General features: G+C 42.9%; 3 protein-coding genes across 3 annotated transcripts; 1 reads left to right on the forward strand and 2 right to left on the reverse strand.

Moving 5' to 3' along the window:
- The first annotated feature begins 421 nt into the window (after nt 1-421).
- CALML4 (calmodulin like 4) lies at nt 422-4,800 on the forward strand. Its single transcript, XM_075276162.1, has 5 exons — nt 422-442; nt 638-668; nt 2,224-2,364; nt 3,291-3,479; nt 4,435-4,800. The coding sequence occupies exons 1-5, from the start codon at nt 440-442 to the stop codon at nt 4,530-4,532; spliced, it is 462 nt and encodes a 153-aa protein (XP_075132263.1). The 5' UTR covers nt 422-439; the 3' UTR covers nt 4,533-4,800.
- A 5,878-nt stretch (nt 4,801-10,678) lies between these two features.
- On the reverse strand, nt 10,679-64,625 carry PIAS1 (protein inhibitor of activated STAT 1). Its single transcript, XM_075273157.1, has 14 exons — nt 64,557-64,625; nt 44,323-44,767; nt 24,253-24,337; nt 22,436-22,483; nt 22,134-22,224; nt 21,431-21,565; nt 19,737-19,842; nt 19,382-19,455; nt 18,118-18,278; nt 15,663-15,793; nt 14,575-14,755; nt 13,664-13,806; nt 13,204-13,241; nt 10,679-11,726 (listed from the first exon to the last, which is right to left on the reverse strand). The coding sequence occupies exons 1-14, from the start codon at nt 64,578-64,580 to the stop codon at nt 11,439-11,441; spliced, it is 1,950 nt and encodes a 649-aa protein (XP_075129258.1). The 5' UTR covers nt 64,581-64,625; the 3' UTR covers nt 10,679-11,438.
- Nucleotides 64,626-119,506: 54,881 nt separating this feature from the next.
- On the reverse strand, nt 119,507-141,315 carry SKOR1 (SKI family transcriptional corepressor 1). Its single transcript, XM_075273152.1, has 8 exons — nt 139,732-141,315; nt 132,593-132,692; nt 130,568-130,678; nt 127,360-127,428; nt 127,122-127,196; nt 122,851-122,925; nt 122,053-122,118; nt 119,507-119,918 (listed from the first exon to the last, which is right to left on the reverse strand). Exons 1-8 carry the CDS (start codon nt 141,313-141,315, stop codon nt 119,809-119,811), a joined length of 2,190 nt encoding a protein of 729 aa, XP_075129253.1. The 3' UTR covers nt 119,507-119,808.
- Nucleotides 141,316-144,179: the final 2,864 nt, after the last annotated feature.

A 144,179-nucleotide genomic window follows, 5' to 3' on the forward strand; every position in this document is an offset into this window, starting at 1 on the left:
AGTGAGCTTGGTTTCCGGACATAGAATGATCTATAGGCCGCTTTGCTCTACTGGCTGGTACAAATGGACCTATATCCCTGTGGAAGCCCTGAAGCAATCCTCACTGACCCAACATAGGTAATATGAGGATATGATTGTTACATTATAGGCACTTGTAGAAAGTAAGGAGTTAATGCACTTGAGTCTTTTCTAGTCCGTAGGACAAGGTTAAGTATAGAAATCATCCAAGAGCTTGTGTTCTGTACACCTCATAAATACTTCATGGAGTCTTGTGTGACAGCTGTTATATGAGGGTAATAGGACCTGTTTACCTGGTGGATAATGGTGGAATCTGACCCCGAGTCTCCATGACAATGGAATAACCATGACGGGATGTTCTTCTTCCTGTCTGGACTTTAACATCTCAGACTGAGCAGGAAGCAGGAACAGCAGAGACGAGATGGTAGGTTATGGAGAGGGATTATGAGGGTGGCACCGCATGGCATGGTTGTACCCAACCTTACCCATACACAAATCTTCTTATGAGACTGCGGACGTTTCTTTAGTTGTTTTCCTTTAGACCTTGTCATTTTTATCTTGTTTTTGAGGATTGGGGCAATGTCTTACAGTTAGGTAACTCTTATTATGTTTTCTGCAGACCAAGTTCCTGTCCCAGGATGACATACAAAGTAAGTCTAGGGAGTCGGGAGGAATGATATTGTGTTATCTTAGTCAATAGTAGTTGAAGGTTTGTTGTCAAACCTGTTCATGGTCCATTAAGAATGGAGAAATGAGGAATTATAGCAAAGCAACCCAAAACTATACCATTTCTATTGCTGTGTCCCCTGTCCATCCATACCTCCTTTTGGAAAGACAAACCACACTTTTGACCCTATGCCCTTCACAACTGATCCGTTCTGATTTCACCTTCACTATGTGATGCATTTACAGTATTTGATGTATTCAGTATATGATACTAGTAGGTATATTCTGGTCTGGGAACAGTGCCACATCTGTCCACAGGCTGTGTATAGTATTGCAGCTCATCGCTATTCACTCCAATGAATGTGAAACCCAACCTTCAGCACAACCTATGGATAGACATGGCACTGTTTCTGATTCTGGACAAGCCCTTGATTAAAAATTTGTATATTTAGTATATGATTCGGCTAAATCTATAATGTATAGGGAGGACGGCAGTCATCACATCGATATAAAAAAAAAATTCTGATAAACCTTAACTGATCAGTGTCTTTGATGGTGTTTTCTACCAAAAAAACACTTTCAGGAAAGCTATTTGGGAAAATTGATCATACAATATACTCCAGTTTTGGAATAAAACTTATGGTAAAAGTTGGAAATTTAGGTACAAAACATCTTTTGATGATTTCACATGCTTTTCTATACAGTGGGGGTGCAACAGATTTCATTTCCATTTTTAAAACTATATGGCATAGATCTGAGATTCTGCCATTTGCTTGTTAATAAATTAGGTGCAGGTCACTCTGGCACAGAGAAGATCTAGACTAACGTAGGAATGGCTGTCTTGATAAATCTCTCCCATTGACTAAAATGAACACCCAAGTCATTGTTAGGACCAACCTTATAAATATATCTTTACGCTGAGGCCCCACATTGCAGAAACACTGTTGGGTTGTTTTTTTTTTTGTTGATGATTTTGTTGCGGTTTTTTTGAGCCAAAGCCAGGAAAGGATTGAGCAGAAGGTAGAAGTATACTTCCTATATTTTTTCCATTCCTTTTCAAGCCACTTTGACAATCTGCAACAGACCCCCCACCAGCTTTTCTGCGACATGGGGTGTATTTTTGCACCGTTTTTTCTGGAGCTCTATATCTCTACATATACATACTATTAAGTTATACAGATATGGCAAGCTTCAGCCACCACTAGGTGAAGACTATAACACTAGGTTCAAACTAGTATCGACTGTCCTTTGTTCCGGTCCATCAGAGGACCAGGACAATAGCCAGCCAGACCACTAAAATAACAGATACCTATAGAGCCTGGAAGTCTCCATTGACCATAATGGGGCTCATATGGTGTCATAGAGCGGATGAAGATGTCAATTGTGCAGGACTCTCTAGTCCACCGGTTTCAAGTGCACATTGTGAGGGGACTCTGGCACAAATGTGAATGTAGAAGACCGTTCTCTGTATGACTTTGCTAGGTAAACTATGCACCGGTCACGCCTTGTTTCTTACTGTTATGTTCCACTCTCTCGCAGAGTTCAAGGAATGTTTTAATCTGTACGATAAAAAGGGAAAAGGCAAGATTCCCGCTCAAGATCTTCTGACTGTTCTGCGCTGCTTGGGAGCTTGTCCTACCCATGTTGAAGTCAACCGTCACCTGCAGGTGCATAAAATTGGTACGAAATAGTGAAATGATGAAATTATCCTAAATTTGTTCAAAATCAATGTCACAACTCGCAGACATATGGCAGCCCAGTCTATTTATTTCAATGGCATTATGCTACAATACCAGATGCAACCCACAGATAAGTGTGGCACTGTTTCTGTTGTTAGGGAGCGGGCAGGCCAGGATGGGGATGCCACGACCAGCGATGTTTATTAGCGCTGTAAAGGAAATCTTTGTCAATTCCTTACTAGTGTAGATTTCCATTCTAGTGAACAGATGTGCCCAATTTATTAAATGGCCAGAGCCTCTTAAATCAGGCACGCCTCATATCATAACATTTTTTTTGCATTTTTCACAGTCCCTTGTGTGGGCCACATCAGATAGGACATGTCCTATTTTGTGGCCCGGACTTCTGTTGCTCCTATTCATTTAATGCTCATCAAGCTGCAAAAGCACAGCCCATGCACAGGTGGCAGACAGGGACCCCATATCCTCCAATGTGCAGACCATGCTTTTAAATCACGGCAGGCCAGTTGCAGCATGGTCATCTGCAACCACCTTAGGCTAAGGCGCCACGTAGCGATTGGCAGCCAAAAAAATGCTGTGGAAAAGACTGCAGTGTTTTTCACAGAAAATCCAGGTTTCCTCTGCGGACTTTCTGCTTCTATTAAATCTATACGGAAAACACCAGAGAAACAATTTAACATTTTATCAACAGAAAGTCCTGGCATACTGTGACTTGCAAGGGTTGGGTGTCACCCTGATACCCTATCCTTAAGGGATTTTTGTTTTGTTTTTTTAAGTAAAAAAAAAAAAAAAAAAAATTCTAAAAATTAGTTTTGTGTGAATGGGATCTAATAAGAATTTTTTTCTAAATTTTATATTTAATTAATAAATTGATTCCATTGCTACAATACACTTGTCTGTACTCTGCAGGTAAAGATGGAGAAGTGGATTTCTCTACCTTCTTGAATATTATGTACCGCCAGCAGAAACAGGAAGACCCTGAGAATGAGATCCTTGTCGCCATGTTGATGACGGACAGGCAAAAGAAAGGACTCATACCACTGGCAGAGCTCAAGGCTAAACTAACCAGAATGGGAGAAAAGTTAACACCTGAAGAAGGTAAGAGAGATATCGAAACACAGCACCTAGTGTTCTAATTATATTGCATTGGTGATTTTTGGAGGCCATAGTCACAGGCCTAAGAAGCCCAAAAGTAGTTGGCACAGTAGGATTGCCATGTTTTACATTCTTCTCCAGGACGTACACTGACTGAGTGCCCGCGTAGCAGCCAGGAGTGGACTAGGAAGAAGGATAAGAACTTCAAAAGATATTTCCTACCTTTTGTAGCCATTCTTGGTTGAAGGCATATTGCAGAAAAACTGCTTTATTTTTTACATTTTTTTTTTTTGCAGATCTTGCTACTTTTTTTTTTAGCCAAAGTCAAGATTGGCTTCAATAGAAATGGGAAAATATTTAGGCAGCTCTTATACTATACCCTTCTGCTAAATTCACTGCAGACTTTGGCTCAAAAACTGCAATAAAAAAAATTCTGTCCACATATTGATAATAATAATAAAATAATAATATACACACACACACACATATCCAATATGCATTTCCTAAACTGTCATAGCGTGTCCATTATACCTAAGGGGACATTCACACGAAGCAAAGTAGCACTGATTCTGGCGCGATAACGCACAGCAGAATCAGCGCAGATAATAAAAAAAAAAAAAAATCATAGTGAAAATTAATGGGAGGCTTTTTAACCCATTGTTGTGTTCCGCGCAGAAAACATAAGCCATTGAACTTAATGGGAAACTTTTATATATAAAAAAAAAAAAAAAAAAAAAATCTGCGCAGATTCTGCCATGAGTTATCGTGCCAGAATCAGCACCACTTTACTCCATGTGAATGCCCCCTAATGCCATCAGTTTCCCTATAGATATAATGGAAACAAAGGTAACCTCTGCAGACTTTGTGTAAATCACTGTGGGCCACAGTTTTCCTTGCAGCACCGCACTACATGGGGCCTGATCATTAAATGGCTTTTTTTTTTTTTTAATACTTTTAGTGGACGACCTCTTTCAAGATGCTGAAATAGGACCTGATGGAATGGTGAAGTATGAAGACTTTGTTAAGAAGATCACAACACCACCACCTGACTATTAAAGTCCCACAGATCAAGATCTGGGTTGTTCTTTCTCCAGAAACAGCGCCACTTTTGTCCACAGGCAGTGTCTGATATTGCAGTTCTGGGACATCACTTGATAAGGGATAAGCTTCAAAACCAGACACAGCCCCTTGGGCAGATGCAGTGCTCTTTGTGAGGGGTGGGGATATCTTTTTCTCTAACCATAGCCACGTTTTTTTTTTTGGAAGGATTATGGTAGAATTGGGGCTACTTACAATTTGGGGACATGTTCACATATACACGTACAGAAGCAACTGATGTCAAATAGATGGCACCCGGTGTCTATACATCGCTATATATGTAAGGGTTGGTTCACACTAGCTCTTGTATTCCGTCCGGAAGGAGTTCGCATGGACACCCCCCGGACGGAATACAATCGCAATTACAAGTGATGTGCTGTCAAAGCACACAGACCCCATAGACTATAATGGGCTCCGTATGCTTGCCCGCACAAATCATTCGTGTGGGCAGTAGGCGGCAAGTACTTGCTTGAAGAGTAGGTAGCTTCACAGAACAGCGCGCATCTTCATTGCACCACAAGTTTGATGTAAAATTCTGGCCCTAGGTAAGCCAACGAAAACTGGCCATACACCTCTGACTTTAGACTGCTGCAGTGGTGAACTGCTGAGGACGTGCACTTGAACAACTGGCTGTTAATTCACTAATAGGGTTTTCTGAATGAATGGCACAGGGTAGACATGAATGTTACCAGTGTGCCACCCATGCTTCTGCGGCCTCTTTTCATTCAATGAATAGGAACTGCAGAAGCAGGGCAGCAAAATCAAAACTGTTCCATATATTTCCGCCCACAAACGTGACCATGTTGTGTGTATGGGCCTATAGAAATGAATGGGTCAGGGTGCTAGCCAGGAAAAACCCAAATAGCATACGGACCAGACATACAGTAGACTGCAAGGGGGCTAAAGCTACATTCACATGACAGGTTAATGGGCGGGTGACATCTGTTCAGAGAGGAAAAAATAAAATCAATTAGCATTAAGTTCAATGTCAATGACCAAGGGCTATTCACATGACTGTTAAAATGTTTTTGTCCGGTTTCACTATAATGTATGGGTGATCCATGAAAAATGGACATTTTTCGCAGCTCTTTTTGCACTTCAATCACATGAATGTAGCCTCAGCCCATCTCTGACAAGCCAGGGTCAGAGACTTTGTAAAGTAAGGACTCTACCTTTAAACTTCCAAGCGTTTTATGTAGTTGAATGTTCGCTAGAATGTCAATTCTTGTTGTCTTTTGTATGAATGTGTATGCCTGTATACCAACCGATGTGTACGGCAATCTTAAGATTACAGTGTGTAACCGTCTCTGAAAGTGGTAGAATGGATTTATGGTAAACCTGAAGAGGCGGCCATTGATGACATCATCGGCGGGCTTGTGTAGGCCAGAACATGAAGTGAATAGCGGCATGTCACAAGAAGACATCAGAATGCTTTTATTACATCTAAAGACTTCTACAGAAACAGATAACATTCAATAGGTAAACAATTTTTCCAATGCAAGTAATAAATATTTTCACTTGGTACTTTATACAAACTGACATTGGCCTATGATACATCTTTAAAAGCCTTTCAGCTGGTCTGGCATGCCATATGAACACAATTTTAAGGCAATGAGTTACAGGGTTGGATCGTGGAAAGCAGTGACAAGTTCTGGTGTTCTGTACATCAGCGCCTGCCCATTCTGCAGCTCACCCCACCACGGCGTAGCGGTAAGCATCAGGACCATATCCCCAGTGATAGCAAAGGTCAGGAAAACATTGAAAAGGAAATCACAAACAGAGCACATCTCCTTGTAGATCAGCCGCCGAGCACAGAGTGTTCCCAGCTCATGACGTCCATGATTATTCACCTCTGGGGTTATTACACTGCCATGATCATTCTGCCTAAATATGGAAGTAATGGACTTTATCAACTATTGCAAAAACATAGGATAGGATTCTGGCACTCTTGGTCTGTAATACCTAACTCCTACCACTAGAGGGAGCCATTAGGAGTCTGGAATAAGGATATAGGCAAGCCTATAGGTACGTATACAGTGTCTGCACCTTATTACTACAATGGTGTGCTACCTATGGGTCTGCCAGAAACTTCATCGAGGGGGTCATAAATACATGAGCTTACGCCAGGTTCACACTAGCTCAGGGTAGCCATTTTTTATAGTCCAGTGAAAATAGACACTGGCGTTCATTATACGCTACAATTGCCAGACCCCCCCCTTCCCCCCCAAAGTAAGAGTCTGGCTTGTAGGACTTTTTGTCCAGAGATTTTAGACAAAGTGATTGAGTCTCCAATGCAGATGCGAGTCTAGCCGTAATGATCACTACTACTACCATAAGTGCCCAGGACGCTCCTTCAGTATGTGAATACAAACTATTTATTCAGGTTATTTTTGGTACAATAAAGTTGCCACTCAGCCCCCACAACACAGGGAGTTACCTCTTAAATTGCATAAAAGTTTAATAGGGGGCGATCTAAAGCTGACAAGTCCTTCCTGCTGCCGTTGTAAATTAAACCTATTAGAAGTCCCATCCTACCCATCATGTGCAATAAAACTACTAACATTCGGCTCATGTGCTTCACTAAAGCGTGCCATATGCAGGATGGGACGAGCATAGTTTATAGGACACAGAGGTATCTCCTACAGTAACATGGCAGCATCTTCCTCTCCAGGACTCAGTGCTCCACAGCTATTCACGGTTTTAAGGCTGCCATCATACAAACACCACAGGATAAACCAGTATCAGATGGGGTGGGGGTCCACACCGACTACCTGAAGCCATATACAAGGTATATAGCCAGAAGTGGCAGCTCCCCGGCACCACTGATATTACTGACTTATGCCACCATTACTAATAGCTAAGTCTCTGACAATCCCGTTACATTATTACCTGGAGGGGTGGACAGCGACCTCCTGATCTAGGCAACTTGGTTTCTCTGGTCTTGTTATTTTTAGAGGTGACAAGTAATAGTGAGTGGATACATCATCAGATACATGAATAACTATGTGCTTTAACTGCTGCCCACAGTTCTCCTCTTTCCCCATTTCTTAATACTGTTATTCTGACATGGGCAACAGGACTAAAGAAAACCCCACATTGTGTGACGATTCATGCAACAGGTCAAGCAGCATTAGGCAGTCTGGAAATTTTGAGGGGCGGCCATCATTTAGTCCATGGTCATCTAGTATTCTGGAGAGAATGTGAAGGTGCATGAAATGCTGAACAGTAGAAAAACCAGCAAGGAAACTGCACTGTACAGATACATTGTCATTTGGGCATGTTGCGGTTATAGCAGATACAGATCTAATGCCCATACATGCCATCAAGGGCACCACCAATGCACCCCAAGCTGACTGACCACCTATGGCACCCAAAGGAGGCTGGGTCATCATCCTGTAGCCTCTTAAGGACTGCACATGATAGAAATACATTTCTTCTAGGCAGATTTTCTCCAAAAAAAAAGTCATTTGGTTAAACAGGAAGGAGAACTCCTCAAAAACCTTCACATTATGCTGAGGAAATAAATGCACAGTGCATTTTCATGTGTGAATGACGACTCAGCTTCTCATTCAATCACAACCAACATCGGACCAGTCGTTTTTTAACATAAAAATCGCATGGCCTCAAACACCCAAACTGGGATTACAACCAAAAAACCCACCAATGTGTCAGTGATCATTATGATCCCCTTCCTGTACCACTACACAGATACACCGAGCATTTTCACAGCAACTGGAACACCGCATTTGACATGGAAGATTTGTAAAAATTTTACAAATATCAAATACATATGAGCAGTTTAGGAAAGTTTCTTTGTGCTGCCTCTTTGGCCAGGCATTATTCCACAGTGGGTTTTTAGTGCAGCTTTCTATGATCATCACTATCTTGTGTATACACTTCCAGGTAACATTACCTTAGGGCCTGGATAGATATGGAGTATCTGATGCTGAAGGTCCCACTAACCACAAGAATAAGCGCTGTGTGTGTCCCTGTGTGAATGGGGCAGCAGCGGCACATAAATCCACTGCCTCTTTATGCAACCTCATAGGACTGACCAAGGCGAAGGCCCCAAGCAGCTAGAAGTGCTGCCGAAAAAGCCACAGCTTAAACATGTCGCTCCCCCCCACCCCCGTAGTTTATTGCGTTTTTCTTTCGTTATTGTATCTGTATCATCCCCCCCCCCCCCCCCTGTAATGTGGGGATGGGATCAGCCAGAATCTGTTACTGTATGTAATGTTACTGTAAACCATCGCATTTCCATAACGTGGGGCCTTAGCCTAAGAGGAGGTTTACACTATTGTTAATCAGTCATAGGATGAGAGCAACAGACATAAAACAGATGCAGGGTCCCCACCATATGGTGTCCATATGCAATCACACCTCCAGGGAGGGGAAAGGGGGGCTCTGTCTGTGTCTCCGCTGCTCTCAAGATATGAGGGATGATGGCAACATACCCCAAAATAAAGTGCTATGGTCTGCCATCACTGTCAGTGTTCAATGGCTTGACAACTGCTCTATTCAACTGAATAGGGGGCACAGGAACCCAGATATTGTGTGCAGTGGGGTCCCAAGGATCAGATACCTCTACCCTATCTTGAGGATACGGAAAGGTCTTGTTCACTGAACTGCCTCTTTAAGCACTCCATCTTGTACTGGCTCTAGTTACTTGGGTAAAAGTAGTAAGTCTTCATTACAAATACAAGAATGAAAGCTCTACCATAATCAGGATAGGCATCAATACTTCATCTTGATAGATCCATTTGGTTGGAGATGTCAAAAATCAAAAAGTTGGGAACTGGCAAACTAAGGCGCTCAGTATTACATTGATTTTATAATGTAGTCCTAGTGTAGTCATGACTTAAATATTTACCACCCCTGTTCCTTTCTACAGCTATGTTGGATGCTTAAAGAAGAAAAAAAAAAAAAAAAGAAAAAAAAGGGGGGGGGGGGGGGTTTAGTGTCCTTGGAAAACGATTGCATTACTTGCGCTGTACTGACTCCAAGTCTCAGCCTTTATTACAGACCAGAGCTGTATTCCCCTTCTGCAAGCTTCAGAGCTGAACTGATTCTTTGCTGGCTCAGTGTGTGCACGGATCTTCCTATAACAATTGCCACGGCCATCTTTACACTTTAGCTTCTCCAGTGCATTATGGGAACAGAATGATGACTGATTGTCATTGCAGTCAAACAAGCTGGTCTGCCAATTCCAATCGCAACAACAAGCAGAATTGTGAATGCAGCTCAGGATCATAACGCAGGTTTTTACTAAGTCATCAGTACAATAATAGAAAGTACTTACCAAACGCTTTATACAGATTAAACTCTGTAAAACGATTAAAGGTGACACGTGTGCTTTAAGTTTATTAAAGCAAACCATACTGACAATAAAACCTACCATGCTGTAAGTAAACCTGGGCTGGTAGGGGAACTTAAAAAAAATAATTTTTAAACATATATATTTTTTTATTTTTCTCTCTAGAATACGCACCACTCTTGACCACGGGCCATTAATGATATAGCTGCTGAGTCTTATTTACCTGAATGGGGCTGAAGAGCAGTACCAGACACAGGCCATGAACAAGAGTGGCACCATGTCTTCATTATTGCAAACGTGTCAACTTGTGGGAATTCCCAAGATTGATTTATGAGCGGGGGATACTTAGCACTTTGGGTTCACAAAATTGCAGTGTTTCCACCACAGACATGCGATGTACCCGGACTTACAGGGAGATGTCCTTCTATTTATGTAACAGACAACTGCTGACAAAACTAAAAACAGTAGAAATAAGAGCAGTCTCTACACATAGGTGCTCGGAGTAGTCTGCACCTGTATCAGTAATGCCCACCTGTAGCACACAATACAGATGCAGGCCACGTTTCTTCTTTGTGACCATGGACCTCACCTCTTTCCAGCCTCTTAAATAATCCACAGAAGCACGGCTTATATGAGCACCGCCTGCAATGCTGGACCTGCTAAGAGAATAATAATGCAACACTAGTAGTGGGGTAAGCAAAGTTATCAATGTCTGTGCAATTCTAGGTCAGGTTCAGTTATCTAATGCCAGCAGCTCACACAAAGGAAAAGGCTTGGATTTTTTTTCTCCCTTTCTTCAGATGGATAGCTTAAATTTAGAGAAACGTAACTTAGAGCCTTGGGATGTCTCCCAGCCTGATGGGAACAGAAGTGCTTTGTTTAGCAGTGTTCATTTGGCAGCAAACACCAATAAGATGACTTTCACCCACTCCAAGTCCTTGCAATACCGCCTAGAAGAAAGGCCAGGTTAGGATTCTCATTTGTACTGCTAAAGACTTCGACAAGATCCAATAAATACGAGATACATGTGCAGAAAAGAAACTAAACAAGTGATCACTGCAGCTTGGAGTCAAGAAATGGAGATTGTTCCAGGATGATTGATGCAAGCACCTGACTCGTACAGGGACAACCAAACCAATACTGTGTCTGATCTATATGGTTCAGAAATGGGGTAATGCTGTGAAGCCAGATAATACAAGGAGGAACCAACTGTGTGAAAGGAGGGCTCCGGAACAAGAGTCAGTCTCCAGGATCCAGTTGGAAAACCAAGAGGGAAGAAGAAAAAAAAAAAAAAAAAAAAAAAAAAAAAATAGAAGAAGCAAATGCAGGGGAAGAGACGGGTCCATAACTCAGTTTCTGTTAGGGAAGGGGGATGAGTAAAGTTTTCGGTTTATATACAAAAGTAAAACTGAAAATATAGTTCTGTTCTCTGTACATGTCCTTTTTTGTTTAGTTAAACATTTACTTTAAAAAAAGAAAAAAATAAAATAAAGGAATTGGGCAACAAACAGGCAGGTTTTTACATCCGCCCGCATGTGCTCATCTGTGGATCAGTCCAAAGAGATAACATCTGGGATTATGCCGTAGAGAGAAGAGCTGTCTGCTGGTCCTCTGCTTGCTGCGCTGTGGCTCTCACGCAGGCTGTTCGAAGATACCAAACTGCTGTTACTGCCACTGTTACTTCCATTGGTTGCTGGGAGGGAGGCGCTCGCCCCTGCACTCAGCTGGTCCAGGAAGAGTTGAGAGGTCGCATAGGGGAAAAAACGCGACGAATGAAGCAGGTCTGGTTCTTCCGAGGCAGCAGCTGCTGCGGCAGCCAGAAGGGAGGTGTTGTAATGCTGCAGGGATAAATTGTGGGGGAAAAAAAAAAAAAATTAAGTTCAGAAACAAAGGAGAGCAAGGGGTGAGAGATGGGAAAAGAGGACAGGGCAGAAACTGATAAAACTATTTAACTCACTATGAATTTTCTAACTGCTTCTGCATTAATCAGACAACTGGGTGGTGCTTATTGGGAAAAGCCAGCGCTTGTCAAAAAGGCTGCTGTATTTTTGGCAAAAACTAAACCAACTAATAAGTAGTGTGAAGTTAGACTAGATCGCCTAAAAGAGCGACAGCTTTATCAAAGAGCATTGTGCACACTGGTGAATTCAAACTTCTGGGCATGTGCAGTCGGCTCTGCCGTCGAGCCTCGGGCAGAGCTGACTGTGCATGCCCATGGAAATTTTCCTGTGGCCACTTACACAGTAAACTGGTGTAAGCGTCCATTTTCTTGTGGCTGCTTACACAGTAAACTGAGGTAAGTGGCCCCAAGAAAATGGCCACGGGCATTTGCAGTCCGCTCTGCCTGAGGCTCGACGGCAGAGCCGACTGCACATGCCCAGAAGTTTGAAGCCAGTGGGGAAGACGACGCAGGGAGATGCCGTTCCAGGCAAAGATAGAAGTGGCGCTGGAGATTTTTCTCACAGCATTGGGGACGCCCCCAGTGCTGTTTGAGTGCTGGAGCCCGCACCCAGTGCTGTGAGAGAACTCATTTGCATACAGAAGAAAACCGTAATTTCTACCGAACGGCAGTGCAGAGAAAACATCTAAAGGTAGGATCACGATGTACTTTTTTTCCTATCAGTATGTCTGAAGAATGGGGAGAACATAAACTCCTTGCAGATGTTGTTCCTGGCGGGATTCAAACCCAGGACTCCAGCGCTGCAAGGCTGCAGTGCTAACCACTGAGCCACCGTGTTGCCCCTAAGAATAGCCTTTCTTAAGGCTATTCCTATGTGTTAGGGACTAGTGATGAGCGAGTAGCATTCGATCGAATACCTCACCGGCATAGGAATGCGTGTAATCTGCCAAACACCAAGGGGTTAAACGCACTGAATATTCAAAGCATTTAACCGCTTGGTGTTCGACCGATTACACGCATTCCTATGCCGGCGAGGTATTCGATCGAATACTACTCGCTCATCTCTATTAGGGACAAAAATAGCCTTTTAATGATTGTATCCCTTTAAACTAATTCTGTGTATCTGCCTCAACATGGTAAAAAGAATCCCATCTCAAAGTCATTAGGATATGCCATCACAATATGATCAGTGGGGGTCAAACTCTGGAATGGATTCAGTTCCTTCATTGGTTTCGGTTATACAGTGGTGGTCTTGTGTATGTAACTGCAGCAATACTGTGGGGTAAGACTAAAGACTGCATCACTACCTTCATTCTCATGACCAGACCCCACCCCCATCAAAGTAATGCCATATCCTAGGAATATGACTTTATTAAAAGGGAATACTCCTTTAAGGGAAATGTGTCACCACTTACTTGATTATCTCCAGAGAGGAACGGAAAGAAATCCAAACCTGTTAAGAAAAAAAAAATATATATATTCTAGATAAGTAGGTCAATAAGGTAAGAACCTAAACACTGCTGCACAATAGGATTTGTCACCTAACATTACTGCACAACTAGTTCAAAATGTTAGAGATGTGGTCTAAGACTGCAGTGTCTGTAGACTAGGCTGAACTGGCTCACCAAAAAAATCCAATTTCTGGGCGACTCTGAAGTCTAATATTTCCCACTAGGATTTTTTTCATGAAGGTTGATGTACATATAACCCATTAAACCTTATGTTATGTTCTATATCACAAGCTATATTATAATGCAACAAAAAATGGGCACACAGATGCTGAAGCTATACACATGGAACCCCAGTCCAACACTGTGCACAAAGCTGCATGTGACACTTGTCCACAATGGCTGGAGGAAGACTGTTGCTTAATACCTTGCAGGTCGTATGGCATTGGTGTCATATGGAAGGGATGCCTGTAGTCCTGAATTAAGGGGGTATTGATGTACGTAGAGTCCACAGCCGGCAGACTTGGTGTTCGAGATATAGGAGATGCTTGGTGTGGCAGACTCATCATGCTGGAGAGAGGAAAAAAAATAAAAATAAGGCCCAATCAGAAACTGAAAAATACTTGTCAGACTGGCACCTCAAGTAATGCTACATACACAAACTGTATTAGCTGCAGATATACAAAAGTAAAAATAAGAGGCAGTGTACTATAGCTCCATCTACATAGAGGAGATCGGAGCAAAGCTCATTACGGTGCTGCAGACGTTTACTGCCTTGACCTGTGGTGAGCAAGTTCCTTACAAGGAATTCAAGTGATATTCAACACTGTGTGCAAGTAGTCTAACACTGACTGAGGGAATACAATTAAAGAGGACCTGCTACCACCGCCAACAAATCATGCTCTTTCCATCTATGAACAGCTGCTACACAGCTGGATATTTTTTTCCTCTAGATCCCACCATTCCCAAACAATCAATGTAATTGAGATTTGGTGGCTGATATGCTATTGAGACTCTGTACTGTCAGGAGAGCGGAGTCAGGCAGGAGCTGGCAAGGGGGGTGATTCTGGCCTGACACTATCCTTCTGACAGTCAAGCTTATATAGTATGTCAGGCATCAAAGCTATCTGCGCTTTTTTCTCTAGAATGGTGTAGGCTAGAGAAATTTCCAACTGCACTGGAATAAGTGGAGTGGCGACTATTAATAGAGATGTCAGGAAATTGAATTTGTGGAGGAGGTTAAAGGACCTTACAAGGAAAAAAAAAAAACAAAACACACATACACAGCAAGACCATAGTAATTTTAATCTGCGCACAAAACTTCTGATATTTACTCACCCCTTGTTACTTAACGGTGAAGCAGGAGTAATAGATGGGCAGCTCCTCTTAGCGCATGGTTCTTCCTCCTCCTCGTCTGAAGAGCTGTCTATCGTCAGGTCTATAACCTCCACCTTCTTGCTTTTATTAGAAGGCTGGCTGGGGGACACCTGGTGTTCTACTGTACTGCTGATACACCCACCTGCAACATCATATGCATATTAACACACAAATAACACAGACTGAGCACTGAGGAACCCCAAAAACAAGGGAAGAAACAGAGCCTGCAAATGATACACTGAAAGTGCGGTCTGAGACATAAGAGGAGAACCAGGAGAGCGCAGTGTCCTTGAGGCCGACTGAGTGGGACATAGTGAAAGGAGTTGAAAATATATACAGAAGACTAAAAAATGAAGGGTTAATTCCCAAAACAGTGTTCTGTCTACAGAACAAGGTCTATGCACCACCCACATTTCCCAGACTGATCATTGCCGTTTGGGAGCTCACTACATCACAAACAACTATTAAGAGAGTTTCATATAAACAGTCTGTCAAATCTCTACTGAATGGACGTAAAGCTGTGAGTTTGATAAAGTGGTGTCCGAGACGCTCCATAGCTCACTTGATCACAAATCATTCTACCACCACTTCATTCAATGGTTTCCAACCATGGTCTTGCAGCTTGGGAGACTGGAGAACATGGCACTTCTGTTCTGGATAAAATTCTATTGCTACTTAACATTGAGCTATAGTTTGTTTCTAATCCCGTCTTAAAAGGGCCATCCAAGAGAGAGAGTGGTTGAATGGGAAGGAATTTAAAAAAAAAAAAAAAAAAACACACACCACACACTTCTACATGGGATCATCGATGGTATATATGACATTTCCATCTCAATTATCCCATTGCTCGGTTTTCTACATTGCCATTAAGAAGCGTCTCTGTTGCCTAGATAACTGACGACAATGATTTTTATGATTGAAAAAAGATCATTGACACACACTGAACTTCTTATACATTTAGCACATGGCAATTACTATGATCTGGGTGCGGAAACAGTGGATGAAGGACTATGATGAATGACAGTAAATAGGAAGCCTTCAGTACTCACTGTCTACTCCATTAATTGATGTGGTGACTTCCTGCACTTCTTTCTTTGACCGCATAGGTGACCAGGAACCATCTTCTTTGAACTGGATCTCATCGCAGTCTGTACAGCACTTTAGGATCTCCATGAACAGTCTAGGGAAACAAGCAAAATATATCGGATTACATATAGTGGTGCAAAATTGGCTTTAATGCTACAAGCCAATAGCCGTCAGAAATGGGATGTTTTGTCACAAATTTCTACTGGTTCTGACTTCTGTGCAATTAACATATCAGATTTTAGTCCTGGGGACAAGATAATTCAGGTTTCAACATCTTGGCTTGGGTTATGGTCACCACATATGAATAGTTGTGCAGGAGTATACTATGGATGACATGTCTCGAGGATGGGTCATCAATAGCAGATTGGCAGGATTCTAACTTCCAGTACTCCTACCGATTCATGGTTTGTAGTGCTGTGCTAGGTTCGGTATACTGTGACTACCACAAACTGTAGCAGCCAGGGAACTTACTGCAAACTCAGTCCTAATGACTTTTAAGGGATTATCCAGAACTATGTTAAGACACTGCACATCCTCTTCTCAGGAGGTGACATGCCTGTAGTCACATGGCCATGCTACCGCTCAGCCCCACTCATCTTACAGAGACTGAGCTGCAGCACGGCCAAGAGACCAACACAGATGATGTCACTTCCTAAGAAGAGCAAGTGGTGTCCAAGATCACAGGCCTTATTTAAAGGGGATGTCCATTAGTATATAGCAGGGCTGTGGAGTTGAAGTCAGGGCCAGTTTTGCGTAGCACTGAAACAAAGTTATGACTCAGATTTCAAAATAAAATGATTATTTTTCTAAATTATATATTATACAAATTGATATTCTATAATTAGATTTAGAACTTGTCACATGTTTTTTACTGAATTCGAAGATCTTTATGGCCTTTGTCTGACCAAGTCTGTCAGCCATTTATAAAGGAGTCAGAGCAAGAGTCTGAATTGGAGCAGGGAAAAAAAAAAAAAAAACCCAAAAAACCCACCACACAACAAAAAGGGTAAACTGTTAAGCATGGTAGCCTACGCTATTGTACGCCTACACAGTGGCATATGTCAGAGTCATACCATCTGGCAGAAGACCAATTTGATGTGAATATAGTCTTATTCTGATTGCAAAACATCTGCTTAGAAAATATAGACCAAGACATACCTGTAGCTACATTGAATTTATTTGCATTTATGGAGGTGCATTGCAGCATCTGTGATGCTCTTCCCTTATTAAAATAATGACTATATGTCATCTTCCATGGCAGACCCTCCACCTCAGGTCTAGCATGGGAGAGATGGCTTCCTTTTACTGTATGAATAACTATAACAAAGTCCCCCCCGCACTTCCCCACCTCCCTCATGTATACAAGGAGCAAGAAAGAAAAACAAACTAAAGCACTCAAAGAATCTCCTAAGTTGAGCATGCAATGGTGGAGATTCCAGGCGAAACAAGACGTCAGATAAAGAATGCTTTCTAAAATATACCGCAATGAAATAACTGCAAGAGTATAAAGCGTACTACATGGGGGGAGGTGCAGGAAAGAAGAAGAAAAAAAAAAGCCCTACTTCTAGAGTGTCATATTACTTAGCAGACTGCAGGCTATACAAGATGTGGTGTAGAGTTACACCAAGTGCCCTCTGAAGAGCGCTAAGGATACAATTACATCTGGCCGCCATTCAAGCACTATAGGATTTCACATAGCGGGGTGTAAGATTACACATCCACTACAGGTTGTCAGTGATTCACACAGGCTCCTAGAAGTGCAAGAGAAAGCTTTCCAAAGGAGCCTGTGCTAAAGAGTCTGTCAGATCCCCAACGCCTCCCAGACAAATATTAGTGCGCTGAAGGGGTGCTTAATAGGAGCAGAAATACATGTGCAAATCTGTCTGCAAATCATGCCCACCCTGATGGACTTGAAGACTAATTTACATATCCATAAATATTACCTCATGGGTTGTAGCTAAAGGGATCCTATCATTAAAACTCAATTTTTTTATGCCTACCACGTAGGAATAGCCTTAAGAAAGGCTAGGCCTAGAAGTTTGAAGCCACCGTTGGAAGAAGACGCAAAGAAGACCCATTCCTGAAGATGGAGGCGGCGCTGGAGAGTTCTCGGTCAGCATTGGGGACACACACTGAGGACTGCCCCCAGTGCTGCGAGAGAAGAAATCTAAAGGTAGGAGAAGAATAGCCTTTAGGACTATTCCTACGTGGTAGGCTTAAAAAAAATTTGAGTTTTAATGATAGGATCCCTTTAAGAGTCAATAACAGCTCCACAAAAGAGATTTGAAAATTTTTATAGTGATATAAAATTAAAAAAAAGGCAAGAAATATTGAATTTAGCATAAAAAAATATAAAAAAAAAATCTTTATTTAACAACACATTCCCCTTAATGCATGCATTGCTTTCTAAACACTCACCCGTCAATGATTAGATGTTCATATGGGGCCTTCTTGTCACACACAGGACACACCCATGTGGGCTTCTTCTCATTCATCTGAATGTACAATGTGGCATCAAAACACTGCAGGTGAGAGCAGGTAAGTGATCGGCAAGGGATGGTCAGACGCATCTTTCCCAGCTAGAAATAAAACCAACAATAAGTTAGGACAAGGTTGTATTTGTTAGCTTAAAAGGAGTCAGACTCCAAAAAAAAAAAAAAAAAAAAAAAAAAAAAATATAACTCTACTTTTACAGGTTTAGCGGTATAAGGTGACAGACTAGTTATTGATGAAGTTTAGTTTGTGCACCAATCACTGGTCTTAGCAGTGACCTCGACACACAGTGCATGCGACCGCTAAGGTCAGTGCCAGAAGTACAGGTCACTGCTGAAGACACTGACTTGAACAGAAACTAAGTGATCTCAGGTGACATCATCAAGGATCAGCGAGTAGGCTGCCAAGAACCTGTAAAGTTTATGATAGAGATATATACAGCCCCTAATTGTACCACAAAAAACTGGGAAAACTTATTGACTCGAGTATAAGCCGAGGGGGGGAGGGGATGCAGCAGCTACTGGAAAATTTAAAAAATTAAAATGGTCGGAGTTATTGGGTGCAGTAGTTGCTGGAAAAGGGGAGGGGGTGTTTTGGTTGTCTGTCTGCCCCTTCCCTGAGGACTGTTTTTTTCCCCCACACTTGGAATTCAGCCTGGCTGACTATAGGGTATCTGCAGTGCTCCTATTAACCCCTCCCAACAGAACAGGAGCACTGCAGATCCCCTATATTCAGTAGACCGGGCACTGTCAGACACAGGGATACCTAATGTGTTTGTGTGTCACAGTCATTTTCTACTTTTGTATGTGTTCTAAGGAAAGGAGGGATTTAGAATTTTTTTTTTTTTTTTTTTTTTTTTTTTTTTAAAGCTTCTGTTTCCCGACTATTTTATGGGAGATTCTATTCATTAATATTTCGGCTGGTCATAGACCCCCCTAAAAAAAAATAAATAATATTTTTTTTTTTTTTTGCTGACTCGAGTATAAGCCGAGGGGGGCTTTTTCAGCACAAAAACTGTGCTGAAAAATTCGGCTTATACTCGAGTAGATACATATTTTTATGTTGTATGGGAGTTCCTGCAAAGGAAGGGTCCGCTGCATACGAATACACACAATACCATTCCCAGTGGAACTATTTAGTTACATAAGACACATAATCTCTTCCTCTACTGTACGTTTATATATCTTACCGGACATAGAAGTGAAACCCGTAAACTCGTTGTTGCAATTTCACTGTCTGGATCAGCTGTGAGTTTCTCTTTAACTAGGAAGACAGACATCATATGTTATACTAACACATTTCTCAAGGAACAATGATAAAACTATGCCATTCATGTCCGTTCTAGATATTTTATTCTCAATTAGCCCCTAACCACCCCACCCTTCCCTCTAAGGTCTGCACAGACAAGTAGCTAGGCAACAACCGAAAATAAAAAAACAAACAAACAAACAAACAAACAAACAAACAAACATGGAAGTCTGCATTATAGTGGAGCAAGTTTGGTTCTTTTTGTATTTTATTTTCAACCTAAGAGCAAAACTTACTCAGTGCTCTGGAATGGTCTGGATTGCGGATTCCTTTCGCTCGCAGTCTTTGCAACAAAATGGCTGAAGAAAGCTGCTTAACCAAGTATACAGCCAGTGAAAAATTCTGCAAAAAAAAAAAAAGTTCAGCAGTTCTTCCCAACATGATGTCCTAACCTAAATATTATATTTAATAAGGCAATCTACTGCTGTATTGTTATATTTTTTACATTACAGAATTGGTCCTTACACATGGCAGTCACTATTCTAAAAGCAGATGCTGAATGGTTATGAATAGGTAACAGCTAGCCCTTCCAGTCCTCCTGTGTATGAACCCTGAGCAATAGCCTCTCTATAAAGTATAGATGCCTTAACCCTCATTTACATCTACGTTTGTATTCTGTTCGGAGGAGTCTGCATGGGGACCCCCGAACGGAATACCGAAACGTATTTGCAAGCGCTGTGCAGTGAAAGCACACAGACCCCATAGACTATAATGGGGCCCGTGTGCTGTCTGCATGTTCTGTGCAGAGATCTGGCGGCAAGCACATGGACTCCATTAAAATCTACGGGGGTCGTGTGCTTTTACTGCATAGTGCCTGCAATTGCTTTTGGTATTCTGTTTGGGGGATCCCCATGCACACTCCCCCGAACGGAATACCAATGCAGATGTGAAGCAACCCTTAAAGGAGCCCATAAAAGGGAATGTTCACCTATAGGTAAATTCTTGAAATAGTAACTTTAGACAGCCTAGTCTCATTTAATAGAGTATGTGCTCACGGACTGAAATGTAATGTCATCAGTGTTGCTACTTTCTGCCTAAAGAACCTCTCTAAGGCTCTAGGACCCACGTCGTGGAAAACCTGCATCATGCCTACATGTATTTGCCCTCATTGGAGTTCTTCTCAGCCATTTGCTTGCTACTCTACAGTTGCATGTAAATAAACCAGTAGTAGTTATAATGGATAGGGGAGGAGGCAGCCAACTCCTTACTATACACTTCCACACGGTCAAAGATAAATGTAAAAAGTGCTGCAGCCATCATGGGGATATTAAAAGCAGAAAACTGACAGGACATTGTGTATGAAGGCTCATACAATCATAGGACAGCCAAGCAAAACCCTGCATAGATTTCAGCTTTTCATGAAAAATCAGGTAGGCAGTAAAAGTATCATTATGTATTTTTGTCCAATATTAACCAGATCGTAAAAGATTTGTTGTATACTATTACTGGGCAAGCCATGAACATAGGTTATGGTGTAGGGAGGGAGATGTGGTTAGCTGTGTCCAGTCACTAAATGGAAAATTAGACAATATATGTCGCTCATGGGAGCAGAACATGCCCCAAGTGCACTGGGCACCTTCCTGTGCATCTAGACAGCATCTTTACAATATATGGTCATGTTTCTTATCATATTAAGCGCCCATACAACACTATTATCTGGACCCATTTTGTCTTTAAAGAGGCAATTCATGTCAAATCCCTTGCCTGCTCCTCCCTGACAGTACAGAGACTAAATAATATCAGGTAGTGGAGAGGCGTCTATTAGCCAATGTAAAGAGCTGGACCTATTGGAGATGGTGAAAGGACCTCTTTAAGCAGGCTTCCTTAAATCTAACTTCAGAGAAGTGATCAACAGGGTCAAAAAATTCAAAAAAAACAAAAAAAAACAAACAAAACATACAAAAACCCATTTACAATTTCACAAACTTACCCGTCCAATTTCAGCTGTCCATGACACCACAATGGTATTAGGGACAGTTGTAGACAGACGTACAAGTGAGGTAATGTTGATTGGTCGGCTTGGTCGCTTTGGTTCAACCCCATTTTTGGTTGGCGGAAGATAACCCTGTAAGAGTAAAAACATACATAATTATTGAAGTCAATGGTTTGTATAGGATAAGAGAAGAGAGGAGGTCTTCTGGATACAGCTCCACAAATGTCTGTGTGTTTGAGTGAATGTTACAGAGCTTCAATATTATATGCGACCTATGGACGGGTGTGCTTGTTTTTCTAAGGGCTCGTTCACATCTGCGCCCGGAATCTCCGTTCTGCAGGTTTCCGTTTCCTGCACAAAACAGAGCAGGAGACTGAAACCTGCAGGCATCTTTCAAACCCATTCATTTGAATGGGTTTGAAAAGTTTCTGGCCGTGAGCGTCTTCTGCTCTCCGCGGCGAAACCGTTATTTTTAAAACCGGACACAGAGTCGAACATGCAGTACTCTGTGTCCGGTTTTAAAAAAAAAAAAAAAAAACAGTTTCGCCGGAGACCAGAAAACGCTCACCGGCGCTCATGACCGGACTTGGTTGGTTTGCAGAAGACGGAAACCTGATAACGGAGTCCAGAGGCTGGTGTGAACCCAGCGTAAGCCTAAACAACCCCTTTAAGAAAGGTGAAGAGTAGGAATTTGACTTACTGGCAGGTTACAGGGTTTTCCATTGACTTTTACACACAGGTTTGGTGGGAAATGGTCTTCTTGGGGGCAGCTAGTCTCTGACAGACAGAACCTACAGGAAAGGATAAAAGATTAGACACACATTCTAAGGCTCTGTTCACATGTGAATTGTGGCTACAATCAGGCCTCCATTGGGCTAATGCAAACCCATGGATAGGTTTCATGTGTGTCGGGAGCTTTCTCAGTATACATGCTAAAACATACATCACAACTGTGATGTGAACAGAGCTCAAGACAGATGGGACTAGAACACATGTAGTTACCTGAGCTGCACTTGAACGGTGAAGTCACATTTTGTTCCAGAGATGTCCCTGTAATAAGAAACATTCTAGTGAATATACAATGCATATAACTGAAAGGGTGTTTTGGGGACTTGTCAATAGATTTGGGATCACTAATCCACCAGTATGTCTATATGTAGGGGCTGTCGGTTTTTTGGGTTTTTTTCTCCTTCTTTTCCCCCAGGAATATCAGATTTCAGTCATGACAGCCAGCCCAAGCCCACGCACAGACCAGATGTTCAGAGTCGCTTCCAACACCTGTACTATACTGTGCATGGTGCCAGATCCTCTGTATAGTAACCAGGGGCAGTCAGTGCAGCAATAACATTGAAAGGAGCCGAGCTGCAGTAACAGTACCTAGCCATTATACAGGACGCCGAGCTATTGGAAAATGTCTTAAAAGGTAAGCAATGTAACCTTGTTTGTCCCAAAGTTATTTTATTAAACCTACGGAAATGTTACTAGTCTCAAACAGACATTACCTAAATGGGTTTGCAGAACTTTGATCACCAATTGTTAGGACAGGTTGACCAAAGGGGTGGCAGCACTCAAGGGATCACTACGGCCACTTCTTCATGACAGATATCACATTAGTTACGGGATCCTTCTGCAGCTAAATCTCATTCAAGTTAATGGAACTAAGCTGATGGATACAGCTGCACCATGTACAGCGCTGGGCCTGGCAAATAGTGAGGCAGCACTTCTTTCCTGTACACCAAACTAATGGTGGTTCTGGGTGATAGACCCCACTGATTGTCTACAGAGTGACCCTTCAATCTATAAACTTCCTGGAATATCCCTTTAAAAGGGATTAAAGAAAACCAATACCGAGTGAAATAAAAAAAAAAAAAAATATCTAAAGCCCTCTAAGGGGGTCTAGGAAGCTGGGGTCTGTTTCTTTGCACTGAATTTTCTGGTTTATTCTAGGTCAGGGGTCAACTCTCCAACTGCTGTGAAACTACAACTCCCAACATTCTCCATTCACTTCTATGGGCACACCCAGAAGAACAGCAGAGCAAGTCTGCATGCTGGGAGTTGTAGTTTTACAACAGTTGGAGGGCCAAAGACAGCATACCCCAGCTTTAGGTTAATATTAGTATCGCCTCTCTGTCGTTTGGGTCCATCAGAGGGCTGAAAAATTGAGAGGACCGCTAAACCAGCAGTTACACACAGAGCCCTGTGGACTCCATTGACTATATTGGGGTTTGTTGGGTGCCCCAGTTTTCAGCAGAAGTGAATGCAGCGTCAGCTATCCCCGTGTTGGGAAACTCTACAGAGTTGTGTGCAAGTTATATCTAGTCTAGTCCTTTACATCACATGGTACTCCCTTGATGATGCCGAGGAGTAAGGTACATGACAGGAAGCAATTACAAGTATTGTATAGACAGGAAAGATCACTTCAAAGGGAACCTGAGCAATAAACCTCGTGGTTAGCAATACAAAGGCTTCCTGTTGACAGTACCCCATCATCTGTCATGTGCATTGTACTTTATGGCAAAAGTTGTATATAGAAAGTTTTCTCCATAAAACAGGATGAGAGGTTTTGCCAACAGCCACAAAACAGTTAACTGTGGGGGTTGGGGGGGAGCGATATGGCGCCCGTGCTGGCAGCCCGGTATCGCTCACGTCTAACTCTGTGCCAATATAAGACTTAATTCGCCGACAGCCACAGACGTAACTCTAGCCCCCATCCAGCACAATGATTTCAATAGACCCAGAGCAGTTGCCAAGTGAGAGGCGTGAGGAGGGGGGAGGGGAGACGTGGCTGGAAGAGAAAGGGAGGGGAGGGGGAGACTTACATGGAGCTGCTGATTTGCTGGACTTGTTGTGGTGTTAATGCAAATGCAAAGCATGTTTCTTGAAATCGCTGGCTGTTATCAGAGGCTGCGGAGACACAAGGACAGGACGTCAAAATCTTATTAAAAGCAACACGTTCAACCCCAATCTGACTCTTCCAGAGAGTCAAAACATTATAAGAAAGTATACAGGAAGACGACTGCGGGGGCAGCAGTTTATTACTTAGCTCTTAAAAAGGGGAAATACAAGTAGTCCTGAACTATAAACTCGCTTTACAGGCATTTCAACAATGTGAGCTCCTGAGTATCCTTTACATGTAATGCACTTCATACAACGCCTGGTAATGAGGAGACGGTTACATTGTCAAGACAATGATATCAAGGTTATTCTGCTGAGAGGCATTACATAGCAGACAGCACTATAGAAAAGCTATTCAAGCAAACAAGTGAATACAGAGATTTGCTTTTTGATCAGATACTTCAATACGGCTGGTTTAGATGTGGCGGATGAGGGTGGTAAAAGCGTCACCGCATTAGGTGTGCCAGGAATCTGTACCAATACACATAAAGCACTAAAGTGTATCATGGATTTCACTTCTACTTGCCGTGGACCCGTGGCTAACCCAGTTCAGTGCCTCATCAGCCCATGACCGTCATGTGAAATCCCAGTCGAATGCCTTTCACACACAATCCAACAAGAAGAAGTTACCCCACCGCTGTACATGGGAAAGGCTCATTATTCACACACTTTCCTTCCAAAAAAAAATGACTCACTGCTGAAAGGGATCCCATCATTAAAATTCATTTTTTTCTGCCTAACACATCAGAATAGCCTCAAGAAAGGCTATTCTTCTCCTACCTTTAGATGTCTTCTCCGCGCCGCCGTTCCGTATATAAATCAGTTTTTTGTCGGTATGCAAATGAGTTCTCTTGCAGCACTGGGGGCGGGCCACAGCGCTCAAACAATGGGTCTTCTCCGCATCTTCTTCCGGCAGAGGCTTCAAACTTCTAGGCCTTGGGCCCAGGGCAACGCCAACTGCGCATGCCCGCCAGCCACAAGAAAATGGCCGCTTACACAGTATTGTAAGCGGCCATTTTCTTGTGGCCGGCAGGCATGTGCAGTCGGCTGTCCGGGGCCTAGAAGTTTGAAGCCCCCAACGGAAGAAGACCTGTTCCTGAGGAAGATGGAGGCGGCGCTGGAGAGTTCTCTTGCAGCATTGGGGACGCCTCCAGAGCAGTTTGAGCGCTGGGGCCCGCCCCCAGTGCTGCGAGAGAACTCATTTGCATATCAATAAAAACTGGGATTTCTACGCAACGGCGGCACAGAGAAGACATCGAAAGGTAGGAGAAGAATAGCCTTTCTTAAGGCTATTCCTACATGGTAGGCATAAAAAAAAAAAAAAAAAAAAGTTTTCATGATAAGATCCCTTTAAAGGGGTTTGTACAGGATTAGTAAAACATGGCTGGGTCTTTCAAAAAAAAAAAAAATGGTGCTGCGACTCACCACATGTCATGTGGGGTACTGCAGCTCAGTCTCTTCCATACAGCGGAGCAATAATACTAACCACATCCCATGGGGCCATCATATTTCTCAATTCAAGTACAACCCTCATTGACCATTACTGGCAAGGCCTAAAGACTAGATGGCGACACATGCAGGAGGGCACACGTGTACCCAGTTGTCACTTATGTGCTCAGGGAGTAGGGTGTTCAGGAGGAGAGAGGTGTCCAAGCTTACTCAATGAGTAAATAAAAGGTCTTCAACTTTCTAATATAGTTTTTTACTCCATCACATCTATAGCCTCTGTGCGATGTCCGTGAATGGAAACATGACAGTCTAGTCAGCGTGGCCGCCATACAGACCCATTTTATATATTTTATTAGATTTTTATAGAGGTAGCAAACTACAAGAGAAAGAAGTGTTTAGCCGACACCAATGCTATGTACCAAGCCTACTAGCTGAACAAACACAACTAGGTTCACAATAGGGGGCAGGGGGATTCTGCCTCTGCCCTGTACGCATGCATATCATTAGATAAAGGGGTATTTTCAGCCCCTGCACATATCAGATGTACTTGTAGCCTTCTGTCCTGGAGCTGCTACCGTGTACAGCATGCAGTCTGTTCACATCTGTGTTCGGGTTTCCATTTGGGGACGGAAACCTATACGCATAAAAAAAATTTAAAAAAGCAGTTGCCTAAATGCAACCCGCGGACCCCTTAGACTATAATGGGATCCATGTGGTTTCCGCACGAAACATGCGTAGAGAATCGTCCTGCAAGCAGCACTTTTCTCTCTGCAGGTTTCATGCGGAAACCACACTGACCCCATTATAGCCTATGGGGTCTGCAGGTTTCCTTTAGGTAACTGCTTTTTAATGCGTATAAGTTTCTGTTCGGGGGGCTCTCAAGAGGACTCCCTGAATGCAGATGTGAACTGGGCCTTACTCAAGTAATAGAAGCAGCAATGCAGCCCCCTTTGCTGTATAGTGGTGGTTTTGGGGAACTACAGCTCCGCTTTCATTACTTAAAGGAATCCCAGCATTAAAACTCATTTTTTGCTGCCTAACACGTAGGCATAGCCTTAAGAAAGGCTATTCTTCTCCGCGCCACCATTCAGTATATAATCTGTTTTTCTTCAGTATGCAAATGAGTTCTCTCGCAGCACTGGAGGCGGGCCCCACCACTCAAACAGCACTAGGGGCGTCCCCAATTCTGCAAGAGAACTCTCCAGCGCCGCCTCCATCTTCTTCAGGAACGGGTCTTCTTCCGGCAGAGGCCTCAAACTTCTAGGCCTCGGGCAAAGCAGACAGCGCATGCCCGCCAGCCACAAGAAAATGGCCGCTTACACAGTATTGTAAGCGGCCATTTTCTTGAGGCCAGCAGGCATGTGCAGTCGGCTGCCTGAAGCCTAGACGTTTGAAGCCTCCGCCGGAAGAAGATCCATTCCTGAAGAAGATGGAGGCGGCGCTGGAGAGTTCTCTTGCAGAATTGGGGACGCCCCTAGTGCTGTTTGAGTGGTGGGGCCCGCCTCCAGTGCTGCGCGAGAACTCATTTGCATACCGACAAAAAAAAAACGTATTATATATCGAACTGTGGCACAGAGAAGACATCTACAGGTAGGAGAAGAATAGCCTCTTAAGTCTATTCCTACGTGTTAAGCATAAAAAAAAAAATTAAATAGAAAAAAGTTTTAATGATAGGATCTCTTTAAATAAGAGCAGCCTCCAACATTGCACAGGTTAAAAAACGTTGCAAACCAACCCGCATGGGTGTGGAATACATTTCTAAGTCCCATCAATTACTTTGGCACCTTATAGTAATAGAAGATGCATTACTGTTTAGAGAACCTGCTTGCACAGGATTTGGTAACGGCTAGTGGCAGAGATGTAACAGAGGGTTAAGGACTTTTCTTTTAAAAACAAACTATATACAGAGTTACTGGTTATAAAAGGGGTTTTCCAGCCAGATCTCATTGCCCCGAGGTGATAGTCCCTTAACTACAACACTGGAAACTGACTATCAGATTAAGGCAAGAATGGAGTTTTTACCCCCAACTTTCAACTCTCTATATTAAAGGGGTTTTCCAGCTGTATCATCAATGGTTCCCATTTCTACAAGACTATGGACAAAGCCCTACATCTTTTAATCATCCTATAACTATAGTGAAATGTTTTAGGTACATAATCTATGGCGATGAAGTAAGTGCCTACAGCTAGCCATACAGGTTTTAGCAATGTTGGCTGAACTGGACTTCAATGGGCCAAGCCAAACATCTAATGTGTATGTGGGGGGTAAAGTAAGGTGTGGACAACCAAGGCAGTGTTCACACATGATGGACAAAATTCCTGTAATAAAAGTTAAACACACTATAAAAGTATATTAAAGGGGTTTTCCAACCTTAGCCACTGATTAACTGGAGCCGTCACAGCACACACCGCATCACTAGTGTGACCTGCAGGGGATTTAAAGGGCATGTCTATTATATTCTTTATGTATTATTTTAGGTCACATACTGCTCCCAGGAAAATAAATAAATAAATAAGGCTGGAGATCCCCTTAAAGAAACCGGTTGCTTGCGGACACTTAGGTACAACAACTGTACACAGTCTGGAGGAACTCCTGGGTTTAGGTTTACATGACTTTCTTCTGAGTAATATGGTCTCCACCCAGATACCGCAATGATAATAACAGGTTAATTGTAATGTATGACTGTGAATTAGGCAAATCAGACGGTGAACCCTGCCAGGGACAAAGGCTTAGGCGTCACGCTAGGATAGTGCTAGATACATGACAAATAAGGGGATATATGGAGTGTGCCTTATGATAAATCAGAGCTTATGCACTGTATAAAGCATGGAGGACACAAGACTATGTCTAAAGAGTCCATAGTATAATAATCATTCTCTAAGTTGTTGTTTTTCCCCCTCAGTTTATCATCCATCCACCAGAGAGGTGATAATGAAAATTCAGAACCTCTGGTCTTACTCCCTCAAAGTAGTAACTTTCTACAATGGAAAAGACCTTAATGATATTTTGCCCTAAAAATGAGTATTTACAAGCAAACACCAACCATTAGATATCCTGAAGATTCGTAATATTCTGCAAAACCCAATTGTGTTGAACTGAAAAATCTACAAATGCACCATTGGTGAAAGGCATCAAACTGATGCATATGGACACTGATGTTTCAGACGGGGCAGATTTATACTGTAGTTTAGTTAGTGATGGGGCATATCGACACTCTCCTTCTAATGTGTGCTACAGACAAAACCGGGCTGTATAGTTTATATGCCAAAAGCAATGGCAGATTCCAGTTTTTTCACAATTCAACTCAGACCCCTTCAGAAATGGCCCAGCCATGGTCAGACTGGAGCTGTACAATGGAAATGCGCCAGGGATTGAATTCCAATGACCGTAAATATGTAACGCTATTCATCTAATTCTACAATATTCATTGTATAATATTTTATTTTGAAGCCAGAGTCAGGATGAAAGAAGATGCACCGCCCTGTATATACATCACACGCTTCACATCACCACTATATAGGGTGCGCCATGAGGTCCTGCCCTAGAAACAAGCCACAAAATAGTGAAGCCCATCTTCTTGCTGATACTTTATGCTCAGCACACCAGGTATTAAGCAGAAATCTGAGCCTTAGGCATCCCAAGCTACAGAGAAGAAGATGGGCACTAGCCAAAAATTTTCAATTTCCATGGTGACTAACCAAATGCCATTTGCATAGTCTTGGCTCTCTGTCTATGTATAATAATTGCTTAGCCTTCATGGATTTTTCATGTCTTATGTTAAATGTATACCTCATTCTGTATATGGCTCGTGGAACAAAGTTTCCAGTCATATTAACTGTATGTGAGGTTTAATATGGTTTAGCCTGGACAATCTCCTTAAACCGCAACTACTAGAGATGAGCGAACAGTGTTCTATCGAACACATGTTCGATCGGATATCAGGGTGTTCGCCATGTTCGAATCGAATCGAACACCACGTGGTAAAGTGCGCCAAAATTCGATTCCCCTCCCACCTTCCCTGGCGCCTTTTTTGCACCAATAACAGCGCAGGGGAGGTGGGACAGGAACTACGACACTGGGGGCATTGAAAAAAATTGGAAAAAGTCATTGGCTGCCGAAATCAGGTGACCTCCATTTTAGACGAATAGTGGATTTCAAATCCGGGTCATATGAGAATGTGAACTTTGTGACTATGAGACAGGGATAGCTGTACAGGCAGGGATAGCTAGGGATAACCTTTATTTAGGGGGGAATGTTATTAAAAATAACTTTTTGGGGCTCTATCGGGTGTGTAATTGTGATTTTTGTGAGATAAACTTTTTCCCATAGGGATGCATTGGCCAGCGCTGATTGGCCGAATTCCGTACTCTGGCCAATCAGCGCTGGCCAATGCATTCTATTAGCTTGATGAAGCAGAGTGTGCACAAGGGTTCAAGCGCACCCTCGGCTCTGATGTAGCAGAGCCGAGGCTGCACAAGGGTTCAAGCGCACCCTCGGCTCTGATGTAGGAGAGCCGAGGGTGCACTTGAACCCTTGTGCACCCTCAGCTCTGCTACATCAGAGCCGAGGGTGCGCTTGAACCCTTCTGCACACTCTGCTTCATCAAGCTAATAGAATGCATTGGCCAGCGCTGATTGGCCAATGTATTCTATTAGCCTGATGAAGTAGAGCTGAATGTGTGTGCTAAGCACACACATTCAGCTCTACTTCATCGGGCTAATAGAATGCATTGGCCAGCGCTGATTGGCCAGAGTACGGAACTCGACCAATCAGCGCTGGCTCTGCTGGAGGAGGCGGAGTCTAAGATCGCTCCACACCAGTCTCCATTCAGGTCCGACCTTAGACTCCGCCTCCTCCGGCAGAGCCAGCGCTGATTGGCCGAAGGCTGGCCAATGCATTCCTATGCGAATGCAGAGACTTAGCAGTGCTGAGTCAGTTTTGCTCAACTACACATCTGATGCACACTCGGCACTGCTACATCAGATGTAGCAATCTGATGTAGCAGAGCCGAGGGTGCACTAGAACCCCTGTGCAAACTCAGTTCACACTAATAGAATGCATTGGCCAGCGCTGATTGGCCAATGCATTCTATTAGCCCGATGAAGTAGAGCTGAATGTGTGTGCTAAGCACACTCATTCAGCACTGCTTCATCACGCCAATACAATGCATTAGCCAGTGCTGATTGGCCAGAGTACGGAATTCGGCCAATCAGCGCTGGCTCTGCTGGAGGAGGCGGAGTCTAAGGTCGGACCTGAATGGAGACTGGTGTGGAGCGATCTTAGACTCCGCCTCCTCCAGCAGAGCCAGCGCTGATTGGTCGAGTTCCGTACTCTGGCCAATCAGCGCTGGCCAATGCATTCTATTAGCCCGATGAAGTAGAGCTGAATGTGTGTGCTTAGCACACACATTCAGCTCTACTTCATCAGGCTAATAGAATACATTGGCCAATCAGCGCTGGCCAATGCATTCTATTAGCTTGATGAAGCAGAGTGTGCACAAGGGTTCAAGCGCACCCTCGGCTCTGATGTAGCAGAGCCGAGGCTGCACAAGGGTTCAAGTGCACCCTCGGCTCTCCTACATCAGAGCCGAGGGTGCGCTTGAACCCTTGTGCAGCCTCGGCTCTGCTACATCAGAGCCGAGGGTGCGCTTGAACCCTTGTGCACACTCTGCTTCATCAAGCTAATAGAATGCATTGGCCAGCACTGATTGGCCAGAGTACGGAATTCGGCCAATCAGCGCTGGCCAATGCATTCTATTAGCCCGATGAAGTAGAGCTGAATGTGTGTGCTAAGCACACACATTCAGCACTGCTTCATCACGCCAATACAATGCATTAGCCAGTGCTGATTGGCCAGAGTACGGAATTCGGCCAATCAGCGCTGGCTCTGCTGGAGGAGGCGGAGTCTAAGATCGCTCCACACCAGTCTCCATTCAGGTCCGACCTTAGACTCCGCCTCCTCCAGCAGAGCCAGCGCTGATTGGCCGAATTCCGTACTCTGGCCAATCAGCACTGGCTAATGCATTGTATTGGCTTGATGAAGCAGTGCTGAATGTGTGTGCTTAGCACACACATTCAGCTCTACTTCATCGGGCTAATAGAATGCATTGGCCAATCAGCGCTGGCCAATGCATTCTATTAGTGTGAACTGAGTTTGCACAGGGGTTCTAGTGCACCCTCGGCTCTGCTACATCAGATTGCTACATCTGATGTAGCAGTGCCGAGTGTGCATCAGATGTGTAGTTGAGCAAAACTGACTCAGCACTGCTAAGTCTGCATTCGCATAGGAATGCATTGGCCAGCCTTCGGCCAATCAGCGCTGGCTCTGCCGGAGGAGGCGGAGTCTAAGGTCGGACCTGAATGGAGACTGGTGTGGAGCGATCTTAGACTCCGCCTCCTCCAGCAGAGCCAGCGCTGATTGGCCGAATTCCGTACTCTGGCCAATCAGCACTGGCTAATGCATTGTATTGGCTTGATGAAGCAGTGCTGAATGTGTGTGCTTAGCACACACATTCAGCTCTACTTCATCGGGCTAATAGAATGCATTGGCCAGCGCTGATTGGCCGAATTCCGTACTCTGGCCAATCAGCACTGGCTAATGCATTGTATTGGCTTGATGAAGCAGTGCTGAATGTGTGTGCTTAGCACACACATTCAGCTCTACTTCATCGGGCTAATAGAATGCATTGGCCAATCAGCGCTGGCCAATGCATTCTATTAGCGTGAACTGAGTTTGCACAGGGGTTCTAGTGCACCCTCGGCTCTGCTACATCAGATTGCTACATCTGATGTAGCAGTGCCGAGTGTGCATCAGATGTGTAGTTGAGCAAAACTGACTCAGCACTGCTAAGTCTGCATTCGCATAGGAATGCATTGGCCAGCCTTCGGCCAATCAGCGCTGGCTCTGCCGGAGGAGGCGGAGTCTAAGGTCGGACCTGAATGGAGACTGGTGTGGAGCTATCTTAGACTCCGCCTCCTCCAGCAGAGCCAGCGCTGATTGGTCGAGTTCCGTACTCTGGCCAATCAGCACTGGCCAATGCATTTCTATGGGGAAAAGTTAGCTTGCGAAAATCGCAAACTGACAGGGATTTCCATGAAATAAAGTGACTTTTATGCCCCCAGACATGCTTCCCCTGCTGTCCCAGTGTCATTCCAGGGTGTTGGTATCATTTCCTGGGGTGTCATAGTGGACTTGGTGACCCTCCAGACACGAATTTGGGTTTCCCCCTTAACGAGTTTATGTTCCCCATAGACTATAATGGGGTTCGAAACCCATTCGAACACTCGAACAGTGAGCGGCTGTTCGAATCGAATTTCGAACCTCGAACATTTTAGTGTTCGCTCATCTCTAGCAACTACATTTTCAGACAAGTTTTGATTTTCGAGCCTGATTTGTGTCATTAATAAAAAATATGTTATATACTTTAACAAGTTTTGGCTCCTTTGAGTGAATCCTGCGAGACTTTAGGCTTTCCTTTGCTTCCCTATTGAGAGCTGTCCTCAGCGTCTCACTATGTGAAATGGAGAAAAGAAGGATGGGGAGGGTCACTTCCATTGGCAAGATCTCGGTTGGTGACAAAACAGGAGAATCTCATTTTCATGTGTTACTAAGCAGGGTTCCTCTTTCATACGAAACCAAAAGCGCTTGTCTACATTTTATAATGCCTGAGATATAGCCATTTGAAGGGACTCTCCCCCACGCACAATTACTCTTCCCTTCATACAGCATGAGAAGCAAAGGACAGCTCTCAATAGAAAAGCAAGGTAAACATTACAGGATTTCACAGAAAGGAGCCAAAAATTGTTAAAAGTATATTGCAAAATTTGCTAGTGGCACAAATACTGCCAGAAAATCAAAAGTTGTCTGAAACCTTAGGCTCAGTTCACATCTGCGCTTGCCACTCCATACAGGGATTCTGTTCCCCCTCGGCATGAAAAATGCGGACGGAAAACCAAGCAGTGCTTTTCTCTCCACATTTCTTTGCTCTCTTTGGGCACAAACTGAACGGAAACCACATGGACCTGGTTACAGTCTATGGGGTCTGCGAGTTTCCTAAGGTAACCACTTTTTTATGTGTATTAGGTTTCCGTTCGAGGGGTCCCCAAGCGCCCCCGTGCACAGATGTGAACCAAACCTTAGTTATTCTTTAACAAATACTGCAATATTCTTCTTTGGGCGTATTCACACATCAGTGCTTTGGTCAGTGATTTGCATCAGCGACAGTGTATGAAGACTACATAGAAACTAAAGATTTGTACTTGTTCTGAGTTTTCAGCTCACCGATAAAAAAACACTAATGTGTTAATAAGACAGTACAGATAAACAGACCAAGACCCTCAGAATACATATCCTCCATGAGCCCACTCATTTCATGTAGGGAGTCCAGGCTGAAAAACAGACAAGATAAGGACCTGCTCTGGAGATTTGCCCCAGGCTCAACCTCCCCTACAAGGACCCTTGATAATACATCAATTTGTATGGGACCATAGATACCGTATATACTCGAGTAGAAGCCTAGTTTTTCAACACAGTCTATGACCAGCTGCAATTGTGATGAATTTTTTGAAGCTTTAAAAAAGAAAAATAAAATAAAAGTTCTAAATCCCTCCCTTCCCTAGAATACATATAACAGTAGAAAATGACTGTGATACACATACACATTAGGTATCCCTGTGTCTGACAGTGCCCGGTCTACTGAATATAGGGGATCTGCAGTGCTCCTGTTCCATCAGGAAGGGGTTAATAGGAGCACTGCAGATACCCTATAGTCAGCCAGGCTGAATTCCAACTGGGGGAAAAAAAACCCAGTCCTCAAGCTCAGGGAAGGGGCAGACAGACAACCAAAACACCCCCCCCCCCCCAGCAACTACTGCACGCAATAACTCCGACCATTTTAATTTTTGAAGTTTCCAGTAGCTGCTGCATTTCCCCCCTCGGCTTATACTCGAGTCAATAAGTTTTCCCAGTTTTTTGTGGTAAAATTAGGGGCCTCAGCTTATATTCAGGTCGGCTTATACTCGAGTATATACGGTAATAATGACTCCGTGTGCTCACCATTAAAAACACTGCTATCACACTGACAAAGTACATTAGTGTGCATGGCACCCGAGAAGAACATAGGCCTGGATTATGAATGCACCCAGTGACCATAGGGCACGATATCATGATCAGTCCAATGGCACAGTATACTTTGCACCTGACAGGGAAATCTTAAATTCACATTAACTCAGAACATTAGTATAACCATGTAAAATACACGAGACCATGACAATATGTTTGTTTCCCATATAACACATAAGGTTACGTCACTACAAAGATGCCAAGGAAGTTTCTGGGGAAAACAAAAAAACAAAAAAAAATCCCATTTGCAGTAATAGTAATTTCGCACTGCTTTTATAAACTGCTTATGGTACAATCCTTGGATTTAAAAAAAAAAAAAAAAACATACAAAAAATCCCCAAAACCACACAAACCTTACATGTGATTGTGAAAACCCCACCATATTGTACTGTACTTTGTAGTAGATGTTCGATGCTGAAAAGCATCAAAATTCCACCACAAATCTGCAACATCTGAACGTTGCCCAACAGGTCAGTCAGGTTTGCTTTCTTGTATTTAGGCGACCAGCACATGACTGCATGCGGGTCGCCAGGCTATGAACTGAAGTCAGTGAGCACGGGACGCAAAACAAACAGGACCAGTCCTAAGTTTTGTTCATACATAGGGCAGTGCAAATACAGTCGTCTATATACGAGGCCTTAAACCCTAACCAAAAAAAGTCACACTTCTAGTAAGCCACTGAATTCGCCAGAATATTTAATAGCATTTAATCTCTTGTTATACAGCCGTTAAATCTAATAACCAGCATGTGTGACTCCTCCAAGAGCCTAAAGCTGGCGTCTCACAGGCTCTGGGGAGCCACAGGTTAGACAACATTGCAGTTTTATATATGAATGTGACATGCTGAAGTTTACATGTTCACTAGAATAGTGAATTTATGTATCATGTCACACTAGGCTCACACCTGACAATAGACTCATAAGGAGCTCAGGGACACCACTGACTAGAATGGGGTCCATCCTTTTTAACTAAAATCGCCTGAAAAAAAAAAAAAAAAAAAAAAAAAAAAAAAAAAGTCGAACTTGAAGGAATCCTGAAGTATCTGTGCCACAGACTCCAGTGTAGCTGTAAACGTAAGTTTGGATAGAAACCAGACAGCTTTGATCACTTCTTGCCTATGCCTTGAGGAGTCCACCGCTCCAGTAGACTCTAGTACTGCAATCTTGGGTGACAGTCTTATGGTTTCAGTCCATAACCTGAAGCCAGAGCCTGAGCGTACTCCTGTACAGAAGAGGTGGACAAAGTCATCATTCAATACAACAGTGTTCTAGTTCACCTATAGATTGTCTGATGACCGCTTTGTACATTTCATGGTTGACTATACAGTAACCATTGCTTTTTTACCTCATGAAAACTTCCACACTTGCATAGACGAACTGGCAGATCCCATGTAAAAGGAACACTAGACAGAATGGTCCACAAGAAATAAAACCCCAGCCATTAATCCTGTCATCTGCTCTTTTGCCATCGGTTCTATTTATCTCATATTATTAATCTGAGAAGTCGTCTGTTCAGGAGCTCCATCATGTCCAGCTTCCTCTTCCTCATAGTCTTGTGACAGGATGCAAGACAACTGGCTGCAGCAGGAGCCTGCCCAACTCGGCCATCTTTTATCCTACCATAGATAAAGCAAAGCCCCATCCCTCTAGTCAGAGACTGAACGGATTAACCCCGTGTTCTCTGCAGGATTTCTACGACACTAAGATCATGTATTAGATGCTGCAAATCTGACAAACAAATGTATCACCTGTTCATTTAGCAATCACTTCTAGTTTTAGGGCCTGTTCAGACAGCCGAAAGTGAAGAGGAATTGAGGCAGACTTCCGCCACAACCCCAGACCAATGGGGATAGTCAGACTGACAGTCTGGTAAGCTGCCGACCCCATGGCTAGATTGAGCAGGGTGCTTAATTTTTTTACTTTTTCAGGGTCCTACTTCGATCTGTCTCCCATGGCAGATATCTAGAGTGTAGAACAAAGCCTAAACAGGAGAGAAAACACACCCCAAGTACTATTCCGCTCACTGACATACAAATAAAACGCCGTCATTACCGTGATAATGGTTTTCATGCTCACAGACTCTAAGGCTCTAGCTGCTTCCCCAACAGCAAAGAAAACTGATATCACCCCCCTGCTTAAAGTATACCCTGAGAATATCCATCTAGAATGGTTGTACGAGAGCTTAATACTAAAGAACTTTGTCATAAGTGGCCACTGAGAGCAACACTTCAGCTCTGCAGAAAACAATCAATAGCAGACAGGGCTATAAATAGCAAGGCTTGGCTATAAAGTGTGCGCTCCATCTTCACAGGACCCTCCCCAGGTCATAACCACAGCACTGAAGGAGCAGAAATGCCCGAGTGCGGATACCCCTGCCAGCATTTACATCAATACTCCAGAACTTCCCTAAAAACACAGAGATCGCCCTATATAGTATCTGCAGTCATAACCACTAGAATATACTGTATGTTCAGCAGGTTAAATATTCATGTTCATTAGCTCTGCCGAGAGACCGGGACAGCACTTGAGGGATTAAGGGAGGAAGAGAGTGTGTGTGTGTGTGTGTGTGTGTGTGTGTGTGTGTGTGTGTGTGTGTGTGTGTGTGTGTGTGTGTGTGTTTCTATACAGCTCATTTACTTGCAGACAAGGAAATAAAAAAAATATATATATATATATATATATATATATATATATATATATATATATATATATATATATATATATATATATATTTACACACACACACAAAAATAGTAAAAGTAGAGAACCCAAAACATAAAAATACTAGCTCAGGATGGTTTACAACAGACTCAGGATGGATATGATAAAGGGTTTTGCAGGTAAAGAAAAAAAAAAATCTGGTGCAAAACACTTTGGGAAAAGAAAAATCTTAGTGCAAAGTGTACAAGTCATTTTAGGTCTCAGGGCTCGTTCACATCTGCGCCCGGGTCTCCATTCTGCAGGTTTCAGTTTCCTTCCCAAAATTGGACAGGAGACGGAAACCTGCAGTCATTTTTCAAACCTATTCATTTGAATGGGTTTGAAAAGTGTCCGGCCGTGAGCGCCGGTGAGCATTTTATGCTCTCCGCGGCGAAAGTGTTTTTTTTTTTTTTTTACCGGACATAAAGTCAGACATGAAGTACTCTGTGTCCAGTTTAAAAAAAAAAACTTTTCGCCATGGAGAGCATAAAGCGCTCACCGGCACTCACAGCCGAACTCGGCATGACATGTTTCAGTCTTCTGCATGCATGCAGAAGATGGAAACTTGATAACTGAGACCCAAACGCTGGAGTGAACCCAGCGTCAGATTTTCACATTTCAGCCTTTGCAAATCTGCAAGGACTCCACATGTAACAGACGCCTTGCATATTCTGCAGTAGATTCAATAGAAAACCTTCACATGAAGAAGTACTCTTAAAGGGGTCTTCCCACAATGGCAAGATGTGGCTTAACTGACTGCTGGTTAGCCATCAGATTTCTGACCCTACAACTAATACAGTGCAGGAAGCTCTGGAGGTACTAGAACCCAGCTCCATGCACCTCAATGAACAGCTGATCATTGGGGATACTGGACCCCCGCTGACTTGATACTGTTGAGCCATCCTACAGACAGGGCATCAATATCTTAGTCTAGGAAAACCCCAAGTTGCAGAAATGCTGCTTTTTTTGGTTGCAGATTTTGTTGTTTTTTTCTTTTGAACCAAAGTCAGGACTGCCTTGAAAAGGAATGGGAAATATAAAAGGAAGCTTAGACGTTTCCCTTCTGTTAAAGCCACTCCTGACTTTGGAGATATATATATATATATATATATATCTATTTATGCAGCAAAATCGGCAGCAAGAACTGCTACATTTCCACAACGTGGGGCTTTAGCCTTAAGGACTAGATGGCAGTAGGTATAACGTAGAACAGCTCATGCAGATAGGATTTGACTGGTGACATTTCACAGGGTGAAGATGGGTAGAAAACCATGGACTCCTGTTCTGACTGCTTCATACATGGCTGACACCCATGGGCAGAGTTCATTTAACGGCAGATGAAAAACTAAGTATCTAATTATACAATATCAGTAATTATGTAACAAAACATTATAAAGCCGGAGTCAGGCCCGCTTCACATCTGCATCCAGGTTTCCGTTTCCACTTGACCCCCCCCCAAACGGAACCTATCCACATAAAAAAGTGGATACCTTAGGAAACCGGCGGACCCCATAGACTAATGTTTTTTTTTTTGGTTTTTTTTTTTTTAAATGTAGATTGTGAGCCCCACATAGAGCTCACAATGTACATTTTTCCCTATCAGTATGTCTTTTTGGAATATGGGATGGAAATCCATGCAAACACGGGGAGAAAATACAAACTCCTTGCAGATGGTTTTATGCCCTTGGTGGGATTTGAACACCAGGACTCCAGTGCTGCAAGGCTGCAGTGCTAACCACTGAGCCACCGTGTGGCCCCAGACTAATGGGGTTTGTGTGGTTTCCGCACACAAAAAAAATGCGGAGAGAAAAGTGCTGCCAAGGACCATGCCTCATTTGTATGTATAATCTGTGCCAAGTGGATGAGGACAGCAAGTGGGCAGTCATATTAACTAGCACCAAATGGGAAGCAAGGCCACAGCCCACTGGTGGAATAGGATTATCTAGGCAAGGATTTGGGTGATGGGAAGTAACTAGCCGGGACTTTATGTCCAAGTCCAAAAGCTCTAATGGGGGTTTGTAGCAGGGCTGTGGAGACCATAGCCCAAATCGCCAACCAACCACCACAGACTCCTTCATAAATGGCCAACGGCCAAGGAGAATCAGAAGCAGTAAAGAGATAGTGAGTGATATTAATAGCTTATTCTGAATCCACAGTTGGTGAATTTTCTGACTGCACAGCCCCGCTTTAAAGAATTATAAGAACATAGCCGCTCCCTTTCTAGCACTGCCACCCCTATGTCAGGGGCTATTCCTGGTATTACAGGTCACCCCTGTCACTTCAATGAAGCCAAGCTGCAGTACCATAAAAACAACTGTGGTGCTGGTTTAAGAAGAAACAAGTAAAGTTTCACTAATCCTAGAAACCCCCCCTAATAAAAGCATGCTCTGAACGCCAAGAATATGTATAACGCCATGTAACACAGGGATGCTAGAAATAACTTGTAAGGTAATTCTTTCCGGATGCAGAATATTATATTTCTAAAGTCTTTACATTGCTAAAGATCTTCGGTTACATAAAGACGTGATGATCAATCCTTGGTCCAGACAATGGCTAACAATAAGGATCAGCGCAGGCTCATACACAAGACTATGGAGGATCTTACAGGGTCAGAGCGTGCCGATTGGTGTAAGCTGTTGTCTTGGATACGGTGCGGTTCACCTCCCCCACACGCAGCAGCAGCAGCAGCCCTGGATCTCCTCAGCTGTCACCTTATCAGTGCAGGAATGTTCTGTCCTCGAGCTCTCTAACCTGCTATTCCCAATGCTGGAGCCGTCATACATGTGCACGGCTTATGTCCTGCCCTATATACACTATACAGCACTGTGCATGCAATGGATTCACCATAAAGACATCTGAAGGGTTTTATTCCTAAATTGGAGAGATTTATCAGAGGCAGCCAAGTGTATGTGTGTATAGCTACAGGATTTACTACCATTGTAAATGTGGACGGCAAAGCTTTAATAACACAAATAACTGAACACTCAGCAGTAAATGCATGGCTTTATAGATTGCCGTTTGTTGCTCACAAGCTTCTTACTACTTTGTGGCTTTCCCCCCCAGTTACTCTCGATACAATACATGGAAATTCCAGGTAAATGAGCCAAGGAAACCGGACTATTATCTGTATTATAAGAAGAATGGCTGGGATCAGCGGGCTAACATTTGGAATCCTTGGCTAGGCTTTACAGCCTTACGAGCCAGTATCAAAAAAATAAAATCTCCCCCTCTTTTGGAGGAGTTCCAGGTAAAATGTGTATTTATATGTATTATGTAAAGAGATTTTTGTATCTTTGGATACAGAATGTTTTTAATTAAAACTAAACAAAACTTCAACATAAACAAAGTTTTAGGCGATGTTCACACTACAATCATAGTAGTTGATCAGTTTCAGACAAATATTGAGACATAGGTTGTTTAATGAAAAGTTATACAATTTTCCAGTATATTTTCTGTATCAATTCCTCACAAATTTTCTACATCTCTGCTTGCTGTCATTCATTGTTCTTACATCTAGTGGATAAAATTCTGGCCCCCCGGTCATGGGAGTATACAGGGCCCCCCGGTCATGGGAGTATACAGGGCCCCCCGGTCATGGGAGTATACAGGGCCCCCCGGTCATGGGAGTATACAGGGCCCCCCGGTCATGGGAGTATACAGGCGAACAGTTTACTACCAGGTAAAGCAGTTGTGACTATTACAAGCTGTGTATTCGTGTGTCCATCACATGACCATGGACTGTTTTGGGGTTTTTTATCCACTGGAAGTAAGCAGAATGAATGACAGGAAGCAGAGACCTAGAAAAAAAAGTGATGAATAGACAAAACGGATATTGGAAAATTGTATAACTGTATTATAAAAATATCTGTCTCTAAATATGTTTGAAAGTGGATAACCTCTAATGTCCATTGCTATCATAGGATGACAGCACAGGATAATAACAATGGCAGAATAATGGACGTAGAGAAGGATTCGTATTGACCCCTTTAAACTTGGACGATAAAAAAAAACAAACAAAAAAAAAACCTCACACCATGAAGTAACAGATAAAAGTCTTATGTGCAGGACATTTTCTTCAGTCTTTCGCAGGTTTTGAGCCTGCAGGTCATGTCAGCCATTGCTATGTGTTCAGCTACGGATTTCCACCATTGCAGTGCAAAGGCTGAAAGGTGGGCCAGTCACACAGCAAGGTACATGTGATCGCCAAGATGGACACCAGCAAATTTCCATCCTGTATCCCTATCTCCAGGATCCCATTTAAGCTTGTAGTGTTTCAACCTATACTCTGCCTATTCTATCTTGCCCAGTTTACCAGATACAGCTAGCGGTGCCCTCAGTGTTTACAGGCTAGGTGTCACACCATTATCTAGTGGCAGGTGTCGCTGACCCCAACGCTGTTATCGGCCATATTGGTTCTCTGATTGACAGCTAATAGCTCTGAAAAAGTGCTGAGTCCTGAGAAGGGCTAAAACAGGGAGCGAGATCAGAGCCTGTGTTATCTCTATGTAAATCTCAGGCACACACAACTGCTGGCCTGAGCTGTACATTACACGGATACCAGGAAATGGAAGGGAGAGGAAACAGAAGGTGAAAGAGATTGGGAAACCCCCTTTAAATTGCTTGGCTGGGGAGTTTAGATTGATTTACTTCCTCCCAGGGTTTAATCAGCCTGGACCTGGGAGTTTTGGGCTCGTTCAGACCCCAGGTTACATGACTGCAACCTGCACAGAGTCCACCCTCCCCGTTACAGGGGTACATATCTGCATTATGGGGCTTGGCAGACTAAAGTAAAGACAGCACCCATAGCACAGATAGCTACCTGTGAAAACGGGAAAGAAGTGAAGAGGTAAAGCAACCCAGGATCCAAGTGCTAGCTCCTATAACCAGGGTCAGATCCCCCAGGGGACAAGGCTAAATAACTGATGGAGAAAGTTTAATTAAACTTCCTGTACAAACCATTTAAGGTGGCTCTGTGCAGCAATGCGGACATACATCCCGACACTCAAATGTATAGGAAAGTCTGTATGTCCCAGCAACAGCCATACAAACCTAGAAAAGCTACAGCTGACTACAGAACCCCAGATAACTATTTCCCTTACAAGTATTTTTTAGCACCCAAGTTCTAAAGAGAGACTTAAGATCACCATAGGATCCTATCTAACACAGCATAGATGCGAGAATTTGACGTTTCCCATTCATCGTCTCAAAATCTGTCTCCCATTCACTCCAATGGGAGTTTCAGACAGATTGTGCCTAAAGAACAAGCCGGATGCTTTCTTAAGCTAGCTGGGGGAGGGGGGAGTCTTCCTCTGAATCCCACTGAAATAAATGGGAGGCAGATTTCACTTTATCAGCGGTTTACCCCTCTTTATGGTCATTTACGCCCCTTGTAAAAAACCACACCCATTTTAGAGTATGTGTTGGGCAAACCTTGCAAGATATTTGGGCTGAAAACGTCCGTACTAAAACTGCTACTATACTTTGGGGTCTCTTCAGAACCCAGAATCTAAGTATTGGAGGCTCATGTGAAGTGAGCAAACCCAAAACGGTGCTACTCCCCTACCCTGTGCAGGGTCCAAGGAAGGGAAGTAACTATAATGTTTGCTCACCTCCTATGTAACCTGACTAGAATTTCCAAATATGGGGGAAACACGGTGGCTCAGTGGTTAGTACTGTAGCCCTGCAGTGCTGGAGTTCTGGGTTTGAATCCCACCAGGATCATCATCTGCAAGGAGTTTGTATGTTCTCCCCGTGTTTGTGTGGATTTCCTCCCATTCTACAAAGACATACTGATAGGGGAAAAAAAAAGTACATTGTGAGGGAAAAAGTACATTGTGATCCCTATATGGGGCTCAATCTACATTTACAAAAAAATAAAAAATAAAAATTCTAAAAAAAAAAAAAAAAAAAAAAAAAAAACCTATCGCAATTGTCATTTTGTCTGCAATCACACACAGAAAATGTGAAAATGGTACCAGAAAAAAAATCATCAAGAAATCAAATACACATACAACAATGCCAACTGGCCAAAAGCCAAAGGTAGATTGGGCTCTCACTCAGAGGGATTTGACATTACGGTCACTTATGTCCGTCAGATCACTGGGCATTCCAAGGGATAGACCCTCAGTGATCAGGAGTAGGCCCGCATGACCCCCATGTGAATGAACGCTCAGCACACCATTTACTTCTCTGGGGATTTTGGACATTACAGTCCAGGTGCACTGGCACTTCATTCACACTCAGGACACAAAAGGGCTTTAGGGTGCCCCCTATTCTGCTGATCACTGGGCATCCCAGTGGTCAGACCCCCAGCGATCTGACACACATCTATACTGCGAGCAGGGAATAATTATAACAAAACCCCTTTAAGATCAAACATACACATCAAAAGTCAGCAAAACCAGCAGGAAGGAAGCATCATGCACCTTTGTTCTGCCAATAAATAAACCACCACCAGCTTTCCAGTATCAGGCTACTCCCTACTCCCATTGACAACACATGCACACTAAGCCAAAATGAGTGCACACTTGTACAAGGGAAAGTCAGGAGAAACAGCTTTCGTAAAGCTACCATTAGATTCCACTTCTGAATAATCCATCTAGACTGAGACCGTGCCCAGCAGGACTCTCAGCTCCCCCAAGGATACCCAATTACACAAGTGTAGAAGAAGTCCTTATCCAAAATGCACTTGTCCCATGTGAACAGTATGACAAGCACACACTTACCTAAACTTGTGGGCTTTATGAGTTCATCCAGCAGGTCGTAAAAGGGCAGTTTCTGCAGCTTGATGTCTGGATGGACAGGGTGTAGGTTGGATGTGAGGTGTGGGAGATCCAGTTCATGTTTGGGCCCAAGAAGGGAGACTGGAAGTAATGGGGAAGAAGCAGGGTGACTGTCATATGAAAGCTGAGGAATGGAGGATGGAGACAGGTTGGCTGGCATGGTGCTGGAGTGCACGCTGGGTAAAGAAAAGTCTGCAGGTGTGAGAATCTTTAGTGGAAATCTCCGCCGGTACAGCTCCTTGATTTTCATTTGTACAGCTGGACTGCAGCCGGCCTTTAACAAGTGCAGAGCTTTGGTCAAGAGTTCGTGTTTGCGACCGTGCTTGTTGCGTCCTGCGTATCCTAGAAGTACTTGCAGCTCAGAGACACGAAGGCTCATAACCATTTGCTAGAACAGGGAGACAAAAGTGGCAGTTAATTTCATGAAGAGTAAATCACACACAAATCTGCAAAAATACAGAAAAAAAAAAAAAAAACACACCACAAAACATACAATAAAGGCCGTCTGGTTTTATATAAAAAAATAGGTAGATTTTGGCGCTTTTCAAAGGGCAGTTCCTGAATTATAACAGGACTCTGCTGTTTTTGCTGTGGCATCTGCACTGCAAGCTTTTCCCAATGGAAACATACATTGAGCTATTTTGTGTACAGGGAATGGGAAGTAGCACTTATACGTCTTCCTGCTGAATTCACTCCTGGCTTTGCTCAAAAACAAAGGAAAATTGACAAAAAAAAAAAAAAGAAGCCAAAAGCAAAGACTCACAGGTCTCTAGCCTAGAAATGGAATCCAACGGCAGTGTGAACCCTGTTATGAAGGTGTCCGTTAAAAGACCCCCCCCCCCCAAATAAAAGGACATCTATCATAAGATTTGCATAAGTTAATGCCCTTTTTTTATTTTTTTACAGTTTGTTTTTTTTTTCAGCTTTATGAGCATGCACAGAACAAAGAAACGACCAGTAAAAAACAGACACTTTCTTTACGGACACAAAAGTGCCGCATGTAGTTTGTTTTTTTTCTCCGCAAACCCCCAATCCCCCCCCCTCCCCCTGACAGAATGGATGTAAACGGACACACGATAAAATCCCATTGAAATAAATGGAAATTTTAACGGATTTGTGACGGTTCTGCTAGTGTCCGTTGCTAAAATCTTGTAGTGGACAATAGCAATGGACACTACTAAAGGTAACCAACGGCGCCCCTTGAAAGGAATGGCTGGGTATAAGCATTTATTACCCTGTAGGGGATAAACCCTAGGTCTGTGGCAGTCCAATCTCTGAGATCCCATATCAATGGCTAAGACCTAGGTTTCCATATTCTGCATCCAGTGGGTAGGTGAGAAACGCTTGTGGCCAGAATACTGCGCTAAAGAACAGTATGTCAAGTATAGACTTCTGGGAAATTAGAGGGATGCTCTTGGGGGATTGCATTATGAGCAATTAAGATATTAATGAGGACATCTGTAGCACAACAAGGAGCAATTCTAGGAACAGTGTCGGACAGTAGCAGCAGAAATTATTGGTGATAGTAAGCAGGTTATAGGGAGAGTGTTGACTATCCCACACGGCACCACAGCCAATATGGTTTCCCACTACTGCCATGCTGTATTATCATTCCAATAACACCAAGAGTGAATTCACACACTGCAAATTTGTTTTCCCAAATTTCTGCAACTGGATATCAGCTCCATTCATCCTAAGAGTTATTTTTGCAAGCCCTACACACCCAATAGGGTAAAAACCTTTTGCTGCATGCCAATATCCCCTTACAGTGAGGTGCCCACTAGAGATGAGAGTAGTATTCAATCAAATACCTCCCCGCCATAAGTATGCGTGTAAGTGAGCAAACACCAATATTCGATGTGTTTAACCCCTTGGTGTTCGGCCGCTTACACGCATACCTATGGCAGGGAGGTATTTGATCGAATACTACTCTCATCTCTAGTGCCCAGCACAATATACAAGTGGCTTCACACTATCAAGAAATGGGATGTTGAAATCTCTTGAGCTCTGGAATTCCAAGGAAGTGAATAAGAAAGGTTAACATTTTCTAAAAGGGACTTTATCACCTTAAGAATGGCGGCTCCTAAGTGAAAATACGTGAAACAAAACAAATGGAGGAATAGCATCAATGTAGATCAGATCAGTTACAATATTTTTGCCAGGGCTGAAGAAACGTCAGAAGCCAGCTATCGCCTCTGTGCCCAGCTGCCCATTCACAAGGAGCTCAACATGAACGACCCCATCACATAAATGGCATCTGGACAAAGTTTAGACACCTTATATTAGCAAAGTTACGCTAGGTTCACCCCTGCGTTCAGGTTTCTGTCCCTCGGGTCCACTTGGGGACCCAAAAAAAAGAAACCCACTCCGCTTAAAAAGCGGTTACCTGCAGAAGCCAGCAGACCATCATGGAGTCTGACAGGTTTCCGCCTGAAAAATGCGAAGAGAAAACGTCCTGCTTGGATTTTTCAAGTGGATTCGGGGACATTAACCCTGAATGGAGAAGCAGGCGCAGATGTGAACTTGGCCTAATTAAGACTTTAAAGGGGTATTCCGAACGTTGTGTGCGGATGGGCTATTCTTAGGTTAGATCACCAACATCAGATCAGTGGGGGTCCCAAACAGCCAAGTGAAGGAGCTGTGGTGCTTAGGCGCGGCCAGGGACATGGGAGTCGGTAGGACAAGTCGCTGACTGACTCCGACAGTAAAGATCCTCTAGTCCACTGAAAAGCTAGCAATGGACTTTCTAGAAAAGATGTAATATCTAATAATAATAACTGTTTACTACAAAACAATTCATTTTATTTTGAAGCAGAATTTGTAACCCCATCCCCAAAGCCGTGCATAGCAGCAGCCCATAGTATAGCTGCTCAGTCCCATTCAGCTGAATGGGTCTGACCTACAGATAGATCAAGTGACAAACTGAAATGACACATTGAGCCAGGTGATTACTTCCAGAAAATATATGGGAATCCGGGTATAGCGATATTTTATCATTCCAGTTTGTCAAATACATCCTATACCTAAAGGGTTAAATCCTACCCCATCTATAAATACCACGATTACCAGGGACTAGCCGGGGGTCCATTTAATCTTTTCCATAAATTTATTTTAAATAGAAGTGTATGCAGATGGTGCAGTATAAACTGCAGTGTATGAATATACCCCGAATTCAATGTAAGAATGCAAACGTAGCAGAATACAGAGAACACGTAGAACGTAAAAATGCCGCCTATAACAACCGAAAACCATATTGTTCAACTTGCACAAGAAAAATGTCAGTGTCACTGGTTATTAGCGGTGACACGGGCACCAGTAACAGATCTCATAGCTGCGTCCTATACCAGAGCCAGGCTCGCCTAAGTAATTACTTCCAACATAAGTATAACAGACAGAGGGAGGGAAGGAGGGGGGTGGTGGAAAACAGAGGGGGGAGGGAGAGAAAGATAAGGGGGGAGGGGAAGGAGAAAGGGGGGGGGAGGGGAAGAGAGGAAAGGAAAAAAAGTACGGCTGCAATAAATATGTGGAGGATACTTGATATCCAGAAAAGGGAGGTGCAGCCCCATCTAGAAACGCGCAGGATTTCCTTGGAGAGAATCACAGCGTGGACTGGTAAAAATCACATATAGTAGGGGAAGCCTCAGAAGTGGCTGTGGCTAGTGATGGCTATCAGATGGCACCTTGTCTGGTCTCCTGCTATACAGGGATGACATCTTCAGCGACAGCACTGTGCTGGTCTCAGAGGGTGTGCGCCCACCAAAGAGATACGAGATGTTAGGGAGGGCTCCAAACTAAAAATGGGATCCCAACAGAGAGGAAGGTGAAACACAGCATTGTTATTCCCCGGATCTGGCTGCTGTTCCAACATCATACCATTAAAATACATTTGTAAACTAGGACACTGACTGTATATAGTGCTGGGATTTTACAGATCCAATCCACAAGAGACCAAAGAGCGCCACAACTATACACATACTAACCTAAAACAAGGGACGAGAATACCATATACAAGAAAATCTGGCATACGGTCTGCAAGGTTTGACATACCACTGTATGCGAAGACCAAACTTTGGGTGATTCAGCCATAATACCGTATCCCACTCATAGGTCTTATGGCATGAACTAGTAGCATCATAGGGATCTATTACACTGTATATTGGGGTCATCACCCACAGGCTAGATAAGACATGCAGCTGTAATACAGGCCATATAACGTGCTTATTCACACGACCGCTTCCAATGGACAACTGATATTGGTTATGCACAGACTACAAGTGAATACATAGATTTTAATGGCTGCATGCAGACCAACACGCAGGTCACGAACGTCCATTATAATCTATGAGTCTGAAAACTGCAGACAGCACACAACCCAAAAATGAGCAGGATCGCCTGCAGTCTCATCTCAAGTGGTAATTCCAAGTTTTGTTGTTTTTTTTTAGGTAGTATATTATGGCGATTTTGACGGGACTCTCCTGATGCGGGGAGAATAAAAGCAGAAGTGACATATATATATATATATATATATATATATATATATATATATATAATGACACATGTTGTAGTTTGTACAACTTGTATTTTTATATTTCAAATGCAGAGGGTATTTGCACCATGCATCTTAACCGAAGTGCAAATTAACCAAAGTGCACTTATACATGGCACTTAAACAGGGCACGGAACAGGCCAACCATGGCAGAACACCAGGTAAATTTCAACCTAAAAGAACAAGTTTTACCACATGGTATCCTGTAGCTGCACTGTCACTATCTTAGCCATTGTCTTCCTGCAGACCTCTCCTCCATCTCTACCACCAGTATACACCATCCATGTCAGTCCCTCTCTTCTTCCCTCTCCCATGTACAGCTCTCACACACACTTTTCAGTCTCTTTAATCATCCCTTTACTTCTTTTAGCAGTGATACCAAATATAAGCGCTCACATAAATCACTGAACCACCTTCTGTCTCTGTCCATGTTACTCCTCCTTGCTGCTGGGGACATCTCTCCTAACCCGGGCCCTCCTTCCTTCACACATAGAAGGCCTACAAAACTCATCAATATTTACCGTGTTCATTCCCCCCATCCTTCCCCTGTCTCTTATCTGCTCTCTCTGGAACGCCCGATCAGTGTGTAACAAACTAGAATATATTAATGACTTATTCCTTAGTAAATCCCTCGGCCTGCTCGCCTTTACTGAGACTTGGATCCAGCAGTCAGATACGGCCTCCCCTGCTGCTCTGTCTCATGGTGGCCTACAATTCTCACATACCTCTAGGCCTGACAACAGGCAGGGTGGTGGGGTAGGCTTACTTCTGTCACCACAGTGCATTTTTCAGGCCATTCCACCGGTACCCTCACTCACATTCTCCTCATTTGAAGACCATGCTATCAGACTTTTCCACGCACTCTCCTTACGTGTAGCCGTGATCTACCATCCACCTGGCTCACCCTACCAATTTTTGGACCACTTTGCTTCCCCACTTTTTATCCAGAGAAATTCCTACCCTCATCATGGGTGACTTTAACATCCCTATTGACACCCCTCACTCCCCAGCTGCCTCACAGTTTCTCTCATTAACCACTTCTCTTGGTCTTTCACAATGTTCTTCTTCCACCACACATGTAGATGGAAACACGATTGATCTCGTCTTCCATCAACTCCTCACAGTTTCTAAATTTACTAACTCTTCTTTGCCGCTCTCTGATCATAATCTTTTGTCTCTCACCATCAGTGCCCTCTCCCCTTCACAAGATACCCCTACCCAACACACATATAGGAATTTGCGTGCCATCGACGCCCAGCACCTCTCAGATACTAAGGATTACCAAACAGTAAATATGACAAAATACAAATTTTGTTGAAAATACATCAACCAGCATAGATAATAAAAAATAGGTGACCAATATCACAACACCATCAAGCAAGGATGGGCACTAGACATCCAAGGTAAGCATCTCATATAACATGGGTAAGTATAATAGAACACATTGTGCATATACCTAGGGATGACCCAGTGCCCACGTGTCCCCAATGCGTGTTTCGGCGTTTACTGCCTTCTTCCCCCAGAAGACACATCTTCCCATGACATCACCCCTGCACTCATATAGAACACCAGTGACTGTCTTTCTGATGTCGGGTCATTCCATATCAAGTGATCCAAATAGGAATATTTTTTTTTACCTGAAGTCTTTAGATTTTTTTTATTTTTATTTTTTTATGAAGTACAACTTAAGTTAATTACAAATAAAAAGTTTTGAATTTTTTTCTTCATCAGTTAATTTTTTATAGACTTCTAAAGTTTTGAAAAAGTGTGAATTTTGGCCTGGTATGGCTTTACATTTTTTAACATATCTTGGGCTAGAATTAAGATAAATAGTTGGGAGAGGCATCATTTTTCTCAGAGCGGTACCGGCTTTCATTTGATATGTCACAAGATGATGTTTCTTTATATTTTGTTTTGGAGAAATCAAATTCAAAATTTTGATGCGCAATTGTGAAAAAAACGTATGTTTTAAAATTGTGGAAAAAATGCATTTGTGTTACTTGTGTTCTTGGTTATATTTGTACAGGTTTTCAACTTGGGACCAAATTGGGATCAATTTTTTTTATTTTTTTTTAAGCCTTGAATCATCTGATTTAATGTTGGTGTGGCTTCTTCCTTTTTTTCTTTTCAAATTACAACTTGCTGAATTCAACATTTATATGCAACAATAAAAAAAACATAAAAGACAAATACTGTAAGTGCCAGAACAAATGCATCTTATCAGAACACAGCTTGTTCAGCATTTTCAACCTGAATGCATTGAACAAACCGAAAGAAAAAAGCTGCTCATATCCTCAAGTGCGATAATCTAAATAGTCTCATCCTAATTATATGTTAACAAGAGAGTACAAGAACCAATATTGTCCAGTAGATAAATCCTCATTCTATAAAATATGAACTAAACAATTAATAGGACATTTTTAAACTACTGGCCTTTTATCATCAATTTGTCCTTTCTAGTGAGTGAAATGTAATCTTGTCCATAAGCGCTTACTAGCAATGGCCATTTCCTTTTGTGTCAAAGAGTATGTCCGGCCTGTCATGGTGTTAGGCCTCAACATATACTGAGCAATGCAATATGAGAACATAACATGACTTCTGTATTAATTACTGTACTCTACCTTTAATAATAAGGGACAGGCATCAAACATGAAGATTGGAACCTCCCTTCTTGTGGTTATCTGAGGTGCACTACAATAAGTGTCCTACCAGAAACACACCTCTGAGAGAGATGGTCCCACTCTAGTGTCATATTACAGGATCTGTATACTGCTAGTCTGACACTCTGTGAGGTGGATCATTCTCTGTACATATCTCACATATAGACCCCACACTTTTAGACCCCAGGCTGAACAGATCTGAATTCAAGATTTTCGGAATGACACTGTAATAGTTATATTTTAAAATATTATCCCATCGCGATCCCAACTTGAATTTTGGTACAGATGTGGCTAAGGGCATAGCAGGCCCATGTGCATTTTTTTTTGAAATTTTTAAATAAAAGGTTTTTTTTCGGAAATGCGTTTTAAAATTTTGCGTTTGCGTTCACATGGGTAAAATATTAACAAAGATACTCGTGACATATTTGGTGAAAGCCTGTATAGTTCTGAGTAGAATGGCGTTTATTTTGTTTCTCTATCTTTTTTCTAGCCTAAGTTATGAGGAGAAATGTAAAGGCAGGCAACACAGAAATTCGCACTTTCTGAACTTTGAAAATCAATTTAAAATCCAAAAAAAATTCTAGAATTTTTTTTTCTTCACATTTTGCATTCTCTGACACTATTACCAAATAACAAAATCTCAAAAGAATTAAAAATATAGAGGGAAAAATCATTGGTTCACTTGACACGGAATGACCCGTCTGTAATATGTCCTTACTCTATCTGAAACTAAATCTGTCCAAGAATGAACTACTACTGTTTCCTCCATCTTATAGATCTGTCCCTGATATATCCATTGTAGTCTCAGACCTTACTATAACTCCTAGGCAGCAGGCCCGCTGCCTCGGGGTCATGTTTGACGCAGACCTTTCCTTCACCCCTCATATTGAATCACTAGCACGTTCATGTCACCTTCACCTCAAAACATCTCCAGAATACGCCCTTTCCTTACCAGAGATACACTAAAGACACTTACTGTCTCTCTGATTCATTCTCGCCTTGACTACTGTAACTCCTTACTAATCGGACTTCCCCTCACTAAACTCTCCCCTCTACAATCTATTCTGAATACAGCGGTCAGGCTCATCTATCAGGCTAGACGCTACAGCGATGCCTCTGGTCTGTGCCAGTCACTACATTGGCTGCCTATTCATTATAGAATAAAATATAAAGTTATCCCCCTCCCCCACAAGGCTCTCCATAATACCACACCTCCCTACATTTCCTCCCTCATCTCTATCTATCGCCCAACCTGTACTCTCCGGTCACTCAATGACCTAACACTTACATCCTTTATTATCAGAACCTCCCACGCTCGTATACAAGACTTCTCCCGAGCTGCACCACTTCTCTGGAATGCTCTACCCCGGACAATCAGATTAACTCCCAATTTCTACAGTTTCAAACGCAAACTAAAAACATATCTTTTCAGACAGGCCTACCACAATTTCTAACGTAAACCTTTCCGTACTATAATTAGAATCCATAAAATTTAACCCTTCTCTGTCCCCACTCTCACATTTCCCTACATGATATGATGCCATTTCAGGCTAACATTATAGGTCCAAGCACCATCCACGTGTTACAGGACACTACTAGTGATGGCTCATACAGTTTTATGTTTGTGTAATGACAGTCACCTCTATTACAGAATTATCTGACCACCTGTATAAGCAATGCCGTCCCTGCTACCTCTACTTCATAGATTGTAAGCTCTTGCGAGCAGGGCCCTCAGTCTCATTGTGTGAAATGACTTTCTTTGTAATGCATCTTTCTGTCTGTATTTGAACCCTACAAATTGTACAGCACATGACATTCCCAGTAATAATTTTCACCCCTCCTTTCACCAACTGTCCTCAGGAGGAAAAAAAAAAAATCACTGCAATCCCAAATGATGTCATCAAGTTCACATAGAAATTTAAGGAGCTTTAATATTCAACCATATGCCTTATGACTTCATATAGAAACATATGGAGATTATTTCTTTTAGATTCTATAAACTCTCAACAGGAACAAAAACATATGTCCTGTATTATGGAAGTATTGGGAGGAACAACTCTTATACAAAAAAAAAATAAAATGTAGAATGATTTATAGTATGTGGCAATCTGAGCTGGAGGTCAGTCATGAACTTAAAGGGAACCTTTCACCACCGCCAAGTTCAGCTCTTTACATCTGATTCCGGTACGGTTGGGACATTTTCCTTTAGCCCTCACCGTTCCTGAGTAACCAATGCTCCCAGTTGTGGAGTCTGATATGCTATTAGAACTCTGTATTGTCAGGAGGGTGGTGTCAGGTAGAAGCAGACAAGGGGTGTGATTCTGAGCTCTGAATCGCACCCCCTGCCTGACATTACAGAGTAAATAGCACATCAGGCACCAAAACTAACCACCTGCTGCTCAGGAATGGTGGGGGTAGAAAAGAATTCCAACTGCACTGGAATCAGTGGAGCAGCAACTATTAACAGATGCTAAGAACTAGAATTGGTGAAGGTGGCAAAAGGTCCTCTAAGGTTGTTCGCCACACAGTCAAGATCTGCACTGCAAAGCAGTCTGCATTTTATTGTTCATCTCTGTTCACATTGTCTTTGCACCATGTTGAGAAGAATTTTTTTTTTTCCAATAAATAGGAAGCAAGTTCATAAAATGCTGCTGGTTCAGGTCTTCTGACCTTATTAAAAAGAAAAAAAAAAAAAAGTCAGTGGCAACAGGATGAACTTCCGGTTTTTAAAAAGGGATATAATTAAATAATTATCATCAGCTCTGCAAGCAGGGCTTTCGGTTAATTGCACAGGCCTGTGAGAAAACAGCATGGCTGAGATACTGCTCTATAGAGGGCACAATCTAAGACCTGTCCTGAGTTTTGCCCACAGGCTCGTGTAGCCTAAGACTACATGCACACAACCATAGTTTTTAACCTCAATTGCAGATAAATAATTATTTTTTTGGGCCAATTCACACACCGTAGTTTTTGCAGCTGTGTGTCCAGACTGTAGTGAAGAACCAAATCCTATATCAGTCCGTATTATCGGATCTGCCCGTTCATTTCAACGTATGGGCAAGTGTAAACCATGACCCATACACTGCACATGGTCATGTACATAAGGCCTGGTAACATAAGGAGTTGCGTATGGGGCCATGAGAAAATAATGTTGCGTTTTTGGAATCCATAGCATGTCAATTACACCTACAGAAAAGCTGGTGGTTTTCCTACAGGTATAAATGAAGCAGAGTTTAACTGTGAAAAGCAAGACAGGAAAAACTTTGCTTCGTTACCTCAGCGGTTTTTCTCGTAGCGCTTTTTCGCTGTGGCTCACTATGTGTGGCCTAAGCCTTTAGTGGGATTTTTCACAGTACTTACAGGTGACACTAACAGATTTCACATTTAAAAAACTGCAGTTGAAAATTCCAGAAAACCATAAAAACTGTAACAAAACCTTCGCTTACTTACGGTTTTCTCCATAAAAAAAAAAACTGTGTCAAAGTTCAGCAGCAGCCGTTCAGCTGTGTCTAACACAGACACTGCTAGGACACTCACACAAGACAACCGCTCTGATCCAAATTGCCAGATGTAGCAGAGCTGAGGCAGTGCGGCAGCACAGCTTGCTCTGCTCTCCATAGGGATGTACATACAGCTTCGTCTGCCGCGCATATACACAGATGTAGCAGAGCCGAGAGGCATCATCGGCAACCACATTTCGCTAAATATAAGCGGCTCATCGCCATCAACAACCCGCAGATGAAGACATGGGCCGAATCTAGTAAACTACATAAAGTAATGGCACAGATTATAAGAAAGTTTGTAACAGAAACAGGCATTTCTCTCAAGCAGTTTCCTGCTCCTCCACCTAAAATAAATTTGCTCACTGCTCTATCCCTCCATAGAGTGCAGGACTGACAGAACTCATAGCTAAAGAGTGGAAGAGGAGGAGTAAAGAGACAGCATGAGAGACCGGCTTCAGACTGAAGCTGGAGCTAAAGAGAAGAATTGTATCACAACCATAGACGAGTACTGGGGGGGCCTTCCTCACCACAGAGCATCATGGCTGGGCGGTAAGAAACGCCCCCTCTCACAGTACAGTGCAATAGATGCTACTGTGAAGAAAGGTGTTCCTGACTGCCTGTCAGAAACGCCATTCTGACGCTGGGTTCGCACCAGCGTTCTGGTCTCCGTATCAGGTTTCCGTCTTCTGCTGGCAGAAGACTGAAACCTGTCAGACCGAGTCGGGCGGTGAGCATTATGCTCTCCGCAGCAAAACACGTTTTTTTAAAACCGGACGCAAAGTCCTACATTTCTGACTCTGCGTCCGGTAAAAAAAAAAAAAAAAAAAAGGTTTCGCCGCGGAGAGAACAAAACACTCACCGGCGCTCACGGCCGGACACTTTTCAATCCCATTCATTTGAATGGGTTGAACGAACCCCGACAGTGAAGAGCTACGGTACCGGCACTGATAGCTCTTCACCAGGGCAGTGCACTGCCGGCTTTCTAGTGGTGTATTACACTGCATGTGCCCTGAGGATGTGAAAGGTCTTCTTTAATCTCAGTACCCTGTAGAGGCAATTCTACAATTTCCAAATATACCTCTGTTATTCAACTTTGGAGACACATTTTCATGTAAATCTCCATATTAGTCATGTGCAAATGACGGTAGAAGTGCATTGCCCAGGAATCTAGACCTGATCCCAAAGCCCAGGCAAGCTAAGGCAAGTCACCTCTTTTGCATATGAATAAATCAGCAATTTACATGAACATGGGGCTCCAGAGAGGATTGAGATACTTGGGAACAGTAACATGTACAAGTTATTGGGATTAGTCCTACAACCAAACCAATCTACTGCTCACAGACTCCCTGTAAAGTGAACCCCAACTATCTGACTGCGCTCATATTATAGGGAGTGTGTCAGCAGAACAATCTATAGTCAATTATTATATATATATATATATATATTTCTATTTATTTTTAGCAGTGAGACAGGAATCCCAACTAGTGATTATGAATGCAGACTTGCTGAAATCCAGCAGGTTTAGATTAGGTCATGGGGCCTGTTATGACCTAAATTAAAATCACGATTAACATTTTACCTGTGATTAATGAACGGTTTTATTAGGACTCTCCCTTTTTACATATCACACCCCCTATTTATATATTACGCCACTGAACTTGGGTTTATATTATTCCTATATCAGTTATCCTGATTGGATAGAGTACATTCAGTGACATATCCTTTATCCAATGGCAGCGTGAGGCAGGATGTAAAAAAAAGTGGAAATAATAATAATTGCTGTAAACACAATCACATCCATTACCTGAGCAGCTGACTTTCAGTTACGGTTATTTAGCCATGAATTTAACCCTTTGTAATGCAGAAGGTAAATCCACCACACACACTAAAATTCAGCACCGATTTGGAGACAGATTCCGCCCTCAAGCTGCATCTCGTTTTCAATGGGAGGTATAGATAGAAACAGGAGGCTGAAATAAAAAGAAAGCATCCAGCTCAATCCCGCCACGGATTCCATGGCCGATTCAGCCACAGCGTCCGCGCACAAGCCGCTCCGCTGAATCAGCCCATTCATCTGAGGCTAGTCAGTGAGGGGTAGCCATGTGACTGAAATGGAAGAGAGGTTTCTGATGTGTGAATGTACCCCAATACTGCTGAAATGTTCAGCACAGTCTGGACTGGACACAAGTGTAACAAACAGCTGTGAGACATATTGGCAAGTAAGGGGATGGAAACTTTCCTGTCCACCTCCAGAAGGTGAAGACTAGGCACACGCAACTGCAAACAAATACTGAAAGCAATGAGAAATTGAAACAGAAAGCAAGTTAGAAAGTTACAGAACTTGCCATTATCCAATGAGTAATCTTCACTGACATAACCAGATTTCGAAAGCGTACATTCACAAGTCACAACGCTCACAAGCAATAGTCTTGATGAAACCTTTCCTCCTATGTTAAGAGGGGATGTGCGGATGTTGCTGAGCTATTGTCCTGTATTAACAATAGCCCTTTAAGTGATATCCTCAATCTGCATTGATAATGGGTCTGACATTGGTCCACGGAAAAGGACTGCAACGCCAGCCATACACAGATTTTCATTGGCCGATTAAGCTGCAGAAAATAAGGATATACGACATGAACATGCCAAGAATGGACACTCGCGGCGACTCAATGGCGAACTTTAGTCTGTCTGAAAACATCAAGGGACATTGTTCTGTTTTTGGCAGCGACAGGGCTTGGTATGATCAGCTACCAGGACTGCTCGTACGACAGCCACCTGAAAGTTTATGGCGAGACTTAGGCAAAGGCCACAGGCTTCCTAAACACATTTAAATTGTAAATAATGAACTGTCACTCGGTAGTTTTAAGCTGGTGCTCGGAAAAGGCTTCTCACGGCCATCTTAATGCAATAAATGAAATTTCCGGCACTCTGTGGGTATGCTTCCAAAATGTAATTTTTATTCCGACAAATACATAAAGTTTCGGTCAAAGTAAAAGACCTTCTTCAGTGTGTCTGTAGGTAGGAGGAATAGGAAGCCCAAGTAAATTGGATATGTAGTCCTAGTGGATGAATGTCACACATGCAATAATGCTGCAAATGCTTTCCATGAAAAAGCACTGCAATACCACAAGATGCTGCATTGTCGCATGTATATGCTATACCATGATTGAAAACAGTGTTGGTCTTTTAAAGGGGCTCTGTCAGCAAAATCATGCTGATAGAGCCCCACATATATGCGTGAATAGCCTTTAAAAAGGCTATTCAGGCACCGTAAATGTTATGTTAAACTACCCCCCCCCCCTTTTAAAATATAACCCTAAGAAAGAATATGATCTACTTACGCATCGTGCACGATGAGCGGGCATTCAGGGTGCGCTGTCTTCTTCCTCCACGCCTCTCCTTCCTCCGATGTCCTCCGGTCCCATCTTCCTCCGGCGCTCGCGAACTGACACTGATAAAAAAAAAAAAAATGGCCTGGGCACCTGCGCAGTAGAAGCCGCATGCTACTGCGCAAGCGCCCAGGCCATTTTTTGTATATCAGCGTCACTTCGCGAGCACTGGAGGATGGGACCTGAGGACACCGGAGGAAGAAGAGGCGTGGATGAAGAAGACTGCGCACCCTGAATGCCCGCTCATCGTGCACGATGCGTAAGTAGATCACATTCTTTTTTTAGGGTTTTATTTTAAAACGGGGGGGGGAGGTGTAGTTTAATGTATGGTTTAGTTTTAATGCATGGTTTAGCTGAGTCCCTTTAAGATAAGGCCCCTCTTTGTAGAAATGCAGCAGGAAAAAAAAAAAAAAAAAAAAATGCAGCTTTTGACAGTACCAGTTAGGTGAATGAGATTCTGCCTAATCCCATCCATACATTGTGGGGGCTGCAGAAAAGCTTTGTTTTTCAAAAATGCAGCATGTCAATATTACCTGCAGAAACGCTCACAGTTTCTCTATAGATTTAGGCTAAAGCTCCATGTAGAGTTCTGCAGCCAGAAAGCTAATTTTCCTGCACTGTGGGGATGGGCGCTGGCATCTCATTCACTACATACTGACTGCATTTTTTTTTTCCATAGGCAACGTGCAGCATTTACACCACGTGAGGCCCCAGACAGAAGGAAGAGGAGAAAAATAAAAATAAAGAAAAATGCAGCAAAAACAGAGAAAAGATGTATTTCCGCTGTTTGTTTTAGCTTGGTTCTGCAACTTGGGGCCTTAGCTCACAGGGTGCTTTTTTCTAACTGCACATGGTCCCACGCATTTTAGCTGTAAGCCAAAGGCCATCAAACTGGAAACCTCTGGGTCTCTATCATAGCAAAAATGTTCTACTCATAACTGCAATTGCAGGCGGCATTGATTGGGCCCATCCCTAGACTGCCTGCTCTCAGAGCGGTAACCTTACGCTGCCAAAACCCCAACCGCATGTGGCCGCCAAAGAATGCACGATTATACTGTATACCGCTCTGTTTGGACGCGCCCCAAGTGGTAATGACTTAGTGACTTTTCTCATTCCAGGGCAAACAAAAAGTCATCTACTGTTCAATTCAGACACTGTACATTGTAGTAAATATGTAAAAGACCAGCTAGGTCCAATATTACTAGAATAAAACGAGACACAAACAACGTTCATATGCATATGGTATATTGTGGATCATCAATGTGGAAATGCAAAGAAGGGTAACAATGCAAATAAGGGTTTGACAAAACAATGCAGAAAGTGCAGGCTGTGAACTTTACATCTGTAGCATTCTCTTAGCAAATGAAGTTTAATGTGGACACATGTAAGGTAATGCACTTTGGTCAATGTAATAAAATGTCTGATTATGTACTTAAATAGTAAATTACTGGGTAAGACTGCCAATGAATAAGACTTCTGGTGGACAGCAAGCTTATCTTTAGTGACCAGTGCCAGGCAGCTGCTGCCAAGGCAAATAAAATTATGGGATGCATCAAAATAGGTTCTCATGACAAGGACATAGTTATGCCTCTATACAAATCAATAGTATGGCCACACTTAGACTATTTTGCACAATTTTGGGCCCTGATATACAAGACAGACATAATCAAACTAGAAAAAGTGCAAAGACGGGCAACCAAAATGATTAGGGGAATGGGTGGACTGGAGTACAACGATAGATTAACAAACTTGGGGTTATTCAGTTTAGAGAAAAGACGTCTACGGGGAGATCTAATAAGAATGTACAAATACATGAAGGGACAATACAAAGAACTTTCTAAGGATCTTTTTACTCCTAGGACAGTGACAAGAGGACATCCACTACGTCTGGAGGAGAGAAGGTTTCACCAGAAACATAGAAGGGGATTCTTCACAGTAAGAACAGCGAGGCTCTGGAGCTGATGTCTTCATCCAACCTCATCTACTATGTAACTATAGGAAAACGCAAACCCATTTACCTTTTCAGATGAGGTATGACAAAGGGTCATATGAACTCGTCCCCGAAATGTGAACACACAGGACTGTCATTTAAGGCATGGACTACACTGGCTCTGAATGGCCAACAGCTGCAACAGCAAACTGCATAGAACAGATGCAATCTATACAAATACACTGAGCCACATGGACTGGCAACTAACACACAATATAACAGTATCAGGAAGACAAAGAAAAATTCACATAAATCTCTGTTATGCAAAAGTTGGTAATAAAGGAGTCTGTATATAGCCTCAGTTTTACAGTCTCTGTCAAGGGCCCGAAATAAAACTTGTCTACCAGACATCAACACCTGTAACCAGAATTTATAGGCCAACACCTCTGAACGGGCAGGAAATCCTCTACATAAACCACATCAGATGCAATGACTGCAAAGTGGTCTGACATACCAGGACTGCCAGACACTATTGTACTGCCCACACCGTACGGGACAATGAGAAGAAACAGGGTCATCATTTATGCAACTAAGAGTCCCAGCATGCTCTGCACAGCCATACTGGGATTTATAGTACTGCATATTAATATGCTTTCTAAGGCTGGGTTCACGCAAGGACGTGGAGTGCAGCAACCACACCATAGGCTTATCTTAACCAAACTTCAAATCTTCCCATAGGCAACAAGACTTTAACAGTTTCAAACAAAAATAAAAAATCATGTTGCCGCATTTTTTTCCCACCTACAGAAATAAGCATGCACCCAAAAAACCCAGTAAGATATAAACTATATACCAGGATGTTCTGCAGACAGCGGGATCTACAACAGCTGGTCTAAAATAGGTGAAGAAAAAAAAAGTTATTTCTGCAAAATAGTGACAAATCTGTGCAGTGTGTGACCGCATACAGCTGCCAACCTCATCATTCACTTAGACGGCCATTAACATTTGGAACCTCTTTCTAAAAATAAAGCTGGAGCTGAACAACTGCTGCCAGCACCAGTACAGACCCCCCCACAAAATAATGACGAAGTCCAACAACTACCATCGTAAAGCAGCTCCACAGACTACAACATCGGGCAGCGTGCCAATATCTGCAGGACGCACCGCGGCAAACGATACGGCAATTAAAGTGACAGAACTATTTATAAAAAATAATTACATGTAAAACACAGAAGAGCAGATGAGGAGGCCGGGAAGATCAGCGCTGATGGAGGAAAATCCTTCCGCATCATTTCATCTATCAGCTACATGAGAGTTATATGATTACACATTAAAACCCATATCTCAGGTGTCACGGAAAGAGTCAACAAGCAGCCTTGTTTCTACTGTTGATCATACAAAAAGCAGAGTATAAAATATATCTTTCCATTAGATTTCCCCTAACACGAAATACAACCGGACAGCAACAAATACTGGTGAAAAAAAAAAAAAAGTTCACTAGTATTAGCATTTTAGAAGCACTTCTGAAAGTGAAAGTAACTTGGACCAATTGGTGAGGGTATCGTTTTTAATAAATATCCTGAGTTACGGGCTTGCCCCTATCTTTTAAAGAGGACCCATCACCAATCTTAGCACAGACATCAAATATATACTGCCATTTAAAACTTTGTTGTGTCACCCCTGTTATTCCACCTGAAAACCTATGAATAAACCGACATCAGGGCGTTACCCTACATACGATGACACTGTCCAATTAGTGGTGACAGTATCACGTTATGTTAGAGATAAGCCCCTGTGACAAGGAGAACTGGAACAACCAATGAGTGAAAGCAGAAATTACTCAGAGGAATAAACAGAGGAACAGCACAGCTAAAGAAAAAAAAAAAAAAAAAAAAAGTTGTTAAAGTGATTAGAAGAAAGCGCATCAGGAAAGCTGATATTTCAGCAACATAGGGCTTTAGGCACTCGGGCCCCACACACTGACATGGTGGAAACGCACTGCAGTCTTATCCTAAGCACTAGTCACAGAAACTCCGCAGGAAATTTCCTCTCCAGACTTTCTGCCCATATTATACCTATACAGAAAACGCCAGCGCTTCAGTAGAATTCAAAAGCTGCGATTTGCAAGAACGCAAGCTTTTTTGAAATCACAGCATTTCCACTACAGGTTTTTTTTCTGCAACGTGTGGATGGGATTAGCCAGAATCCCATCCACTTTGCAGGTAATGTGAAATGCAGCGGTTTTTTTGCTCCGGCGTTAGCACCAAACCAAAAACACTGCATGTTGTCAACGTGGCACCCCAGGTTCAAAATTGTCACAAATTTAGCTATATATTTACAGTTTAATATCTTTTCCAGTTACGTACCCCACCAGTCCTGTGTGCTGAATAGGCCGCAGTGACGGTTTGTCCATAGTAAAATTTTACGCCACTGCATCTTAATAAAAAATACTGGACCAACAGGGCCACCGTAGGGGACAAAAGCAGAATTTGGATTGTAAGAACGTTACAAAGTATTTTCATTCTGAAGTTTTCTTTTGAAATTATTTGAGATTTTCTTAGAGGATCTTCCCCACCTTCTCACATCCTGCAATAGGCGCTGCTCCACTGATTCTCCAGTCTCCACTATTCCAAAGTAATAACTGCTGTTAGCTTCAGTCATGCTCTCTATTGTCAGGTGGGTGGTCTGTCTTTCAGTTTAGGACTGCCCACCTGACAGTAACAGCACCGACTCCTCAAGAACGGTGGGGGTTAGAGGAAAAAAATTTTTTCCAAATGCGCCAAAAACAGCGGAACAGCACCTACTGAAGGATGCAAAGATCTGGAGATGGTAGAGGTGGTGAAAGGTTTTCTTAAAACACCCCTCAAAGCACAGAACCCCTCCAAACTATGGGCAGAACTGAACACTCATTCAGATAAGTTAGAAAAAAAAAAAACACACACAACACTTGAAGACTCATCATCACCTGTGCCAAGCTATAGGTTTAGTAAAGCATGTATTCCAACTTAAATCCCCAATTCCACATTGTGCCGTTACTCTGTTATTCCTCCTACAAATTTATGAATGAACTGACAGCTGGGACTATAGCTACACAGTCAGACATTACACAGTAGTATCGGACTGCACTGCAGGATAGTAAAAATTTCTAGTAAGGGCAACAGAGGAACTACATGAAACAGATATGAAACAAGCTTCAGATTTGCCATTTCATGGGTATAAACAAGTATTTACTAGGCCAGGTCATCCGAGGTGACACATACAGGCAGCCAGCGGAGGGCTACAATGGCTTATGATCTGTGGCCCCAACCTGCCTGTATTATTGTACAGGACCGAATACACACATGGCCATGACAAGGGGCACATCTGGTGCAAACCACAATCGGACACAATTCATTCATTAGCAGAACATTGGCCTCAGCTCGGCCATTAGATACATTGTACCCACAAGGAAATCAATATTTACTATCAACACCAAGCACAGTCATGTATCCAGGACTAGAGACATGGCCACACTGATGCCCCTACACCATGTGCTCAGCACACAAGGGGGGAGGGGGACACAGGGTATTGTGTATGGTCAGATGTATATACGGTACAGAACAGACAAGGCTGCCCACAACCTGTTGGAAATAAACGCTGCATGTAGACGAAGTCCAAGCAGAATATAAGACACCATTATAAACAAGGGAGAAGAGAAGTGTAACCCCCCCATGGCAGAGAGTGGGGGAGGCAGCCCGGTGTGAGGAGTGGGGGAGGGGATACTAGGGGCAGATGGTAACAGACCGGGATGGATGAGAAGTGTCAGGCGTCAGGCTCACCTCTCCGCGGCTCCTGCAGCCTCACATCCCGCCGGAGCGCTGCCCTCTGCTTGTGCCCATTCATCCCACACTGAGCAGAGACCGTAGCCAAGGGTCACCCACCCTGTCCTCCCCTCACTCACCCCAGACCCCCTCCCTTCCACCACCACGGAGAGCAGCAACAATAACAGCGGCGACTGTAGCCCTGCACACAGCCCTCCAAGATCTTTCTAATTCTGGACCCCGCCTTTCCTGGCTCACCGACCCATCGGCCCACCCCGACCGGAACCTAAGACTCCCCTCATCAAACACAGGGCGGGATCCCGGTCCCGCAATTCCAGCTGCGCTTTACCTTCAGTTCCGCACTGTCCGCCATCTTGCCGCTCTGCGCGCATGCGTAATGAACCCGCCGCGACGTGGCTCCAACGCGCTCGTGATGTCATCACGTAAAATTTAAATAAAGGCGCCAAGTGGCCGGGGAGCATGTGAGGACGGTCACGTGGTGGAGTGGAGTTTGTTGCTGTTCGTGTTAGCAGCGTGTTGTTACAGCTACAAGCGTCATTATAATCTCCATTGTCCTGATGTCTATTGTATATAGCGAGAGGCAGCGGAGTGTTATGTGCTCTTCTCTGCAGCATAACCACGCAGTGTCAGCCTACCTACAGCTATGGTGGTCGCCACTTCCATGGATTACTACAGCAGAGTACTGTAATAATTGGGGTTTTCTTAATTCTTATTGACTAAGGTGTTGAGCACGAAGAGTTTTATGGTGGTTTTGCTACCCCCATCCAGGGACATAGCTATAGGGCAAGGCAAGGGCAGCAGTCACTAATGGGCTCTGAATCCATTATTTATTACTTATATAGCACCATCATATTTTACAGTACATTGTCCCATTTCCCCTAGCAGTATGTCTTTGGAGTGTGGGAGGAAACCCACGCAAGCATGGGGCGAACATACAAACTCCTTGCAGATGTGTCCTTGGCAGGATTCGAACCCAGAGCTTCAGGGCTTCAAGGCTGCAGTGCTAACCACTGAGCCACCATGCTGCCCCGCTTTAAATATGTTCCTATTGTAAATGGCACATGGTAGGTAGGGACCCATTCCAAATATTTTTTATTGAGGCGCAGGAGATACAAGTTACACATCTACCCCCTTCCCACAGTTGTAGCATTATCCGTTTTCTAACATTGATGACCCATCCTTAGGATAGGCCGTCAATGTTAGAGCTGCAGGGGTCTGACACCTGGGACCCCCCTACCGAGCACTGGTACCCAGACATGGTGGCTCTCAGTATTGTTTATATACCACGTGCTGTGCTGCTTATTTGCCATACAGACTGTAGCGGAGAATGTCGTTATTGTAGTGCTGTCTCATAGATTTCAATTGGACAGCACTGCAATATCTACACTTGCCATTACAATTTGTACGACCAGTGCAGCTCGCAGTATGTAAACAATATTGAAAGCCGCTATGAAGGAAATTCCTTTAATTATGAGCCGAGTTGCAGAATTAGAGGGATCCTATTTAAACTCATTTTTTTTCACCCTAACATGTCGGAATAGCCTTAAGAAAGGCTATTCGTCTTTTACCTTTCCTTGTCTTCTCCACCCCGCCGTTCGCCTCCAATTCTGTTTTTCCTTGGTATGTAAATGAGTTCTCTCACAGCACTGGGGGCGTCCCCAATGCTGCCAGAGAACTCTCCAGCGCCGCCCCCAGTGCTTCGAGAGAGAGTTCATTTACATATTCAGAAAAATTGGGATTGCAGGTGAATGGCTGTGCGGAGAAGACAAGGAAAGGTAGGAGACGAATAGCCTTTCTTAAGGCTATTCTGACATGTTAGGGAGAAAGAAATGTGTTTAAAAGATAGGATCCTTTTAATATTGTGTGATCTATAAATTTCTAAATGCACAAGAAGAAGAAGACTTAGGAAGAACATGACTTTGCATAAACGACTATGATATGATAATGGATGCTTGCCAATATGTAGTTAGAAGCTTTATGTTATAATAAGATAAGCTATTCTTATAGTGACAATTAGCCAATAGACCATTATGAGTTATATAAAGTAGGTATTGAAATGTAATCCATTAGAAAGTGTGTTAACCAATTGTGTAGCACTTTGTGAAGTTTCACTCATCTCACGCTGTTGAATGTGTATAAATAAAAGGGCTTGACCCACCTGAAGTGTGAATTTTGCTAGATACCCTACTTGCCAGTGGACTCATTATTCCTCTGTCGCGATGTCATTCATTGGCTACATGAGACCCTGTCCTCTAGTGTTTGGCATTAGGCTTACCGCAACACCATGCTGTCAGGGTACCAGTGATCTGCAGGAGTCCCAGATGATGAGCTCCTTTAGATCTAATACTGATCGTCTATCCTAAGGAGAGACCTTCTTTAAGCATTGGACAGAAGAGAGGCCCCCACCTAGGATATGCCTGTGTACTCTTATGTGCATGTGTTGTTAATCTGTGTGGTTCTTTGCATTATAAAATAAAATGTTCGCTATCTTTATGTGCTTTCTGAAATATAGCCTCTGTGGTCTGATGCTTTACTGTAATGCTGGGGTGTGAAAACTGACTGTATAAGGAGCTTCCCTATACCTTTTGGGAGTCCAGCCCAGGAAATTTGGTGTTACCCATCAGTTGTCACTGTGGCCTAACATGGTCTTTTCCTGAAAGTCAGTGGACTGAGCAATAGCAGGGTCCCCCTAACCCGAGTGCATCCACAGTGTGAACAGAAATGGTGCTGTGTGTAAAAAGAAAACTGCAGCACAGAGGGGTAAGGACTTCTTACAAAATCCCTTTAACCTTCCTGCCACTGAGCCAACTCTTTTGTGGTAGCCAAATATAGATTCCCCGCTTTGAGGAATGGTTATGCTACATCTAAGACAGACACCAGATCACTGGGTTTGGTGACGAAAGGCCACCTGACCTGTGGGCCCTCTGACTGAGCGTTTTGGGGAATGAGGCTTTGTGCAACCTGTGCATTGTCAATGTGCTAGCTTGGCTTTTCATGGCTAGCACACTCCGGTGGCCCCATACACACGACCATGTATTTTCACAGTGCCACGTATGGAGCTGGGAGTCTGGGACAGAACTCAGGATAGGTCTTATTCCTGTCCATTTTGAGGCCCATGTTCACTGACATGAGTGAATGGGGGCATATCGTCACATGGATGTAATCCCAGTGCTGCCTGTGCCATTTAAAGGGATTCTACCACTAAAACAATTTTTTTTCTAGTTACCACGTCGGAATAGCCTTTAAAAAGGCTATTCGTCTCTTACCTGTGGAAGTGCTCTCCGCCGCGCCGTTCGTTCAAAATACCGGTTTGTACCGGTATGCTAATTAGTTCTCTCGCAGCGATGGGGGCGTCCCCATCGCAGGAGCACCAATGGGGGCGTCCCCATTGCAGCTCGAAAACCGACCGCAGCGCCGCCTCTCTGGTCTTCTGTATCCTCCCCTTGCCTCTTCAGCGTCTGTCGGACGCCTGCGCAGTATGCTCTCTGTTCGGCGAAGCTTGCCGAACGTACTGCGCATGCGCAAAAGTGCGGTGCCCGCACTATGGCTGGGACCGCAATTTCGCGCATGCGCAGTACGTTCGGCAATCTTCGCCGAACAGAGCGTACTGCGCAGGCGTCCGACAGTACGCTGAAGAAGCAAGGGGAGGACACCGAAGACCAGAGAGGCGGCGCTGCGGTCGGTTTTCGAGCTGCAATGGGGACGCCCCCATCGCTGCTCCTGCGATGGGGACGCCCCCATCGCTGCGAGAGAACTAATTAGCATACCAGTACAAACCGGTATTTTGAACGAACGGCGCGGCGGAGAGCACTTCCACAGGTAAGAGACGAATAGCCTTTTTAAAGGCTATTCCGACGTGGTAACTAGAAAAAAAAGTGTTTTAGTGGTAGAATCCCTTTAATCATGACCCAGCTACAAGTACATGGTTGTGCGCATGTCGTCCAAGTCAGAGACTATTCTCCTTTGAGTTAATTTATATGTTTTGTTTAAACTGCAAACAGGAAAGAAGAGCAGTTTCTTATGTGGTTTTAACCACCATATTTGAATACACCCTTTTAAACATGTTTGTGCTATAAAAAATAATGAGACAGCTCAGGCTTAAAAAATAAATAAAAAGATGTCTATACAAATTATATTAAGGCCCCATGTGGCAAAACACAGATAAAAAATGGGGTAGAGACATGTTGAATTTTTCCCACATTTTTTTATATTGAGTTTTTGTTGCGTATGTTTTTCTTCCTCTAATAAGTCTATAGGGAACACACTTGCAACTCCACAACTAAAATTAGCATGCTGGATTTTTCAAAAGGCAAGTTTGTGAAAATGCAGCAATTTTTTTCTGCATTGTGTTAATGAGATTAATCAAAATCTCATTAATTTACTGGTGCTGCCAAAAGCATTGTTTTTTCGATAACTTGGGGCCTTAGCCTGAGTCAACATTAGGAGTGGATTAAATAGAAGGGAAATATCAAATCAAATAGGCTTTATTGGCACGTCCGAATGGATATTTAGCATTGCCAAAACTAGTAAAGTGTGTGTGTGGGGTTTTGGAGTCGAGGGGGAGAGTATGGGGGTGGGGGGTGGCTGATTTGGGGTATAACAGTCCGTGGAGTCTCATCTTCCTCTTAGTTGGTGACCGCTATATGGAGAGGTGGGGTGGGTGGTTTGGGGAAATGTCTAAGAGATTCCTATATGTTAAATAGAAGGGAAATGTCTAAGAGCTTCCTATATGTTTTCCATTGCTTTACAAGCCACTTCTGACATTGCCTTCTAATTTGAGTTACGAAAGAGATTAAGTATAAGGAAAATGTTTGTTTTTGTACCGTGTTAGGGTGCATTCACACTACTGATACGCTGCCTGATTCTGAACGTTAAAACACGTTCAGAATCAGCGCGTATAAAGCAGTTCCCATTCATTTCAATGGGAAGCCGTCATACGAGAGCTCCCCATAGAAATGAATGGGCTGCTTTTTCACTACGAGCGCTCCCATTGAAGTGAATGGGAAGTGCTCGCGTGTACAGCTCGGCATGATCAGAGCTAGCCGTACACGCGGGCACTGAGCGCTTGTAGTGAAAAAAGCAGCCCATTCATTTCAATGGGGAGCGCTCGTATGCCGGCTCCCATAGAAATGAATGGAACTGCTTTATACGCACTGATTCTGAATGTGTTTTAACGTTCAGAATCAGGCAGCGTATCAGTAGTGTGAACTTACCCTTAGCCAGTGGGTAGGAAATATAAAAATAAAAACTAAAAAAAAACTTGAGAGTCTGCAGTAGTTGATACCCTTTTTAATGGCTAACTAATAATGATGCTAGATTACAATGTTTCGAAGCTCTTGGCTTCTTCTTCAGGTATATCTAAAAACAATTTCTGAAGGATGCATATTTATGTACAAGAGGGACACATAGGAATAGAATTCTAGGAGGGACGGTAGAAGAAGGTTATCAGTTATACAACTAAACAACTTAAACAATTCATCAGTTTGTAATGTTCTTATCAGTTCACAGAGTGTCTTTATGGCTGGCTGTCTCAGTTCAGTGATTTCTGTAGGATGCCATGAACCCATGTGAGAGATTCATCCCTTTCTCGAGAGTGTTAAACAAGGTCATAAATTTGTACTCATAAATCCATCTCTCTTTCCTGGATTTAAAATTCCCTCTTAAAGGGGCTCTATCACTAGGAAAAGTCATTTTTAACTAATCACATCCTTGCATAGCCTTTAAAAAGTCTATTCCACACCTACCTTTAGTATGTAGATTGCCTCAGTGGTTTCTGAATAAGTCCGTTTTTATTCATATGCTAATTAGACTAGTGCACGATAGATGGTGCACACCTCTCTCCTATTGTTTCCTATGGGAGGCTGCTGCTGATGATGATGATGACTTGCTTCCTGTTTGCTTCACACACATAGAAGATAATAGGAGAGAGGAGGCTGCTGGGAACTTCCTGAGCTGGCTGGAGGCTCATTAGCATATGAATAAAAACAGACTTATTCAGACACCACTGAGGCAATCTACATACTAAATGTAGGTGTGAAATAGACTTTCTAAAGGCTATAAAAGGATGTGATTAGCTAAAAATGACTAAATTTTCATGTCATTGGTGATATTATGATCTTCATTGCAGAAATGTTTTGACACGTGAAGGTCCATACTTTGTTCTCTAATTGTATGGCGATGTGAATTAATTCTCATTCTAAGCTTCTGGCCCATCTCTCCAACATACAGCTTTTCAGTGGAGATTAATTTCATTAAGCAACATTTGATATACAAAAGGATCTTCTGGAATCCCAATTATTTGCCATTCAGTGCAGGGGGGGTGGGTGTCTTAGATGTCTTCTCCGGGCCGCCATTCGGTATATAATCCGGTTTTCGTCGATATGCAAATGAGTTCTATTGCAGCACTGGGGGAAGTCCCCAGCGCACAAAGCAGCACTGGGGGCGTCCCCAATGCTGCGAGAGAACTCTCCAGGGCCGCCTCCATCTTATTCAGGAACGGGTCTTCTTCCAGCGATGGTTTCGAACATCTAGGCCTAGGGCAAATTCGACTGCGCATGTCTGCTGGCCACAAGAAAATGGCCACTTGCAATACTGTGTAAGTGGCCATTTTCTTGTGGCCAGCGAGCATGCACAGTCGACTTTGCCCTAGGCCCGAGGCCTAGAAGTTTGAAGCCACCGCTGGAAGAAGACACGAAGAAGACCCGTTCCTGAAGAAAATGGAGGTGGCGCTGGAGAGTTCTCTCGCAGCATTGGGGACACCCCCAGTGCTGTTTGAGCGCTGGGGACTGCCCCCAGTGCTGTGAGAGAACTCATTTGCATACCAACGAAAACCGGATTATATACTGAACGGCGACCTGGAGAAGACATCTAAAGGTAGGAGAAGAATAGCCTTTCTTATAGCTATTCCTACGTGGTAGGCAGAAAAAAAATGAATTTTAATGATAGGATCCCTTTAAACACATATGAATCCCCACCACACATAAGTGAGGAATCTGGGGGAGATATAGCTACCTTCCAGAACTTTACCAGCCACCTTCTCACAGTACATTTTATAGACTTATATTGTGAAATACATGTTTTAACTACATTTCTCCCATATCCATGGAGAGAAACAGAACTTTTGCTTGACTGAGCAATGGCCATGAATCATAAGGTGAGCATGTTCTATCTCAGGTAAATGCTATTTTACAGCTCTGTTTATGGACTTTGTCAAGTGGACAGGTTCAATACCTGAGGACTCTTCTTATTCTGTAATCATTATTGTATTATTCATGTTACAGTAAAGCAGTTCAACCTTGCAAAAGTTGAGTATGTGTTTTATCAGCTGACTCAGCACTCGGCTACACATTTTGGGCCCAGCAAAGTGGGAACTGGCAGACTTTTATAGATCCATAGTGATGTTATTTTAGTTTTTATCAGGAGATTCCACTGATTGCGATTTTCTCAATTAACTTTTTTAAATGGGATTTTTCCTATTTTTTAATTGGTGAAATGTCAAAATCTGCCAGTCTTGGTGGTAAATTGGGATGTCTGATAAACTGTAAAACACACGAGAAGGTTAGTGGCTAAAGATATCAGTGAAAATGATTTCAAGATTGGTGTATTATACACCAGTCTTAATCCATTCCCCCACTGATGCCAGAAGGACCACAGTTATTAAGAAACTCAAGTCCCTTAACAATTTTGATGCATCTTGGGAGGTCCCGAACTGAACTCAAATTTACACCATTCAGCAACTGACATAGACTTATAGTGTAACTTGCTGTAGTTTTCTGGCATGAGTTGTAGTAAGCCTGATATCCTGTCCCGCTGTAGCCATTGTCTTAAGAAGTGCCAAGCAGGGCAAAGAAACACTGATTTTATGAATGTTAATAGCAAATCATGACTGTGAACCTAAGATCACTGCTATGACGGAAATATGTGAAATATGTGAATTCCACCATATTAGAAATGTATTCACCATCTTTCAAACACTGATGATCTTGAACACAGGATGAGTCAATACAATATTTGCTGGAAAAAAATCATACAGTATATAATGCTAGTTTTTCAGATAAAATCATGGATATCATGATGGACCCAGGGGTTGGAGCAGAACATGCATATTCGACTCCAGAACATGCATATTTATTTTGATTCGAAGAGGTGAATACGTTTCCGCCAAAAACCTTATTTGAGCCTTCTGGGTTTTTTTGAGATTTCATCATTGCTATCATGGATTATAAGCTCTTGTGAGCAGGGCGCTTATTTCTATTGTTGGAATTCATTTCTCTATGACTCTATCAACCTTAAATCAACATCAACCTTAAATTGTGACGTACTGCAAAACATGTTGGCACTGTATAAATAAAGATTATTATTACTTTCAGGGGAGCGTCACTTGTCCCCCATACAAATTTCCTGACCAATCCTGGCAAAATTGAAGGGTTTGGCCATGTTCTGTCCAGTGTGGTCAATGCTGTATGGGAACCTTCATGGTTTTGGAATCTTTCTTCCCGATAAGTAGAAGGTACATATTATTATTCTGAACTGTCTAGTTTGTAATATGGACAAACTGTGTAGTAACTATGTCAGAAATTTATAGTCTGAATATTGTCAGGGTCTGGGGTTGCTAGGCGGGGTGGCTCAGACACAAAAGTCCAGTTTCTTTAATCCAAAACAAAGGTAGAGTTTATTTTCACTCAAAAAGGTAGTGCACCAACAAAAGGAAACAATACAAAAATAAATCCTGCCCGGCTAGGCTCTAACTAAACACAGAATAGGTTACCTCACCTAGAATCACAGAAATCCAAAAGCCAGTAGAATCATTCAGGACACAGCTCCAAAAATAGGACCTCTCTGTTGGCTCTCCAGCCAAGCTCTGCCAAAGGTCTGCTGCTGGAGCTGGCTTCTTAAACAGCACCTTTCATCAGATTGGGCACAGGCAGTTCCATATACTGCTGGAAAGCCGACAGTGCACTGAATTCAGCACACTATCGGCTTTCCCGATCTGTGCCCCGGGTAAAGCGCTATCGGTCCTGGTACCATAGTGCTTTACAGTCAGAAGGGCGTTTCAGACAGTCTGTCATGAATGTCCTTCTCCACAGCAGTGCCTATCGCGCTGTACAGTGTGAGCGGGGAGGAGCGCCCCCCCCCTGATAATACTCGTCTAAGGACGAGCACTGAGCAGAGGGAGGGGGCGTTCCTCCCCGCTCACACTCTACAGTGCGATAGGCGCTGCTGTGGAGAAGGACGTTCCTGACTAACTGTCAGAAACGCCCTTCTGACTGTAAAGCGCTACGGTATCGGGACCGATAGCGCTTTACCCGGGGCACAGATCGGGAAAGCTGATAGTGTGCTGAATTCAGCGCACTGTTGGCTTTCCAGCAGTATATGGAACTGCCTGTGCCCAATCTGATTAAAGGTCCTCTTTAAGCTCCCTTGATGAGCCGCTGAGTCGCTGCTGGAACATCCCCAAAGTGTGGACTGGAGGGGGGTGGAATGACAGGTCCCACTACCAACCTACCTGTCATTCCTAAAAATCCAGCCCAATACTGAGCATTTACCAAAATACTCAGCAGACGAAAGTTGTCTGTTGGGAACAAACATTATTATTATTATTATTGTTTATTTATATAGCCCCATTAATTCCATGGTGCTTTACATTTGGGGGTTACATACAATACACAGAATATACAGGTAGATATAATACTAACAATGACCGACTGGCACAGTGGGGTAGAGGGCCCTGCCCGCGAGGGCTTACATTCTTTCTGGAGTTTTCTCATCTCCCCCACCTTAGTAGTCTGGGTGAGATGTACACCCCCTCCATTACCTGACCAGCCGTCGGCTTACAATATTCACCAGATTTATTATCTAACAAATGGTGGCAATATAAGGCAGACTATATACATTTTTTATTATATGTTACACTTTGGGTGTAATTGGTTGGGCTTTGAGGGATAGCTGTCTCCATCTACCTTCCTTCCATGGGTTCCCCTATAATAATAATCAGATGAAATCTCACCACAGCAACAAATGTGTTTACATATAGCAGGGAAAAGACATGCTGAGCCTTGAGTTGGTGATACTGAACAATTCAAGGATTACGATATTAAGGAATCAGACTACCGAGTATCATTCCTAGAAATAACAAGATACAACCTATCATCTGCAATGTGTAATACAGAGATTTAGAGCAGCATCGCACCATTGTCTTGCTTTGGCAGTATTGCAATACAGAAGGTAAGGCTATTATGTTTATTCTGACATGTAAAATGATGCAGTGATAGAAGGAGTAGCATTGACCTAGGCCATTGTGTTATACAGCCACAGATTCAGGTTATTTATCATCCCCTTCTCTTTCGGTGTGCACAGAGCAGTACACATGACCCTGCCACTTGGTTGCCATGGTAACAATTCTCTGTACATTGCATCTGTCCATTACTGCCCACTCACAGCTGGGACACCATGACCGAGACAGAAAAAATACAATACAATGTCATGTATACTCATTTTATTAAGAAAGTTATCTTCTAAATATCATTAATGAATATTTGCAAAAATGAAAACTATAACTATGTAAAGATACCCCATAAGTATCTTTAAAAACAGCACCTTTCGCCACCTCCACCAATTCTATCTAGTGCTTAGCACCTGTTAATAGGCGCCACTACGCTGATTCCAGAACAGTTGGGATTTTCTCTGTAGCCCCCACCATTCCTGAATAATAACCACCATTAGAGATCAGAGTCACAGCCCTTGTCTGCTCCTGCCTGACACCGCCCTCCTGACAGCACAGAGACTAAATAACATATCAGGCAACAAAACTATCAGCATTGATTGCTCAGGAATGGTGGGGGCTAGAGAAAATTTCTGACTGTACCAGAATCAGTGCAGCAGTAGCTAGTCATTGATGTAAACAGACTTGTTGGAAATGCTGAAAGGTTCTCTTTGATAGTGGCCCTCATTCATATGGTTAATATGAAGTCAGTAGGGGATCATATAGTATTTCCAATGCAATTCAGTCAGAACCATACATACAGTTCTTGGGATGTCACACTGCTTTTCTGTTGGGGATATGAGCAGTGTCCTTATTAACAAGACTGGTCCATTTTCCTTTGTTCATGGTCTGACACATTTTAAAAGCTATAACATGTTTTCTTTGTTCAGATGATTTAGATATTTTCTGCATCTTTGTTCAGTGATAAATAAGGCTTCGGATTTATGTCCTTTTTATTTTAGAAAGTTTTTTTTCCATGATATATTTGAGAACAGCTATGTAATTTGAAGCACCTAGACGCCAATGCAAAATATAGTATAGGGATAATATACACAGTGATGTCACAGTACAGGGATAATATACACAGTGATGTCACAGTACAGGGATAATACACACAGTGATGTCACAGTACAGGGATAATATACACAGTGATATCACAGGACAGGGATACTATACACAGTGATGTCACAGTACAGAGATAATATAAACAGTGATGTCACAGTACAGGGATACTATACACAGTGATGTCACAGTACAGGGATAATATACACAGTGATGTCACAGTACAGGGATAATATACACAGTGATGTCACAGTACAGGGATAATATACACAGTGATGTCACAGTACAGGGATAATATACACAGTGATGTCACAGTACAGGGATAATACACACAGTGATGTCACAGTACAGGGATAATATACACAGTGATATCACAGGACAGGGATACTATACACAGTGATGTCACAGTACAGAGATAATATAAACAGTGATGTCACAGTACAGGGATCATATACACAGTGATGTCACAGTACAGGGATAATATACACAGTGATGTCACAGTACAGGGATAATATACACAGTGATGTCACAGTACAGGGATAATACACACAGTGATGTCACAGTACAGGGATAATATACACAGTGATATCACAGGACAGGGATACTATACACAGTGATGTCACAGTACAGAGATAATATAAACAGTGATGTCACAGTACAGGGATCATATACACAGTGATGTCACAGTACAGAGATAATACACACAGTGATGTCACAGTACAGAGATAATATAAACAGTGATGTCACAGTACAGGGATCATATACACAGTGATGTCACAGTACAGGGATAATATACACAGTGATGTCACAGTATAGGGATAATAAAAAAAAAGTGATGTCACAGTACAGGGATAATATACACAGTGATGTCACAGTACAGAGATAATATAAACAGTGATGTCACAGTACAGGGATAATAAAAAAAAAAAGTGATGTCACAGTACAGGGATAATATACACAGTGATGTCACAGGACAGGGATACTATACACAGTGATGTCACAGTACAGAGATAATATAAACAGTGATGTCACAGTACAGGGATACTATACAAAGTGATGTCACAGTACAGAGATAATATAAACAGTGATGTCACAGTATAGGGATAATAAAAAAAAGTGATGTCACAGTACAGGGATAATATACACAGTGATGTCACAGTACAGAGATAATATAAACAGTGATGTCACAGTACAGGGATAATAAAAAAAAAGTGATGTCACAGTACAGGGATAATATACACAGTGATGTCACAGTACAGAGATAATATACACAGTGATGTCACAGTACAGAGATAATATACACAGTGATGTCACAGTACAGGGATAATATACACAGTGATGTCACAGTATAGAGATAATATACACAGTGATGTCACAGTACAGGGATAATACACACAGTGATGTCACAGTATAGAGATAATATACACAGTGATGTCACAGTACAGGGATAATATACACAGTGATGTCACAGTACAGAGATAATATAAACAGTGATGTCACAGTACAGGGATAATACACACAGTGATGTCACAGTATAGAGATAATATACACAGTGATGTCACAGTACAGGGATAATATACACAGTGATGTCACAGTACAGAGATAATATACACAGTGATGTCACAGTACAGGGATAATATACACAGTGATGTCACAGTATAGAGATAATATACAGTGATGTCACAGTACAGGGATAATATACACAGTGATGTCACAGTATAGAGATAATATACACAGTGATGTCACAGTATAGGGATAATAAAAAAAAGTGATGTCACAGTACAGGCATAATATACACAGTGATGTCACAGTACAGGGATAATATACACAGTGATGTCACAGTACAGGGATAATATACACAGTGATGTCACAGTACAGGGATACTATACAAAGTGATGTCACAGTACAGAGATAATATAAACAGTGATGTCACAGTATAGGGATAATAAAAAAAAAGTGATGTCACAGTACAGGGATAATATACACAGTGATGTCACAGTACAGAGATAATATAAACAGTGATGTCACAGTACAGGGATAATAAAAAAAAAGTGATGTCACAGTACAGGGATAATATACACAGTGATGTCACAGTACAGAGATAATATACACAGTGATGTCACAGTACAGAGATAATATACACAGTGATGTCACAGTACAGGGATAATATACACAGTGATGTCACAGTATAGAGATAATATACACAGTGATGTCACAGTACAGGGATAATACACACAGTGATGTCACAGTATAGAGATAATATACACAGTGATGTCACAGTACAGGGATAATATACACAGTGATGTCACAGTACAGGGATAATATACACAGTGATGTCACAGTACAGAGATAATATAAACAGTGATGTCACAGTACAGGGATAATATACACAGTGATGTCACAGTATAGAGATAATATACACAGTGATGTCACAGTATAGAGATAATATACACAGTGATGTCACAGTACAGGGATAATATACACAGTGATGTCACAGTACAGAGATAATATACACAGTGATGTCACAGTACAGGGATAATATACACAGTGATGTCACAGTATAGAGATAATATACAGTGATGTCACAGTACAGGGATAATATACACAGTGATGTCACAGTATAGAGATAATATACACAGTGATGTCACAGTACAGGGATAATAAAAAAAAGTGATGTCACAGTACAGGCATAATATACACAGTGATGTCACAGTACAGGGATAATATACACAGTGATGTCACAGTACAGGGATAATATACACAGTGATGTCACAGTACAGGATAATACACACAGTGATGTCACAGTACAGGGATACTATACACAGTGATGTCACAGTACAGGGATACTATACACAGTGATGTCACAGTACAGAGATAATATAAACAGTGATGTCACAGTACAGGGATACTATACACAGTGATGTCACAGTACAGGGATAATATACACAGTGATGTCACAGTACAGAGATAATATAAACAGTGATGTCACAGTACAGGGATAATAAAAAAAAAAGTGATGTCACAGTACAGGGATAATATACACAGTGATGTCACAGTACAGGGATAATATACACAGTGATGTCACAGTACAGGGATAGTATACACAGTGATGTCACAGTACAGGGATAGTATACACAGTGATGTCACAGTACAGGGCTAATATATACAGTGATGTCACAGTACAGGGATACTATACACAGTGATGTCACAGTACAGGGATACTATACACAGTGATGTCACAGTACAGGGATACTATACACAGTGATGTCACAGTACAGGGATAATATACACAGTGATGTCACAGTATAGAGATAATATACACAGTGATGTCACAGTACAGGGATAATATACACAGTGATGTCACAGTACAGGGATCATATACACAGTCATGTCACAGTACAGGGATAATATACACAGTGATATCACAGGACAGGGATAATATACACAGTGATGTCACAGTACAGGGATAATACACACAGTGATGTCACAGTATAGAGATAATATACACAGTGATGTCACAGTACAGGGATAATATACACAGTGATGTCACAGTACAAAGATAATATAAACAGTGATGTCACAGTACAGGGATAATAAAAAAAAGTGATGTCACAGTACAGGGATAATATACACAGTGATGTCACAGTACAGAGATAATATACACAGTGATGTCACAGTACAGAGATAATATACACAGTGATGTCACAGTACAGGGATAATATACACAGTGATGTCACAGTACAGGGATAATATACACAGTGATGTCACAGTACAGGGATAATATACACAGTGATGTCACAGTACAGGGATAATACACACAGTGATGTCACAGTACAGGGATAATATACACAGTGATGTCACAGTACAGAGATAATATACAATGTGATGTCACACAGTGATGTCACAGTACAGGGATAATATACACAGTGATGTCACAGTACAGGGATACTATACACAGTGATGTCACAGTACAGGGACATACTTCCCAACCGTCCCAATTTCTGCGGGACATTCACAATTTCATTCACTGCCAGTTCTGGCAGCCAACATTATATGACCCCTTTATTGCCCCCACATAGTATATGACCCCTTTTTATGGCCTCAACATGGTATATGGCCCCCTTTTTAACCCCCAGAGTGCACTCTTTCCAATGCTGAAGAACGTTGTGATGCCGCTGACGTAAGTGTAGCACCGCCTAGAGGTGTCAGCGAAGAGCAGCCAGGACAGGAGCATGGACAAGTAAGTAAACATTATCGGAAGCTACTTATTACAATAACCCAATAAGTAGCGCCCAATTTAAAAAAAAAATGCTGCACCCCAGTTTATTCTATGAGGTGCCACCTGAGGCCATTGACTCATGGAAGGTGTGCTCCTGGAGGCAGGGAGGTTGTCCCAGACATCTTGAAGAAATAAGCACAGATCTTCTGTGGATATTGGCCTGAGGACCCACACTGCAGAGACGCAGCTTTTTTGTTCAAATCCTTCTGTCTGTTCATGCAATCCCAGACAGACTGGATGATGTTGAGATCAGGACTCTGTGGGGGCCATATAATCACTTCTTGAACACCTCTAAAGGGTGGTCACTAGAGATGAGCGAACACTAAAATGTTCGAGGTTCGAAATTCGATTCGAACAGCCGCTCAATGTTCGTGTGTTCGAACGGGTTTCGAACCCCATTATAGTCTATGGGGAACAGATACTCGTTAAGGGGGAAACCCAAATCCGTGTCTGGAGGGTCACCAAGTCCACTATGACACCCCAGGAAATGATGCCAACACCTCTGGAATGACACTGGGACAGCAGGGGAAGCATGTCTGGGGGCATCTAACACACCAAAGACCCTCTATTACCCCAACATCACAGCCTAACAACTACACACTTTACACACTCAATACCACCTCTCTGACAGTAGGAAAACACCTTGAAACATGTGTATTTGGCACTTGCAGTGAGGAGAGCTTGTCACCAGCAGTGAATTTGGCCCTTGTAGTAAGTTGAGGTTGGCACCAACATTTGTTTTGAAAATCAGGGTGGATTGAGCCTCTAACCAGCAGAGTTTGGGCAAATTCATGGTGGAGGGAGCCTCTAAAAACCCCAGTTTGGACCAATTCATGGTGGAGGGAGACTCTAAAAACCCCAGTTTGGACCAATTCATGGTGGAGGGAGACTCTAAAAACCCCAGTTTGGACCAATTCATGGTGGAGGGAGCCTCTAAAAACCCCAGTTTGGACCAATTCATGGTGGAGGGAGCCTCTAACCAGCCCAGTTTGGACCAATTAATGGTGGAGGGAGCCTCTAAACAGCCAAGTTTTGGGAAATTCATGGTGGAGGGAGCCTCTAACCAGCCCAGTTTGGACCAATTCATGGTGGAGGGAGCCTCTAAACAGCCCAGTTTGGGCAAATTCATGGTGGAGGGAGCCTCTAACCAGCCCAGTTTGGACCAATTAATGGTGGAGGGAGCCTCTAACCAGCCCAGTTTGGACCAATTAATGGTGGAGGGAGCCTCTAACCAGCCCAGTTTGGACCAATTAATGGTGGAGGGAGCCTCTAACCAGCCCAGTTTGGACCAATTAATGGTGGAGGGAGCCTCTAACCAGCCCAGTTTGGACCAATTAATGGTGGAGGGAGCCTCTAAACAGCCAAGTTTTGGGAAATTCATGGTGGAGGGAGCCTCTAACCAGCCCAGTTTGGACCAATTCATGGTGGAGGGAGCCTCTAAACAGCCCAGTTTGGGCAAATTCATGGTGGAGGGAGCCTCTAAAAAACCCAGTTTGGACCAATTCATGGTGGAGGGAGCCTCTAATTAGCCCAGTTTGGACCAATTAATTGTGGAGGGAGCCTCTAACCAGCCCAGTTTGGACCAATTAATGGTGGAGGGAGCCTCTAACCACCCCAGTTTGGACCAATTCATGGTGGAGGGAGCCTCTAACCAGCCCAGTTTGGACCAATTCATGGTGGAGGGAGCCTCTAAACAGCCAAGTTTTGGGAAATTCATGGTGGAGGGAGCCTCTAACCAGCCCAGTTTGGACCAATTCATGGTGGAGGGAGCCTCTAAACAGCCCAGTTTGGGCAAATTCATGGTGGAGGGAGCCTCTAACCAGCCCAGTTTGGACCAATTAATGGTGGAGGGAGCCTCTAAACAGCCAAGTTTTGGGAAATTCATGGTGGAGGGAGCCTCTAACCAGCCCAGTTTGGACCAATTAATGGTGGAGGGAGCCTCTAACCAGCCCAGTTTGGACCAATTAATGGTGGAGGGAGCCTCTAACCAGCCCAGTTTGGACCAATTAATGGTGGAGGGAGCCTCTAAACAGCCAAGTTTTGGGAAATTCATGGTGGAGGGAGCCTCTAACCAGCCCAGTTTGGACCAATTCATGGTGGAGGGAGCCTCTAAACAGCCCAGTTTGGGCAAATTCATGGTGGAGGGAGCCTCTAAAAAACCCAGTTTGGACCAATTCATGGTGGAGGGAGCCTCTAATTAGCCCAGTTTGGACCAATTAATTGTGGAGGGAGCCTCTAACCAGCCCAGTTTGGACCAATTAATGGTGGAGGGAGCCTCTAAAAAACCCAGTTTGGACCAATTCATGGTGGAGGGAGCCTCTAATTAGCCCAGTTTGGACCAATTAATTGTGGAGGGAGCCTCTAACCAGCCCAGTTTGGACCAATTAATGGTGGAGGGAGCCTCTAACCACCCCAGTTTGGACCAATTCATGGTGGAGGGAGCCTCTAACCACCCCAGTTTGGACCAATTCATGGTGGAGGGAGCCTCTAAACAGCCCAGTTTGGGCAAATTCATGGTGGAGGGAGCCTCTAACCAGCCCAGTTTGGACCAATTAATGGTGGAGGGAGCCTCTAAACAGCCCAGTTTGGGCAAATTCATGGTGGAGGGAGCCTCTAACCAGCCCAGTTTGGACCAATTAATGGTGGAGGGAGCCTCTAAACAGCCAAGTTTTGGGAAATTCATGGTGGAGGGAGCCTCTAACCAGCCCAGTTTGGACCAATTAATGGTGGAGGGAGCCTCTAACCACCCCAGTTTGGGCAAATTCATGGTGGAGGGAGCCTCTAACCAGCCCAGTTTGGACCAATTAATGGTGGAGGGAGCCTCTAAACAGCCCAGTTTGGGCAAATTCATGGTGGAGGGAGCCTCTAAACAGCCAAGTTTTGGGAAATTCATGGTGGAGGGAGCCTCTAACCAGCCCAGTTTGGACCAATTCATGGTGGAGGGAGCCTCTAAACAGCCCAGTTTGGGCAAATTCATGGTGGAGGGAGCCTCTAAAAAACCCAGTTTGGACCAATTCATGGTGGAGGGAGCCTCTAAACAGCCCAGTTTGGGCAAATTCATGGTGGAGGGAGCCTCTAACCAGCAGAGTTGGGGGAAATCAGGGTGGAGGGAGCCTAGTATTAGCAGAATTGTGCAACGCTTATGGTGGATGAGTATGAGGATGCGGAGGAATTGGAGAGGTTGAGTACAGACATGGAGTTTCATGTTGGGGTGCTTTACACAGGTGGGCACAAAAATGACGGCTCTACCCAGTGGTGGTTCATTTTTATCAAAGTGAGCCGGTCGGCACTCTCAGCTGACAGACGGGTGCGCTTGTCAGTGATGATGCCACCGGCTGCACTGAACACCCTCTCAGATAGGACGCTGGCGGCAGGACAGGACAGCACCTCCAAGGCATATAGGGCAAGTTCAAGCCACAGGTCCAACTTCGACACCCAATACGTGTAGGGCGCAGAGGGGTCGGAGAGGACAGGGCTGTGGTCGGAAAGGTATTCCCGCAACATGCGCCTATACTTCTCACGCCTGGTGACACTAGGACCCTCCGTGGCGGCACTTTGGCGAGGGGGTGCCATCAAGGTGTCCCAGACCTTAGACAGTGTGCCCCTCGTTTGTGTGGACCGGTGAGAACTTGGTTGCCTACTGGAGGAACTGCCCTCCCTGCCGCCAACGTCACATGCTGGAAACATCTCCATCATATTCTGCACCAATTGCCTGTGGCAAGCATTGATGCGATTGGCCCTCCCCTCTACCGGAATAAAAGACGAGATGTTGTTTTTATACCGGGGGTCAAGGATAGCAAAGATCCAGTACTGGTTGTCCTCCATGATTTTGACAATACGCTTGTCGGTTGTAAAGCACCCCAACATGAACTCAGCCATGTCTGCCACAGTGTTAGTTGGCATGACTCCTCTGGCCCCACCGGAAAGTTCAATCTCCATTTCCTCCTCATCCTCCATGTCTACCCATCCGCGCTGCAACAATGGGACGATTCGAAGTTGCCCGGAAGCCTCCTGTATCACCATCACATCATCGGACAACTCTTCTTCCTCCTCCTCCTCCTCCTCCTCCTCCATTAAACGCAGTGAAGCGGACAGATGTGTGGACCTACTCTCCAGCTGTGACGGATCGGATGCTATCCCTAACTCCTCTGTGTGATCTGAGTTATCCCTGATGTCAATCAGGGATTCTCTCAGAACACACAAGAGCGGGATTGTAAGGCTCACCATCGCATCCTCAGAGCTCACCCTCCTTGTGGACTCCTCAAAGACCCGTAGGATGTCACAAAGGTCTCTCATCCATGGCCACTCATGGATGTGAAACTGAGGCAGCTGACTTTGTGGCACCCTAGGGTTTTGTAGCTGGTATTCCATCAAAGGTCTCTGCTGCTCAACCACTCTATTCAACATCTGAAACGTTGAGTTCCAGCGTGTGGGGACGTCGCACAAAAGCCGGTGTTGTGGCACATGCAGGCGTTGCTGGAGAGATTTTAAGCTAGCAGCGGCTACTGTCGACTTGCGAAAGTGGGCGCACATGCGCCGCACTTTCACCAGTAGCTCTGGAACATTGGGGTAGCTCTTTAGGAAACGTTGCACCACTAGGTTGAAGACGTGGGCCAGGCATGGAACATGTTGGAGTCCGGCAAGCTCCAGAGCTGCTACCAGGTTCCGGCCGTTATCACAAACGACCATGCCTGGGCCCAGGTGCAGCGGCTCAAACCATATTGCCGTCTCATCGAGGAGGGCATCCCTCACCTCGGAGGCAGTGTGCTGTCTGTCCCCCAAGCTGATCAGCTTCAGCACAGCCTGCTGACGTCTACCAACGCCAGTGCTGCAACGTTTCCAACTCGTAGCTGGGGTCAATCTAACAGCGGAGGAGGAGGCGGTGGCGGAGGAGGAGGCGGTGGCGGAGGAGGAGGCGGTAGAGGAGGAGGAGGAGGAGGGGGGTGTTCTTCTCGTGTCCCTGCCAGGAATGTTAGGCGGGGAGACGAGGTACACCGGGCCAGTTTGGGAAGCAGTCCCAGCCTCAACTACATTCACCCAGTGTGCCGTCAGTGAAATGTAGCGTCCCTGTCCGCATGCACTTGTCCACGCGTCGGTGGTCAAGTGGACCTTTGTGCAAAGCGCGGAACTAAGGGCCCGCCTGATGTTGAGTGACACGTGCTGGTGCAAGGCGGGGACGGCACACCGGGAGAAGTAGTGACGGCTAGGGACGGCATAGCGAGGTGCCGCAGTTGCCATCAGGTCCAGGAAGGCGGGAGTTTCAACAAGCCGGAACGCCAACATCTCCTGGGCCAGCAGTTTAGCGATGTTGGCGTTCAAGGCTTGCGCGTGTGGGTGGTTAGCAGTGTATTTCTGCCGCCGCTCCAATGTCTGAGAGATGGTGGGTTGTTGTAAAGAAACGCCTGATGGTGCCTTTGATGGTGCAGGAGAAGGAGATAAGACAGGACCAGGGGAGGATGAGGTAGAAGTCAACAAAGTGGCGGAGGCAGATGAAGTGGTGTCCTGGCTCGTCCTCTGGAGTGCATCGCCAGCACAGTCAGCAGTGGCAGTGGCAGAGGCAGAGGCAGAGGCAGTGGCAGTGGCGTGAACGGCAGTCGGCCTTTGTCCTGCCGTTGCTGCCTGCCACTGATTCCAGTGCTTGGATTCCAAATGACGGCGCATTGAAGTGGTGGACAGGTTGCTCTTCTCAGAGCCCCTAATCAATTTCGAGAGGCAAATTGTGCAGACAACACTATATCTGTCCTCGGCGCATTCCTTGAAAAAACTCCACACCTTCGAGAAACGTGCCCTCGAGGTGGGAGTTTTTCGGGGCTGGGTACGAACTGGAACATCTTGGGAGATTCCGGGTGTGGCCTGGCTTCGCCTAAGCTGCTGACCTCTGCCTCTGCCTCTAGCTACCCTTTTTGGTGCTGCACCTGCCTCAACATCCACACTACTTTCCCCGCTTGACATCCCCCCTGTCCAGGTCGGGTCAGTGTCCTCATCATCCACCACTTCCTCTTCCAACTCCTGTCTCATCTCCTCCTCCCGCACAATGCGCCGGTCAACTGGATGCCCTGACGGCAACTGCGTCACATCATCGTCGATGAGGGTGGGTTGCTGGTCATCCACCACCAAATCGAACGGAGATGGAGGAGACTCTAGTGTTTGAGCATCTGGATACAGATGCTCCTCTGTTAGGTTCGTGGAATCGTGACGTGGAGAGGCAGGTTGAGGGACAATGAAAGGAGCGGAGAACAGCTCTGGGGAGCAGGGACAGTTTGGGTTATTGTTCTGTAAAGCTTCGGAATTTTGGGAGGAAGGAAGACAAGACTGTTGGGTAATAGGAGGAGAGGAGGCAGAGTCTGACTGGCTGCTGGACAATGTGCTGTAAGCGTTCTCTGACAGCCATTGCAAGACCTGTTCCTGGTTCTCGGGCCTACTAAGGTTTGTACCCTGCAGTTTAGTTAATGTGGCAAGCAACCCTGGCACTGTGGAGTGGCGCAATGCTTGCTGCCCCACAGGAGTAGGCACGGGACGCCCTGTGGCTTCACTGCTACCTTGCTCCCCAGAACCATTCCCCCGACCTCGCCCACGGCCTCGTCCACGTCCCTTTCCGGGAGCCTTGCGCATTTTGAATTCCTAGTTAGAAATTGGCACTGTATACCAGTAGTAAAAATTGTGGGTGCACGTAACCCCAATATATTCTTTGAATTCCCAGTCAGACACTGGCACTATATGGCAGTAGCAAGAAATGAGGGTATTTGTATTCCCAATATACTCTTTGAATTCCCAGTCAGACAATGGCACTGTATACCAGTAGTAAAAATTGTGGGTGCACGTAACCCCAATATATTCTTTGAATTCCCAGTCAGAAACTGGCACTATATGGCAGTAGCAAGAAATGAGGGTATTTGTATTCCCAATATACTCTTTGAATTCCCAGTCAGACAATGGCACTGTATACCAGTAGTAAAAATTGTGGGTGCACGTAACCCCAATATATTCTTTGAATTCCCAGTCAGACACTGGCACTATATGGCAGTAGCAAGAAATGAGGGTATTTGTATTCCCAATATACTCTTTGAATTCCCAGTCAGACAATGGCACTGTATACCAGTAGTAAAAATTGTGGGTGCACGTAACCCCAATATATTCTTTGAATTACCAGTCAGAAACTGGCACTATATGGCAGTAGCAAGAAATGAGGGTATTTATAACCCCAATATATTCTTTGAATTCCCAGTCAGACAATGGCACTGTATACCAGTAGTAAAAATTGTGGGTGCACGTAACCCCAATATATTCTTTGAATTCCCAGTCAGAAACTGGCACTATATGGCAGTAGCAAGAAATGAGGGTATTTATAACCCCAATATATTCTTTGAATTCCCAGTCAGACAATGGCACTGTATACCAGTAGTAAAAATTGTGGGTGCACGTAACCCCAATATATTCTTTGAATTCCCAGTCAGAAACTGGCACTATATGGCAGTAGCAAGAAATGAGGGTATTTGTATTCCCAATATACTCTTTGAATTCCCAGTCAGACAATGGCACTGTATACCAGTAGTAAAAATTGTGGGTGCACGTAACCCCAATATATTCTTTGAATTCCCAGTCAGAAACTGGCACTATATGGCAGTAGCAAGAAATGAGGGTATTTGTATTCCCAATATACTCTTTGAATTCCCAGTCAGACAATGGCACTGTATACCAGTAGTAAAAATTGTGGGTGCACGTAACCCCAATATATTCTTTGAATTCCCAGTCAGAAACTGGCACTATATGGCAGTAGCAAGAAATGAGGGTATTTGTATTCCCAATATACTCTTTGAATTCCCAGTCAGACAATGGCACTGTATACCAGTAGTAAAAATTGTGGGTGCACGTAACCCCAATATATTCTTTGAATTCCCAGTCAGACACTGGCACTATATGGCAGTAGCAAGAAATGAGGGTATTTGTATTCCCAATATACTCTTTGAATTCCCAGTCAGACAATGGCACTGTATACCAGTAGTAAAAATTGTGGGTGCACGTAACCCCAATATATTCTTTGAATTACCAGTCAGAAACTGGCACTATATGGCAGTAGCAAGAAATGAGGGTATTTATAACCCCAATATATTCTTTGAATTCCCAGTCAGACAATGGCACTGTATACCAGTAGTAAAAATTGTGGGTGCACGTAACCCCAATATATTCTTTGAATTCCCAGTCAGAAACTGGCACTATATGGCAGTAGCAAGAAATGAGGGTATTTGTATTCCCAATATACTCTTTGAATTCCCAGTCAGACAATGGCACTGTATACCAGTAGTAAAAATTGTGGGTGCACGTAACCCCAATATATTCTTTGAATTCCCAGTCAGACACTGGCACTATATGGCAGTAGCAAGAAATGAGGGTATTTGTATTCCCAATATACTCTTTGAATTCCCAGTCAGACAATGGCACTGTATACCAGTAGTAAAAATTGTGGGTGCACGTAACCCCAATATATTCTTTGAATTACCAGTCAGAAACTGGCACTATATGGCAGTAGCAAGAAATGAGGGTATTTATAACCCCAATATATTCTTTGAATTCCCAGTCAGACAATGGCACTGTATACCAGTAGTAAAAATTGTGGGTGCACGTAACCCCAATATATTCTTTGAATTCCCAGTCAGAAACTGGCACTATATGGCAGTAGCAAGAAATGAGGGTATTTGTATTCCCAATATACTCTTTGAATTCCCAGTCAGACAATGGCACTGTATACCAGTAGTAAAAATTGTGGGTGCACGTAACCCCAATATATTCTTTGAATTCCCAGTCAGACACTGGCACTATATGGCAGTAGCAAGAAATGAGGGTATTTGTATTCCCAATATATTCTTTGAATTCCCAGTCAGACAATGGCACTGTATACCAGTAGTAAAAATTGTGGGTGCACGTAACCCCAATATATTCTTTGAATTACCAGTCAGAAACTGGCACTATATGGCAGTAGCAAGAAATGAGGGTATTTGTATTCCCAATATATTCTTTGAATTCCCAGTCAGACAATGGCACTGTATACCAGTAGTAAAAATTGTGGGTGTATATAGCCCCAATTCTATTGCTAGGGGACTTGCAGGGTATTTCTGGGGTGAAGGTGGGGGGGCACACCGTTGGAACGGGTATCGGGGTATATATCGGGTATACGGGAATACACTGACAGTGTATTCCATTCAGGATCCTGGGAAAGCTGGGTTGCGGCGATTGAGCCCGTCAGTGCCACGTTACACTGACAAGCTTCTCCCTGGAATTTAGCTCTTACAAGAGCTGTTGGTTGTCTTCTCCTTCCTATCCTAGCCTGTCCCTGCCTACCCAGAATCTAAGCCCTAGCTAGCTGGACGGAAACCTCCGTCCTCGGTGAATTGCAAGCTCAGAATGACGCGAAGCTGGGCGTCGCTGTTCTTTTAAATTAGAGGTCACATGTTTTCGGCAGCCAATGGGTTTTGCCTACTTTTTTCAACGTCACCGGTGTCGTAGTTCCTGTCCCACCTACCCAGCGCTGTTATTGGAGCAAAAAAGGCGCCAGGGAAGGTGGGAGGGGAATCGAGTAATGGCGCACTTTACCACGCGGTGTTCGATTCGATTCGAACATGCCGAACAGCCTAATATCCGATCGAACATGAGTTCGATAGAACACTGTTCGCTCATCTCTAGTGGTCACGCCAAATATTGATGTGATTTAAATTTCTTATTTATTCATTCACTTTACTTTAGTCAATTAACAAAATTATCTATTATTCTATTTCTGAAAACATTCTAACACCAGCCTAAAACATTTGCACATTGCTGTATGTCAGACATCAAAAATAGTAAGTACATAGGAAAGACAAATGGCCACAAATGGTGACCGCAAGAAAAAAAATTCTGGTATACTTTTTGTTAACATTTTAAGGAAATTCTAGCAAACTCACCCTATATTCACATAACAGTTTTTTAATGACCATCACTAGGGTTGAGCAATTGGGATTGGAAAACATCGGAGCAAATTTCACGATCACGATCGGCTGGAAAATGATCGGAAATCAGATTTTGAAGTCTCAAGATCGGCTCAACCCTAAAAGTGACTTTTCCCATAGAGAATCATTGAATAGGGTTGAGCAATCGGGATCGGAAAAGATCGGATTCTGATTGGCGATCAAGCAAATTTCACAATCGGGATCGGCTGGAAAATGATTGGAAATCGGATTTTAAAATCGATCCTGAAATCTCAAGATCGTCTCAACCCTAACCGTCACACAATCAAATTGAATTCAATGCATGCAAATAGGGGCCATTCACATTACCGATTATTGACGGCCCATTTCCACATCTGTAAGGAGACTGCATGTTCTTCTCATGTTTGCATGTGTTTCCTTCCACACTCCAAAGACATACTGATAGGGAATTTAGATTGTGAGCCCTCCTTTGGGTGCAAAACCACCATGAAAAATGGATGTTTTTCACAGCCATTTTCACCATCGACCTTGGGAATGTAGGCTCACTTAGGTGTATTGAGTATTTGCTGCTTTAAAGGAGTTGTCCAGGATAATTAGAAACTCAATCCCTAAACTAAACCCCCTCCCCCGCCTAACTTTTAATTGACTTTATTTTTTTTTAAAAATCTATATCTACCTATATACCTGGGGTGGTCACATGACCGCCCCAGGCACATTTTCTGATTATCCATATTTCCAGAAATGAAGCATCACCGTCCCTCTCATACTTACTTCATTCTTCTGGCACGAAGCGGCAGTTCTTCCACTTCTGCCGGCGCCTGCGCAATAGAGCTTTATTGTACAGACGCACATACCACACATGTGCAAGAAGTCCACAGAAGAAGATGCCGACGGGACCAAAGACGCTTATCTCCAGGACACAGAAGACAGGCAAGTATGATTGTGGGGGGAATTGGGGTTTAGTGAGGTAGTTAGCTAGGTAAATAGATAGCGCAAGTAGTCCATGGGCTAGCTAGGGAAACATGGAGGGGGGTGTGAGAGAGGGAGTGAGAGGGGATCATGGGTGTTGTAGGCTTGGACAGCGGAAGCTAAGGAAGCAAGAGAACAAATACAGAGGATGTCAGGAGGTCTCAGAGAACGCCAGAAATCACTCAAAACACTGCTAAAGGTATTTTGGTGCTATTAATTCATTCATAGCACTAAATACCTTTTTTTATTTTTTTTTTTTAAAAAAAAAAAAAGAAGGTTTTTATCTGGAAAAACCCCTTTAAGTGTACTGTAAAATTACTATCCTGAAGAGGTTTAAGTTTTGGGTATTATATATTCTGTATACAGTATATGATCGATGTGATCATGCCAAGAACTAACCAGATGTGATAGTGAGGGCACTGCCACATATACTTGTCTGATATGTAAGCTGAGGAATGGAAAGTAGATTGGCGCTCAGCCAAACCTATCTAACCAATCTATTAAGAGTAGTAGAAGAGTCATGGATGGAAAGTCCAATTGTCTCCTAAAAAAAGGTCAGCAAGCCAGCTTTAGAGAAATCTGAGACCGGAGGATGCCCAGAACAAACCTCTAGTGTAAGCTGGACGGCCAAAGAAGAGAAGAAAATGTGATAAATAAATAATAATAGTAAATAAGCATTTTAATTATTTATAGGCCACTAATGTTCTTTTATACGGATTGTACTAGCTCTAATCTGTTGCAATCCTTCTTTAAGATTAGAGGAGTTACTGATATTTTTTTTCAGGGGGCGTTCACACTACTGTTGCTAATGTCCATTGCTGTCTTACGTCATAGGATGACAGCAACGGACATTAAACTGTCACAGAGAACGGTCACAGACTGATTCTGTGTTATGAACCAAATGCAATACAAGACAGATAGTTAGTCCTGGGAAACTGGACCCCCCTGCACACCAAGGTAAAACAGCGAAGAGCATCCCAACACCCTTCGAACCGAAGCGGAACTAGGCCCCAGAGGTCTTCACCAGAGCTCCTGATGGTGGAGATGGACTTGGTTGACTCTGAGGCCCAGAACCACAGCCGTCCAGAGAGCACCAAACACACAGCGCACCACAAGTCAAAGCAGGAACCAGAAACCCAAAAACCAGTCAGCTCAGCAGGTGTGGAAGCAGATGGAACTGGCAGCAGAGATGGATGCAGTTGTAGGTGTACTCCAGAAGATGGCAGAAGCACCATAGAATTGTTGTACTAGCCGGGTCGGCACCAGGAGGTCACACAGTACCTAAGGATGAGACTTCAGTGTAGTCAGACAAGCCGGGTCGATCACTGGAGGTCACATGGTACCGAAGGATGAGACGTAAGTGTAGTCAGGCAAGCCATGGAAAACACTGGAGGACACGCAGTACAGAAACGCAGGTCAAAGAGAAGTGGTCTAGAAGGCAAGCAGGGTCAACAGGAGCCAAAAATGGAGGTACAAAATTGGTAGCCAAGAATCGTAGTCAGGAGGGCAAACAGGTACTTCAGACAGCAGGACACCAGGAGAGTGCAAGGAGAAGATGACAAAAAGGACAAACTGAATAGCCAGTGGCAAACTGGAGACTAACTTAAATAGGCCTTGCCCCCTGCCCCGGAAGTCCGCAGTCCAGTAAAGCGGAAGAGGAAGAGGCCGACATCCCCTGCAAGCTACTGCAGAAGTTCCGGTTCTCTGCCCAAAGAACCCAGAAGTAGCGGGCCGGGGACCACAAGAGGAGAGGACCAGCAACCTCCATGGCTTACCGCAGAGATTCCAGCCCGGCTCCTGCCATTTTGTGTCTGTTCCCATTGATACTAATGTAAACAATATGATGAACTCTGGCTTCCATCATGTTTGTTTACTTTTATAATGGAAGATAAAGTCGTGCAGGTAGGAAGCCCCTATTCTTTCCAGCAGGCGGACCCCAATGATGTGACAGTTATCCCTTATTTTGTTGATATGGGATAAGTGTCTGTAATGGGGCACCACCTTAAAGAAATGACAATCAAAGTCTGTTTTTGAGTATATTCACATGTGACAGATTTGTTAGAGACAATTTGGTTGTTAAAAATCAGTTCTATTCATATGAATGGGATATGTTTTGGTGGCAAACACATGGATTGCTATTATTTAGGTGTAATTGTTTTTTTTATTGAACTTTTACAATAAAGAGAAATAAGGCAAATTGAGAACGGGCTTTTTGCCCACACATCAAACATCAGGGGGGAGCCCCGGACAAATAGAACAAATGCAAAGGACTAGAAACAGGAACGGGACAGCAGACAAGACCAAGGGGGAAGTAGGGGGGCTGAGACACAGGGAACACACAGGAAACATGAGGCGGGGGAAGAACACCACAAGATTTCTATTATTTATAAAAACTCTTTGCAGGATAATGGGACAACTGCAGAAATTTCTGTATGAGACTTGTGTATAAGTTCACCCCAAGGAAAGACAAACTGGGCGTCTGCCCAGGGCTCCTATGTTCTATAGGGCCATTTATATTCTATAGGGCCTTATCACTGATGGTGACGATAGGGAATACAGAGACTTAAACCGGGATTTTGTAGAATGGTGCCAGCAGAACCAGCTCAGGATTAATGCTGGGCAGACCAAGGAGATGGTGGTGGAGTTTAGTAAACGGAGAGGTGCTCCGACCCTGGTGGAGATCCAAGGAACATGTAGTGAGATAGTCAGGACCTATAAGTACCTGGGCGTGATCCTCAACAATAAACTAGACTGGGCTGATCACCTGGAGGCGCTGCACAGAAAGGGCCACAGCAGACTCTACCTGCTCAGGAGGCTGAGGGCCTTCGGAGTCCAGGGGCCACTTCTTGGGGCCTTTTTCAACTCTGTGGTTGCCTCAGCCATCTTTTTCAGTGTGGCCTGCTGACGGAGCAGTATATCAACCAGGGACAGAAATAGACTTGACAGGCTGATCAGGAGGGCCAGCTCTGTCCTGGGGAGCCCCTTGGACCCAGTACAGGTGGTGGGTGACAGAAGGATACTGTCCGTGGTTACCTCCATGCGGGAGAACAAATCCCACCCCATGTATGAGACCTTGATGGGACTTGGCAGCACTGTAAGTGACCGTCTGCTTCACCCCAAGTGTGAGAAGGAGCGCGATCGCAAGACCTTCCTTCTACATCAGACCAAGCGAAGATCACTCCGCACAGAAAACTAAACTAAATATAAACATAAACTAAATGATTATGATTTTGAAGTCTTCCTTCTTTCTTCTTTTGTTCCTTAGCTGCTATGGACTCCTAGTATATCTTCTCCTCTCAGCTTATATGTGTCTGTTTCCGTAATATATTACTGTGTATTATCCTGTATCTGTATTACTATGTGGCTGTAACATACTGAAATTTCCCCACTGTGGGACTATTAAGGGGGCTCTATCAGCAAAATCATGCTGATAGAGCCCCACATATGCGTGAATAGCCTTTAAAAAGGCTATTCAGGCACCGTAAAAGTTATATTAAACTACCCCCCCCCCCCCCCCCCCCCGTTTTAAAATAAAAACATTTATAAACTGAAACAGAATGTGATAAACTTACCGAACGTGCACGGTGGGTGGGCATTCAGGGTGCGCCGTCTTCTCCATCCACGCCTCCTCTTCCTCCGATGTCCTCGGGTCCCGTCTTCCTCCGGCGCTCGTGAACTGACATTGCTTAAAAAAAATGGCCTGGGCGCATGTGCAGTAGCCGTAGTAGAAGCCGCATGCTACTGCGCATGCGCCCAGGCCATTTTTTTTAAGCAATGTCAGTTCGCGAGCGCCGGAGGAAGACGGGACCCGAGGACATCGGAGGAAGAGGAGGCGTGGATGAAGAAGATGGCGCACCCTGAATGCCCACCCACCGTGCACGTTCGGTAAGTTTATCACATTCTGTTTTAGGGTTTTATTTTAAAACGGGGGTGGGGGGGGGTGGGGGTGGGGTGTAGTTTAATATGACTTTAGCGGGGCCTGAATAGCCTTTTTAAAGGCTATACACGCATATGTGGGGCTCTATCAGCATGATTTTGCTGATAGAGCCCCTTTAAAGGATTATCTTATTTTATTTGAACAGGACCCTAAGAGAAGCATGAGAGTGTCAGTTCTAGTAGTTCTAGCGCTCTCAGTACCAGCCATACTGTCACATATATGGACTGTGAGTAATTATAAGGGTTAGTATAGGGGGGGGGGTTTCATCCTGCTGTTATAAGTGTCCTCTACTGTCTTCCGTTTTAGGATGACATCAACAGACATTAAACTGTCGCAGAGATGGACACAAACAGATTATGAGTCCGTTTCCATAAACAATAATGTGAACAATTGCATAATGGTTGCTTTTCTTTGTAACAGAAGATAAAGTCCTGCATCATGCATGTTACAAAAAGTTTCTTTTGTATCACATTCCATTCTCTTCTCATTCCAGTTTAATTTATAAATTCTTATGTAGTCTTGGAAATATCGCCCTCTTGTGGCTAACATGAAAATGTCATATACTATTTACCCTAAGGAAGTTTCTCATTGTATAATCTTTGTGTTCTTCCTTTCACTGTAAATAAATGCCATTTTAGTTAGTTATATAGTGAGAGAAGTATTTAATACATTATATTGTTTTCTAATATTCTCATGATCATTGCTGAAGTAACAGAAGTATTCTATTTATGAACCTATAACTTGTATTTTAATTTTTTTCTTTCTGAAAGGGATATCGTTGTGTCTCCAAATGTTTTAAATAGCGTTTTTAGTTTTGTAACATTTTATACATGTTTTTTTTGTGTTTTTTGAATTCCTAAAAAAATGTTTATGGAGAAAACAACAGAAAAAAAACATCTTACCGAGAGCTTAGAGGGTGTTGAATAAAACACCACAGACAGCAAGAACACTATGAAAGCACAAGAAGCAAACAGTGGTTATTAATGCTAAGGCTGAGGACACACAATGCAGAGACGCAGCTTTTTTGGTTGCAGATTTTGCTGCATTTCTTTGTGTCAAACCTAATAGCGGCTACAGAAGGAATGGGAGCTATCTAGGAAGCTCTTATACTTCTCCCTTTAGTCCAGTTCACTCCTGGCTTGGGCTCAGTAAATTGCAGCTTTTCTGCAACGTTGGCCTAAAGCGAGATGCGCTTGATCGGGGTCAGAAACGGACGTTACACAGCCTACGGCTACATGCACACAACCATGTGCATATGTCTGGTTCATAATTGAGTTGGATAGTACCAGTGGCATAACTAGGAATGGCGGGGCCCCAAGACGAACATTTCACATGGTGCCCGATCCCGACCGAAAACCCTTCCCCCAGACTCCACCCAACGTTAACATACAAAGCGATCCACAACCTGTCCCCTCCATATATCTCTGAACTAATCTCCCACTACCTGCCCACACGTAACCTCAGATCCTCCAATGACCTCCTACTCCGCTCTACTCTCATCCGCTCCTCACACAACCGTCTCCAAGATTTCTCTCTCTGCATCCCCCATACTCTGGAACTCCTTACCAAGACACATAAGTCTGACCCTCTACCCTCTACCAGGGCCCTCTACCCTACTGTGCCAGTCAGTCATTGTTAGTATTATATCTACCTGTATATTCTGTGTACTGTATGTAACCCCCAAATGTAAAGCACCGTGGAATTAATGGTGCTATATAAATAAACAATAATAATAATAATCCAGACACAGTATGCTACTTCTTGTCCTGGCACTTAGCTACATGTTTAAAGAGGACCTTTCACCACTTTTGGGCACATGCAGTGTTATATACTGCCAGAAAGCTGACAGTGCGCTGAGTTCAGCGCACTGTCGGCTTTCCCGATCTGTGCCCGGTGTGAAGAGTTTACGGTCTGGTACCGTAGCTCTTCTATGGTCAGAAGGGCGTTTCTGACCATTAGCCAGGAACGTCCTTCTGCCTCGCGGCGCCAATCGCGCTGTGCTGTGGAGCGGGGAGGAACGCCCCCTCCCTCTGCTCACACAGCTTGTCCGTAGACAAGCACTATCAGGAGGGGAGGGGGCGTTCCTCCCGGCTCCACAGCACAGCGCGATTGGCGCCGCGAGGCAGAGGGACGTCTCTGGCTAATGGTCAGAAATGCCCTTCTGACTGTAAAGCGCTACGGTACCGGGACCGATAGCGCTTTACACCAGGCACAGATCGGGAAAGCCGACAGTGCGCTGAATTCAGCGCACTGTCAGCTTTCTGGCAGTATATAACACTGCATGTGCCCAGATATGGTGAAAGGTCCTCTTTAAGGATTTGTTTTTGTTCTTCATGCTTTGTTCTGCATAATATTTCTGAAACACTGTTTTACAAATCCTAATATAATGGATGTTACTCCATGACCCACTGTGATATCCATGTGGTATAATGACCTGTTTAGTCCCTTGTAGAAGATTGTGGTGAAGGGTCAGTGTGCTATCTTTGTATTTCACAGATAGCATACTGACCCATTCTTTTCTATGGGCGCATACACACGACCGTGATTTACACGGTCCCGTGTGCTGGCCAACAGTTTGGGTCATATCAAATAGGACAGGTCCCATTCCTGTCCTATTTTGCAGCCCATGTTTTCGTGGCTCCTATTCATTTAATAGGAAGCATGGCCCACGCATGGTCAGCACATGGGGGACATCCGCGGTCATCTGAAACTGGCCTTAGTCCTGGAGGATGGAGTAGACAGAGACCTACAGTTATTCTGTTGACTAAGCCTACTTGCCTGAAATATCAGATGATATTAATGAACGATTAATGTCTTTATCCAACCTCATCTACTATGTAACTATGTAACTAGAGACTCAATTCTTACCTTTAAAGGGAAGCTGTATACTGTTATATATACTATATACTGCTGAAAAACGGAAACTATTGTAAATTCACCACACTAGCTTTAGTTTTTCAGGTATATTCCCCAGGTACCAGATTTGTTTATGCCATTAGTTTCTACTAGTGATATTAGAGAAGCTTAGCATTATATTAGAGGAGCTTAGCATTATCGCTAAGCAGGGATGAATTTACCCCCGATGGTACTTTTCTGCATACACCCACAGATGACGTAGAAAGGTAGTAAACTTGCCATTTAACACATTAAAATGTCATGATGCGACAAAGTTTAAATTAATGTTTGAAATATTCCATCATTAAAAATGTCAAGTTAAAATGATCTGCATCATGGTGTGTAACTCATTAAATGCCAAGCTAGCATTTGCTACTCTTGTACATGTATCAGCATTAAGGACACAGAAATCCTAGGAATTTTTAACCATGCTTTCATTCCGGAGGAAGCACACATTAGGGGCTTATTCATATGTCTACATTGTGTCAATCACGTATTGCACATAATCCTCTTCACTTGTGTCTTGCCTGTGGTTATTTCTTTTTTTTACAAAGTTAACTTTTTTTTCCATTTCCTATACTTTTCTATGTTCCTGGTTCCCTGGAAAACAGACAGCACCATGGAATCCGTGTGCTCTCCGTGAGTTTTCATGAACCTATTTACATTAATGGGTGTTGTTCCTTGGAAAAGGAAACTTGGAAATTTTGCACTCTTAGGTTAAGTGCACATGGCGATTTTTGGTCCGGAACCTGAGGCAGAGGCCGCCTCAGGTTCCGGATCAAAGGTCGGGTAGCCGCTACTGAAAGCCAGTGCACTGCATCGGCATACAGCCGCGTACTCCGCTACGGATTAGGCCCTATGAATGGGCCTAGTCCGGAGGGAGTGTCTTCAGGCTGAATCGCAAGGCGACTCGGCCTGAAGAATGAGCACCTCGCTTTTTTTTTCCGGGAGCTGGAAGAAACAGCTCCTGGAAAAAACTCCTGAATGGCTCCCATTGATTTCAATGGGAGCCGTCTTTTTGGCCAGGATTTTGAGGAGGATACGGCCTCAAAATCCTTACCAAAAAACTATGTGTGAACTTAACCTTACACTAAGGGGTATTCACACGGAGGAAGTTGGCGCAGATTCTGGCACAATAATTCACAGCAGAATCAGCACTGAAAAAAGACTCCCATTGACTTCAATGGGTTCTGTGTGGAAAATGGAACATATTGAAGTCAATGGAAGTCTTTTTTTCAGCACTGATTCTGCCGCGAGTTATTGTGCCAGAATCAGTGCTAACTTCCTCCATGTGAATGCCCCCTAACTCTCTTTTGACCCCTTACAATCTGACTTCAGCACTCTGCACTCTACTGAATCAGCCATTACAAAAGTCTCCAGTGATCTCCTAACGGCTAAATCTAATTGTGAATATTCTCTTCTTATTCTTCTGGATCTCTCAGAAGCATTTGACACCATAAAGCACCAACTCCTCAGTGTGCTGCACTCTGTCGGCCTCATGGATACTGCGTCTTGGTTCACCTCATATCTCTGTCACTGCACTTTCAGTGTATCATTTGCAGGTTCTCTTTCCTTTGATGATGGGGTTTTTCAGGACTAGGTCCCCTTTTATTCTCACTCTACAAAGCCCATATTGGACAAACCATCAGCAGATTTGGCTTTTGGCGCAATCTTTATGGTAGTGACTCAAATATTATTCCTTTTCTCATAACATCACCCCTACACTAATACAGAACACCAGTGACTGCCTCTATCTGAAACTGAATCTCTGAAAGACTGAACTACAGCTGTTTCCGGCTTCTACTATTGACCTAACCCTGATATCTCCATTTCATTCTGCGGTCTTACCGTAACTCATAGGCAGCATGCCCACTGACCTGGGGTTATGTTTGACTCAGACATTTCCTTTACCCCCAATACCCAGTCACAGTGCATGTTAATGTCATCTGCACTTCAATAGCATCTCCAGAATCTGCCCTTTCCTTAACATGGAAACATTAAAGACCCTTATTGTCGCCCTGATCCACTCGTGAATTAACTACTGTGACTCCTTACTAATCAGTCTTCTCCTTACTAAACTCTCCCCTCTACAATCTATTCTGAATGCAGCGGCCAGGCTCATCTATCAGTCTAGACGCTATAGCGATGCCTCCGGTCTGTGCCAGTCACTACATTGGCTGCCTATTCATTGCAGAATACAATATAAAATTATCACCCTCACAAGGCTCTCCATAATGCTGCACCTCCCTACATTTCCTCATCTCTGTCTATCGCCCAACCCGTGTTCTCCACTCACTCAATGACCTAACACTTACATTGTCTATTATCAGAACCTCCCACGCTCATATACAGGACTTCTCCCGAGCTGCACTACTTCTTTGGAATGCTCTACCCCGGACAATCAGATTAACTCCCAATTTCTACAGTTTCAAGTGGATCCAAAAGACATATCTTTTCACAATTCCTAATCTAAATTCTTCTGCAGTTACCTTCATTTGTTCATGTTCCCCCATTATCTCACAGGACCAGATGGCCAGGCACTTTGGATGTGTTCATAAAAGGACATTGGCTGGTGATTGGCTTACACAGCTTTATTTATTTAAGTAATAAAAATAATTTTTTAACCTGCCGCCCATGCTACTTCTTGTGTCAGCCCCTCTACCTCATAGATTGTAGACTCTTGCTAGCAGGGTCTTCAATCCCATTGCGACATGGGAATACCCCTTTAAAGTGGCTATGCCACAATGAATATCTAATAGAATAGAGCAGGGTTACTCCACTTTTGGCAAAAGTCCACTGACCAGGGTCTGCCATCAGGTGAAGGTCCAAGCTGAATAGTAGTTGGACACGTCCAATATCCTACTAATATTATAAAGGTGAAAGTATGTGTGTTTGGATGTTTGTTCCTCAATCACGCCTAAAGGGAATGAATTTACCTGAAATTTAACACATACCGGTCCTGGATTGAATGACAGGCTACTTCGTATCCCCGTACTCCTCCGGAATTCACGTCTGCTGACGGTGATTGTCACTTCAGCGTTCGCTGAAGGACCTGAGATGACGTCATCCCAGGCCCTTCAGCCGCTCACCCCGTTGGCTGGCGCTTCTCTGTGTGGGCGGAGCTATCGGGCGCACAGCAAACTAACCAACATGGCGTCGCTGTGTGCTCTGCAGCGGCCGGAACAAGCTTCTGTACTGTGTACCAGGGAGATGTGCAGGGCTCGCTACTGTGTACCAGGGAGACATGCAGGGCTCGCCGCGGGATCAACCTATTCTGCCGCAGCCAGGAAAAGGCTCGCCTGCGCCGATGTCTTGAAAGTCTGCTGTCCCACACCTCCTGTGGCCTACAGAGTCTGCAGATCAGTCGGGGATCTAGGGGGAAAGGTCCCTGTAGAGTGGGACGGGGTATGGGGGGTGGAGAGGGGACCAGGGTCGCACGGGGGGGGGGGGGGGGCAAGGTTATGCAGGGGGTGCAAAGGGGACCGAGACCGGGGTCGCAGGTGGAGGGGGGGGGGGAGGGACCGGAGTCGCAGGGGAGAAAAGAGGGCCGAGGTCATGGAGGAGGGATGATGGAAAGGAGGCCCGGGGTTGCGGGAGGTAGTGGAAAGGGGTGAGGGGGGTTGGAAAAGGGACACAATGGGGGAGGCCAGAGCCTGCGCTGAAGGTGGGTCGCGCACAGCAGAAACCCTGCCGCGGACGAAATCGCGGGTGCTGCTGGTTTGCCATATTTTTCGGTTGATAAGACGCACTTCAGGTTTAAACAAGAAAGGTGAGTTACTAAATATTGAGGGGGCACTAAGGAGTGCTTTACCCCCCTTTGTGAATTGAGTCTGACTGCAGCTGGGCTGAATATAAGTGTTCCCCTTGCTGGAAAGGACGTGTCCACTTAGGAGTGTCGGAGATAGCCAAAGTACAAGACTTGTCTCCAGCACACTGATTGAACTACAGTGGAGGTAAAACACCCCTGTCCTGTCTCAGGACCCCCGCTGATCAGCTGTTTATCCTCTATGGCATGGATATAGGATAAGTATTCTTCCAGGCATAACTCCTATAATAATAAATAGATACATAAAGCTGTTTCTTTTTTTTTTTTTTGCTGTACTTTTTCTATAGTATGTATTATATACAGATTATATAGTGCACACATGTCTATCTGTCTATCTATCTTACAGTTATCCTTTTAGTAATAAAAAGAAAAACTATCAAAGCCATATTTTTTCAATTAAAGTGTCTGCATAGGAAATGGTTATGTAAAAATTGGTGATGACGGCTGCTGGTTTCCAAAAGAAAGAAATGAGAATATCCTCTGCTTCCCCCCTATGCACCTCATGCTCCTGTGTTTACAGTAGCAGCAAGCCAATCCTCTCTAGCAGATGCCAGCAGCAGAGTACAGGACAAAGGAGAAGACGCTGAATTGAACCCATATGTTTCATTATGAAAGATTTCTTAAGTTATTGAGAGCAGACATAATAAGATTCCAAAAAGAATGAATGCTACTAGAAAGGAAAGACTAAGGAGCGCAATGTGACACATCAAAGAAAGGAATACAACTAAAATAACAAGTAACATTTTAAAGTAACATATTAAACCTAACATTTATACAACTTTAACCCCTTTTTTCATCTTTCAAGATCTATAACTGTCAAGAGCTGCAAATGAGGGCTTGTCTTTTAGGCCGGGAAAAATCACAGTGTTTTACAGTAATTGCAAAGTGGATGGGATTCATGCAAATCCCATGCCCACTTTGCGGTAAAAACCACAGCGCGGACATTCTGCGATTTCTAAAACCGGCGCTGTTTTGGAAATCGCAACATGTCAATTATATCTACGGTAAATGCTGGCAGCTTCCCCGTTGATAAAATGGTAACAGAAAGTCTATGGAGGAAAACTAGGTGAACCTTCTGTTTAAAGCGCTGCGGGAAAAACTGCGATGTGTTCCCATCGTAAGGCCTTAGCCTCACAGAGATACGTTATATTGGGAACTAGCATTACCTGCGACTTCTTCCGCGCCGCCCTCACTTCCTGCGCAAATCACCTCCTACGTGGCCCCAGCCTCCCCCATGTACCAGTCCTCCTTCCTCCTGCATCCGCGGCACGTAACAACGCCAGTGCTTTACATACAAACTCCAATGGGCGGTCCCACTACCTATTCCCTCCCACCACCCCTCACGGGCTGACGTCATCTCAGGTCCTGCAGCGGAGCTAGAGCAGACTTTTGCCGGTAATGTTTGGGATTTCGGGGGCTGGAGCGGTATATGAAGTAGCTTATCTTTCCTTCCCGGTGGCCATGTAGGCATGTGTCAAATCTCACACTAATCCATTCAGCCGTTTGGGCGTCATAGGAAGCTTCCATCAGATTAGTGTCTGGTTTTCCAAAAAACCTGGCTGGCTGTGTGAGAGGTCTGGACCTTCTTCCTTTTGAAGGAATTGTTCAGGCTTGGCTATTATTTCCAAATAATGCCTTAGGTTTCTTTGAAAGCCATACATTACTCTATAGGGAGCTACCATCTACTAGGTGGAACTAGAGCTCTTTCTACTTTTCCACCAGTAACATCTTATCTCTATATTCCTTACCCATGAAATAATATAAGTATAATAATAATATTTGTGGATTGCATGTGAAACAAAAATTCTTCTACTTTTTTTTAAATACACATTTTGGTTCTGGACACCAGGTGTATGCACCATAGAAGAAGACTATGTGAAAATGGGCCAAGCAGGATTTCCCCACACCTGGACAACATTTTTAGAAATATGGGGTGAGGAAATGGGCCAAGGGTCTTAGAAAGTGTGCAGATGGGAAAAACAAATGGCAGACCCTTGTGTCCTAAGTGAAAGGATGGCCCATCTTGATCTTTGCTAAGGGGTCCCTCTCTTTTCTAAGTATACCAATGATAGAAGCCAAATGTTGTTCATTTGTAGTTTGCTGAAATCCTCCTGGAAAATCTACAACAAACCCACCCAGTGTGAACACAACTTAATTATACATAGCATTGACTCCAGATTTAATGATCTGCATTGGTGCCACTGCTTTATATAGGTTGTACTCTGTCTACGTATATGTGTTTCATGTTGTTCATCAGACCTTCCATTATTACTGTCAGTGAGCGACTGCTTCACCCCAAGTGTGAGAAGGAGCGCTATCGGAGATCCTTCCTCCCAACCATGTTCAGGCTGTATAATCAACATCACGCCAAGTGAAGATCACTCCACACAGAGAACTAAATGATCCTGAAGTCTTTCTTTTTCTTCTTAGTTGCTATGACTCCTTGTATATTTTTCTATCTGCTATGAGCTTGTATGTGTTGTAATATATTACTGTATTATCCATTCTGCTGTAACACACTGAATTTCCCCATGATGGGACTATTAAAGGATTATCTTATCTTATTTTATCTTTGTTGTCAGGAATAGTGCTGTCTGAAAAGCTATTCTTGCCATCACAAGTACAGAAACCTCTGTTGGATATCCTGCTATAAGCTAATGACGCCCTTAAGGAACCATTTGAGAACAGATCTGGTATCACACATATAGGTTCACGATTTACAGAACACTATATGGCCACCAGATAACATGTTTTTCTGCTGTTCTCAAATCATCTCATCTTTAGATTTCACGAACCAATTGCATCATCTCAGTTCCGGCTCCTGTGATAACTCACTAATTTCTAGGAAATTAAGTACTTAATACATTGTGTCATTGTAAATCACATATTAAATTTGGTAAAGTGCCTTTTAATGAGAGTTTAGTGATGTGAGTATGGTAATACCGGGGGATGAATTGTTCAATTGTTTCCCTCAGATATTTAGTTTTTAACCTTCAGTGAAGGAGTATTGCCTAGGGTAATGTGCAGCTGCTATAAATACCTATAAAATAATAGGATTTATTAATATATTATTAATAATCTCAGCACATGCAACATTGTATAAATAAAACATTAAAAAAAAAAATTATGTAGAAAATAGAGATCAATTAAGTTTCTACCTTTAGGTCCTCAACTAACAAGACAATAGACATATAAATATTTATTCTGAGACAACAATATTAAAGACCTATCCTTAACATAGGTGATTAATAGCAGATCAGTGGGGTCCGGCACCCGACACCCCTACAAGCAGCTGTTTAAAAGATCGCAGAATTCGGACAAGTGTTTTGACCTCTTTGCCACTTATCAAACACAGTGCCATACATTGTATAGTGGCAGTGCTTGGTATTGCAGCTCAATCACTTGAATGGGACTGGGCTGAACATAGGTCACTTGACGAATTAACATGATATCACTGCTGCTGAAACTTCAATAAGTTGATCTGTGGGGTTAAACCCCATTGGTCAGATATTAATGACCCATCCAAAGGAAAATCACTTTAATTGTAAGTTGTAACCACATGCCAGTTGCCTCATTGCCAGAACTTTCACCAAGATCCATGCTTCCTCCTTCTGTCCACTTCACCTGGTCTTGGACTCCATTATACCTGGATTAAACTAATTCACAAATATATGTATTTTACCTAGAACAGAGATGTAACTTGAAGCTCCTAGGCCCTGATGCAAAATATGTAATAGGGCCATGAATAACTATGTGTTGTCTATAATACTGGTGTCTTCTCATGTGGTAGAGCGGCCTTTGAGACCCCTGAGGTTCCCAGGCCTAGTAGTGATTGCTAAGTCTACACCAGGTCTTTGAGACCCCTGAGGCTTCCAGGCCTGGTAGTGATTGCTAAGATTGTCCCGGGCCTTTGAGAACCCTGAAACTGGGTTCAAACAGGTTTTTTTGAGCCGGAATTTGACGCAGAGGCCGCCTCAGATTCCGGACCAAAAAACGGCTAGCCGCGCCTGGATGCTGGTGCAGTGCAGTCCTGGCATTCCGCTCTGGATTAGGCCCAAATGAATGGGCCTAGTTGGGAGGGAGGTGTTGCAAGGTGGATTTCAGTGGGAGGCATTTTTTTTGGTCAGGATTTTGATGCGGATTCCACGTCAAAATCCTGACCAAAAAACCCCGTCTGAACTCATCCTGAGGTTCCCAGACCTGGTAGTAATTGCTAACTCTGCACCCCTTATAACTATTCTTCTGCTAGTCAGCAGTTTTATAGGGTTAAAACTCCTTACAGACTCCCTTTAAGCTTGATTTCCATTTTCAGACCATGTCTGAGCAAAGCATTGCCTTTAGTCTTTAGTCTCAATACCAAGCTATACCAACCAATAGTTTTGCAGTCATACATTAGCTTTAGAAATTGAGTTTGTCCACCCATAGGAGGATAGTCGCAAATTTTTATATATCCATATTTGATCTATGATGTGACCTTTCTAAATCCCATGTGATAGGATTGTACAAAAATCATAACCATCCCATTATTCATTGCTGTGCTCTTGGCAAATACCTGGCCATTGCAGGAGATTGGCTGACATGTTTGGCCCGGTGATTAAAATGAAATGGAAGAAACAATTAACATTTCTAGGGAAATGTAAAAAGTATGTGTAAAGAGTAATACGTGTGCAAGATTCCTTCCATCTCTGCTGCCGAGCTGCAGATAACAATAACACTGCCTGCATAGATTCTGCAGATATAATGACTACCATATTTACTGAAATGTCACCAAAAAGTTGTAAAAATATTATAAAAGCCATTGTCCACAAAAGGATATCAGATTAAATAAAAGTAATGGAATGCGTGTCATAAAATAATGACTTGTTGAATCTATTAAAGGTATTCAAGGGATATTCTCCTGGCCGATCTGATATCAGAAATGGAAAGGTACCAGCGGGCGCCGGGTGCTGAAGCAACTCTCTAATACCCTGTGTATTGTATACGGCTTCTGTTCTAGCTAATGGCACAGTGCACAATACTCAATAGGCCAATAGATGGTTGCATCAACTACCCAGACACCTAGCACGTACATGCAATCCATCATGGCCATTGTCAGATTGGGCACCACAGGATGCCTGGATGACCCTTTTGAATGCGAGGGAACTGGAGTCACCTAACACTAAATTCACATCACATGCTGTATTTAACCCATTGTGTGGACAACCTATTTTGGATTTGAGGATGCAGTGACTTCATACAAAAGCCTGCTCCATTCCAAAGGCCAGATTTTTTGTGTGCCAACAAAACCATGTTTTTGCAGGATTAATTGCATTTTCAAATAGCCTCATTTTGGGGTACATATAATGTTAAATTTAGTCTTTACTAATGTTTTTGGGGGGCTGTGTAAAAAAACCCAAAAAAACCCATTACGATTCCGACTTTTATATGGTTTTGTGGCTTCACTACTTTCATAAATGAGAGACCCATAACATTTATTACTGCCACCGATTTGGGGTACATACTTCATGATTCCAAAGGGATTTTCTGGCCCCCAGATGGTTTTTTATACTGATGACTTATGCACAGGATAGGTCATCGGTATTTGGTCCACAAACCAATTAGCTGATCCAGCAGCTACTACTGTACTGGACGGGGCGAGAAACAGCTCTGCTTCTAGTGAAGAATTAGGTGCATAGTTGTAGTCGCCCACAACCACTACCGCTATACAGTAGTGGGGGCTGCAGCTCTGTTCCTATAACATTACTAGAGTTACTTCCAGTCCCTTCCACAGCAGGGAGGCAGCCTGATCAGCTGATCGGTGCATGGTCCTGGTGTTGGCCCTCCAATGATCAGATACTGCTGATCTATCCTGTGTATACATGCAGTATATTGTACTTTTCAGCAGTAGCAAGGCATGATAACCATCCACCCATGACAGCAAGACTGCTATAGCCACTATTGCACCCAGTGACCATGCCAGGGTGGGTATGAGGGTGTGGAAGATGAAGCATCTCCATCTAACAAGCTGAAAGTCAATCCACTATTTTCTGCATATACAATGAAGTGCTCTGCTTTACACAAGTAACCAGATGCCAGGGATAGCACTTATGCCTGACCTTATTGGAAATAGGATATGGTATTACCATTGGTATAGTTGGAAATATATGGAATAATAGTGTGTATATATATATATATCCATCAAGTCCAACCTATAACCCTACAATCCCCTACAGTGTTGATCCAGAGGAAGACAAAAAAACCCATAAGGCTTATTCCAATTGTCCTATTTCAGGGGGAAAAAATGGAAATCAGTATAATTTGTCCTTAAAATCTAGATCCCATAGCCTGTAATATTGTTCTGTTGAAGAAACACATCCAAACCCTGTAACAAAAAGCAAGTCCAGAGCCTTAACACCTGGCGTAGAATATTATTAAACATATCTTATGTTTGCAGGTCAGAATCCCTTTAAGTACTAATAATGAGTCATTTCTCTTTCGTCTCGTAACAGGTTATCGATCCTCCATGACAAGCATTACCCAATATACGTAAGATCAAGTGACTGGGCTTGATCGACGCCAATGGCTTTGCTGTTCGCCAAGCCATCTGGTACTGTACAGCGGCATGCTGCTGAATTAATCTCACATATGTTGACAAGTGACAGATGCTGTATCTCTGTAGCCTGGAAACCAGAATAGGCAGCATCAATATAATTACTTGAAGCTTGGCGAATTTATTCTAATGGAATGTTTAGCAACTTTTCTGTGGCACAGCTTGAAGTTTAGAAGGGTTCAGAACCTCGATTTTATCGTCTTATCTAGCGCTACAACTACAAGGCTCTGTCTGTTGCATAAACTGCAGCTCTTGGATAGAGATTCTGTTTATTTGAAGTACAATTATCACTCGCTGTTGGGTTTTCTTGTAAAAATGTCTTCATCCAAATGGAGTTTAGAAAGAAGAAGACTTCCAGATTGTATGTTTACATATGGACATATATAATATGCTTTATGGCAAAGAGAAACCGAAGCGATAGGCAGAGTTAGGAGATTCCGACTGTAACATGAAGACGGCATGTAGAGTCTATTATGTAGTATGGCTGAGAATTTGTTATACTTTAATGTTATTGTGGCTGCTACATCAGAGCCGGTACATTGTAACAGCCCCGCATCTACATGAAGGAATGAAAAACAGGCTGTTCTGGTAATTCTTCCAAACATATTGGAAATAAATCCCTAACATCCGGCCTAGATTTATGCTTAGGTCCTCTGCCACACAAGAGATTATTAGTTTTCTCAGTAACTTTGCGGTATCTTATTCTTTAGAGAATTTAGAAGTTTTTGTTGGAATATATCAATTATTTCCCTCTTAGGTATATATACTAATCCTACTAATTTGTGTGTTTGGATGTTTGTGAGTTTGGATGTTTGTTCCTCAATCACGGTCATACGGCCAAATGGATTACAGTCAGATTTGGCACATACCTAGAATGGCGCCCGGAAGGAAACATAGGCACCTTACCATCCCTTTAGGTTGCCGGTTTGCCCAACCGCGAGCACCGAAATCACGATTGGCGGAGGCTGAAGGACCTGGGATGACAGCGCACTGATCTGATTGGAGCAAGTGATGGAGGGGGCGGAGCTGTGCAGACTCATGCCGGCCACACAGCCTTCCCGCTGTTCTCTTATTGGGGCGGCTGATACAGGGGGCGGAGCTATAGCAACTCAAGCCAGCCGCCGAGCTAAAACAAGAACATGTCAGCGCTTATTCGAAGTCCTGAACTTGCCGGCATCGGTGACGCCCAGCACGCGGCGTGGATGGGTGAGTCCACAGAGGCCCCAGGGTTGTAAAGAGGAGGAGTAACCCGGAGCGAAATACACTAAACCGTTGTCTCTTGTGCAAACGGGGAACGAGGCCGAAGACGAAGTCGCGGGTATTGCTAGTAGCTGAATAATGATAAGTACTAATGTGAGGTTGCAAATATTATACAGGCAAACCTTACTGTAAAATTCCAAGGTCAGGGCTGTAACTTTAGGGGGTTCAGAGGTTGCAGTCGCATCGAGACCCATAAACACTGACATCGGTATTGAGATTGCAGCTTCCATCTGGCCCATAAGCCAAGGAGACCCACAGAATACCCTAACCACACTAAGGGGGCATTCAGACTACGTATATTGAAGCTCATTCTGAACATAAAACACGTTCAGAATAAGCGGCGTATAAAGCAGCTCCATTCATTTCTATGGGAGCCGGCATACGAGCGCTCCCCATAGAAATGAATGGGCTGCTTCTTTCACTGCGAGCGCTCCCATTGAAGTGAATGGGGAGTGCCGGCGTGTACGGCTCGGAATGAGCAGAGCTTGCCGTATATGCCAGCACTTCCCATTCACTTCATGGGACCGCTCGCAGTGAAAGAAGCAGCCCATTCATTTCTATGGGGAGCGCTCGCATGCCGGGTCCCATAGAAATGAATGGGAAGTGTTCGGCAGCCCTGCTGTAACGCCGGCGTGTACGGCTGTGATACACGCTGGCGTTACGTAGTGTGAATGCCCCCTTAGGTGGATTAAACTACTTAGCACCCATGACCATCACTATCAAGAATTCACTGTAGGGATGAGGTAGGGGCCCCGGACAGAAGATTGCAACGGAGCCCACTGCTGGTCTTGGCATGGAAAAACGTATTGAAATATGCACAGCGCCGCACCTCCCATGAGGCGACCTGAAGCGACCACTTCAGGCGGCGCTATGCCGGGGCCCCCGGGGGAGGGAGGCATTTTTGCTGACCTAAGCCAGTCCAAGACAAGCTGTCCTGGACTGGCTTAGCGTCACCGTCTCGGCAGCCCGGCACGGGAAGAGAGCGGTGGATTGGGGCGGCCCTGTGGACGCTGCGCTGCTCCAGCAGCCACCCCTCACGCTTAGCAGAGAGCAGGTCCTCTCCCTGCCTGCTAACGACACTCGCTCCGCTCCGTCCCGCCCCCTCCGCTCGGCCCCGTCCCCTCCACTCGGCCCCGCCCTCTCCGCTCGGATTTCTGACGTCCGCCTCAGGCGGCACAAACCCTTGGTTCACCCCTGAATATGCAACAGCAAAAAAGCAGGTTCAAGTCAGCTAGTCCATGACAGAAATGAATCTGCCACATTATTTTCATTTTTATATTTTCATTAAAGGGGGTTATCCAATTTAAAAAAAAAAAAAATGTGGCAAATAATAGAATGCATCAATACAAAACACTTCCTAATATATATATATATATTATATATATATATATATATATATATATATATATATATATATATATATATATATCCTGTTTAAGGTCGGGACCCCACAGTGAGAAAGCACAGTGTTTTACATTACCTGCAATATGGACTAATCCCATCCACAAAATGCAGAAAGAAATCCACATTGGAAATGCCGCAATTTCAGAAACGCTCGTATTATTGTAAATCGCAGCGTGTCAGTTATACCTATGGTCACTTTCTGTTTAGATATAATAAAGGCAGAAATTCCGCAGAGGAAAACTCTGTGAAAAACACGGCATCAGTATAAATCGCTGCGTGGGACTTTAGCCTAAATTCGGGCACCATTTATCTGATTTATTGTAACCACAGTTTTGATATTTAGTTTGCAAGCTCATTATCCCTCCCTGTGAGCAGTTCAGCCAGTAAATATAACCTCACAGCAGCACATGACCTCCATGCCACTTGAAGCCACTCATCGGAGTGATTTATTGATTGGTTAGATATGAGGGAGTGGGGGGCCAAGAAGTGAGACGCAAGACAAACACTGTGATGCAAAACAGACCTTGAGGGGGGTCAGGGGTTTGGACACAGGGGCAAGCGGAGAAGAGAAGGGTACAGGGAGTGAGAGCAGGCAGATGAATTATGGGAATTGTAGTTTTTCCATAGATTTACTGCATGTTAATAATAGTGATACAGTAGCAGCAAGTAAAATAAGGCTACGTAAAGGCTGCACAAGGGAACCGTGAGGATTCAGCACTGATGTGGATGTATTTGCAGATAATTTTTGGAAGCTGGATAATCCCTTTAACTATATTATGCACAATAGCTTGCAATAACTTAAGTGCAACAAAGTACTAAGTTTGAGGTAATTAAAATATTGCCGGAATTGATATAGGCAGGTTTGGGAGGCCAAATATGGTGGTTAATATCTCCAAACCTAATGACAGGTTCCCTTTTAACCTTTCCACATGTAACAGATTTAATAGAATTTTACATACTTTGGTATTTTTTCTTAGGTGATTTTTATTTTTTTATTGAAAGGAAACCAGGTTATTAAAAGATTAGCAGTGAAAAAGTGACTGTAGATTTCATAAATCACAGTAGAATTATTAATACTACAATTCTTTGGTTATAGGCGGCTATCTGCAGGCTGTGAAGAGATTCTTAGTCCAAGTGTGTATGTTTGTAGTGTATATAGCACCATCTACAGGGCATTAGTGTTGTTGCAGTCCAACTACCGGTAATATACAATTTATTATATATTATATATATATTATTTATTTATTTTTTTTGGTCATCATAGCTAAGTGAGGGCTTATTCTTTGCATGACAAGTCATACTTTCATCTGGCACCATTTTGGGGTACTTATAATGTTTTGATTCACTTTTATTAATATTTTTTGGAGTCGATGTAAAAAAATTCACAACTCCATCATAATTTTTTGTATTTTGTTTTTACGACTTTCACTTTGCGTTAACAATGACATGGCAGCTTTGTCCGTAGAGCCATTACGATGACGGCAATGCCATATTTATTTTGCTTTTATTATGTTTTACCACTTTTACAGATAAAATGCCACTTTTTTGATAATGAACGATTTTTCTAGGATCACCATATTCTGACGACTCTAACTTTTTTATTCTTTTGTTGAGATATGTTTTTTTATTTGCGGGACAAGTTGTACTTTTTATTGTTTCTAATATTTAATATGAATGACTTTTTGATCAGTTTTCATTACTATTTTTTTGGGAAAGCAAAGTGACTAGAGATGAGCGAACACTGTTCGGATCAGCCGATCCGAACAGCACGCTCCTATAGAAATGAATGGAAGCACCTGTGACGCCGGCCGGCCGCCGGCAAAGTCAGCGTCACAGGTGCTTCCATTCATTTCTATGGGAGCGTGCTGTTCGGATCGGCTGATCCGAACAGTGTTCGCTCATCTCTAACAGTGACCCAAATACATAAATTTCCACATTGCAGTATATTTTGTAAAGGTGAACTTTTTATTACTTGTTTATTTTTATTCTTTAACTTTTTTTTTAATTCTTTTTCCTTGTTACTTTTTTCCTGCATTTTATTGCACTACATTTCATATAGGTTCACCATGGGAAATGGACATAGGCAGTCAGAAGGCCATTGCCCATCTTCCTAACTGCCATGACAACCGCCCAGAACCTGCGATCCTATTGCAAGGGATCCGAGGAGTGGCAGGGAGGGTGGTCTTGCAACAAACCTGGATGCCATGATGGCGGTGATCTTCTGACTCCAGTGGCTAGTCCTGGGCCTAGTGCTGAAGTAACGCTGCAGACACAGCCCCTGAAGGGCTCATTCTCAAACATAGTAACTCGAAATGTAACGAAAATTCTGCTCATTTTTCATGCTCCCTTAAAGTGTAACAAAACCTTAGGACAAGTTTTGATTTTCTGGCAGTATTTGTGTTATTAATAAATTTTGTAATATATTTTATTAGTAAATTTTGTCTCCTTTCTGTGAAATCCTGCATTTTGTCACTCTTTCCCTGGATTCTCTATTGAGAGCTGTTTCCTTCTATGCACAATATAGAGACTTTGTGAAATGAAGAAAAAAATTAAGGTGGGGAGGTGGGGGAGGGTCACTTCAAATGATATATTGGGCACAATAATACGTAAAACGTGCCTTTGGAGTCATATGAAGGAGGAGAATATCATCTTTCATATGATACTAAGGACATATTTCTACCTGTGTAATTTTCAAAGATATCACTGGTTGAAAACACTGTTGAGGTCCAGGTTGTCCAGCTAAAAATGGACAACCCTTTTAACTTTTAAATCAGCCGGGGTGCATTGAAAAAACTTAAAAAAAAATCATACTCACCTGTCCCCAATGTTCCGGTGTCCTCCTGGCGCATTCTGGACCTTTTGCTGACCAGGTCTATTCTGGAGTTCCGCTGAAGCCACTGATTGGCCTTAGTGGTCACGTGATTGGCTGAGGCCAATCAGCGAATGGCATGCTATGTCACTACCTGTGACATCACGGGTCTTCCTGAGGAAGAGACCCGGGAGAAGCTGCAGCACTGATGCATGACTCTTATTGTACAAGGTTCACTTTGGTGGCAGATGGCATACTACTGTACATCATTAGGACTAGTCTTCCAGTACAGGGTGCATTCACACATTCTGCTAGCAGAAAAAGGAACCCATTGAAGTCAATGGAAGGCTTTTTTTTTCAGCGCTGAATCTGACATGGATTCCACACCAATTCAGTGCCATTTTCCTCCGTGTGAATGCACCCTTATTATATTTCTGGTTATGGCAGGGTCGCAACTTGCAGCTCCTGAGCCCTTACTATGTGCTATCTATAATATTGGCATCTTCTTATGTCGTAGAGACCCTTGGGCTCCCTCAAGGTCAAAGGTCTAGAAACAATTACGACCTTTGAAACCCTATAACTACAACCCTGGTTTGTAGTGATATTGTCAGGTGGCACAGGTTTTCTTATTCATCTTATTGGTATGTATAGTGATCGCAACAACAACCAAGGCCATAAATCGGAAAATAGCATCGAAATTCTGAGAGTAATGGCTGGACTAGGAGTTTACTTGTTTTTGCAAATATTCTTGCACTTAAAGAGAATCTGTCACTAAAACAAGTATATTAACTCAGCCTCGCAGATAGGTTATGGTCACCGGAATTAAATGGTATTTTTTCCTTGTGAATCGGCGTCTCTATTGCCAAAATATCACTGTCCATATGCAAATAACCTTCGGAGCAATAAGTCTGATTTCCCAGAAAGTTTGTTTGCATATTGGGTTTTGGTGACTGATTCTCTTTAACTCTTTAAGGCTTTGCACCATACTATTGAGTGACTCTGAGTTTAGAGTTAATTTAGGTATTCAAGGGGTCCTGGGGCAAGACACTCTACCACCCCTTGGATGCCCCGTGATAAGACTGTGCGTTTTCAAGGGCTTGCCATGGCAGCCAGCCATTGCCCGACCTCCTGACTGCCTATGCAAATTCCCCACAGTAAACCTATGTACAATGTTCTGCGATGCTGTGTATTGAAGTACATTACACTGTCGATCAGAGATCCCAGGTTTAGGTCCCCTTGTGGGACAAGGAAAAAGTTTTAAAAAGAATTTTAAAAAGTTTAAAAAAACCCCTACCTTTACAATTAAAAAAACACATAAAAACTAAAAACATTTTTTTTTTTACATTTTAGGTAACCCCATGTGCTTATAAGCTCTAACTATCCAAAAATAGTTATTTATCCCGTACGGTAACTATAAGAAAAAAATACAGCAAAATAATGTATTTTGGTCACTTTGCGTTACACAAAAATAGCAATAAAAAGTGATAAAAAAAATTGTACATACCAGACATTGGTATCATTAAAAAGTACAAATTGCCCCACAATTAAAGTGTCCTGCCTCCATCAATTACTCACATATGTCAAAGGTGAAATCTTGAGTCCTTTTCTGTGACCACTGAATGGCCCCAACAGTCGTGTGCGGTGAGGACTTCTACCAGAACAAGCATCAGGCACAGCTAGACCAGATAGCATGTGGTGGACACTGGAACACTGGGGACAGATGAGTATGTTTGGATTTTTTATGTTTCACCTTCCCTGGCCTCCTGGCCCAAACCTGTAATTCCTGGACATCCTCTTTAAGGCTAACATTATGTAAGCTAATATTAATGCATTTTCTCCATTGTCTTCAATGTGATGCAACTGATAGGGCATGCTGCAGTTTATAAAAGTTGCAATATACCCTGAATACTACAGGCTTACAAAGTATTAAAATTCAGCAGCCTAAGGCCTGCTTTTGGTATTTGCACCTGCGTTTGGTATTCCGTTCAGGGAGTCTGCTTGGGGGCGGAATACCGAATGCATTGACAAGTGGTGAGCAATGAAACAACACGGACCCCATAGACCACAATGGGGTCCGTGTGTTTTCCGTATGAGTCATGCAGAGAGGAAAGTAAAGTACTTTTCTCTCTGCATGACTCGTGCGGACAGCACACAGAAAAAACACGGATCTCATTATAGTCTATGGGGTCCGTGTGCTTTCTGATGCTCACCGCTTGTCAATGCATTCTGCATTCTGTTCGGGGGGTCTCCAAGCAAACAACCCAAACGGAATACCAAACGCCAATGTGAGCCAGTCCTAGTACTCTACATGTGAACCTAGCACTCAGTGGCGACCTCTCCACTACATCCAGCAACTATAGGCTTGGAATCAAGTGTCAGTTTTCATCCTCTTTCCAAACCAAGATCAAGAATGGATTTTAAAAAGAGTAGTAGTGTCAAAGAGGTTTGCCCACAATATTAATGGTCCCAGTGTGAATGGGGCAGTAGTGCACATGCTTGACCACCACCCTATTCACTTCTGCAGTACTGAGACTGTGCTCTGTCCATCCCCAGGCTACCGTTCTATCCTGTTGATAATGGATACCTGTAGTTAATATAAAAAAAAAAAAAACACTATACATTTTCCAATCTTACCTAAAATTATTAAAGTACCTATATGTGTATAAATGCTAAATAGATGATGTCAACATACAGCTTGAGTAATTATATTTAATACTAGCTGGTACCCGCGACTTCGTCTGCGGTGATTGTAGAAGTGGGTATACACAGGCGCAGGTAAGGTTTTCGTAGTGTGTATAAGGTATGGGATATGAAATGTAACTTTGTATCTTGTTGTTTCTGTAATTCAGAGAATACGTGAGACTTTTGAGTTGAAGTTAATGTGTATTAGAGCTGCTATATATACGGTGTTGTGAGAAACTTTACGTAGTGACTTTGGGACAGAAGTATTTGAAGTTAACCCTTTCCCGTCGATGGCATTTTTTGATTTTCGTTTTTGACTCCCCTCCTTCTAAACCCCATAACTTTTTTATTTCTCCGCTCCCAGAGCCATATGAGGTCTTAATCTTTGCGGGACAAATTTTTCTTCCTGATGCCACCATTAATTATTCTATATAATGTACTGGGAAGCAGGAAAAAAATTCAGAATGGGGTGGATTTGAAGAAAAAATGCATTTCTGCGACTTTCTTACGGGCTTTGGTTTTACAGCGTTCACTGTGCAACCAAAATGACCTGTCCCCTGTATTCTGTGTTTCATTACGATTCCGGGGATACCAAATTTATATGGTTTTATTTACATTTTGACCCCTTAAAAAAAATTCAAAACTGTGTTAAAAAATTATTTTTTGAAAAGTCGCCATATTCCGACAGCCGTAACTTTTTTATACGTGCGTGTACGGGGATGTATAGGGCGTCTTTTTTTGCGGGACCGGGTGTACTTTGTAGTTCTACCATTTTCGGGAAATGTTATTGCTTTGATCACTTTTTATTCACATTTTTATCAGAATCAAAACAGTGAAAAAATGGCGGTTTGGCACTTTTGACCATTTTTCCCGCGACGGCGTTTACCGAACAGGAAAAATATTTGTATAGCTTTGTAGAGCGGGCGATTTCGGACGTGGGGATACCTAACATGTATGTGTTTCACAGTTTTTAACTACTTTTATATGTGTTCTAGGGAAAGGGGGGGTGATTTGAATTTTTAATCCTTTTTATTTTTTTTTTATATTTTTTTTAAACTTTTTTTTTGCATTTATTAGACCGCCTAGGGGTGTTGACATGGGTGGGCGGTGTCGCGGATTGTCAGAGCGGTGGGGGTCGGCAAACATGGCTTCTCCGGAGCGTTAAAGAGAGCCTCCTGGAGTATCGTTAAGGTGAGGGGCAAAGTGGTAAAGTATATGTATATGTGATTGTGTGGGGTTAGGGGCGAGGCTGTAGAAGGTAATAGGAATTTTGTGGCTTGCTATGGTCCAAAGTGTGTGAGATCGCAAAGATGGTGGTGTGAGTTTGGGTTTTGTGGGGGTCCTGGGAAAAACGTATGTGCACTATTGTGACGAAAAGTAGCCTATTGTTTAATCGGGTGTATTAACTATGTTTGTGGAAAATTTCAGCCAAATCGGTGGAGCGGTTTTTCCGTGATTGAGGAACAAACATCCGAACATGCAAACATCCAAACACACAAACCCACAAACTTTCACATTTATAATATTAATAGGATTAATTATTTTACCCAGCACCGTATAGCACATTTGTTTTAATGCTACCGGGGCTTGCTTCTTTCCATTTACAGACCCGGTTCTATTTACAGGTGCCTGCATGTAGCTCTAATACAAGAAGAGCCACCACTTATTTGTAAAATTCCTATACTGTCTAAAAATAGGGCTATTTTATCCAGTGTGTATTAGAAAAAAATATTGCGTTTCTGTGCTTTTTAAAGGTAATGTAGATTATTACACAAATTCTACAGTTTATAGAATGTCTCCTATACACCGTACACACACAGAGATAAGAGGAGACTCTGCTCCCCTAATTCCCAGCATGGTGGGCTTTATACTGAATCCACAAGTATGCTGATATACAACACTAGAGGGTACAGCAACACCTGAGTGTCTGTTCCCTTTCCATAGACTTCTACAGGAATCATGCAACTTGATCCCTCATTGAGCTGAAAGTCCGTCTTGTCTCTCAAAACAGATTTGGCAGTGCATTTCGAGTGAATGAGTACTTTGGGAAGTGGGGTTGGGCTGGGAACAAAGGACAGGCGTTTTTTTATATTTGTTTAGGATTAACTTCTGGTAAAAAAAAAAAAAGAATGTGTCACGGGATGGTTAGAGTCTATACTATAGGCAATGTGTAATATATATTTCATGTGGAATGTATTCTCTAACCTGTTATATACATCAATGTGTAGTTGGCTGATTAGGGTCTAGTGTGTTAGCACATTGTATGCAAATACCTCTAACTAGTGAGGACCAGTGAGGACAATGGGTGGAAATAATCTGATCAGTGTCTCCAAGAAGATGTTGGACGGTGCATTGTCCATAGTAGACAGGGAGTCTGCTCTCCTTGGTATAGGTGAGGGGGGAAGGATCTGTGACTCAGCCCTTCCCACCCACAGATATAGGTGTAACAGTCTTAGTATATAGTTGTAGCTAGGAGTTAGTATGTGTTAGCCGGCCTGTGCACAGCTCTGCAGAGAGCCAGGATTTAGTTACAGGACCAAGGAGCCAAAGCTATCATTGGATTGTGACTTCTGTGGACTTATTGTTGTTACGGTTGATGTGACCGCCGCCGGCTACTAACTTTGTGGATTACAATAAATTGCTGTTGTCTCCCGACCTCTTGCGTCCGTGTTGATTCAAGATATCCTCCGGAGGAAGGACGTATACCTTTGCTCCGTGACAGAATGAAAAATACAGAAGTGTGAATGAGGCCTTAACATATTTTGAGGCCAAAACAGCAGCGCTCCCAAAACACATACACCTTTACATTACAAATATAGATGTAACATACTGACCAACCTACTGCTATGTGAACGTGGCCTTGAATGTCCCAAATACTAAAATGATTTGATTTATACATATACATTACAAACATATTACAACACCGCTATAAGAGATCTATATACTGGATCTACTGCAAAAAAAAAAAACGTCTCCTGTAACCTCTGATACAAATGCAAAATATGCAGCAAGTTTAATTTATTTAAGAACAAATTTCACTTATACAGATTTTTTTTTCCTTTAGAACAAACTGAGTTTTCTGTTTTGTACACAAGTTGGCGGATTTCTCCTTAAAGTGCTGTTATTACATCATCCAAAATACAAAAGATGGTGAAATCAAACAAATATAGAAAATAATTCAAATAACTTAAAAAAATACTGCTTTAATAAGAATCACAGTACATAGATATCCATTGCACGTGGCCACTCTACCACCAATAACCCCTAGTGTAACACTTCTGGTGCCAGAAGGACACCCCCACTGGTTCTACTGAGGTTTAGTGGAAACATACAGAATAAGAAATAAATCGTAAAACAATTAATACATTGGACTTTTTTGCAAGAGTTGTTTTTATATATATATATTTATATATATTTATATTATATATAAGTGTTGGTTATTCACAAAAGCCTTATAATACACGGTCGATCTGTGGATCATTCCTGGCTCAGATTCCTCAGTGCACGGACATCCTGTTGCTCATTTTACAATATATACAAGTTCGCCTATTGTCGCCAGAGAAAACTCCGAAATGGTTGCACTTGTGCTTTCTTTCCACTGGAGACAGGGAATGGCTTCGTCTGTTCATGAAAAGTTCCCTGGGTTTCTCAGGGGGCAGGAGGGTACATCAACTTCCTTGGAGCCCAGATATAGCTTAGAGGTGCAGGATTAGATGTCTGAAGGAATAGTTCTCTGTGCAAGGTCTTGGTGTCAGCATCTTAAAAGGAAAAATAAATGTCAGTATGTAATATAAAATGAACGGTGACCATGCGGACCATAAGTATGGATACACCCAGGGTGGGCTATAAGTATGGGTACACCCAGATAAAATGGAAGTGGTTGCTTATATCACATTAAAGAGGACCTTTCATGAGTTGGGGCACATGTTTTATATATCGCTAGAAAGATGACGGCTTCCTCGTTCTGTGCCCCCGGTGAAGAGCTATCAGTGCCGGTACTGTAGCTCTTCACAGTCAGAAGGGCGTTTCTGACAGTCAGTCAGGAACGCCCTTCTTCATAGCAGCGCCTATAGCCCTGTACTGTGAAAGTGGGGAGGAAAGCCTACCTCCCCTCCTGACAGTGCTCGTCCATAGATGAGTACTGGAGGAGGCGTTCCTTCCCGCTCTCACAGTACAGCGCTGATGTTGAACAGCTACAGTACCGGCACCGATAGCTCTTCACCTGGGACACAGATTCTGAAAGCCAACAGTGTGCTGAGTTCATCGCACTGTCGGCTTTCTAGCGGTATATAAAACTGCATGTGCCCCAACTCATGAAAGGTCCTCTTTAAGGTTTATGGCATATTAGTAAATGGGAGGGGGAAAACATTTAAGGTCGGGTGACCCCATCTGCAAAGCCACCATTTTGGATTCAACTTTATCCACCCTGGGTGTATCCATACGTATGGCCCACCCTGTATATTCAAAAAGTGCCCTTTCCATAAGAAACTTTTCTAAGGTTCTGGTTCAGAGTCTATACTGTGAGTCTAAACATATCATAAGGGTCTCCTTACCTATAATTCTGATCTAAGGCTGTGATGTAGTCCACTGTATAAGTATACAGTTGGATACGTCACTGATGTACTCCCATTGTAAAAAACATTGATATACTGCATAATATACCTTGTGTTATTGTATATATGTGAATGAATAGTGTCATCTACTACAACACTATTCCATTCAATTAAAAAGGTATACCTACATGTGCCAAAATAACACTCTGTTGTCCTCCAATGAGTAAATGAAGCCCTATGGATACGTTTCGCGTGGATGCCAGTGTATATGCCATATGTAGACTCTTAACAGAGCCTAAGAAAAAGCTAGCAATACCCACAGCTACCAATAAAAGCTACCAGTTTTATTTCAAGAGCACACAAGGCGGACTACAAAATTAAAGAAATCATTTGACTGTCTCTGCTAACTACCATACTTTATGCAGTTCATATTTAGGCTCTGTTCACACCAGTGTCGTGGCTTGCATTTATTTATTGCGTTATAGCTGTGATCCATATGACAGATATATATTCAAATAGGTCCGATGGATCTTGGCTGGTCTCATTGAATTGTCATGGGGTCCATTGGGATTCCATTAATTTTTAATGGCAAGACTAGCTCTGTGGAATACACTATTCTTTCTTTTAAGTAGCAACAGAACAGTAAAGATGCCAATGTGAACATTGCCTTAAACAGCATCTACTGTAATTATAATAGTGAGCCCCACTAGACCTCATTGAATTTAAATGAGGTTGTCAGCTCTGGTATTATAGGAGTTGTACTATTTACACCACTGAGAATACTATGAGGGCGACAGGGGCTCCGAACCTCAATGTGAACACAGAACCCTTTATGGAACCAAAGAACCTAGCATGTCTGTTCATACAGGGAGCAATTCTGAAAATAAAAATATATTGAGGCATTGCCAAGTATAGCCATGTACCTTGTAATATATACATGGAGTAGAGGGGCTACTTCATATTTTGTATTGCCCTTTATCGTAGGACGGACGCACCATCCCCTTGTACTGTGCCCATCCCCTTGGCCATTTTCCCACTCATTCTTTTTTAATGTTGCTCTCATAGTAAACACAGCAGCCCGGACTCTAGGATAGGGGCTGGGGCCACTCAGGGGTCATCCCCATCTTCTAATGGTACCCATAATGGTAGTACTTCTTCCATGGCATAGACCCCTTGTATACTTGTAACTTTGCATTGCTCTATTGTTTGCGGTCCCTCCCACTGCGCAACACGTATGTTCATTGTGTGTGTAGCCGATCCTGCTCTGTCTGTATGCACCGTTTTTATGCAGTTGAAATTGCTTGGTGACACACTTTTCTCTTGTCTCCTTTGCTAATACCTTTTAATTTCTGCTGGATGGCATAGCGTGCTTTCCTCTCTTGATCCAGTTCATTACACAAGGTGTCTGGGGAAAGAAAGGAGACTTTAGCTTCTCATGCTCAATGACAGGCTCTTCTCCAAATGCGTAACCCATTCCTTGCCAGCAAGGACAGACTCTTCTACTACACATCTGCCGGTCTCATTAGAACTATTTCACTGCTGGGTCCAACCCATCCCAATGTAAACATTTCTGAATAATTCTAGGATCCAATTCATACTTCAATATCTGACTTAATATTCATGTTGACTTAATATTCTCTGCATAACTCACATAGACATATGACGACCGCATTTCTTGTATAATACCATAGTGTAAACATAAAAACCCCACAAAATGCCCAGATGTCCGTGTAAAGCGATGTATATGCGGAGGAAGACACGGAGCCTAGACAAGACGGGGTTAAAAATCCAAGCAGTTTGTTAGACGTGAGTTACAGTAAGGACACTGCCTGTGATTTTGCGCTGGGAGGCAGATGGATACGAGTAGAATTAAACACAATCGCAGGCATTAACACGCAGGTAATTTTACGCCTCGATTTTTAATTTAGAAACCCATGCAAATTAGTGTGCAGAGGAGTTCAATCACTGTTTGGTAATGGTGCCTGCAAGGCCCGAGCGAGGCTTGTTTGCTATGTTCAGGCTAATCAGAGGATATTAAATAAGAAAAAATAATTGTTAAATTACCTTGCATTAAACCTAGGCGACTGAGCTGATTGTAAAGAGCGTCAGATGACGGCAGAACTGCGGGAGAGCTTACCTCTGACAATCTGCAGCTGCTGGACCATCTCTTCCCTGTATGCCAACTCCCTCTTCATCTGGTCCTGGAAATTGTCTGAAAAAAAATAGAGGGAAATTAAACAAACACATATTTTCTGACAAAAACAAGCAGAGGATATTAGTGAAATGAATTCAATATTCCCATGCTGGTGCGGAGCGGTACGCCACCTGACACGACTAAGCTGTTCCAGGCCATCAAGCCACTACCTCTACCTAGCAGGCATAATCCCATAAGGTCACATTGTAAAGGCGATCATTACGGCTTTCAGTTCATCTTGTCTACGATATTGCTAGGGGAAGAGGACGTGCTCAAGGGATGTCTCAATTACATTTTACCAAGTTGACTACTCAAGGTTTTGCATTTTACATGACTCAATATATGTCCAAAGTATACAATTTAGTGGTCAGAATTTCAGTAAGGATAACTAAGGGCTCCTCCAATATCACTTCCTTCCATTATTGCATTATGACTAGCTACTTAGTTACATATAGAAATAATGGCGCATCAAGTTCACCCTATACGGCTAGGTTCACATCTCCGCTCAGTGACTGTTCAGGAATTCTGTCCCCCATTCTATTTGAAAAATGTGGAGAGAAAAGTCCTGCAAGCAGGACATAGCTCTCCGTATTTTTTGGGTGGAAACCTGGAGCTCTTCCCCATAGTCTACGGGATCCATGGCTTTCCACAGGTAACCACTTTTTAAGCAGAATGGGTTTCTGTTTTTTGAGTCCACAAGCAGACCCAACAGAAACAGAACCTAGCGTAACCGCGATGATCCAGAAGAAGACAAAAAAAAACAGTTTGCACTTAAAGGGATTTTCCAGGCAGAAACTATTGATGATCCATCCTAAGGATTGGTCATCAACACCAGATGGGTGGGGGTCCGACAACCAACACTCCCACCGATCAACTGTTCAGACAGAGAATTGAGAAGGAAGCACCGGCTCTGCTCTCTGTGTATTGACCACACCAGGGTATTACACACCAGCTCCCATTACAGATCAACTAACCGTTGGGACTTGTGGACCACCACAGATTTGAGATGAGTGATGTACATTTATAGGGCACTATGTGAATCTGTGTAACATGTTTTATTGTCCTAATACATCTAGAATTAAAAAATGATGCATCTACAATAAAAATGTCCTACTACTTTGTGTCAGTAGTTCCTATGCAGATCAATGTGCCTCCATGATGACAAATTTTGTGTAGTGTGATCCTACAGTCACTCGCCCTCCCATCTGTCTTCTTTTAGCACATACATTTGGAAGGTTAGTCAAGAGGTTGAGAATAGATAATAGACAGTATGACTGTATGGCCAGACTACACAAACTTGTCATACATTGTAGTGCCATCAGTTTTGTCATGTGAAATTTATCAGGAGAATGCCATATTAGTGTAAGGGTGATTTACAAGCCTTGTTTTCTCCTCTAGGAATGCTGGGAAAATATATGCAAATCAGTTTTCTAAGTTGGAAAAAGAACAACTAGCTCCATCTATTGGAAGGTAGTTCTCTATATGTCTTGCCCAATTTTCAAGAAGCCTTGTGACATTATTTGGGATACAAGCCAAACCAGAAATTCTGCTCCAGAAGGCCAGCAGCAGGGTTCTTGCCCTTCATTTACTTGTATCTTAATGATGGTAACAATAGGTGATCAGGTATATACAAGAAAAGATCAGTGCTAAAACTACGGTAGCTATTAACAGAACAAAGCACCAGAAAAATCATCACTTCCGACAGAGCCATCTCTGCAATGTAGATTTTACTCACAGCAATATCTGCATTTAATAGGTATTACAGGCCAGAGAAAGAACCATTGCTAGCTAACAGTACGCCTATAGGAATCTGCCAGCAAAGATCCCCGGACACTGGCACTAGCCTTATCTGCATATTGGTTATAAGGGAAAGACAGCACCTTTTATTATAGTAAAATATGAGTAACAATAAACTGGAGTAATGTGTATTCTTTCTATGACATGAATAGGACCCATACAGATTTACAGGTCTCCGTGGGCTCGCTGACTGCTTGTAGCCCAGGCCGCAGCAGTGACGCTGTGCACTAAAGAAAAGGCTCTGTAGCTTAATAAAAGATACCATAAAACGAGTCCTGCTGGCCTGCAACACTATAGCACCACAGGAGGGACACCTCAAGGAAGGGATTCCCAATATATGAAAATACTTGGAATAAAACTGAAAATCTTTGTTGGATTAGAAATTATGAATTTTATTTTCTGATGGGGCTCTATGATAATTAATGAAATAAAAAAAAAAAAACACTTTGGGAAATATTTTCACCATCATGAAGTTTCAATAGATGATTCCAGTCTTCTCCTTTTTCCCTACTGAATGTGCTTTTCCCCCCATTACTATAAATGTTTTAAAAAATTCAATATACTCTGAACTTAGAAAGCGCCTTAAATGGGATTGGTGCAGCATATGTATAGCGACGTATACTAGCACGGATTTGGAAATCGCAGCATGTCAATTATACATACGGAAACGCCGGCGGTTCCCCATAGTTATAACTGAAACAGAGAGTCCGCGGAGAAAAACTAAGCAAACTTTCTGTTGAAAGCGCTGCGGGAAGAACCGTGATACATTTCCGCCGCAGTTTTTCCCGCAGCGCTTTTTGGCTGCGGGACATCCCGTAGGGCCTTAGCCTTATACTTCTCCATTCTGCTCAATCCACTCCTGGTTTTGGCTCAAAAAACCGCAACAAAATCTACAACAAAAAAAGCTTTAGCCTAAAACCACCTGGTAAGAAAGCAGCCTCAGGATACATCCATATGGGACAAAAACATTACAGTTCTTTGCAGCTTCTAAAAGTCTATTTATTATGCACATTTCTTTGTGGAAGTTTTGGTGCAGGTTTCTCCCTTTGCACCGCGAGGGCTGAAATCCATGGTGAGAGTTTGTAGCCCACAATATGCAGAAAATCTGTACTCAACTCAATTTCAGATTCAGATTTTTGTGGTTGGATGAGATTTCTTAAAATGCAATCCACTTTGCTATTAAAGTAAAATGCTACAGGTTTTTAGCACCAATCCCATCTCACGTGGACACAAGGCTAAGGCCACATGTTGTGGAAACACAGCTAAAAAGCCCTGAGGAAAAACTTTGTTCTCCACCCCATATAAGTCTATGGGAAATGAGTGACCACAGGTATAATTAACATGCTGAGTTTTGTTTCCACAGTACATGGATGAGATTAAACAAAATCTCATTCACTTTGCTGCCGCTGTAGATAGTTTTTATCTTCTGGGTTTCAGCAACGTGTGGCCTTAGCCTTACTGTGTGTTGACCACATGAGATTAGCAGGTAAAGTATAAGAACCCCATGGATGGCTCCCAGACCCCCTTCCCTCCCCATGTGGCAGAAGCTGGTGAACTCCATTGTCCCGTATAATAAAGTGGTATACAAAGGCAGGGGCTACGCTCAAAAATTTTGTAAGGTTTAGGGCCCGTGGTGCGACTCTCCCTTGACCCTGTATACTGACCACTCTTTTTGCACTGCCCTGAATGCACTTGTTGCTTAGATGTTCAAGGGGTGACTCTGGTCCATGCTTATACTGTATTTGGAGTAATGTGTAAGTTTCTGAGGATGTTTTTCTGTTGTCTCTCTTGTTTTCTACTCTCGTCCTCTGCGGGTTGGAGGGAGATTGATACCTCTCTCGACTTTCTGGATTTGGACTTTCTACTGGATGATTTTTGCAAGCCTTCAATTACTACTATGGACTTTGCAGCATGGTTTTTGGCTCTTGTTCTGTTTGACAAGATTTTTGTTCCAAGGTTGCTTTGGATTGCGTACCCTTTACCATCTGTTATGTATTGATTTTTCTTGTACTGTAATTTGTTATATACTTTCTCAATAAAACGAGTTAAAAAAAAAAAAATACAAGAACCCCCCCCCCGTGGTGTAAACAGAGACGTTTTACAGTTACTTCAAAGTGGATGGGATTGTAGCGAATCCGATTCACACTTTGCAGAAAAATAAGTGCAGCAGTTTTGGAAATCTGAACATGTCAATTATACCTATGGAAATGCTGGCGATTTCCCTATAGGTATAATGGAAGCAGAAAGGAAATCTCTGCTGACTTTCTGTGAAAAGCGCTGCGGGAAAAACCACAATGCATTGCCGCCAGTGCTGTTTTTCCCGCAGCACTATTTTGCTGTGGCTCACTACGTGGGGCCTTGGCCTAAATCACGCCGCACGTAGGTTTGGACAGGGATATTAATGGTGCATAACTTACCTTTCAGGCTTTGAAATTCCCTTTCCAGCTTTTTCCTCAAATCCATCTGCTCCACCAATAACTTCTGCAGCTCATCTGTAGGAACATGATCCATTAGAGAGGTAAGACAATCTCGATCTATCAGAATTGCTTTATTCTATACAGATATGGTCTGTGTCTAGTGTATCTGTCCTGCGAATCACATCTGAATTCAAAGTAAATCATTAAAAAGAAGATCCAAGCAGAAAACTGCACTAACCTTTCGCCATGTTCTCAATGTCTTTTTCTACAAACTGGGTCCCGGTGACATCGATTGGACTGTCTTCCCCTGTTTGTGATAAGCAAGAACAATAAGACGAATGTTTCCTATAAAAATCACCTTTATGATCCACATGATATTACATGGAAGAGAAGAACAAATGTAATTGTATCCTGCAGCATATAATAAAACACTATATTCCCTCTTCAATTCTTTCAATGCATATTAAGAGGAAACTATGGCAACTTATGGTAACTGTCTGCACTGATTAACATTGTGAATGGGGATTTGTTCTAGACCCCATATATGGGATAGATAAAAACAGCAACATTTAATAATACATGTTTCATTTGTCTTTACATAGTAACATAATAATGCTACAATAATAAGGTTGTTAATGATGGCTGTGTATGCATTATTTATATAGTGGTAGTATATATTGTAGTATTATCACCCATAAAAGTCCCTGTCCCCAGTGGGGCTCACAGTCTAGTTCCCTATGTAATATATTCTAGGGTAAAGTTAATAAGAGGCTGGTTAAGTATAACTAGCAAACACAGACAGAACATTGAAGTCATAATCCATTTCAAACCCATGATCCACATACTAGAGACCATAGAGTTATCATACCCTACATATGTGTCAATATAATAACAGAAACAAAAAAGAGCCCCAATCTACGCATAAAAATGGATTCCCATGACATTATCAATTTTCCCCATGGAAAATCATTTGTATTATGTAAAATATTGGAATTGTACCATAGAAAAGAGAGTTATCTGTAATAATTGTACAATTGTTCACATAGGTTAAATGGGTACTCTCATCTCCAGGACTGAAGGGTTTTATCTAATACATTGCTTTAATTATTTAGCTCTGCCCATCAGATACAACTGAATATGTCTCCTCCATGTTCCCAGCTCATTGCCTAAGTTTCCAGCCACCACTGCTATTTAGTAGCAGTGGCTGGCTTGGTGATATCAGTCAACCTCTATTCCCTCCTTTGTACTAGGACTTCTGAGCCTTGACAAGGGCCAGAACATTGCTTGATCAGTTTTTCTGTTATCTCTAGATGTAAATCCATAGATAATATAGCGAAGTTTAGAACAATCATGCTATTCATCTCTGATCATGGTGCTCACACATGCTAAACCTGCCCAGCTGCTGGTCACTGAGACTAGGAAGGGGAGAGGAGACAGGAGTGAAATTCATGTATTTATTTTGCTTATTTATATAGCATCGTCATATTTTGCAGTGCTTACAGACCTTAAGAATACAGATGACCTAAGTTATCAGTTTACTACCTATGAAGATGGAGTGATTGGTATGTCAATCAAACGTAATGTGGTATTTCCCCCAGCAGAGGCAGTGTTGATACAACTCTACTAGGGTTGGGTTCACATCAGCGTTGGCTCTCCGTTCATGGACTCTGTTCCCCTCTCTACTTGAAAAATGCAGAGAGTAAAGAGCTGCACGCGATGCTTTTTTCTCTGCATTTTTTGCCATTTTCGCTTGGGAACCGGGTGGATACCAGGCGTACCCCATTATAGTCTATGGGATCTGCAGGTTTCTGAAGGTAACTGCTTTCTTAAGTGGATTAGGTTTCCGTTTGGGGGGACAGAAACCCCAACACAGAGGTGAAGCAGAACTCAGTAATACCAACTGGATCTGAGTCTAATATATTTATTTTACTTTCTGTGTTCACAAAAAGGAAAAGCAGAAATAAAATAGTAAAAAAAATACAAAAGGTAAAAATGGAAAAATTAAGGGATAAATTGAATAGACATGGTGCAGTATGGTGACTCAGGGATTATGGATTAAATCTGACCAAAGGCAAATGACATGGAGTTTCTATGTTAACCTTGCATTTGCATAAATTTCCTCTAGTTTCAACAATATACTTGCACATTCCAAAAACATATTGATAAAGTAATTGGGAATATAGGCTGTAAGTCCCAAAGGGGGCAAAGGTCAACGTGAGTCATGACAATCTGTGCAGTGCTTCGTATATGTAGGCACTATATTAATGAATAAGATAATAAAATAAATAATAATAATATTGATGGTAATTTCTAATTATAACTTAATCGGCTATTGATTGACTCACAAAAACTTCTACAACCCATTTAGTTTTGTCTTTTGGTTGCAACATAAAATCTAGTAAAATACTTTAATAGAAATTGTATTTATCCGGGTGATGAACTATAAATAATGAAACTAAAATGACAACTTAAAGTAAACTAAATTAGTTTAACAATGAGTTAACAGTAACATTACCCCCCACCCCCAAAAATAATATATATATATATATATATATATATATATATATATATATATATATATATATATATACACACACACACACACTAGGTCTTGGCTTGAAATGAACAGTAGTAAGGCGATGCGATGCTGAAACTCTGGCATGGAGAAGCGGTTGCAAATTCCAACATATGAACAGCTACAAATATCTTCTAATATCTATTTTATAGCTAAAATACTATTTATAAACTGAACAAATCTGACTATAAAGCTTGTAATAAAGACTCATTAAAAAATAAGCATGGAGGATATTAGTAAAAATGTTTTTTTCCTTTTATTACATTAATACATTACAATGGATGACAAATCAGACAATTGGTGCTCGGTTGTTCCATCTGCTTTGCTCAGAATAAACCCGCTATAGACGGAGCCGGTGAAATGAGACTGCATATTTTCATCAGTCTTTTCCGCTTCTTTAGTCGATTGTTTTTGATACTGTAAATTTTTAATACCAAATCGAAGAGAATTGGCTCATGTAGACTCCCCCGGTCTAGACCTAGTATATTATTGTAAGCAAAGTCCAATAGTTTTGGTGCAGAAAATGTCTCGTAGAAAGCGGCATGCTCAAGTAAGATCCATATTCCCATGAAAGGTTATCCTTTAAACAATTGAGTTAGTTATTTAAATATTTATCCGGTGAAAGCTGGAGGGGACAAGCTGTTTTACTGCTGATTTAAATCTCCTCCTATCGATTGTGAATAAGAAGTGCCAAAGATGTATTATTAATGTGGGCATTAAACAGGAAGATGGGGTAATGCGCACATTTTATGGGACTGGTAGGTAGAGCACAAACTGCTCATTTATTCGACAAGTGGGAAAGGAACATTCGCAATGTGTGAGGATGTTACATTAGCAAGATATATTGCACGGGGCCAGAGATAGCACCTACCTCTGTCAGTGTGTACGGGACTCGGGTGAGATATATGACTCCTTTGGTCTTGGAATGACTTCCTGCTTTCCAGATCCTCAGCAGTTGAATGACTGTCTTCTGAATCTTGCTCTTAAAAACGCAATAAACATGGTTTTAACTGTAGGCGAGCAGGCAATATACATCTGACCTACATAAAATTACTAGGAGCCACTCTACACCGCAGTGCTTATCTCTGGAATATATAGTGTTAAACTGACAATGAGGGGCCAATATGAATTTTGAGCAAATATACATAAATATACAATATATTTATAGATATAAACTGTATAGATAGATAGATAGACAGACAGATATGAGATAGATAGATAGATAGATAGATAGATAGATAGATAGATAGATAGATATGAGATAGATAGATAGATAGATAGATAGATAGATAGATAGATAGATAGATATGAGATAGATAGATAGATAGATAGATAGATAGGAGATAGATAGATAGATAGATAGATAGATAGATAGATAGATAGATAGAAGATAGACAGATATGAGAGAGATAGATAGATAGATAGATAGATAGATAGATAGATAGATAGATAAATAGATAGATAGAAGATAGTTGAAAGATTTATTATAAATAATCCACCTGTTAGGTTCTGTCCACATTACCAAGTTAGTTTTCCATAGAGCGCTGTTTTGGTTTACAGTATAATTTAAAACATACCTATACCCTAATCCAATGAGATCTCTTATGGTTTCTTAAAAAGAAATCCTTTATAGCTGTTATGAATAGAAGTCATGATGCTAGTGTGAACACGGCCTTAATGACAGATGATGATTTTTAGGTCCGCTCCCCTCTCTGAATAGTTACATAGTAGATGAGATTGGATGAAGACATCAGTCCATCAAGTCCAACCTATAACCCTACAGTCCTCTACGGTGTTGATCCAGAGGAAGGCAAAAAACCCCATGAGGCTTATGCATGAAAAATGTGGAGACGAAAGTCCTGCAAGCAGCACTTTTCTCTCTGAATTTTTCAGGCGGAAACCACACGGACTCCATTATCGTCTATGGGGTCTGCAGGTTTCCTTAGGAAACTGCTTTTTTTATGCGGATTAGGTTTCTGTTTGGGGGTCCCCAAGAGGACTCCTTGAATGGAAACCCGAACGAAGACTTGAACTGGGCCTTAAATGTTTGGGTTGTTCACGCTTTAAAGACAAGAAACAAAAATACAATAATAGACAACATCTAGAAAGGGATGATCACTTTTCAACAACACTAGATGGTATGTGTATAATATAGTATGGAGAATATAATTTGCATAGTGGTGTCACAACAATAGCAAAACATCTGATAGTGGAGGAATCCTAACAATTGATTTTTAATTAAACTTTCCATAAAGTTGGCACATTCAGAAGAAAATGGATCCCTGCAAGCAACAAGGACTTCCAAAGAAATATACAGTAACCAATAATATATAATATATGTATGTGTAACCTGCCTCCTAGTAATACTCCAGGACTGGATGGTGCACTCCAGCAAAAATGTATTGTAACAATCTGAGATTTTTGAGGATAAATTCTAGATCAATGCATCCATGCCAATTGTTTCCTGCTATAGTCAGAACAATTCTCATTTTCCCATGAAACATCCTTTTTTGATCCTACCATGTGCATTGCCAGCATAGGACATCATACACCACTTGCCAGTGACCTGCTACAGGGCAAACAACCATCTGGAAGAAAGACATTACAAATCTGGACAATACGTCTCCCAACTGATGACAGTAATTAATGCATGTACAGATAAGTCCTGAATGCTCTCTAGTAGACATGTTGGTAGAAATGTCTGCGTCTAAGCTTACACAATTGTTTATTTGCCATAGGCTTGCTGGGTATTATATGATGTTTGGTTTTTTTGTCCTTTCCCATTTTGCAAGTATTACAATCATGTAACTTCTTGTATGCTCTTTACTGGGGTTGCCCATGTCTCCAAGAAGTTGGATAAACTTAGTATATAAATCTCTATCATTCTTATTCTTACCATTTGGGTCTAGGCTGCAGAGATATGATGTTGGGAGGCCTTGATGTGGGGCATTGGTCTTCAGGGTCTGCGGGCCATCTGCTATCTGCTTTGTGTAAACCTGCAGGACACAAGACAACAGGTATTGGAACACTTTCCCTATATTCCAGGTTGTGTTATTGTTCAGCATTTGGTAATAAAACGCGCAGAAAATTTACTAAAAGAGAGAGAGAAACATATACCGGTAACATGACCATAAAAATAATGACACTAATACTTGTAACAATGGACAGTACGTGGCTTTTGCATCTATCATAGCCAGGGCTGGATTACGCGAAGAGGAAAAAGGGACGTCAACCAGAACTGTAGGTCTGGACTTCTAATAAGGCCAAAACTACGTATAGCAATGCCATGCAGAGGGAGGCTACAACAGGCCCTATATACAGCTCAATAAAGTGACAGCTGTACCTGCACCAACACATTCAGCGGCCCAATGGCAGAAAGGTCATTGGGGAGGAGCATAGCAGCAGACAATGACTTATTACATCCAGAAGATGGCAGTATTACACAGTGATACTGCCTCCTGCTGGTAAGAAATGACTACCAGGCCCGCCAGTATGGCTCCACCAGGCTGCAAAGGAAGGATTCCCAAACACAGTAAAGAAAGACTCCTCTGCTACCTAAACATGGACTGTAGGATGAAGGAAGCGCTGGAGCACCAGAATCTGCTGCCTGACTATGTCCCATACAGACAGCAACTTCAGTATCATTTTTAATGTGTCTCTATAATCTCCCACAGACCCTCTGCCACTCACTGCTGACCTCCTACCCCCCAGCAGAGAGTCTATATCATCCTCCCCCCCACCCCCACCCTCTTCATCAGAGCATCAACCCACCTACTGTGTCCCCATGTCGCCCTTTTTGTTCTTTCTGCCACTTCATGCTAGTCACCTGGCCTTTTTGGAAAAACCTACCCCTCTTAAAGATGGTTGACACATCATATATTCCCTCTCCCATGTCGCCTAGTAATGTCAATCCCCTGCACTGCTCATCTGTCCCTGCTTTCCGTTTACGTCATCTACTTCCTCCACAGAGTCCTGTCACTTTATGGGGGGGAAGTAGCAACTGGGGGGGGGGGGGGATAGGGGAGATTAACACAGAAACTTGTCAAATGTGTTCTTCATGCCCCACATTCATCCACAGGCCGACTACTGTGTAGAGTTACCCCCTGTACTACTACTGCCCCCTACATGTAATAAGCAAAGAGCTAAATAATAATAATAATAATAATTATTATTATTATTACTTTTTTGAGTTTCCTAATGTTAAAAAATTAATGCAAGTTAAATCGAGAAAGCATTTTACACTAGACTATGGACTGACTGTCAGCAGTGTATACAACACACTATGGACTGACTGTCAGCAGTATACAACACACTATGGACTGACTGTCAGCAGCGTATACAACAGACTATGGACTGACTGTCAGCAGCGTATACAACAGACTATGGACTGACTGTCAGCAGCGTATACATTAGACTATGGACTGACTGTCAGCAGCATATACAATAGACTATGGACTGACTGTCAGCAGCGTATACAATACACTATGGACTGACTGTCAGCAGCATATACAATAGACTATGGACTGACTGTCAGCAGCGTATACATTAGACTATGGACTGACTGTCAGCAGTATACAACACACTATGGACTGACTGTCAGCAGCGTATACAACAGACTATGGACTGACTGTCAGCAGCGTATACAACACACTATGGACTGACTGTCAGCAGCGTATACAACAGACTATGGACTGACTGTCAACAGCGTATACAACAGACTATGGACTGACTGTCAGCAGCGTATACATTAGACTATGGACTGACTGTCAGCAGCGTATACAATACACTATGGACTGACTGTCAGCAGCGTATACAATAGACTATGGACTGACTGTCAGCAGCGTATACATTAGACTATGGACTGACTGTCAGCAGTATACAACACACTATGGACTGACTGTCAGCAGCGTATACAACAGACTATGGACTGACTGTCAGCAGCGTATACAACAGACTATGGACTGACTGTCAGCAGTATACAACACACTATGGACTGACTGTCAGCAGCGTATACAACAGACTATGGACTGACTGTCAGCAGCGTATACAACAGACTATGGACTGACTGTCAGCAGCGTATACATTAGACTATGGACTGACTGTCAGCAGCATATACATTAGACTATGGACTGACTGTCAGCAGCGTATACAATAGACTATGGACTGACTGTCGGCAGCGTATACAATAGACTATGGACTGACTGTCGGCAGCGTATACAATAGACTATGGACTGACTGTCGGCAGCGTATACAATACACTATGGACTGACTGTCGGCAGCGTATACAATACACTATGGACTGACTGTCAGCAGCGTATACAACAGACTATGGACTGACTGTCAGCAGCATATACAATAAACTAAGGACTGACTGAACAATATCTACAATTGACTGTGGACTGACTGTCAGCAATGTTAACACTAGACTATGGACTGACTGAGCAACATCTCCTCCAGCCTGTGGACTGACCATTTGCACTAGTTACACTAGGCTGGCCGCTCTATCGCTTGGACTATCCTTTGGACTGACTGTGGCATATAATCCTAGACATTAATACATTTGTTTTTTTCTGCGACTGAATAAACCCTCCATTCACCCAAACAGGGCTGTTTTGGAGGCCTGCTTGAGGATTTCTACAAGCTCCATTAATATGAATGGAATTCATTTTTAGTCGGTGAAATTTCTGCCAAAAAATCTGCCGCATGTCAACATAGCCCAGCTGATTAAAAAATGGCACAAAAGTATCAGTTAATTGCCCTTATGCTCCATTTTTTTTCAGGGTGTTGACGTTGCGTCACTCTTGAGGCAGTAATAAGAATACATTGCAGTAGTTTAGGTTTCTTCTTCCATTTGCCTAATATTCTGCCATACCAGATCCTACGGTTTATTTACCGGATCGCAGTCAAAAAAATTAAGAAATGTCTGTTTTTCCATCAAAGGGGCATTGATTAGTAACGGATGCCTCATAGGCTTGAGTCTATCAGTTATCTGTGAATAAGCAACCGAAATTGGATGTCCTATGAGGTTTATTCCCATTCCATTTGTTATATTATCCTTAAGCGGTTACATTTTAGGTTCTGCCATAAGCGGCTTGGTTTAACCAAGTTTTGCCCATGTCCATAAACCGGATACCGGCGCCGCAGCCCTCCAGCGTACCGCGCACCTTTGTTAGATGATCAGGCAGATGTAAATAATACAAGATCTTAAAGAGGACAAGCATTTTATTATATATAATTATCGGTGCTTCAGAGCAAATTGCCCACATTAGAAGAGGGCCAATATGCACAGTCTCTTCAAAGGACGGCCCTAGTACGCCGCAGCCTACGAGCATGAAAGGACTTTCTCTAATCAGGATAATTAACTCTATGTTAATGTGCTTACATGGAACCTTACAGGTGTTCTCGGTCTACGGGGGGAGCGGGCCGCACAAAGCAGGATTAAACTCCTGGGGTCTCGCTGTGTATTTCCAAGGTAAATGTTATGGTCTGTAATTATCCCCTCTTCAGAACTGAACAGATACAATTACACACAAAACATCCGTGATGAAAAAGCAATAACTATGAATGCCGAGTGTATGATAGTATTACTAGGACGCTAAGTGGATAGACATTCACCATATATCCTCTGTCCGGCCATCGTGTGCGCTTGTATAGGGGGAAGAGCACAATACAGTCACAAATGATACGGGGTAATTGCCCCCACCCCATCTAGGCTAGCCATTACTTTATCTATGCACAAAGCTCTATCTACACAATACTGGCGTGCCATATATTATCCCTCACAACATATATTCACCATCAGTCTATGCTGAAAGAGAGAACACTGCACCCTGCTGGTGGGTTAGATACCAGGCACATACTCAGTTACTACTCCCTGCATAAGGGTATAGTCACACTGTTGAATAGGGCTTGCAGAATTCCATGTCCCCGTGACATGTATGGAACGGATTTCACGTGTGTGAATACAACTGTAAAGATGGCTGTATGTCATGAGTTATACATAAATCACAACTCATGACATACAATTACACATAATAGTACTAAGAAAGAGAACCCTGCCCCCTAATGGTCGGTTATATCCTATTTACTACTCATGGCATGTAGTTTCATATACATGTATCAGTACTAAGAAAGAGAACCCTGCCCCCTATTGGTGGGTTACATACCATTCCCAACATAAGACATACAATCTCCTATAAATGTATCAGTACTAATAAAGAGAACCCTACCCCTATGTATATCAATCACAGTCTATGCCATATAGTCACATATAAATGCATCAGTACAAAAAAGAGAATACTGCCCCCTACTGATGGGTTATATACCAATCATACTACAGGACACACAGTCACAAATAAATGTATCAGTGATAAGAAAGAGTAATATACTAATCACAGTCCTGGTGGGTTATATAATAATCACAGCACATGGCGTACATTTATATAGAAACGTATTTGTACTTAAAGGGTATTCCTCCCCCTACTGTGGCATACTGTCACATATAAATGTATAAGTACTAAAAAAAAAAAGTTGGTGAGTTACATATGAATCTCACTGTATAGGACATACAGTCAGAACAAAGAGAATACTGCCCCCTACTGGTGGGTTATTATACTATTATACTAATCATTGCATCCTCAGTGTATACACATCTTAAAGATACTATAGATAAGAAACAAAAACAGGGGGCAACACGGTGGCTCAGTGGTTAGCACTGTAGTCTTGCAGCGCTGGAGTCCTGGGCTCAAATCCTGCCAGAGACAACATCTGCAAGGAGTTTATATGTTCTCCCCGTGTTTGTGTGGATTTCCTCCCATACTACAATACTGATGGGGAAAACTGTATGGGGCTCACAATCTACATTTTATTAAAAGAAAAAAAGAAAGAAAAACAAATGATCAGATTTGTTGTGTTCCATTAATATACTATACTAATATATATATATCTCAACATGTCCACTTCTTGGACTAGGATTATGGCTATAACCAGGTCTCTATTCAAATTTCCACTGACCCAATTCACACTATAAACACCAGGATTATAGGCGCAAGCATCAAAAGCGCTGGCAGAACTCTAGGCACATCTAGCGGTGCAGTCAGTATAGGGCAGGACATTATAGTATGTATACTAGTGATAGCAGAATGTTAGGCGCACTGATCACACACACATAACATCTCATCATTTTCTACTAATCATACATTGTACTTGGGTCACTCTGCATACATTAAATGTACAAGTGGCCAAACCAAGTGCCAACCACAACGTCCACCCACGTACCTAGCCAAGGGCTCATCCATGGGGGTGAAAATAGTAAAAGGGAACCCCAGCCCCAGTACCTGAAGATGCCCCCCATGCCTTCTGCCATATCAGACGTCTGTAGTGCTATAAACTGCCTAGGAAAGCTGCATCAGGGCCTCAAAGCTTTCATTTACACCACCAAGGGTAAATTCACACACAGCAGAAATTTTTGCAATTAAAAACCAGTTCCACACCTTGGAATGGGGTTGTTTGGGTGACAAACATGTGGATGTCTGCAAGTCCTGTTTAGATGAATGGGACCGAGGCAAAAATTTCTGTACCAAATGTGAATTCGACCTAGCAGCTGAGACATTCAAGTCAGCAATTTCCATATAGGGGTGCTATATACAGTATATATATTCTATACAACATTGTATATGATATATACACACATATATATTATATACATTATAGCACACATCCCATATGTCACAGGGACTAGACAATCATGTAAATGTGAAATTCACAACAACAAAGCTGGCCATACACATAGGATAAAGGAGGGCTAGATGGTAACGTAAATGCACCCCAATATCTTCCATCAAGGAGAAGGAGAATGAGGTTTGCTGAAACAATTATTTCCCATCCCTACTGACAAAAAAACATGCATGCTCGGCCAATGTGTATGGGAATATTGGGAAGTCAGGAGTGACAGTCAGGAGTGGGTCGCACAAGCGCTAAGCTAACAGTTGTCCTGTATGTGAAACTGCTGGCCATGGAATTAGCCAGATAGTCAGTACATATATGGCCTGGCATAGCTAATGCTGTATACATGCTATATACAGCTGCTGGCGATTTCTCTATATACAGTATAGGATTGGTCGCGTATGAGTAACACACGTGTCAGACAGTATATATGTGGAAGTGTATATGGTATGTGTGCTCTACACACATGTTCGTTATATGTGCTGTATGGTATGAGAGCTGTACATACTGTGCTGAATGGACTTGTGTGTGTGTGTGTGTGTGTGTTTGATCTCTTTGTATATCATCTGTTACATGTTAATGTATTTTTATGTTTTCCTATATCTGATTTGTGTATCCTATGTAGTCTGCATGTTACATGTTTATGTACACACATGTGTTATATGTGAATGTCTGTCTCTGCTCTAAATTCATATTTTGAGGGCACTATATGTAAGTAGTACGGGCTAAGTTCTGTGAGTTCTACATGCAGAGTTTGGTTCTATATGTATTTGCATGTATGCTGTGTGTGTATATTCTATGTTCTGCATGTATATTGCACCTGTACATTTTAGGTGCTCTATATCTATGCTATATTTATATATGAAGTGTTCTGTATATGTTTTATATGTAAATTCCAAAATATTTAAACATGATTGATTTATATGTTACCTGTGCTTTATGTCTATATTTTGTATGTATGCTGTGTATATTCCTCTTCTTTCTGTATACATACTATATTGGTATTTTATGTGTATAGTATATGTGTGCTACTTATGTGTTTATGGGCTGAATATTTGTCTCTATGTATAGTATCTAGTATATGTATTATGTAACACGGCAGGTTTATGTGTATACTATAGCACATGTGCCATTCATGTCAGTGTGTGTCTATAAATATATATATAGTATATATATATATATATAATATATATATATATATATATATATATATATATATATATATATATATATATATATATATATATATACACACACACACAGATTTGTAGTGTGTATATATACTGTCCATGCTCCGGGTTATGTCCTCACCTCATAGCCGCCAGTACTCCTCGGGCTGTCCCCCGGGCTGTGCTCCCTCCTGTCCTCGGTGTCCCGGGCTGATGCTGGGGAGGAGGCGCTGGAGCAGGGCCCCGGTACTACGCTGGCTCCTCGGTCCTCCTCGGGGAAGCGGCTGGATTCCACGTCTACTTCGGGCTCGTCTGCGGTGTCGGGGCCGGGGGAGACGGAGCGGAAGCTGGACGTGTCACTGAGTAGGTCCGGGGAGCTGTACCCCGGCGGCCGGCTGGGCCCGTACACCTCCCGGCTCCCGTATAACTTGGCCAGACTCTCAGCGGCTTTCACCACCGGCCTGAAGGCAGAGATGTAGCGGAGCTTCCTGGGGGTGAGCGGCTCTCCGGGTCGCCCTTCGTCCCCGGACCGGTCTTCCTCCCGGCAGGGCTGCTGCTCCTCGGGGGTCTCTCCGCTGCTCTCCGGCTCCTCGGCCTCCCCCGCGGTCTTGCCACTCGCCTGCTGCTGGGACAAGCCTGTATAAGAGGGGACAGGGAGCGCCCCTGCGGCCGGCCAGAAGACCGGGAAGGGCGGGTACACGGAGTCTTTAGAGGCCGGGGTAGCAGGCCAGAAGACGCCGGGCAGAGCACCCTTGTCCCCCAGGACCCCGTCATCCTTCTTGGCGCACAGACCAAAGGCCGGGAAGCCATAGGGGGGCGGCGGGAAGAGTGGCGGCGTCATCTTGTGCAGCACCCCGGAGAAGCCTTTGCTCGGTACCGGGATGAGGGGGAAGCTCCGGGCCGCCTGCTCTTCATCCCCCCGCAGGCTCTTGGCTGGCGGCGGTGGCGGAGGAGGGGGGAGCTCCAGGTGTTGTCGGGTCGAGCCGCTGCCTGAGGCGGCCGGGGAGGGAAAGGCTCTCTTGCGGGTCCCGCCATTGAACATGGCCTTGACATCTTCCCAGGAGTGCGCCAGGTCATCTGAGGCGGAGGGGTCGCTGAGCCGCAGGTGCCGCCTCCAGCTATTGAAGTTGGCGGCGTCGGGCTGGGTGTACTTAGAGTCCGGGGCGCGGTGCGAGTGGAAGATGAACTTGTTAGGGGAGAAGTAGAGGCCGCAGTAGCCGCACTTGATGCACTTGGCCCGGGAGCTGTTGTACCGGGCGGGGATGAAGCTGCCCCGGCAGCCCCAGGCGCACTCGTGCACCACATCGAAGGCGAAGTTCTCGGGCAGTTTGGGCGGGCGATGCTCCCCTAGGAACGACTTGCACAGGCGCTCGGCCTCCCGCTTAGTGATCATACCGCAGCGGCGGGACGAGATGGGCATGGCCCCTGCCCGGCGCAGGATCTCCAGCTGGACCGGGGTGCACTGCACGCAGGTGATGCCCAGCGCCACCCGCCGGTTGTGGATCTCGTTGTAGCTGTAGCTCTTCAGCAGGGTGTTGGAGATCTGCGCCAGGCACAGGCGCTCCTGACCGTCTATCACCAGGGACACGATGGGCACCCCGTACAGAGACGTCTCCCCCACCTGGTTGGGCTTCAGGGGCCCAGATGCGAAGGGCTGACTGTCCTGGCCCGGGGGCTTGGTGCTGGGCGAGGAGCCGGGCTCTCTCTGGGCGCTGATCCCCTCCATGGTGTCGTCTCCCCTGCAAATAACAACACAGGACCATGTCAGTATACTTAGCACACTATATAATATACATATAATTACACGGGACCGTGTCAGTGTAATTAACACACTATATAGTGTGTGTGTATATATATATATATATATATATATATATATATATATATATATATATATTAGAAGATCAGATACAGTATATTATCCACATGTACTGTATGATAACTAGATTAATCCGGATTATATGCACAATATCCAATCACATCTGGATTATCTACATAATATATAATAACTAAAAAACTATATTTCTAATAGATCGTCCAGTATACAAAAAAAATTTAATAGAATATGCATTACATCTTTAATATTTATATGGTAAAACAGATTATTAATAATAGTAACATCTCAAACTATAGTACACATCGCTAATTGTCTAACTCTGTTCACTGTTTAGTGATACATATAAGCTATATATATATATATATATATATATATATATATATATATATATATTGTATATAATACTATAGATATGTGTAGAGATAAAATATAATCTGTCAGCAGTTCTGGACATTATGGCGATTAGACAGTGTTGGTAATGTTGTCCCACATTGTAATGGTGAAAGAAATCCTAGAAATACATTATATATCAACATTGTACACAAACAAGGAAGAGCAACAATGAGTCTAATTCATGGGAAAACATTACAATATAGTAGTAATAGGAGGTGATAGGGATTGTTATTTTATATGGCAGAGGATTTCGTTTGATTACATAATTTTTAGTGGGATTTTATATTTCCAGTTTTTAGACATCTTTGTGGGTTTATCCTCGATATTCACATACTCAATGCTTATTTGTTTAGGAAATATATATATATATATATATATATATATATATATATATATTACTACATTGGACGTGTATTATTATAACAATGGATGTAAAAGCTAAATTGCTAAGTAGATATGATAGATAGATAGATAGATAGATAGATAGATAGATAGATAGATAGATCAGATCGATAGACAGCTATGACATAGAGGGTCCAGGTGTACCCTTTGTATTTTTTAGAATGACTCCTGCACGTATTTAGTGGTGATAGCAGATAATATTCGGGATCCTACTTTATAGCTGGAGCCTGCCTCATCTCTGACCTGTTGTATGGCAGGAGCTCCTAGGATCAGGCCCTATACACATCTCTAATAATAACTGGAGGATTTATAGTCCTATTTCTAGTTGTATTTTCTCGCCCTCTGTATACTGCAGTGAAGAGTCCGGATGTGTTATCAATAATAAATGACTGTAGGAGATAGTACAGACACATGAACAGCTTTATAAAATATGGGGGGCTGAGGGACATCCTGAGGAGTCCCCACACAAAGGATCCAAAACTTATACAACGTGGTGCAGACTAGCCCTGACAGAGCTCTATTACTGTAAGAACCACCTTATACGCTGAGCCCTGTTCACACTGATGTAGGGATACATCTACATCGTCCGATCTGATCACAACTAGGAAAATATAACAATGGGATCTGATCGATCTCCATGTCACCGGCTAGTGCTACAACTGACGAGAAAGTGTCCGTGTGTGTGTGTGCAAAATCGGTGCCTATAGATGAATATTTGATATCAGTTTTCTCCATTTTTTTCTCCTTGTTTATCTAGGTGAAAATAATTGAGTAGGAAAACTTGACAAGGTGAATAACCATAACTGTCCAGGGTCGGAAGTTGTTTTTCCTTACAAAATTTGCCTTGTGTTTTTTTTTTTTTTTAACTTTAGAAAATAAAAGTATATTTTAATACGTGTATATGTAACTGTAAGGGATGTGTACACTCCTGTATGTAACTGTATGTTATGTGTACACTCCTGTATATTGTGTATGTGGTGTGTTCACTCCTGTATGTTGTGCATGTGATGTGTACACTGCTTTATGTTGTGTATGTGATGTGCACAGTCCTGTATCTTGTGTAGTAACTTCATGTTTGTTGTGTGTCCTGTTTGTTTAGTAAAGTAAGTTTTAGGTTCCATCTCCTATAACTTCCCATTTGTTGTATATGTAATACATTGTGTACTTCACATGTGTGGTGTGTAATATTGTCATATGGCTCGTGTATGTTGTGTATGCATTAAAGTCTGTGCAAGTAGCTCATGTAGAAAATGTGTGTAATAAATGTAACAAACATACCTTGTGTAAGAAGCACATGTAGTGTGTACAGTAATGTACAATGTGTGTAATGAACTGACACATTTCGTGTAAACTGCACTCATAGTGTGTATACAGTATGTGTATGTATATATATATATATATATATATATATATATATATAGTAATGTACAATTTGTGTATAATAAACTGACACGTTGTATAAAAAGCACAAAAGTGTATAAAGTATTTATATAAAAAGGTCATGTATAATGTGTGTATATGAGCTCACATCCAATATGTTGTGTGTGTATATAACCAGTTCATGGGGCTTGTATTCTATACACATAGCATGTATCACTTGACACTAATTATATACATATAATATATATGACCTGATAATTATCCACTCGTGTATCATGGCTGTATATAATAATCTCCTATAGTGATAGTGTCATGAAGTTAGCTGCGGTTTTCTTCTTCTTTAGTTGGTACCTTTATAGCAGCCAGCGCTAGTTTTCAGAGTTCTAATGGTAAGGCTTCGTTCACACTAGTTATAACAAAGTGGGCTCTTTATATTATTTGCTTGAAAATGTATACATTCCCTGAAAGATACCATTTATTTCTAGAATTTGCGAACTGATGAAATATAATTTTGTATCAGTTCAGGCAGGATGCCAAACACACACTATGCAAAGTATATATATATATATATATATATA

Source organism: Leptodactylus fuscus, chromosome 5 (assembly GCF_031893055.1).
Source record: "Leptodactylus fuscus isolate aLepFus1 chromosome 5, aLepFus1.hap2, whole genome shotgun sequence".
Lineage (NCBI taxonomy): Eukaryota > Metazoa > Chordata > Amphibia > Anura > Leptodactylidae > Leptodactylus > Leptodactylus fuscus.

Bases quoted from the DNA above. Each gene is read 5' to 3' on its own strand.
- CALML4 (XM_075276162.1), top strand. The intron at 669-2,223 runs GTAAGTCTAGGG...ACTCTCTCGCAG, and splicing joins GTCCCAGGATGACATACAAA to AGTTCAAGGAATGTTTTAAT. The intron at 3,480-4,434 runs GTAAGAGAGATA...TAATACTTTTAG, and splicing joins AAAGTTAACACCTGAAGAAG to TGGACGACCTCTTTCAAGAT.
- PIAS1 (XM_075273157.1), bottom strand. From the start codon at position 64,580: ATGGCGGACAGTGCGGAACTGAAG. The intron at 22,225-22,435 runs GTAACTACATGT...CCTTTCCTGTAG, and splicing joins ACCGTTCAAGTGCAGCTCAG to GTTCTGTCTGTCAGAGACTA. The intron at 13,807-14,574 runs GTGAGTAAATAT...TCCTCTCTCCAG, and splicing joins TCACCGTTAAGTAACAAGGG to CATGATGAGTCTGCCACACC.
- SKOR1 (XM_075273152.1), bottom strand. From the start codon at position 141,315: ATGGAGGGGATCAGCGCCCAGAGAGAGCCCGGCTCCTCGCCCAGCACC. The intron at 127,429-130,567 runs GTAGGTGCTATC...TATCACAAACAG, and splicing joins TCCCGTACACACTGACAGAG to GGGAAGACAGTCCAATCGAT. The intron at 122,926-127,121 runs GTAAGTTATGCA...ATTTTTTTTCAG, and splicing joins GGAATTTCAAAGCCTGAAAG to ACAATTTCCAGGACCAGATG.